At 43.1% G+C, this 144179-nt stretch overlaps 2 protein-coding genes and 1 non-coding gene across 8 annotated transcripts; all 3 read right to left on the reverse strand.

The window, feature by feature from the left end:
- Window positions 1–4312: 4312 nt before the first annotated feature.
- Window positions 4313–73962, reverse strand: pdik1l (PDLIM1 interacting kinase 1 like). Of its 6 annotated transcripts, XM_072247197.1 has the most exons (10): window positions 73696–73962; window positions 65901–66053; window positions 59117–59287; window positions 51689–51740; window positions 49550–49628; window positions 47002–47420; window positions 37950–38991; window positions 20440–20495; window positions 6902–7203; window positions 4313–6335 (listed from the first exon to the last, which is right to left on the reverse strand). In XM_072247197.1, the coding sequence occupies exons 9-10, from the start codon at window positions 7184–7186 to the stop codon at window positions 5595–5597; spliced, it is 1026 nt and encodes a 341-aa protein (XP_072103298.1). In that variant the 5' UTR covers window positions 7187–7203; window positions 20440–20495; window positions 37950–38991; window positions 47002–47420; window positions 49550–49628; window positions 51689–51740; window positions 59117–59287; window positions 65901–66053; window positions 73696–73962; the 3' UTR covers window positions 4313–5594. The 6 variants fall into 6 exon arrangements, with proteins under 6 accessions (XP_072103298.1, XP_072103300.1, XP_072103299.1 ...); XM_072247199.1 differs by lacking the exon at window positions 49550–49628; XM_072247198.1 differs by lacking the exons at window positions 65901–66053; window positions 73696–73962 and adding an exon at window positions 65522–65679.
- Window positions 73963–78793: 4831 nt separating this feature from the next.
- Window positions 78794–78866, reverse strand: trnar-ucg (transfer RNA arginine (anticodon UCG)). The gene has a single exon. It is a non-coding gene; the product is annotated as a tRNA-Arg (tRNA).
- Window positions 78867–93485: 14619 nt separating this feature from the next.
- Window positions 93486–114155, reverse strand: paqr7b (progestin and adipoQ receptor family member VII, b). Its single transcript, XM_072247215.1, has 3 exons — window positions 114019–114155; window positions 113646–113842; window positions 93486–96957 (listed from the first exon to the last, which is right to left on the reverse strand). Exon 3 carries the CDS (start codon window positions 96924–96926, stop codon window positions 95868–95870), a length of 1059 nt encoding a protein of 352 aa, XP_072103316.1. The 5' UTR covers window positions 96927–96957; window positions 113646–113842; window positions 114019–114155; the 3' UTR covers window positions 93486–95867.
- Window positions 114156–144179: the final 30024 nt, after the last annotated feature.

Below are 144179 nucleotides of genomic sequence, written 5' to 3' on the forward strand. Positions count from 1 at the left end.
TACCTGCTTCCTCAACACTACCTGCCCCTTCCACCTACCTTTGTATCATCTGCAAATATGGTCACAAAGCCATCAATTCCTTCACTGACAATATAACATGAAAAGCAGTCCCAACATTGACCCCTGCAGCACACTACTAGCCACCAGCAGCTAACTAGAATAGGCCCTCTTTATTTCCACTCTTTGCCTCCTATCTTGTTTTTACTTGTTTTCATTGGCACAGGTACAGCTTGCCAGTTTCTGTGTTTTTTCCAGTAACCCCTTCAGTTGAATTTGCCTGAGCAGATCAAGACACTTACTGAAAATAGCAGTTGTTAAATAAATTATACTTCCATTTAGAAGATTAAACAGTAAAACTTAGCTCAATTCCTCTCAAATGCAAACAAATGAACCCTGGAAAAAAGAACAGGACCACCAGATTATTATAACATTTACCCCTCTGACACTGGATAAGTACAAGACTTTGTATAGATTCAGAGCATTACAACACATTACAAGCCCTTCAGTCCAACAATTCCATGCCGAACAGTGTCTGATAGTCCTAATTTCCCGTGTCTGGCCTGTATCTCCTAAGTACCGCCTTTCCTTGTACCTATCTAAATGTTTCTTAAATTATACTAATATATCTGCCTCAACTACTCCTTCTGCCCCTCAGGTCTCTTTGAAACCTTTGCCCTCTCATCCTACACCCATGCCTCTTGCTTTTGGACTTCTCTACCCTGGGAAAAGACTGTTACTGTCCAGATTATTTATGCCTCTCAATTTCAAACACTTCTACAAGGTCACCCCTCATTTTCTCACAATCCAAAGAATAAAGACCTAGTCTGGCCAACCTCTCCCTTCAACTCAGATCAAGTTTTGCCAACATTCTCAAATCTTTTCTGCACTCTTTCCAGTTAAACGTCTTTCCCAAAACAGGGTGACAAATATTGTATACAGTACTCCAATGACAGAGCAGACTCAATGGGTTGAATGGGCCAAATCTGCTCCAATGTCTTATGGTCTTTATTCTTTCAGCCAAAGTGCATAACCATACGCTTTATTCCATCTGCCTCTTCTTTGCCTATTCTCCCAATCCGTCCAAATCCTTCTGCAGATTACCTGCTTCCTCAACACTACCTGCCCCTTCCACCTACCTTTGTATCATCTGCAAATATGGCCACAAAGCCATCAATTCCTCCACTGATCTCTAATAGGACCTATTCTCCTCCTTGCTACCCTTTCTATATAGCTATAGAACTCCTTGTATAATTCAAGAAAACATTAAATTGCTTTATATTTTGCCATTAAACTGGAAATTTCAGTACAGGGTCTGCTTATTAACTGTCATAAATATGACTAATTTCTGGTAAGTACCTTGTTTTCTACAATTCAAAATTCTAAGTAAATATATTCTTAATGAACATAAGTGTCAACATTTACTGCCCCGAGGTTCATTTTCTTGCAGCCATTCTCAGTACAATAAATAGAATACAATCTGTGAAGAAATACACACAAAGACTAACAAGCAACGAGGGTTGGGGTGGTGGTTTGGAATAAAAAATGAATTCATTATAGGATTAATATAAATAAGTTGTTGATGACTGCTGTGACTTGCTGAGTCAAGAAGATTGCTCCATGTTCTATGACTATGACTAACGATTTATCCACCAAGGTGGGATCATCTTGAACAATATATCCCAAAACAGGTGGATTAACAAATTGATTCCTTTTGTACCTTAATCATGAAAATCGGCAGGATTTAGATGAGCATTCTTGATATGCCACTTTAAAGTACTGCTCCACTGAAATCCTAAACCATTGAGAGAACACTGGCTGAAAATAGTTAAACATTAGAAGGATTAGCTGTGGGTTTGAGAATTGCAGATTAGAATCAGAATCACTTTATTGCCAGTAAGTGAAACATACCAGAATTGACTGTAGTTTGGTGCCAAGCATAAAACACAGGACAATACCATAACAAATAACACAATAGCAACCAACAATTTACGAGACAATAGTGCAAACAGCCATGAGGAATCAACAATTAGCAAAACAGTCACATACACAATCATCAATAATCAAACTTAAATAAAGATGAACATATGAACAGACTTAATAATTAACAGAACAAGGAGAGTAGGTAAGGCCATTGTGCAGAGACAGGGTATTACACCTGTGTTTTGCTGAGAAGTTGGATAGCTACAGGAAAGCTTTGGAGAGATCATGTCGTGGTGATGGACTTCTAGTGAATCCCTTATGGCAATTTGGTGAAAAGGTGACTGCTAGGTGGGTGGAGTCATCAGTAATTTTTCCATCTTTTCTTCACTCTGGTGATGTACAGCCGATAGCCAATGATCTTCTCCACTGTGTGGACCACTTTCTGCAACCTGGATTTGGAGAGGGAGGCAGTGGGAAACCAAATGGTGACAGAGGTAGTCACAACACTGTCAAAGATGGCTGAGTAAAAATTCATCATATAGGCCCTGAAATGTTAAATTTCCTAAGCTGATGTAGGAAGAACAATCTCTGCTGGGCTTTCCTGGTGTGAGCATAATGTGCTTGTCCTACATCAATGTATTAGTAATGGTAGTCCTCAGGAAGTTGAATGATTCAACCACAGACACAGCCTGACCATTAATTTCCAAGGGAGCAGGTAGGGAGGGGATTGTCAGCAGAAGTCAATCTTCATTTCCACTGTCTTGATAGCATGAAGCTCCAAACAGTTATGAGCACACCATGCTGCAAGATGGTCCATCTTTCTTTGATAGCAGGTTACATCAGTATTCGAGGTGAGACCAACTACCATTTCCACATGGTAAAATATATTTTGTTCTTGCATTAACCAAAAGGACCCAAATATCTACAGTGAAAAAATATAAATCCACTGTACTCACAAGGAGAAACTTTGCTGTGGAAGTCACATAGGAGAAGCCATGGCAAACAGTGATCACTAAAGTATAATTAGTTCCAAGTGCCAATACATATCTCATAGTATCTTCAGCAGATTTGATCTCTAAAGTATTATCCGCTCAACCATTATTGAATAAACATTACAAATGTAAAGAAAGACAGACATCTCCACTCTGGGCCTACTTTATTAGAGGACTCCTGTAACTATTAAAGCCTCCAGAGTGTATGTTCGTGGTCTTCTACTGCTGTGGCCAATCAACTTCAAGGTTCAACATATTGTCCATTCAGAGATGCTCTTACAACACACCACTGCCGTAATGCGTGGTTATACAAATTACAGTTGCCTTCCTGTCAGATTGAACCAGTTTGGCCATTCTCAGACATCTCTCATTAACAAGGTGCTTTTGCCCACAGAACAGCCACTGGAATGTCATTTGTTTTTCACACCATTGTCTGTAAACTCTGCACTAGTGTGCATGAAAATCCTAGTTCAGCAATTTTTGAGATACTCAAACCATCCATACTCTGGCACAATCAATCATTCCAATGTCAAAGTCAGTTAGATCACATTTCTTACCCATTCTGATGTTTGGTCTGATCAACTGAACCTCTTGATCATGTCTACATGCTTTTACGCATTGAGCTGATTAGATATTTGCACAAACGAAATGTACACCTAATAAAGTGACTATTGAATGTAAATGGCCAGCTGAACGCAATCCATCTATATACATTGTCACGTAGATTTGAGCGAGTAATATCAAGTGGCATTGATTTACTCAAGAACAAATTACTCAAATAACCCAAAAAAAGAATGAAATAAATAGTTACAGAAAGACAGCATGGCTGCTAAGCAGTTAGCAGAATGCATTACAGATCTGTAAGGGGTTTGGACATTATCCCTTGACTGCATGGGTTTCCTCCTGGAAAACCAAATGCTCTGGTTTTCTACCATATCCCAAAGACATAAAAGGTTAGTAAGTTGTGGACATGTTGGTACCAAAAGCATGGCGACACTTGCAGGCTGTCCCAAGCACATCTTTTGACTGTGTTGGTCATTAATGCAAATGGTGTATTACTGCTTCGATATACATGGGACAAATAAAGCTAATCTTTTAAAATCTAATGATGTGAATTTAATTACAGTTGGACAAAAGAAGCTTTAAAACAAAAACCTTAAAACTTTAAAACCTTATATACTACAGTACTTAAAATTTATATAGGCAATTTCCCTATGATTTATCATTTTTGATAATAGATAATATGACAATTCGTACGACAAAATCCCCTCTGTATTAGTTTCCCCATTACCGATCATGAATTCAGCATGCAACTTCAAGCAGCAAGCTTGTAGAAAAATGACCCCCACTAAACCAATTAGATAAAATTCTTAGTCAGCCAACTGTCCATTTTAATTAGCAAACTTCATTAATAAAGAATTTGGTTTTCATAACTTTATTTGTACATATTACATTTTGAATAAATTACACAATCTTACAAATTTCACAGTAAACTCTATATAGTTTAATACACTTGTGTTTTCAGTAGAAATGTAACCCACTTAAGATAGTGCCCTGAATTTTTCCAACTAGCCTAAAGGAATTTTATACATCACTATTATTCCCATCCTCTTTTGTACACAGCTTTCATTTGATCTATGGATTCTTGATGTATAGTGCTCTTACCACACCAAGATGGCAATGACAAAGTGTTAACAGAGTACTCAGATGCATCGATTCATTCTAAATTTTCTTTTAAGGGTTTAAAGACAAATATCAGGATTACCCTTGTGTAAACTCTTCCCTTTAGCTCAGTGTTATGTTAGTTCAAATCATTCAAACATGCAAGGGTTACACACAAAATTTCAGACACCACCTAGAATCAACAACTTGTGTGCAGGTTTTGATAAGTAATGCCCATTTCCAAAATAATATCATTGGTAACAAAATTACATCAATGAGTCCAATGCATCATCATTTCAGTTAAATGCCAGGCTACAAATAAATTAAAAGTATATCTGGCAAGATCTTTAGCACGGTCAGTCATCCCAAAGACTCCCCAAACTAGACATTACTTCGGCATTGGTCGCCATCAATGCAATTTTTAATCTCAGAGAACCTGCCATATTAACAAAAGGTGCTCCCAATGAATCAGGTGGTGCTAGTTCCCAAGGACTAGGGAGGAGATTTGGGGGGGGGGAGATAACAGCTCAAAATGCAAAGAGTAAGGTTTGATTAAGAAATTATTAGGGAGACCAAGATCAATTTTAGGCACAAAGCACCATTAATGAGTTTAGTAAAGGACAATGCAGGGAATAGTGAAATCGTGGAAAAATGACCAAGACATTTCAGATATCCTGAACAAAAACCTGCTAAATTCCCCATAGAACATATTCCTTCAAGAAAAGCTTTACAAAAAATCATATGTCAGATTACGCCCTTCAACATTTGATAAAGAGATTTACAAGGTTAAGAGTAGATGGGCTCAAAAATTTGTCAAATGGGACCTGACAGTAGTGCGGTTGCTTTTCAAGACATGGGTACCAAAGAACAGCAGCATTTTTAGAACTGCGTAATAAATTTTCAGCTAACTATTTCAGAACATTCACTTTGGGGCACAGGGTTGGCAAAAAACAAAATTTGCTGGCAATTTAGAAACATCTGGTAAAGTTCATTACAACTTATTTTCACATGCACTCAGACTTACGCAGTCCGGCTGCACTCTCTGCATGTGATTTTACATATCCTCAGTTCAAGTTCAAAAGCATCAGGTCGATCTTGTGGATTTGTTGCTAGCATTTCCTTGATTAGTTGTCGCATTCCTGCACTCATGGACTTCTTCTTAACAGGAATGTTAAGCTCCATCTTGGGGTTTAACAACAGCGCTTCTCCAAGGGGTACAATCACTGATCCCTGACGCACATAGCCACCTAAAAGTTCTTTCTTTGTCTCTGAATCTATGAAGGTAATCCTTTCCAACATGGCCCAAATGATAACACCCAGTGCAAAAATATCTGCTTTAGCTGTATAATGACCTTCCCAAACTTCAGGTGCCATATAAAAATCTGACCCACAAGCTGTAGAAAGCCAGCATCTGTTAACATTAACTGGTTCCTTCTGATCTGCTCCCAACCCTGAGCACACTTTACTCAGACCAAAGTCTGCCACTTTTAGAATAGGACCTCCTCCTTCAGCTTCCGATTTGGTTTCAGTAATCAATATATTATCTGGCTTCAGGTCCCGGTGCACAATTTGGTTTTTGTGCAAAAAAGCCAAGGCACTGCTGAGCTGCAGCATGAAACTAACATTGGTCCGACGGTTGGGTTTCCGTGAAAGAAGATATTCATTCATGTCTCCACCATCACAGAAATCCATTACAAGCCAGAGGTAGTACGAGCTCCGGGAATCAAAGCTTAGTTCCCCTTTCAGTGAAGTCTCCACCAGCTTTAAAAAAATCAAAATATAAAAATAACTTATTTTATTTATTTATTATTTTGACCTGCCAAAATTATTTGCAAAGGTATTTCTATAAAGAACACAGCTTCTTATTCAGAGGAATTGTGATATTTAGCTTCTAATTCAGAAGAATTGTGTTCAACATTGCACCATGCTAAACCCCAAGGTAATTTTTATGGTGACTAATAAGTGCAATAACAGTTAAGGGACATCTATAGCCTATGATAGAGGGGGAGAAAAGTCTTGAGGAAACCCAGGTATTACTAAACCAGAAATAACATGGAAATTTAAGCGATCATCTGCTATTTAACATGCTTTGATTAACTAAACTTTATTACAAAATAATTACATCTAATAAATACATTTTAGAGTCAATTCCTTTACCCCTCTACATTCAGAACCTAATATCTACAGAAAAAGAGCTTTGTCTTTGAAAGATTCACAAAATAATACTTAAAATTGAAGAGTTGTTTTCAGCCATGTATTTGGCATCAATTCCCATTTCATACAATTAAATTACCAGCAGCACTATTGTGATGTAGAAAATATTTTACCTTTAAATAATGAGAAGAGGATGACCCATGAGTCATCTTTTGAAGCACCCCATCCTTCTGCAGAATGCACTCCTCTAGATGGATCACATTAGGATGAATAGTCTTGATACTGCTTAATGCCCAAAATTCTCGCAAGGCCAGTTCCACATTCTCGGGTGCATGGCACCGAATTTTCTTCACTGCCACCCGTGCTCCCGTCTTTGTCACCACTGCTTCATACACTACACCATAACTGCCACGTCCCAATTCACGCACCAAGTTGTACTTTGGCTCTCTACTCGCCATGAATATGTTTTTAATAACTAGAAAGAAAATCAGAAGCCATTAATTACAATTTTTGAAAAGATTGCAGATTTTCTGTTAAAATTATTTAAGGTTCAAATTCCTTAGGAGGCATAATTTGTATTATTAATATTACATAGACATTCAGTAATAAATTAGTTACTTACCCCACGAGATATTAATAAACCTTGTACCCGTGACAACTGTAGCATCAAGTGTTAAATCTAAAACTTATTTATTTTAAGCTGCTAGGATTTGTTGCCCAGCTAAATTATTAATGTTGATCAGCTACTCAATAGAATTGCTACAACTGTAAATTTAATATCTGCGATCATTCAAGCCTAATAGTATTTTTAATATTTAAAATTTCCAAACTGCTAATTGCAAATCAGAAGATGTTAGTAAAGGCAAGCATTTTCAAAATGCAAGCTATACTGAAGATTAGCCACTAAACCCACAAATATTAACTGTCAATTTCAAATCATGTATATTCTTTTTAGCAGGTTCAAGTTGTTCAAACCAATTTCAAATTGTTTCACAAATCAAAAGTTGAACACAGCAACTGCCATTAGTTCACTATCGTACACGTGCCCACATTGCCTGGACCATAAATGTGATACAATTTGTCTGTTTTTTTGCAGTTATCTCTGAGCAGGATGTATAGAAGCCTGAAATCCCACACCACCAGGTTCAAGAACAGCTACTACCCTTCGATCATCTGGTTCTTGAACTAAATGGCACAACCCTAATCACAAACAACCTCTGATCACTTTACACTAAAATAGATTGTTTTTGTTCTTGTTCTAATTGCGTTTTCTTGTTTAAAATATGTTTGTTCCCCACCCCCCGTGAATTCTACTTGTATGATGCTATGTGCCTGTGAAGCTCCTGAAAACAATTCTTCCATTGCCAATGTGTACTGCTACATGACAATAAACTCAACTGGACGCAATGTAGCCCTGAACAACCTTAAAAGAATCCGATGGTTTTCACTGATTCAAAATGTGAATTAGATCTACAATTTAATTAGTCCACAATTTTAAAAAATGCAAGAATTTATCTGAAATATTGAAAATTTGAGAGCAATTTGTATGAAGCTTGTAAGTTTAAGGAATATCAGCCATAATTGACCTTCCCTTCATAAATGGCATCTGTTGCTACCTTTCGTTAATTCAGGGTTCCAACATTGTTTCTTTAAATAATATTCAAAAATCACAAGGTTACCATTTGCACTTTAGAAAGTACAATATTAAGAAAACTGAAAACATTTCTCTTTCGAGGTAACATTGGATGTGGCTGATGAATTCTGTAATATTGCATTTCCCTGAAAATAATGTTTTAACAATTAAATGGATGAATCTACAGCTTTTTAATTTTGAAAACTGTTATGGAATCCATTTTCAAATTTTGCAGAGCAATGACTTCACAATACTGTCAAAAGTGTAAAGATTATCTGGAGATTTCCAATTGCAAAACATTGCTTAAAGATTCAAAAAATCTTTGAACAATTACAATAATCTGAAGTTGCATTTGCACAATAATTATTGCACAGTAACTGTAAGATATATACTTTCTAATGCACAGGACAAATGTAACATTAAGGCACGTGGAAAGTTGCATACACACACTGCAGTAGTCTAAAAATGAGATTTTATTGCAGTCAACAGAAATTTTCAATGCCCATCAAGTGTACTGCACAGGTGACAACTTATTCAGCTCCTTAATGTCCATACCATTTTGTCAACTCCCATCACCCATTCAGTTCACAAGTTCCAAACCACCTACACAACAGCTACTGAAAACAAATTTTGTCCCAACACAACTCCAATGCTTCTAGAATTTAAAGCTGCATTTTCACATTCCCTTCACCTCTGCCTCAAAATCCTTCCTAACATGATTAAATGTATACCTTTTCATTAAGCTTCCATACCATCTCCTTTGTTCCAAAACTTCATGAAGCTTTCCTAATTTCCCAACATCAGCACCATCCTCATATCCCTACGTACTATCTCCTGCAATCACATCAGAATCAGGTTTATCATCACCTACATATGTTCTGAAATGTACAGTGCAAGACCTAAAAAAACTTAATTACATTCTAGAATTTATGTCATTATAGAACAAACCTGCACCTATACAAATAAAAATGAAACTTTAGTGTGAACTAGCACTATTAAAAGCTAAAATTCACAAAATGCTGGAGGAAATCAGCAGGCCAGGCACCATCTATGGAAAAGTGTAAACAGTCGACATTTCAGGCCAAGACACTTCATCTGTCCCGATGCTGACTGTTGCCACCTTGATTTGCAGTAGATTTTCTCGTTTGTTACTATTAAGAGCTAGACATTCTAGCTGACAGCATTTAGTTTTACACTTTTAGATACAAAGACAATTCATGACACATGATTGAAGATCATAAAACTGTGACCACAGCATTTTTGCTTCACCTAGATGTCAAGGTAACTGGCCTAGAACCTCCTATAGTACAGCTATTCCCACCACTTAGTACATTACATTATCTTCCGTGCCCTGATCGAAGGCAAGACTCCAATTCCCACTGGATTCCAATAAACTTGACTCTTTGTCTCAGATGTCTCAATCTCCCAACCACATGTCAGGTGCCTCCCTCCTAAGAGCATGCAGTTTCAGGTCCTCAGAAGTCCTTGTTCACATACCACCTTGCAACTTCAAACACAATTACTGCTTGTAATATTTTTTAACCGAATGAGATTTAATAACACTAGCATATGTCCTGAAATGTACTGTCAATTTATTGTCTTTGCAGCAGGAGCACAATGCAATACATAATAACAAAAAAATGCAAAGTAATCTATATCTATATGTAAGTGTTAAACAAGTAGTGCAAAAAGTAAAAATATAAAAGTCGTGAGGTAGTGTTTGGAGGTTCAATATCCATTCAAAAATCAGATGGCAGGGAAGAAGCTGTTTCTGAATCACTTGAGTAACTTGAGGGCTGATTCTTGCTTCTATCATTAGCTCCTATATAAACAATATACCCCCTGACTATGACTTGCAAATCCCTAACATAATCATGATTAAAACTAGGCATTCTACTTGGCAACAGTTAAATCAAATTTTGTTGAATACGCTCATAAGCAAAGCAGTAAGTGCTCTTTGTAGTCTCATCTAATCATGAACAGTGTTTTTGCCTAACACTTTGCAGGAGGCATACCCTAAGAGCATCTCCATCTCAATGACAGCAGAAATTGAAGTAATCCCACACATTCTCAACCACTACTGCTGAAGGAGGCAAATTTTCTTCACGTCAAACACTAACTGACTTGTATAGTTATTTTAAAAAACTATTAACTACAATCCATCATGCATGCATTCATTCAAATTGAATCAATGATTTAATAACAGAAATCCATCGTTGTTATCATTACCTTTCAGCATCCACACAGATAATTATAAAATAACCGCTAACAGATTTTACTGTTGCAATACAAACATCAGTGCTGCTATAATCCTCCCAACATTGATACCTATCCTTTATCACTTAAGTGCACATTAGTGCATAGCTCCAGCAAAACTGATTTGCATTACCAAGTGTTATTTACCAAGTACAGCTGGCTAGCTGCATTTCAGCCTAGTATGACATCATAATATTGTGACCAATAACCTGGCTCAAATGTTATCCAGCAAAAGCCCACTGGACATTTTTTTTAAAGTTAAAAAATTGAATACTTTATTAAAATATCCATCTTTCAAGACTTGCAATGAGATTATAACAAGTATTGTGTATTATAACAAGTCCTCACGATACTTAAGGATTGCCTTGTTACATGGGGTTGATTTTGCAATTATCATTCTTTCAAAACTGAGTGACTACTCAAAATTCAAACTGTAATTGTACTCTTGCAGTGGCTTTCAACTATAGCAACAGCTGACTAGATACGGTTGATCAACTGAATTGGATTTGGCAACATACAAACTGAAGATTCCTATTTTTGTTTCCTAGACATTGATCTTCACAAAACCACTGATGTCTGAAGGCACTGTTAGGATTTCACTAAGTACAACTGAATCCCCCATACCTCTGCCTCAGCCTTCAATCTGTACAACCACTTGCAGGCAGAATGCCAGATTTGTCTCTTCAAACTTTTATCTCCTCATTTTCACCCCAAAATAGATCCACCGACATCCTACAAATCTGACACTATACTCCTTAATTTAATCCCAGATACTAACAACAACTTCAATTGTACAAATACAATTAAATCCAAACCTTTAATTCCATGGAAAATACTAGAACATTAACTGCCTGCACCTACTCAAAATTATCCAAGACGTTGTCCATGGTAAACCAAGATTTAAATACCCACTTCAGAATGGCAGTCAGTTATAGCAGATAAGGTGGCAATCTACAAAATAAAAGCTCTGCTCCTTGGAGAATAGGTGTGAAGGAGGAATGGAGACTTGAAAAACCATTAAACAATACATTCAATGCCCAATTTAGGAAGCATATAACAAAAGCAAAATGGGTCCATTTACACCCAAATGATTCTAATCTGGACCTGGATATCGCTCCTGAGGCCAGTTTACAGTATATTGCCCATTCCCAAATGCACTTGAAGCACCTTTGCCATTGTCCTGTCATGTTTTTGGATAATGAGCTTCAGGATTTAATGCAGCAATGACAAAGGACCAACAATATACTTCCAAATCAGACAGTGTAATAGGGAAATACGTGGGTGGTGGTGTTCCATGTGCCTGATGCCTTCAATCTTTTTGGCAGTAAACTAAGTTTGTTGAGGAATTAAATTTGGAAATAAAATAATCACAGTAGTGGTGACAGTGAAGATGCTGATACAATACAAAAAGATCATACCTAGCTCACTGATACCTTCCAGGGGTGCATATCATCCATGTTTAATCACATCTAGTTTACGAATGCTTGCCTACCAAACGTGCAATAGACTAACTACTTTCTGAAATGGCCTCAGAAGTCACTCAGCTGTAATATACTAAAGGATACAGTATATAATTTTAACCACAAAAAGATGTGTTCTAATTAACATCCCTCGCCATTGTATCTGCACTGAAGTAAAGCATCAAATGTTAATGCATAAAATTTATCTGCCTTTGAGGATGATATATATATTTAATATGTAAAATATGGACTTTCCAAATGCCCATGGAATGCTATTTTAATTTTTTGACCCTCACATTGTGGATAAGGCGTTCATAAATCCAATGTTTCTTCTTTAATGTAAACTTCCCGTGATTTTCCTGCACAGAGGCACAAATACAACCTGATTATAATTAAAGACCATCTTAGATACACTCTAGAACTGTGTGTGGAGTTGGAGGGTGGGGAGGAAATAAGAAATCCCATTGGGCTATATCCAAGTTATCATTTTTATTCTAAGATAATCAATGTTATGTAAGAATGTGGAATGATACCAAGGAAAGTCTAAGGTTGTTAAATAATGCATGCTTTATTGCCACAGTTCATCATACCCTTCAGCTCAGTGCAAGCCCTAATGTATTGCAATGTAATTCACTCTAATGAATCACATTACAATTGTGTCTTGATAATGCACTTACAAAGCTATTAAATGCAAAACATTAAGCAATTTCATTTTCTTCTCAAAATTCAGTTCTAAATTTGAAATGCCAAAGACCTATTTTACGTAAAACACTAAGAAGCAAACAAACGCCAACCAAGGTTTCCAAACTAAGATTGAAACGAACCCTAAATTTATCTACAAGTGAACTACAGCTCCATTTGCTTGCACAAATTAAAACTTGACTAAGCATCTTCACTGGGAAGCAATATTTTTAAGATATTAAAATCAAAGTACGGCTTCATATTTAAGAACATTTTTGAGTTTTGCAGCTTGGTTCTCACAAGTGTTGGAAATCAAAATATTGGCAAGATACGTTTGTTTCCAATTGAAGTCATACTGTATAGATGGAACATAAATTTCTCTAATGTAGCCACACTTAAGATAGATCCCTCACTCAAGCAGAATTAAGTTATTTGGCTTCACCAATGCCTGAATACAGGGTGCAAAAGACAGAAAATGAAAGAAGAGAGTGTGCCATGGAAGAATTTACAGTAATGAAATCCCACTGCACAACTGAACAAGGTGTTCCCCATGGCTCAGTTGACAACATATTTCTATAAGGGTTGATGTTCACAATCACACTCCAGTGGTCTGAACAAATATTCCAGTGGAGTACTAACAATGTGACACAGTCATGAATGACAACTTTCAAATATTAAACTAGGACTTTATTCACCCTGTCAACATGAAAAATTCAATGGTGCTTTTTGATGGACAGGGAAGCCAATCTGTTTGTTCCAGCCAATATTTTATCATTCCACTTACATCCAGAATACCTGGCATTTACTTCACAGCAGACTGTAAAACTTGCAATACAAAAATTGTATTGTCAATGACTTCACTTCAGAAAGAACTTGGTTGACTTTACAAGTTCTCTGGGACTCTGAAAATACATCACTATTATTTCCACTTCTTCAGCAGTACCCAGCTCATCTGTTGCTGAATCTTTGGTTAGCTCAAAACACCCTCTCCTTCTTACTTTGGCGTCCTCCCCCTTCCTTCTCAGTCCTGATGAAGGGTCCGCAACCTCGACTGTCTATTCATTTCCGTAGATGCTGCCTGAGCTGCTCCAGTATTCTGTGTGTGTTACTTTGGAATTCCAGCATCTGCAGAATCTCATGTTAATGACCTATTCAACAGTTCTAAACTGCATCCCTTGTTCTAGTTCAGGGGTTCCCAATTTTCTTTTATGCCATGGATCCCTATCATCAACTGAGGGATCCGCAGACCCCAGGTTTGGAACCACTGTTTCAGTTGCTCCTCTCAGTGATTGTGACCTTGCCCTAAACCACTCATTCCCTTGAACACTGTCTACCCGGATGAGCAAAACATGGGGTTTAAAACCCCAGTTTTCCCCGCCGCTAAACCCTGGAGATACTATCACTCATCTCTCGGATCTCTTCAACTCTATAAGATATTGATCCCCTTCAGCTTGGGGTGCCTGTGCAGCTCTCACACTACCTGCCCTAGCCTGAGATTGCAGAGATTTACTCAGATGTTGTCTAGATTGAGGCAAGAGATGGAATAGTCTGGCTGCATTTGTACTGGAGTAAAGGATGATCAGGGATACTTTGAAAGAGGTATATAGAATCATAAGAGACACAAGTTAGTCAGGATCTTTTTACTATGCCTGAGGTGTATAAAACAAACAAGACATACTGTACAGGGCAGAGCAGTTAGCCCAACTTTACAGTACCAGCGACCTGGGTTCAATTCCCACCGCCGCCTGTAAGGAGTTCATACGTTCTCCCTGTGACTGTGCGTTTTTCACTGGGTGCTCTGGTTTCCTCCCACAGTCCAAAGACGCAACAGTTGGTAGGTTAATTGATCATTGTAAATTGTTTCGTGATTAGACAGGGAATTGCTGGGTAATATGGCTCTCAGGGCCGGAAGGGCCCATTCCACACTGTATCTCAATAAACAAGCAAGAGAGGAAAGCCTTTAGAGAATTGGTGGACAATTTTTATCTCCAGAGTAGCTGACATTGTGACAGTGGCTGTCAGAGTGTGGTGAGGTCAAATGTAATAACCAAGTTTAAGAGACACTTAAATATGCAAGGCATAGGAGGATTCTATTGTCTAATTCAGACAATGGAATTGGTGTAGTTGGGTAAAAATGTCAGCAAAGACGCTGACTTAAGAACTCCAACCAATGCTGTATTAATTCTATGACTGCATCACATCATTTCCGTCAAGATATTTCTGAAAGTACACCTTTTTAATCAATCTTGTAGTCACTTGGTTCAATACTGCCCTCACTCAACTTTTGCCAGCAGCTCTAGAGATGTTTTGGATCCTATTAAAGGACTTCATTTAGATTTTTTATTGCAGTTTACCATGATAAGGGTCTGGAAAAGTGTCAGTTGAGGAACAAGAGGGCAAATAAGTGGGTGAGGTGTGAGGTGTCAGGCAGGTATAACATAAATCACTATATCAAGGAATTATATGCCCAAATGCTTGGAAAGAGTAGAAAGGCCGCCGTCACTTATCACCACCCCCCCACCCCCATCGCTCTTTTAATCCACCTGTAAACGAAGTGAGGTGATGAGAGGCCACCTTGGGCCGGGATGGGGTAGCTGGGCCGACCAACAATGACAAACCGGGCATGGATGCAAACACAGGCCGCAGAAGGCGAGGTTACCTCGCCCCTCCCCCTACCGCTTCTGCGCGGCCTGCCGGTAGGTACGGGAAGGTGGCGAGAAGACAACACTCATCCTGTCCCTCTACCAGCCTTCCCGTGCCCGCATCGTCTTTATTTGCCCAACTGCACATGCTGTGTTTCTCTGTACCTCAGTCGGCTGCTTGGTGCTTGCTGCTGCCCCGCGGCCATTGCTTCCCTCCGACTCCCGCGTTCCCGCTCGCGAGCGCCAGCTTCAAATAACTGCCGCTCACGCACGTGCTGACACCCCTCACGTCATCCAGCCCGACCCCCTCGCCCGCCCCTTCACCAATCGTGAGCCCGGACTGCTACCTGCGTCCTGTCCATCACATCGCCATCCCGCCCCCTCCCTCCCCTTATTCAACCGGTCCAGGCTCCGCCTTGTCATTCAGATTCGAGCTCCACCCAATCACCTTTTTAGTCTTGGGTTGCCGCATAAGCCCTGCCCATTAGACAAACTAGCCCCTTTGCTCATGCGCGTACAGCTAGCCCCAGCGCGAGCGTAAATTCAAATCGGTAACGTCGCCGAGAGGGCGCTAACCGACCGGGGGGGGGGGGGGGTAATATTATTAAATGTACGGCCAGTGGGATGGGGCAACGGGCCTATTTGCTCAAATTCCCCTTCAACCGACATTTCATCAGCTGTATACCTTTCCCACTTTATTCTCAGCAGAATAGTACAGCTCAGTTTGGCAGATATAACCTCCAAACTGAGGTGTTTAACTGGGAGTTGCAATCCCCAGAGGCAGGTGTGTAATCACATAAACCTCAGGAATAACTATCAGGTTCAATCCCCAGAACCAGGTATATAACGTCCAGGTGTAATCACCAGAGCCAGTTGTATAAATACCAGGTCCGTAATAAAACAGGTGTAATCCCCAGAGCCAGGTGTAATCACAAAATCAAGGTGTAAAAACGCCAGGCCTGTAATCACCAGCTGTAATCACAAAATCAAGATATAAAATCACCAGGTGTAATCCCCAGAGTCAGGGATCTAACCATCAGGTGTAATCACAAAATCAAGGTGTAAAATCACCAGGTGTAATCCCCAGAGTCAGGTATCTATGATATCTAACCACCAGGCATAGTCACAAAAGCCCCAGGTATAACTATCAGGTTCAATCTCCAGAACCAGGCATATAATGTTCAGGTGTAATCACTGGAACCAGCTGTATGATGACCAGGTGGAACCATCAGAGCTAGTTGTGTAATCACCAGAACCAGGTGTATACCCATGTGTATTATTACCAGAGCCAGCTGTGTAGGACACAAGAAAATCTGCAGATGCTGGAAATCCAAAGCAACACACACAAACACTGGAGGAACTCAGCAGACCAGGCAGCACCTATGGAAAAGAGTGAACAGTAGATGTTTCAGGCTGAGACTCTTCCATTAGGACTTTCTAACTGCTGTTTGAAAGGAGATCATCCCTGTTTTCCCTCATGGCTAAAATTCTGCAGACCAGGCAATACTTTCTCATAAACTTAGGAAAAGACATATGTTAAAACATGAAACAAAACCAAAAAGTGTTCAAAGTGTGGATCAGGCAGTGTCTGTGGAAGGAGAATGATGAGTTAACATTTCATGTCATAAACCTTCATCAGAGCAAAGTGCAGGTAAGGGATGAAGAAAAAACTACCAGGTGTAATCACCAGAAATGTGTATACATAAGAACATAAATAGGAGCAGGAGGAGGCCATCTGGCCCATCGAACCTGCCCTGCCATTCAATAAGATCATGGCTGATCTGTCCGTAAACTCAGCTCCACCTACCTGCCTTTTCCCCATAACCCTCAATTCTCTTACTATGTAAAAGCCTATCTAACTGTTTCTTAAATATATTTAGCGAGGAAGCCTCAACTGCTTCCCAGGGCAGAGAATTCCACAGATTCACAACTCTGTGGGAAAAAACAATTTCTCCTCATCTCCATCCTAAATCTCCCCTGAATCTTGAGGCAATGTCCCCTAGTTCTAGTCTCACCTACCAATGGAAACAACTTTCCTACTTCTATCTTATCTATCCCTTTCAAAATTTTGTATGTTTCTATAAGATCCCATCTCATTCGTCTAAACACCAGAGAATATAGTCCCAGGCGACTCAATCTCTCCTCATAGGTTAACCCCTTCATCCCTGTAATCAACCTGGTGAACCTCCTCTGCACTGCCTCCAAAGCCAGTATATCCTTCCTCAAGTATGGAGAACAGAACTGCACACAGTACTCCAGGTGCGTCCTCACCGGTACCCTGTATAGTTGCAGCATGACCTCCCTGCTCTTGAATTCAATCCCTCCAGCAATGAAGGCCATCATTCCGTTTGCCTTCTTAATAACCTGTTGTACCTGCAAGCCAACTTTTTGCGATTCATGAACAAGCACTCCCAAGTCCCTCTGCACAACAGCATGCTGCAATCTTTCACCGTTTAAATAATAATCTGCTCTTCTATTATTCCTTCCAAAGTGGATGATCTCACATTTACCAACGTTGTGTTCCATCCGCCAGACCTTGGCCCACTCACTTAACCTATCTATATCCCTCTGCAAACTCTCCACATCCTCTGTACGATTTGCTTTTCCACTCAGTTAAGTGTCATCAGCAAATTTTGCTATGCTACACTCAGTCCCCTCTTCCAAATCATCAATGAAAATGGTAAACAGCTGCGGGGCCAGCACTGACCCCTGTGGCACCCCACTCACCACTGACTGCCAACCGGAGAAACACCCATTTAACCAATCCAGTACCCATGCTAATACACTTCTTCCAACTCCATGCATCCGTACCTTATTTATAAGTCTCTTGCAGCACCCTATCGAACGCCTTCTGGAAATCCAAGTATACGACATCCACCTGTTCCCCTCTATCCACTGCACTCATTATGTCCTTAAAGAACTCCAGTAAGTTTATCAAATAGAACCTGCCCTTTCTGAATCCATGCTGCGTCTGTCTAATGGAACCACTCCTTTCTAAATGTTTCGCTATTTCTTCCTTACTGACAGCTTCAAGCATTTTCCTGACTACAGATGTTAAGCTAACTAGCCTATAGTTGCCAGTCTTTTGCCTACATCCTTTTTTAAAAAGTGGAGTGACGTTTGCTGTCTTCCAATCCAACGGGACCTGCTCAGAGTCTAGAGAGTTTTGATAAGTGATTACCAACGCGTCTACTATAACCTCCGCCAATTCCTTCAGCACCCTGGGATGCATTGGCAGGGGACTTGTCTACCTTCAGGCCCTCTAGTTTGCTCATCACTATCTCTTTAGTGACAATGATTTCATCCAAAACATCCTTCTTTGGCATATTAGACGTGTCCTCCACCATGAAGACCAACACAAAACAGTCGTAAAATGCTCAACTATTTCCTTATCACACAATATCAATTTCCCTTTATCTGCTTCCAAGAGACCTACATTGACTTTAGCCACCCTCTTCCACTTTATATATTCATAAAAACTTTTGCTATCTGTTTTTATATTTTGTGTATAGCCAGCAGGTATAATCACCTTGTGTAACATGGAGATATGCCTAGCAGTTGCAATATAATTAGAAGCAGCTGCATAATTGGCAAGTGTAAATATTATTTTCAGGTGTAAAACTGACAAATGTATACCACTGGAGCAAGGTGTGTCATTGGCAGGTGTTCTTAGCAGAGTCAGCAACATAATCAGTACACGAGAAAATCTGCAGATGCTGGAAATTCAATCAACACACACAAAATGCTGGTGAACGCAGCAGGCCAGGCAGCAACTATAGGAAGGAGTACAGTCAACGTTTCGGGCTGAGACCCTTCTCCAGGTCTAACTGAAAGAAGAGATAGTAAGAGATTTGAAAGTGGGAGGGGGAGGGGGAGATCCAAAATGATAGGAGAACACAGGAGGGGGAGGGATGGAGCCAAGAGCTGGAAAGTTGATTGGTAAAAGGGATACAGAGTTGGAGAAGGGGGAGAAACATAGAAAATAGGTTAAGGAGTAGGCCATTTGGCCCTTCGAGCCTGCACCACCATTCAGTATGATCATGGCTGATCATCCAACTCAGAACCCTGTACCTGTCTTCTCTCCATACCCCCTGATCCCTTTAGAATCATGGGACAGGAGGCCTAGGGAGAAAGAAAGGTGGAGGGGAGCCCAGAGGAAGATGGCGAGCAGGCAAGGAGTGATTGTGAGAGGGAAGGGGGGGACGGGGGGGGATAAATAAATAAATAAGGGATGGGTTAAGAAGGGGAGGAGGGTCATTAATGGAAGTTAATGAAATCAATGTTCATGCCATCAGGTTGGAGGCTAACCAGACGGAATATAAGGTGTTGTTCCTCCAACCTGAGTGTGGCTTCATCTTGACAGTAGAGGAGGCCGTGGATTGACATATCAGAATGGGAATGGGACGTGGAATTAAAATGTGTGGCCACTGATTACATAACCGGTAATCAGGCATGTAACCAACAGGTATGACCTCCAGCAGTAAGCGTGTAACTTACAAGTGTAAGTATCGGTGCAAAGAATGCAAATAGAAGACATTTAACAGCAGATGTTTCTGCTACCAAGTGTTTACCGGAAGGAATATTACCAGTGACAGATGTGTTCTGCACATGTCTAGCATGTATTAACGGGTGTCACTAATACATAATGTAACCAGCAAATATATAACCACCAGGTGTAACTGTAAAACCATGTGTGACCACTAGACTTTACAGTACAGTGCTGAGGCCTCAGCTGGCCAGTCCACATTGTTTGCACACCTGACACAAGCTTCTCAAAGCAGACACTTTTCTGAGGTCTATGATGAGAACAGAGTATCAGGCAGACGGAAGGATATTCTCAAAGCCTCCCTGAACAAACACAACAGACTCCCTGAGCTAACACAACAGTCCCGATGAAGGGTCTTGGCCCAAAACGTCAGCTGTTTACTCTTTTCCATAGATGGGCCCTGTCCTGCAGAGTTCCTCCAGCATTTTGTGTGTGCTGCCTTACTAAGTGCCCACTCATCTGTCCAACCTGCTGAACGGACCATATCACTCACCTCAGAATCCACGGAACTGGAGTGGAAGCAAGTTATCCACGATCCCAAGGAACAGCCTAAGAAGACAGTTTAAAAGTCAGACTGTTGGTTCAACATCAACTTGACTTTTTTTTTATCCATTCTGCATCATCTCATCCTATCAACCCATTATTATATTAAAAAAACAAATTGATAAAAAATAACCTTATCATCAACTCCCTTACAGCTGCCTAGCTTTCAATATCCAAGGTAGATTCTGTTGTGACTGAAGTAAAACTGAAGCTGTAATGTGCTCATTCACACAGCCAAACTTCCGTAGAGAGTCCAATAGAATCTGTCTCCTGATGGTGATGTTTTATACTTCAACAACAATAAGTGCTTAACTACAGTTTCAATCACCTACTTAACTCTAATGTCCTGAATATAAGTAAATTCACAGAATTACACTTTTATAATGTAGCACCTCCCAGCTAGCAGAAACAGATCTGTCCTGCAATGTGGACTAAGTAGCAGAGATGCACCTTTAACAACATACTAATAGTAGGGAATGTTCATCTATTGTCATCCCTTTATCTAGCTGCAAGTGGGAATTTCATCAGTATTGAGGAATGGCTTCATGATTATACAACAAACCAGACAGTTCAGAGACAAAACAGATCTGCTCCAAACTGTGTGTTAAATTGCAGAGATTAACCTTTAACATATACTAATAGCAAAGCATTCATCTGCTATCTTCCCCAATGGGATAGAATCAGGATGTCTCAATAAACTGAGTACAGGTTTTATTACTTGAAAACTAGTTCTTATCTTAGTTCATCTATCTTTATGCTATCCTATTACAAAAGGGGTATATGGGATGTTCAAGGGAGGGGTAGAACTTCTTGTTGTGCCCATTCTGGGGCAGTTCATTCACCTTTGGTCCCACCGGACACTGAACTCTCACCTGTGGCTCCAAGGAGATACATAGATAGATACTTTATTGATCCCAAAGGAAATTACAGTGTCACAGTAGCATTACAAGTGCACAGATATACAAATATTAGATGGGAAGTAAGAAAGAATAAAAACACACACACGAGGAAATCTGCAGTTGCTAGAATTTCAAGCAACACACATAAAAGTTGCTGGTGAACGCAGCAGGCCAGGCAGCATCTCTAGGAAGAGGTACAGTCGATGTTTTGGGCCGAGACCCTTCATCAGGTCTCGGCCCGAAACGTCGACTGTACCTCTTCCAATAGATGCTGCCTGGCCTGCTGCGTTCACCAGCAACTTTTAAGAAAGAATATAAAATAAATTACCTCACACAGTCTAGCAGAAGGGGGTCATCACTTCCCCGAGAATAGGTTGACTAATTATAGAGCCTAATGGCGGAAGGTAAGAATGACCTCACAAGGTGCTCTTTGGAGCAACACAGTTGAGTTAGTAGTTGTTTGCATGCAACAGCAGCCACACCCCAGTAAACTGCTTCGTCAGGTGGGCTAAACCAGGTGAGGGTAGCTGGCAGCCTCATACCCTGGTGAAACAGGTACATACCTGTCCCAGCATGTAAAGTCAGCTCCAGTTGTGTGGACGGATGAGATCTAGAGTGAGATGCAATGGTCAGGAAGACAGCACTGCGATGCTCCGTGCAGAGTGAAGGGCATGACGAGGCACAGAAGACGTCATGGTCATCCACTGCAATCAGGGAAGACCCCAGTTTGAGGTGCTTGTTCATATACCTGGAGCCAGACTTCTGAGGTCAAGAGAGTGGAACTACCCTAGTGCAACAGCTTTTCCACGTTAAAATATGAGAAGGACATCTTTCACAAACAATATCAAATTAAGTACATGTATACATTCTCTGCACAATGTTTTACTGCTCCTTAAAGATTGAATTATCTATATTACTTAGCACCTCTTACAATTTCAGGATGTTTTGGAGTAACACTCACAACACGCTGGAGGAACTCAGCAGGTTGGGCAGCATCCGTGGAAACAATCAGTCAACATTTCGTGCCAGAACCCTTCGTCAGGACTGAAGAGGGAAGGGGCAGAGGCCCTATAAAGAAGGTGGGGGAGGGTGGGAAGGAGAAGGCTGGTAGGTTCCAGGTGAAAAACCAGTAAGGGGAAAGATAGAGGGGTGGGGGGGGGGGAAGCAGGGAGGTGATAGGCAGGAAAGGTGAAGAAAGAATAGGGAAAACACAATGGGTAGTAGAAGGAGGTGGAGCCATGAGGGAGGTGATAGACAGTTGGGGGAGGGGGTAGAGTGACATAGGGATAGGGGAAGGGACGGGGAGGGAATTACCAGAAGCTGGAGAATTCTATGTTCATACCAAGGGGCTGGAGATTACCTTCGTGGTTTTACGTGTCACGTCCACAGAATAAATGGATGGTCCCAATTTACCCTCAGCGGGGATGTTTCTGAGTGTTTTTAGTATTAAAAGCATGGTGGCCAACATGCCCACAGACCAGGTAATCTGTTTTTTTCCTTTGGATGTAGTTGCCTAAAGGGTTACCGTTGGCCAGAGCTCAGAAGAGAATTCAAGTACCTTTCCCTAAGTAGCACTAATGAATTTACCACCACCCGGTAAGTTGGTTGGGGCCTCACTTAACTATCAACTTAGAAATTCAGCATCTCAACTACATTGCAAGCCCTTATTGAACTATATTGATATGACATGGTATAACGTTTGTAATATAAAATTATTGTTTAATTTACACAGAGGATCTTGGGATAACCCCTTGCTTTTTTGATAACTAAATTTTAATGCTTACGAACAACTTTTGAAACATTGGGTACCACAGTAACATAGCGGTTTAATAGACAATATACAATAGGTGCAAGAGTAGGCCATTCAGCCCTTCGAGCCAGCACCACCCTTCACTGTGATCATGGCTGATCATCCACAATCAGTACCCTTTTCCTGCCTTCTCCCCATATCCCATGACTCTGCTATCTTTAAGAGCTCTATCTAACTTTTTGGAAAGAATCCAGAGAATTGGCCTCCACTGCCTTGTGAGGCAGAGCATTCCACAGATCCACAACTCTCTGGGTGAAAAAGTTTTCCTCAACTCCATTCTAAATTGTCTACCCCTTATTATTAAACTGTGGCCTCTGGTTCTGGACTCCACCAACATCGGGAACATGTTCCCTGCCTCTAGTGTGTCCAATCCCTTAATAGTCTTATATGTTTTAATCAGATCCCCTCTCATCCTTCTAAATTCTGATAGTGAATTACTCAACACTATTACAGCTTGGGGCATTCCGAACTTTGGAGTTCAATTCCAGCTTCGTTCAGTAAGGAGTCGCTGTTCGTCCTCCCTGTGGAATGTGTGGGTTTACCTCAGGTGCTCTGGTTTCCTCCCACAGTCCAAAGACGTACTGGATAGTAGGTTAATCAGAATCAGGTTTAATATCACCAGCATATGTCATGAAATTTGCTAACTTTATGGGAGCAGTACAATGCAAAAAAAAAAAGAAAACATAAGTATTTTTAATAGTTAATTAAGTACTGCAAAAAATAGGTAATGTTGACAGGTTCAATGTCCATTCAGAAATCAGGTGACGAGGGGAAGAAGCTGTTCCTGAATCACTGAGTGTGCCTTCAGTCTCCTGTACCTCCTTCCTGATGACAGCGATGAGAAGAGGGTGTGTCCTGGAAGGGGATGTCCTTCTGAGGAACCATTCCTTGAAGATGATCTGATACCATGGAGGCTGATTCCCATGATGGAGCTGGCTAGTTTTACACGTCTCTGCAGCTTACTTTGATCCTACCTGGTCATTGTAAATTGTCCCATGATTAAGTTCGGGTTAAATTGGGGTTGTTGGAACGGTGCAGCTCAAAAGGTTGTAGTTTTTGCCGATGTTGTCCTGCTGAACATTGTCATAGAGACATAGTAAAGTACAGCACAGACACAGGCCCTTTGGCCCATCTAATCCATGCTGAAACATTTAAACTGCCTACTCCCTTCGATATGCACCTGGACCATAGCCCTATATACACTTTCCGTCCATGTTCCTATCCAACTTCTCATATGCATTGGAGTTTACCTGGCATGCACCACTTGCACGGCAGCTACGTGCGCACTGGAATGCGTGATGACACATTTCGACTGCCTCCACCACGTCCTGACGAAGGGTCTCGGCCCGAAACATCGACTGTACTTCTTCCTACAGATGCTGCCTGGCCTGCTGCGTTCACCAGCATTTTGTGTGCGTTGCTTGAATTTCCAGCATCTGCAGATTTCCTGTATGTTTTGATGTAATTGTTATAAATAAAGGTATCTGAACCTGAATGAAGAAGATAGGATGCTTAAGAAGGTGTTGGGAAATTGAATTCAAAAACAGTGAGATAAATGTCTCAGCTCTATAAAATTCTGGTTAGAGCACACTTGGAGTATAGTGTTCAGTGCTGGTCACCTCATTATAGGAAGGATGTGGAAGATTTGGAGAGGTAAAGAGGAGATTTACAAGGATGTTGACTGGGTAAAGGAACAAGTCTTAGGAGCAAAGATTGAGCAAGCTGGGACTTTTCTCTTTTGAGCAAAGGAGGATGAAGTGACTTGATAGAAATGTGTAAGGTAAGAGGCTAAAACAGAGTGACTAGCCAGTTCATTTTCCAAAGGCAGCAATGGCTCATGTGAGGGGACATATTTTTACAGTGATTGAAGTAAAGTATAGGGGGTCCTGAAGAAGGGTCTCAGCCCAAAACGTCAACTGCGTACTCTTTTGCATAGATGCTGTCTGGCCTGCTGAGTTTCTCCAGCATTTTGTGCGTGTTGCTGGAGTATAGGGGGAATGTCAGAAGTAGGTTTGTTTACACATTGAATGCAGTGCAGGGCGGCGGGGGGTGTTAGAAGTGAATATATTAGGGACATTTAAGATGAAAGATGAACGGAGGGCTGTGTGGGAGGTAAGGGTTGGATTGATCTTGGAGTAAGTTAAAGGGTTAGCACAACATTGTGGGACAAAGGGCCTGGACTGTGCTGTACTCTTCTGTGCTCTATGTCCCATAGTAGGTTCTATGTTTAAATGCTGAGAATTATCCACATATCCTTAAAATATTTACCTTCCAAATCACCACCACTAAACAATATTCACAATGAGTTTTTTTGGAAACATACAGATCAGAAACAGGGCTTTCAATCCACTGCATTCTTGTCAAACATTTTGCCAATGTACAATAATCCTATTTACTCACATTGGGTCTTTATCCTTCTATGCCTTGCCTGTTCAAGTGTCTGTCCTGACATTGCTTAAAAGTAGTTACATCTTGCTCATGGACTGCTTGTCCTACTCCCATCAGGGAGGAGGCTACGTTGCATTCACACCAGGATTAACAGATTCAAAAATAGTTACTTTCCAAAGCAAAGTTCAAAGTAAATTTATTTTCAAAGTACATATATGTTACCGTATACAACCCTGAGATTCATTTTCTCGCTCACATACTCAATAAATCCAATTACCATAATAGAATCATTGAAAGGCCAGGGCAGACAATCAGTCTGCAAACGACAACAAACTGTGCAAATAGAACAGAAAAAAAAAATAATTAAGCAATTCACTTAGAGATGGTGAGATGAAGAGTCCGTGAAAGTGAGTCCACAGGTTGTGAGAACAGTTCAGTGATGGAGCAGGTGAAGCTGAGTGAACTTGACCCAACAAGAGCCTGATGATTGAGAGGTAATAACAGCTCCTGAACCTGGTGGTTTGAATTCTGAGGTTGCTATAACTTCTTCCTGATGGCAGCAGCGAGAAGAGAGCATGACCTGGGTGGTGGGGGTCCCAGATGATGAATGCTGCTTTCCTGTGTAGATGTGCTCAGTAGTGGGGGGGAGGGCTCTACCCATCATGGTCTGGGCCGTACCCATGACTTTTCATAAGAATTTTTGTTCAAGGGCACTGGTGCTTCCATACCACAACATGATGAAACCAGTCAATATACACTCACCAAACATCTATAGAACTCTGTCAAAGTTTTAGGTGTCATGCTGAATCTTCACAAACCTCTAAGTATAAGTACAGTCATACTGGGCCTAGGACAGGTCCTCTAACATGATAACGTCAAGGAGTTTAAAGTTGCTGACCCTCTCCACCTCTGATTCCCTGATGAGGACCGGCTCATGGACCTCCAGTTTCCTCTCCTGAGGTCAATAATCAGCTCCTTGGTCTTCCTGACATTGAGTGGGAGGTTTTTGCTGTGAAGGAAGGCTGATCAACACCTCCACCCACTAACTCCACCACTACTGTATTATTTCCCGTCAGTCACACCATGTACAGCCTGCCGTCACCTTATGTACACACAGTCAAACTATGTATGTAAGCTATCTTATGTATTTATATTTATTGTTTCATTATTATTATTGTGTTCTTTATCTTTTGTGATATTTTTATGCTGTATCGATGTGGAGTAACAATGATTTCATTCTCCCTACACTTGTGTACAGGAAATTATATCAAATAGTCTTGCCTCTTGAATCTTATCGTATCCAATTTCACCAGTCTTCTCTGGTAGCACGTTCCAGATTTCAGCTACTTTCTGTGTAAAAAAAAATCCCTGAGCTCACCTTTAAAACTCCCACCTCACTCCTTAAAATGACAACATCTTGCTTTTGATAAGCCTACCAAATAATTTGAAGAATATTTCAACTATCTACCTTATTACACCTCTCATCACCTTGTACAATACTGTACAAAAGACCCTAGGCACAGATACTATATACAGCAAGGATTGCCAAGACCTTTGCACAGTACTGTATTTGTCAACGTGGAGCAGAGAGCAAGCTTCCCTAAATCTGGCAGAAGCGAAGGATGTTGGGAATGGCAAGGGTGGAGCATCACAAGAGAATCCTGACTAATGAAGGCCAACAGACCACGTCCCTTTGAACTACTCTATCAACTTGCTCAGCAACTTTGAGAGATTTATGGGTGTGGACCCTAATGTTGCTCCATTCCTTCACACCATGAAGAATCCTGCCATTAGCCCTGTAACCTGCGTTCAAGCTCAACCTTCTAAAGTATATCATTTCACTCTTTTCCGGATTGAACTGCATCTGCCACTTCTCATCCCAGCTCAATGAAGAACATTAGACATCCTGAAGGCTGGTCAGGGAGAAGAGATTCATAGGTTAAGGACAACAGTTAAGGACAGAGATAGATTTGAAAACAAATTGACAACTACCAAACAGTTGTACAGTCTAACTTGGAGATATTCAGAGAACACAGCCTTAGTGTGAGTTATCACAAGGGGAGCGGAGATCTGGGTGTCCTCAGGATAAAGTTCAACGGTGAAGATGGGAAGGGAGAACAATGATAGGCAACAAAATAGAACGTGCAATTCCTCTTTGAAACTCTGACTTCATAAAAAAGAAACTTACAGTCTGGCAGTACAAAGCTCAGAGTCAATATTATTGTGCGGAGAACTAGCACACCATTATGATTAATTGCATCTCCACATTGCTTGTACGAGCATTACTGTAATGAAAGAAACCCCATTCCTTTATAGTCGTGACAGCACAGTAACAATGTAACATCACAAAGCATCTCCACGTAATCTTCTAGAATGTTAGAAATTACAAAATTAATGTTCAGTTCAGAAAATATTCCTGTTTAGAATATGATAGGTGTAATGCCAACATCATGGTACTGGTTAGTGGAAGTGTAGGGTGAGAAGAATGTCATTAAACCCCTTAAGCCTGTTGTGATATTCAGCTACACCACTGCCTATCTCTGTCTTTTGTCTTTGTTCCCTAATTCCATAACTTCCACTTCCCATTAATTTTATAAAGAACAACTCTCAACATGATCTGGAAACAAGCGTGCAAGATCATATCATCTACTGGTCCAACTGCTATCTGTAGTTTTAAAACTTATCCCTGCCTCCTAACCCCAATTCTCTCATATTCTGGATCAGGGATACATTCCTGGCCACTCAGGACACACCGTTCTCCATTTTACAATGGAGGTCATAATGCTGCAGCTTGTAAAGGGGAGTTATAATGTTTCAGGGCAATACTCATAATCCTTTGATTTTAATTTAATATCTCTTTCAAGGAAGATATTTCATTATTGAGTTTGTTGCAATGCAAGGGCTACGTCACAGTGTGTGCTGACAATGAGTCAACCCAGGTGCAGAGGAATGGTAGACATCCAAGTAAAGACAGAAACAAGAAGTTATATACAGGAATTCCAGCAACTGAGCGACAATGCAAGACAAATCATTCAAAACACAAGGACTCTGTGAACCACGCTTTATGGGAGTCTGCATTAAATAATCATAGAAATCAGAAATCCTGTGCCAATCACAATTAACGACAAGGTTAGTCAGAAAGCACCAGGGCTTAAGACAACAATTAGTAAATGTTGATGCTTGAGAAACCTAGAAACCCAGTACTCTGTGGCACGTCGCAGAGACCCACACAGTTTTCTTTTCCCCAGATTCTATAATAAGAAAGTGTGATTGACCCAGTAACCATGATCGAATCCTAATTGACTCCTGAAAGACTCTTCGAAAATGACACTGTTTTGAATGGATGATATTCTGTCATTGTTGGCCAATGTAAATGAAAGCCTATTCAGAAAGTAGGTTTTCTATTTCCTGTGAAGGGAACTTGCCCACCATTACACACAGTAGATGCTAATTTAATACACGGAAGTCATCAGGATTTCATAAGCTGTGTCATACTGCTGCTCACCCTAACCCAACACATGACTGAGCACTTCCTAAAGTACACTTGTATGCATTTCCTAAATCAGTCTATGTTTCTTCATAAGACATATCAGCAGAATCAGGCCTCTTGGCCCATCAAGTCTACTGTGCCATTCGATCATGTCTAATCTTTTTCCCTTCACACCAAAATTCTCATGCCTTCTCCCCATAACCTTTAATGGACTTACTAATAACGTATCCATCAACCACTGCTTTAAATATACCCAGTGACTTGGCTCCACAGCCGTCTGTGGCAATGCATTGCACAGATTCATCACCATCTAGCTAAAGAAATTCCTCCTCATCTCTGTTCTAAAGGAATGTCCTTATACTGTGAAGCAGTACCCTTTTCTCCTGGACTCTCCCAATATTTAAAACATCTGTCGCAATCTATGAACCACACATCAAAGTTGCTGGTGAACGCAGCAGGCCAGGCAGCATCTCTAGGAACAGGTACAGTCGACATTTCGGGCCGAGACTCTTCGTCAGGACTAACTGAAGGAAGAGCTAGTTAGAGATTTGAAAGTGGGAGGGGGAGGGGGAGATACAAAATGATAGGAGAAGACAGGAGGGGGAGGGATGGAGCCAAGAGCTGGACAGGTGATTGGCAAAAGGGATATGAGAGGATCATGGGACAGGAGGCCCAGGGAGAAGGAAAAGGGGGGGGGAACCCAGAGGATGGGCAAGGGGTATAGTCAGAGGGAGGGAGGGACATCAACTGCCAACGGGACATCAACCGTCTCGACTTCACTGCACCTTGTCCCCATTCCAACCTTACTCCTTCCGAACGCTCTGCTTTCCACTCCCTCCACACTAATCCCAACCTTACTATTAAACCGCCGATAAGGGGGGTGCTGTTGTAGTCTGGTGTACTGCCTTCTACCTTGCCGAGGCACAGCGACAACTTGCAGATACCTCCTCTTATTTACCCCTCAATCCTGACCCCACTAAGGAGCACCAGGCCATTGTCTCCCACGCCATCACCAACTTTATCCGCTCAGGGGATCTCCCATCCACTACTACCAACCTTATAGATCCCACACCTCGCACTTCCCGTTTCTACCTCCTACCCAAGATTCACAAACCTGCCTGTCCTGGCAGACCTATTGTCTCAGCTTGCTCCTGCCCCACCAAACACGTTTCTGCATACCTCGACACAGTTTTATTCCCCCCCCGTTCAATCCCTTCCTACCTATGTTCGTGACACTTCTCACGCTCTTAAACTTTTCGATGATTTTAAGTTCCCTGGCCCCCACCGCTTTATTTTCACCATGGATGTCCAGTGCCTATATACTTCCATCCCCCATCAGGAAGGTCTCAAAGCTCTCCGCTTCTTTTTGGATTTCAGACTTAATCAGTTCCCCTCTATCACCACTCTGCTCCGTCTAGCAAAATTAGTCCTTACTCTTAATAACTTCTCCTTTGGCTCCTCCTACTTCCTCCAAACTAAAGGTGTAGCTATGGGCACCTGTATGGGTCCTAGCTATGCCTGCCTTTTTGTTGGGCTTGTAGAACAATCTATATTCCAAACCTATTCTGGTATCTGTCCCCCACTTTTCCTTCGCTACATCGATGACTGCATTGGCGCTGCTTCCTGCATGCATGCTGAGTTCGTTGACTTCATTAACTTTGCCTTCAACTTTCACCCTGCCCTCAAATTTACCTGGTCCATTTCCGACACCTCCCTCCCCTTTCTAGATCTTTCTGTCTCTGTCTCTGGAGACAGCTTATCTACTGATGTCTACTACAAGCCTACTGACTCTCACAGCTACCTGGACTATTCCTCTTCTCACCCTGTCTCTTGCAAAACTGCCATCCCCTTCTCGCAATTCCTCCGTCTCTGCCGTACCTGCTCTCAGGATGAGGCTTTTCATTCCAGGACAAGGGAGATGTCCTCCTTTTTTAAAGAAAGGGGCTTCCCTTCCTCCACCATCAGCTCTGCTCTCAAACGCGTCTCCCCCATATCTGCTCTCACTCCATCCTCCCGCCACCCCACTAGGAATAGGGTTCCCCTGGTCCTCACCTACCACCCCATCAGCCTCCAGGTCCAACATATTATTCTCCGTAACTTCCGCCACCTCCAATGGGATCCCACCACTAAGCACATCTTTCTCACCCCCCCCCTCTGCATTCCACAGGGATCGCTCCCTACGTGACTCCCTTGTCTATTCGTCCCCCCCATCTCCCCATTGATCTCCTTCCTGGCACTTATCCTTGTAAGCAGAAGAAGTGCTACACATGCCCTTACACTTCCTCCCTTACCACCATTCAGGGCCCCAGACGACACTTCACCTGTGAGTCGGCTGGGGTGATATACTGCGTCCGGTGCTCCCGATGTGGCCTTCTATATATTGGCGAGACCCGACACAGACTGGGAGATCGTTTTGCTGAACACCTACGCTCTGTCCGCCAGAGAAACCAGGATCTCCCAGTGGCCACACATTTTAATTCCACATCCCATTCCCATTCTGATATGTCTGTCCATGGCATCCTCTACTGTAAAGATGAAGCCACACTCAGGTTAGAGGAAAAACACCTTATATTCCGTCTGGGTAGCCTTCAACCTGATGGCATGAACATTGACTTCTCTAACATCCACTAATGCCCCACCTCCCCTTCGTACCCCATCCATTATTTATTTATATACACACATTCTTTCTCTCACTCTCCTTTTTCTCCCTCTGTCCCTCTCACTATACCCCTTGCCCGTCCTCCGGGTTTTCCCCCCCTCCCCCTTTTCCTTCTCCCTGGGCCTCCTGTCCCATGATCCTCTCATATCCCTTTTGCCTATCACCTGTCCAGCTCTTGGCTCCATCACTCCCCCTCCTGTCTTCTCCTATCATTTTGGCTCTCCCCCTCCCCCACCCACTTTCAAATCTCTTACTAACTCTTCCTTCAGTTAGTCATGACGAAGGGTCTCGGCCCGAAACGTCGGCTGTACCTCTTCCTAGAGATGCTGCCTGGCCTGCTGCATTCACCAGCAACTTTGATGTGTGTTGCTTGAATTTCCAGCATCTGCAGAATTCCTTGTGTTGCAATCTATCTAGGATTTTCAATATTTGATAGGTTTCAATGAGATCTCCCCTCATTCTTCAAAACCTCAGTGAGTACAGGCCCAGAGCCATCAAATGCTCCTCATACATTAACCGGTGGATTATTCTTATAAACACCTTCTGGACCCTCTCCAATGCCAGCACATTCTTTATTTGATATTGGGCCCAAAACTGCTCACAATACTCTAAATATGGTCTGGCCATTGCCTTATAGAGCCTCAGGATTACATTCTTGCTTTTGTATTCTGGTCCTCTCAAAATGAATGTTAACATTGCATTTAGCTTCTTTACTACCGACTCACCTACCAGTTAATCGTTAGAGAATCCCACACTAGGATTCCCAAGTCCCCTTGCACTTCCAGTTCCTGGATTCACCCCTACTCAGAAAATAGTCCATACTTACTTTACTTTACTTTATTGTCGCCAAACAATTGATACTAGAACGTACAATCATCACAGCGATACTTGATTCTGCGCTTCGCGTTCCCTGGATTACAAATTGATAGTAAATAGTAAAAATTTAAATTATAAATCATAAATAGAAAAGTTAAAGTAAGGTAGTGCAAAAAAATACTGAGAAGCAGGTCCAGATATTTGGAGGGTACGGCCCAGATCCTGGTCAGGATCCGTTCAGCAATCTTATCACAGTTGGAAAGAAGCTGTTCCCAAATCTGGCCGTACGAGTCTTCAAGCTCCTGAGCCTTCTCCCGGAGGGAAGAGGGACGAAAAGTGTGTTGGCTGGGTGGGTCGTGTCCTTGATTATGCTGGCAGCACTGCTCCGACAGCGTGCGGTGTAAAGTGAGTCCAAGGACAGAAGATTGGTTTGTGTGATGTGCTGCGCCGTGTTCACGATCTTCTGCAGCTTCTTCCGGTCTTGGACAGGACAACTTCCACACCAGGTTGTGATGCACCCTAGAAGAATGCTTTCTACGGTGCATCTATAAAAATTAGTGAGCATTTTAGGAGACAGGCCAAATTTCTTTAGTTTTCTCAGGAAGTTAAGGCGCTGGTGGACCTTCTTGGCAGTGGACTCTGCTTGATTGGACTAAGTCAGGTCATTTGTGATATTGACCCCAAGGAACTTAAAGCTTTTGACCTGTTCCACTTGCGCACCACCGATGTAAATTGGGTCGTGCGGTCCGCTATTCCTTTTGAAGTCAACAACCAATTCCTTCATCTTGCTGATGTTGAGGGATAGGTTATTGTCTTCACACCATGCCATCAGGTTCTTAATTTCCTCCCTGTACTCAAACTCATCATTGCCCGAGATACGGCCTACAATTGTTGAGTCATCAGCAAACTTATATATTGAGTTTGATGGAAACTTGGCTACACAATCATGGGTGTACAGTGAGTACAGCAGGGGGCTGAGTACACAGCCTTGTGGGGCACCAGTGCTCAGGGTGATTGTAGAGGAGAGCTTGTCTCCTATTTTTACAGACTGGGTCCTGTGTGTGATGAAGTTGAAGATCCAGCTGCAGATTATTTTTACCACAATGCATGACTATACACTTCCTTACACTGTATTCCATCTGCCACTTCTTTGCCATTCTCCTAACCTGTCCAAGATGTTCCTCAAAACTACAGGGCCCACCACCTGCCTTTGTATCATCCACAAACCTGTCCAAAAAACCATCGATTCCATCAACCGGATCATTAACAAACAATGTGAAAAATAGCAGACCCAGCACGAGCCCCTGCAGAACACCACTAGTCACTGGCTGGCAGCTGGAAGGAAAGAGTTAAATATGACTCCCCCTTGGTACATGCCAAAATAAAATGGAAGTTTGATGACAAAATGGTGTTGGGTTGGAATGTGGTAATGGCCTGTTTTCCCTCTTATTGACCAATGTTTTGTCTCTATTTTGAATGCACATCATTAATATGAGATGCCGGTGAAGAAAGTTTTCCTCCTTATACACCTGTAGTCCTTGTTTTCCTAAATTATGTGTCTGGGCTGAAGGTCATAAGAGATAAGAGAGTGCAGCTGGTACCACCAAGGGATAGAAAAGTACGGGAGAGATAATTAGGTTACACTTTGGAGGAATCTTAAAGGGTTTAAAAAAGGGACATTTTCTGTGTGCAGTGGGGATCTTTGTCTTAAACTAGGTCATGGCTGGTGCTAGTGCTACAAAGATAGGGACAAGCACATCAGGAGAGTTAGAGTATGTCAGCACACCACAGTAGCATAGTGGTTAGCTATTCAGCTCAGGGTGAGATGGAGTTCAGAGTTCACTTCTAGTGCCCTTCTGTAAGGAGTCTCTGTACGTCCTTCCCGTGGAGTGCATGGGTTTCCTCCCATAGTCCAAAGACGTACCGGTTAGGATAATTGGGGGGGAGAGATTGCCGCATCTGTGGCTCCCCTCTAACATTGCGGAGATCGGCTTGTCTAGTGGATGGTAAGTATTATTTTGATTTCTCCACATCTACTACTGTAGACGTCTGTTTTTCTGTCTGTATTGCATTTGTGCTAGTTCTAATAAAGTGCTTTCTTCTGGCAGCATGCAGTGTCCTCTTTGTTTGCGAATATATATGAGAATGAGAAAAGAAAACATAACGAATTTTGAAATAATTTTTGTTACAGCAGCCAACCTGAAATGGCCCCCTTTCTTCTGCCATTTATGGAGTCATAGAGGAGTACAGCACAGAAACAGGCCCTTCAGCCCATCTAGTCCATAACAAAATATTTAAACTCTCTATTCCCATCGACCGCTACCATCCATGTACCTATCCAAACTTCTCTTAAACTTTGAAATCGAGCTTGCATGCACCACTTGCACTGGCAGCTCATTCCACACTCTTATCACCCTCTGAGTGAAGACGTTTCCCCTAATGTTTCCCTTAAAACTTTTCACCTTTCACCCTTAACCCATGACCTCTTGTTTTAGTCCCAGACTCAGAGGAAAAAATTAATTAATTTACAAATATTACAAGAAGCATTCCAGGAAGATGTGAAGTTTCAGTCAATATATTCTATAAGATGTGGTGTAGGTCTGCAATCTATTGACTCTTACTAAGACCAATGGAAGGCTAACACAGTTAAGATGATCACTTCTGAGCTGATTACTTCGTATTCAAGGCCAAGTGGTCCAGAGAATATACAAGTAAGATTCACATCCAACGGCTAAACAGGACAGCATGAACTTCAGCTTCAGCCTCACATAAGTGAGAAGAAAGAGGAATGAGATGGTGTGGTGACAGCCACCAAAGGAGAGCAAAGTTTGGCTTTAAACGACCATGCTCTTTACTCTGGAGTTGTTGTGATCAGGAAGGAAGGGGTAATCTCGCCAATCACCTGTTGAGTTGGCCACTGTGATAGGGATCTGATGAATACATTTTCTGATAACCCAGTCAATCAACAGAAGATGAAAGCTGCCATGTTATCAGTAGACTCTCTACACAGACAGCAAAATCAGCTTGCAGTTCAACTTGTGCACCCACAGTAGTGTAGCGGTTAGTGACACTATTAGGCTAGGGTTAATCTTGGGTTGTTGGCCAGCACGGCTCACAGGTCTGGAGGGGTCTATTCTGTGTTGTATCTCAATAAATAAACAATAAATAAGTAAATAGTTCCCATTTAATTATTATGATTCTCAACTCAAGTGAAGGTACATTGTAACAGAGTAAGAAGTTCTGTTTTGTCAGAATATTTTTAAATCTCTATGCTTGGCACTCTTACACACAGTGACAATTCAATCTCCAGCCATTGTATATGCAGTCAGTTCCACTGGAGATAATCATCCTAAGATGGAGCTATTTTGTTTGCGAAAGGTTCAGAAGGTTGATGACATTATGAGGGACCTAGAAAGAATTACCCGAAGGAATGAAAAAAGAGGGGTTTGTTTTAAGCTCAGACAGTGACGAGAATTAACTCATTGACACACAGGGTAGTATGAGCAGAAAAAAAACAATGCTACATTTAAAATGTACTTTATGTTGGCATTGTACAATAGAAGTGCAATTTCTCATTGTCACCATCTGAAATCATGGCATAACTATTGCTGGCAGAATTTCAGATTGTGACGCACAGGACTGAGTTAGATCAGCTGGTTGAGCGTTGTTGCAATAATCTTGCACTCAACGTCAGTAAGGCCAAGGAATGGACTGCAGGCTTCAGAAAAGGAAAGCTGTGAAAACACACACCAGACTTCATTAAGGAACCAGAAATGGAAAGGGTGAACAGTTTCAAGTTCCTGAGTGTCAACACCTCTGAGGATCAATCCTGGGCTCCACATATCGAGGAAGTTACAGAGAAGGTAAAACAGCAACTATATTTCATCCAGAGTTTGAGGAGACTTGGTATGTCACCGAAGACCCTCGTAAATTTCTGCTACTGTGGAGAGCTTTCTAGCTGGCTGCATCGCCATTCGGTATGGAGGGGCCACCGCACAGGTTCGGAAAAAGCTGCAGAAAGTTGTAAACTCAGCCAGCTCCATCAAGGACACTAGCCTCCCCAGCATCCAGGACAACTTCACAAGGCAATGCCTCAAAAAGGCAGCATACATCATTAAGGACCCCCATCACCCAGCACATGCCCTCTTCTCATTGCTGCCATCAAGGAGGAGGTATAGGAGTCTGAAGCCACACACTCAACATTTTAGGAACAAATTTTATAACATATGTCAATGATATTAAACCTGATTCTGATTCTAATTCTGCTGAAGAGATTTTTGGTCAGAAATGAGATAACTGAGCAAATTGATTGCTAATTTTAATGATTCTATAAATTATTACTCAGTGTCAACAATCTAGGCTACACCGCAGGAAATCAAGATTGGACAATAATGCAAGGTTTTATTTTGTTGTCTCATGTTGTAAGCTGAAACAGAAAATTTAAGATTGCACAATACATTCACAGAGAAGACTATTAATATCCAGGTTCAAACACACCAATAACATATTCACAGTTCCTCCCACCCACCCAACCCTTCCCCACAGATCATAAACACAAGAGATTCTACAGATTCTGGAAATCTAGAGCAACACATACAAAATGCTGGAGGAACTCAGCAGGTTAGGCAGACTCATTGCAAATGAATAAATAGTCGATGTTTCTGGCCAAGACCCTTCATCAAGACTGGAAAGGAAGGAGTAAAAGGGTGAGGAGAGAGAAAGGAGGACAAGCTGGAAGGTGATAGGTGAAGATAGGTGGGTGGGGGGAATGGGATGAAGTAAGAAGCTGGGAGGTGATAGGTGGAAAAGGCAAAGGTCTGGAGAAGAAGGAATCTGATAGGAGAGGAGAGTGGACCAAGGAAGAAAGGGAAGGACGAGGGGACCCAGGGGAGGTGAGAAGAAGAGGTAAGAGTCCAGAGTGAGGAATTGAAGAATTCCCCTGCATACGTTTGAACTCCTGATAGCATGCATCAGTTAAGTAATCATTCTCCCACACCTCAGCCCAAGCACTGAACACCAACATGCTGTTTATCTAAGAGCCTCATGTTTGAACGTGTCTGCATTCAGAGATGAGCAACAGCAGGAATTCTGAGCTGAGGGCAGGTGATCCACCAGTAAGTCAGATCAGGACAGGAACAGAATCCAAATCATCCCAGCCCCGTGGGCTGAGTCAGAACCAGCTAGATGCAAACATACACAAAATGTAAGTCTTCTCAATAATTTCATCATACTATTACCTTTCAGCATCCTATAAACAATATATTACATTGAAAAGCAGCAACTTGTACACAAATAAAATGAATTCTTTATTTACAACAAAATCCAAAAATAGCATCAGGAATAATAACAAGTCACACGCTCTTGGTCAAGAGAAGATTGACATCACGAGAATACTTACTACCTGGGCACTTGATCGTTAATATCCAGGTAGATGAATCGCGAAGCACTGTATCTCCAACAATACTGCATTTATCAGAGTGACAGTCTGAATTACTTTGTAAAGTCCTGGCGTAGGTCTTTTAACTCAGGGCTGAACATGAGCCAAGATACAACTGGAATATATCAAGACTGTATAGGGTGGGACAGGTTTATACAACAGAAACTGTATTGGGATTGAACAGTAGATGTTGAAACGTTCAAGCAGTTTATCGTGAATTTAGCTTCAACATCAACTATATTGCTCAATGTGAATTTACTTCCAGTATGATACTGTGGTGCTCATATCTAATGGGTTTGCGAATTGGCGAGTCCAGAGTTCGAGGCCTAGGGCTTGAGTCCCATCATCAGTGATTCTGGAGTTCGAGGTGTTCAGTGATTGGTGGGTGCTGGTGTTGATGCCGAGAACCGAGGCCCAGGGGTCGAGTCAGAAGCCTGGAAGTCGAGGCCCATTGACTAGAGCTCCGTGCCCATGAATTTTTGCGAGTCCACTCTGCGGTAGTCAAAGACCCGATGTCTGTGTGTCCGACCTGCAGACCAAAGAGGACAGACGGTCTTCATGTTACGGTACTGTGTATGTGGGAGGGAAGGAAGAGTGGGGCCGGTTCAGCTGCTGCTGTTGTTTTGTTGCTGTTGAGTTCTGTCGGGCATCGTTGGCACTGGAATGTGTGACGACACTTGAAGGCAGCTCCCAGCACATCCTCGGATTGTGTAGACTGTCACCGCAAATGACGCATTTCACTGTATGTTTCAATGTACTTGTGATAAATAAATACATTTGAATCTTGAATCTTGCTGAATACATTCAGCATTTGCAGACACAAATGTAAAGGAAAGTTCAAGAACCACATTGACTAAAGTGGCCCTGTGTCCACATGGAACTTACACTACTCTCCAGAGCCATGACACCAAGAGTGCATCAACAGTAGGTTTGCCCGTTCTGTAGGATTGTCCAAATTCTCCATGAAATGAAGATTCATGCTCTGGGCATGCTGTGATAAAACCTGGCAGAAAGGTCAGAAAGAAGAGCATTAAAACAGGCAGAGAAAGGTTTTTGATTTCACAGTGTCAAAGTAAAAAGCCACTTTGTTGAAAGTTTGTATCACTCTGTGTTAAATATGCAGTGTTCATTTCTGGCAGCCCTGGCACCCAGTGGGAGATCTGGGGTTTTCATTCTTCAGGACAGACAGGACTAATAAAGTGTGATATTTACAAAATTCAAAATGTAGATTATGTCTGAGAACTATGACACCCCCCCAAGCCTATCAACCCTACCAGGAAGATTGATAATCTGACAGAGTGGTGCCATAACAACAACCTCTTACAACTGTAACAGGCTGCGTGAGCCGGTCATGCACGCAGCCTGTTACAGTTACTCCATTTAGTTTCTTACTTTTTAAACTTTTTAACTTAGGTTATTTGTTGTATTTTTTTCTCACGATAACACGTTGAAGCTGCACCCTCTCTAACATGCTGGTGGAGAGAGTTTTATTTAGGTTTTTAGCGCTGGAAATAGTTACAGTCGGACACGTCTCATTAGCGGGGCAGCAATATGGTCGCATTGTTTATTCCAGGGACCAGCTGATTGCGCTCATGCCGGCCGGCTTAGCGAACAGAGCGGCGGACATCCCGGCTGAAATCTGGAGGAAAACAACAGAGGATGCAGAGGAGGATCAAAAAAGCAAGGGAAGAGGACCGGGTCGAGAAAACAGAGACTTATAGAGAAGAGAAGTTATAAGCCGTGTCTCCCCTCTCTCATCATGGGAAATGTGAGATCGCTGAAGAATAAAATGGACGAATTGACGGCGCTTGTCAGGAGTCAGAGAACATTTCGGGAGAGCAGTGTCATGTGCTTCACTGAGACGTGGCTGCACGAGGACATACCCGATCAAAGCGTTTCCATAGAGGGCTTCCAGACCGTTCGAGCTGACTGGAATTGCACTGAGAGCGGTAAGCGCAAAGGAGGGGGGCTTGCGATTCTGGTAAACAACAGATGGTGCAATCCTGGGCATATTACCGTCAAGGAACGTGTCTGCAGCCCGGATATTGAACTTTTTGCTGTTGGACTCCAGCCATATTCTTTGCCAAGGGAAATCTCGCATGCAATTGTGGTTGTTGTGTACATCCCTCCCTCTGTCAACCGACATCGGCGTGTAACATCATTTACACCGTCATAGCCAGATTACAAACCCAGCACCCGACTGCCCTCATTACCATCTCGGGTGACTTCAACCATGTTACCATGGCTAGAACACTGTCCAACTTCTCGCAGTATGTGAGCTGTACAACCAGAGGGGAGAGGATTCTGGATTTGATGTAACCTAACGTTAAGGATGCATTTAGCTCCTCTCCCCTCTCCCCACTGGGAAGGTCAGATCACAACCTGGTGCATCTAAAACCCTGCTACGTGCCTCTGGTGAAGAGTAAACCTGCAACCTCGAGGACAGTGAGAAAATGGTCGGAGGAGGCTTATGAGGTGTTCCAGGGTTGTTTTGAGGTGACAGACTGGCAGGCACTCTGTGAGCCACATGGAGAGGATATTGATGGGCTCACAGAATGCATCACTGATTACATCAACTTCTGTGTGGACTGCAATGTTCCAACAAGAATTGTCCTTTGTTATTCAAATAACAAGCCATGGGTGACAAAGGACAGTAAGGACATCCCGAACACTAAAAAGAGGGCGTTTAGAGATGGAAATAGGGAGGAGCTGAGGGCAATACAGAGGGACCTGAAAGCCAGGATCAGGAAGGCTAAAGACAGGTACAGGAGGAAGCTTGGGTGGAAACTCCAGCAGAACAACATGAGAGAGGTCTGGAGGGGAATGAGGACCATCACTGGGTTCCGGCAAACTAGCAACAGTGGAGCTGAAGGCAGTGTGGACAGGGCCAACAAATTTAACCTGTTCTTTAACAGATTTGACATTGTGGCCCCTGCCCATCCCCCACATGAGTCATCTGTTGTTGGCCCCCAACCAACACATATTCCACTCTCCCCTCCTACCCCCCTTCACAGTCCCCCACCCTGCTCTCATGACTATACCCCTTCCCCACATGAAACCACCACGGTGGGCTTCACAGCTGAACAGGTGAGAAGACAGCTGAAACGTCTCAACCCAAGCAAGGCTGCAGGACCGGATGGTGTCAGTACCAGGGTGCTCAAAGCCTGTGCCCCTCAGCTATGTGGAGTACTTTGCCATGTGTTCAACCTGAGCCTGAGGCTCCGGAGGGTTCCTGTGCTGTGGAAGACGTCCTGCCTCGTCCCTGTGCCGAAGACGCTGCGCCCCAGCGGCCTCAATGACTACAGACCGGTGGCATTGACCTCCTACATCATGAAGACCCTAGAGAGACTTGTTCTGGAGCTGCTCCAGCCTATGGTCAGGCCACACTTAGATCCCCTCCAGTTTACCTACCAGCCCCGACTAGGAGTTAAGGATGCCGTCGTCCACCTGCTGAACTGTGTCTACACCAACCTGGACAAGCCAGCGAGCACTGTGAGGGTCATGTTTTTTGACTTCTCCAGTGCGTTCAACACCATCCGCCCTGCTCTGCTGGGGGAGAAGCTGACAGCGATGCAGGTGGATGCTTCCCTGGTGTCATGGTTTCTTGATTACCTGACTGGCAGACCACAGTACGTGTGCTTGCAACACTGTGTGTCCGACAGAGTCATCAGCAGCACTGGGGCTCCACAAGAGACTGTCTTGTCTCCCTTTCTCTTCACCATTTACACCTCGGACTTCAACTACTGCACAGAGTATTGTCATCTTCAGAAGTCTTCTGATAATCTGCCATAGTTGGATGCATCAGCAAGGGAGATGAGTCTGAGTACAGGGCTATGGTAGGAAACTTTGTCACATGGTGTGAGCAGAATTATCTGCAGCTTAATGTGAAAAAGACCAAGGAGCTGGTGGTAGACCTGAGGAGAGCTAAGGCACCGGTGACCCCTGTTTCCATCCAGGGGGTCAGTGTGGACATGGTGGAGGATTACAAATACCTGGGGATACGAATTGACAATAAACTGGACTGGTCAAAGAACACTGAGGCTGTCTACAAGAAGGGTCAGAGCCGTCTCTATTTCCTGAGGAGACTGAGGTCCTTTAACATCTGCCGGACGATGCTGAGGATGTTCTACGAGTCTGTGGTGGCCAGTGCGATCATGTTTGCTGTTGTGTGCTGGGGCAGCAGGCTGAGGGTAGCAGACACCAACAGAATCAACAAGCTCATTTGTAAGGCCAGTGATGTTGTGGGGATGGAACTGGACACTCTGACGGTGGTGTCTGAAAAGAGGATGCTGTCCAAGTTGCATGCCATCTTGGACAATGTCTCCCATCCACTACATAATGTACTGGTTGGGCACAGGAGTACATTCAGCCAGAGACTCATTCCACCGAGATGCAACACAGAGCGTCATAGGAAGTCATTCCTGCCTGTGGCCATCAAACTTTACAACTCCTCCCTTGGAGGGTCAGACACCCTGAGCCAATAGGCTGGTCCTGGACATTTCCTGGCATAATTTACATATTACTATTTAATTATTTATGGTTTTATTACTACAGTATTTAATTATTTATGGTGTAACTGTAACGAAAACCAATTTCCCTCGGGATCAATAAAGTATGACTATGACTATGACTAAAAGCCACTTTGTTGAAAGTTTGTATCACTCTATGTTAAATATGCAGTGTTCATGCCTGGGGGCCCTGGCACCCAGTGGGAGATCTGGGGTTTTCATTCTTCAGGACAGACAGGACTAATAAAGTGTGATATTTACAAAATTCAAAATGCAGGTTTTGTTCTGTTTGAGAACTGTGACACCCTCCCTCCCACCCCCAAGCCCAAAATCTATCAGCCCTATCAGGAAGATTGATAATCTGACTGAGTGGTGCCATATCAACAACATCTTACTCAATGTCAGCAAGACCAAGGAGCTGATTATTGACTTTAGGACAAGGAAATCAGAGGTCCATGAGTTCATTTTCATTGAAAGATTAGAGGTGGAGAGAATCAGCAGCCTTAAATTCCTTGATGATATCATTTCGGGGGACCTGCCCTGGGCCCAGCACATACGTGCAATTTAAAAGACAGCATGACAGCACATCTACTTCCTTAGGAGTTTGCAAAGATTCAGCATGGCACTTAAAACTTTGACAAACTTCTATAGATGTGTAATGAAGAGTATATTGACTGGCTGCATCACAGCCTGGTATGGAAATACCAATGCCTTGGAACAGAAAATCCTACAAAAAGTAGTGGATACAGTTCAGCCCATCACAGTTAAAGCCCTCCACACCATTGAGCATATCTGCATGAAACACTGTCGCAGGAAAGCAGCATCCATTTTCAGGGACCCCCACCACCCAGGACATGCTCTCTTCTCACTGCTGCCACCAAGGATGAGGTGCAGGAGCCTCAGGACTCACAGCACCAGATCCAGGAACAGTTACTAGCCCTCAACCATCAGGCTCTGGAACCAGAGGGGAAAGCTTCACTCAACTTCACTCACCCCATCACTGAAATGTTCCCACAACCTATGGACTCACTTTCAAGGACTCGTCATCTCAGGTTCTTGATGTTTATTGCTTGTTTATATTATATTATTACTTATTTCTTTTTGTATTTGCACAGCTTGTTGTCTTCTGCACTCTGGTGGAACATCCAAGTTGGGCAGTCTTTCATTGATTCTGTTATAGTTATTATTCTATAAAGAAAACAGATCTCAATGGTGTATGCGATGACACATATGCTTGATAATACATTGACTTTGAACATTGATTGCTCTGCTCATCAAGGTGAGAGTCACGGTCTCTCTCATCTTCCCGGTATCAGGGTGATTGCTGGCCTTTGCCACCCATTGCTGTATCCAGGAACTCACCGCATCTCTGCAACCTACTTTGTCATCAGCCCAAGGGAAGTCACTGCAAATGCCAACAATGCAACCTTTCTGAATGTGCAAACATTCACCCACGATCTCAGGACCACCGATAAACACCTCTTGTCAGAGTGCCTGTCTGTATCCTTGTACAGGATTTGTGGTCCCCTGTCACTCCTCTCCTTTAGCCATTTTATGAAATTACATCAAAAGGAAATTACATATTTTTCAGACAGATTCTGTGTAGTCTGCAATGCTGTTTGAAGTAAAAAAAAATGGAACAGCAGTTACTAGTTGATTGTGTTTCCTTAAATGCCTTTTAAGAACAAATCCTGTTGTTTAGGAAAAGGGTAAACAAAATCCATCTGACCAGGTCAAGAGTCGTCTAGTTAACAGTTCACCTTCTAATCTATGTGGGAAACCAAATGAAGAGATAATGAACACCACTTCATCCAAAATCACCAGCTCCTCAGGACATTCAAAAGCAACAACACTGTCAACGTGGACAGTGAACCAGGTGGGTTCTTACAATAATCTAGTGATGATGACTACAAATTGAAAAATAAAATCCTATTGTTTACCGAATTTTAAATTCCATAGCCGCCATAGTGAGATTTGAATGCTGGATTGTTAGTTCAAAGTAAATTCCAAAAATTCGAAGTTCAAAGTAAGTCTTATTTATTTATTTAGAGATACAACGTGGAACAGGCTCTTCCAGCCCTTCGAGCTGCACTGCCCAGCAACCCCCTACTTAACCCTAGTCCAATCACAGGACAATTTACAATGACCAATTGACCTACCAACCAGTGCATCTTTGGACTGTGGGAGGAAACCAGAGCACCCAGAGGAAACCTATGCGGTCATGGGGAGAACGTACAAACTCCTTACAGGCAGCAGTGGGAAGTAAATATTATCAGAGTACATATATATCACCATATACACCCCTGAGATGCATTTCCCTGCGGGCATACTCAGCAAATCTATAGAATAGGAACTATAACAGGATCAATGAAAGATCAACCAGAGTGCAGAAGACAACAAACTGTGCAAATGCAAATATAAATAAATAGCAATAAATAGCGAAAACATGAGATAAGGAGTCCTTAAGGTGAGATCATTGGTTGTAGGAATATTTCAATGATGGGGCAAGTGAGTGTAGTTATCCACTTTTGTTCAAGAACCTGATGGTTGAGGGATAGTAAATGTTCTTGAATCAGAATCAGAATCAGGTTTATTATCACCAGCATGTGACGTGAAAGTTATGAACAACCCCGGAGCCATGCGTCATACAAAAAGCTTCTAAAAATAAACATCAAACTGCCAGCAAGAAAAGAAAATATACTAAAAGAAATTACAATTAGATCGTGGAAAAATTATATCAATTAACTCAAATAATAATAACGAGCAAATGAGCCCCATCTTTTCTCAAAATCAAATAAAGTTTCAAAGGTTCGACTTCTAATTTTCTCCAAACTAAGACATAGCATCACTTGAGAGAACCATTGTGACAAAGTGAGAGCTGATGTATGCTTCCACTTCAACAAAATGGCCCTCCTAACTATCAATGTAACAAATGCAATAACATGTTGGTCAGACACAGAAATACCATGAATATTTTGAGGAATTATTCCAAACAGCACAGTTAATTTATTAGGTTGTAAATTAACTTTAAGTGCTTTAGAAATTGTTGAGAAAACCGGCTTCCAGAACTGTTCCAATGTAGAACAAGACCAAAACATATGTGTCAGAGTAGCTATCTCAGTTTTACATCTATCACAATGACTATCAACATTAGGAAAGATTTTAGAAAGTCTCTCCTTCATCAAATGATAACGATGTACAATTTTAAATTGAATCAATGAATGCCTAGCACAAATTGAAGAAGAGTTAACCAACTTCAGAATCCGCATCCAATCCTCCGTCATAAAAGTCAAATTGAGTTCCTTTTCCCAATCCTGTTTAATCTTAGATAAAGGACGCTTATCCCATTGTAATAATAAATTATAAATTCTTCCAATAGAACCCTTAATCAAAGGATTCATACTCATAATAGTATCTAACAGGTCAGCCTCCAATACGTAAGGGATATTAGTTCGATGCAATACATAATTTAGAAGAAAAATAAATAAATAAATAAACAAGTAAATCAATCATAGTATACATATATTGAATAGATTTTTTAAAAAGTGCGAAAAAACAGAAATACTGTATATTAAGAAAAGTGAGGTAGTGTCCATGGATTCAATGTCCATTTAGGAATCAGATGGCAGAGGGGAAGAAGCTGTTCCTGAATCGCTGAGTGTGTGCCTTCAGGCTTCTGTACCTCCTCCCTGATGGTAACAGAAAAGGGTATGCCCTGGGTGCTGGATGTCCTTAATAATGGACGCTACCTTTCTGAGACACCGCTCCCTAAAGATGTCCTGGGTACTTTGTAAGCTAGTACCCAAAATGGAGCTGACTAAATTTACAACCCTCTGCAGCTTCCTTCAGTCCTGTGCTGTAGCCCCTCCATACCAGGCAGTGATGCAGCCTGTCAGAATATTCTCTACGGTACAACTATATAAGTTTTTGAGTGTATTTGTTGTCATGCCAAACCTCTTCAAACTCCTAATGAAGTATAGCCACTGTCTTGCCTTCTTTATAACTACATCAATATGTTGGGACCAGGTTAGATTGTCAGAGATCTTGACACCCAGGAACTTGAAACTGCTCACTCGCTCCACTTATGATCCCTCTATGAGAATTGGTATGTGTTCCTTCATCTTACCCTTCCCAAAGTCCACAATCAGCTCTTTCGTCTTACTGACGTTGAGTGCCAGGTGGTGTGAGTCCTGGGACTTTATAGATTTCCACCTAAGTACCTAATTGTTACTGATTTGATATAATTGAAGTTCCTTCAACATTACAAGGCCAGAATCTTGGAACCTCTGCCCCTCCTCCCTCCAGCTGATAGGATTATGGAAAAAAATCATGGCAGCAGATCAAGAAGAAGATGCATGATGATCTATAAACATCTGTTAGCCTTGGGCATCAAGTCTTTCCTTAGAGGGAAACCTAAACATACTCTTGCTTCCCTTGCTGTCCACGCTTTATTGGTTGGAGGATTTACCAGCTGAAATAGTCTTGTATTAGAATGATTTTGTTACCTCATATCTTTATCATGGAGCTGAATCATCATCGTCCAAATGCTTGTTTGGGATTGGTGGCGCCTCATCCACCTTCTCTTCATCTTCAACTTTAGGTCTCTCCTGAACAAATGATTGATGCTCTTTGTTCCTCTGTTTGACCACTCTTGCATAAATCGGTTCTTGTGTTTCCTCGCTTGTAGGCTCCCTCACCTCAGGGTTACAGTTTAATTCTGCTGAGGGCACTTCCTCAGATCGGTTGGTACAATCTGGCTTCAGAACACTTAGACTTCCCCTGTTTGTGTTCCAATGGATGTCTCTCACTTCTTCATACAAACTTTCATCGTTGCTCATGTCATTCCCTGCATGGTTAGTCAACTGAGTACTTGGGATGTTTTGGACAACTTGGGATTTATTGATCTCTGTTACCATCTGCAAGTCTGTGGAAGGAAAGCCACGAGTCATTAATTTGACCAAGAAATAGACAAGTAGAAGAAAAACTACCAAAGTGTGTGGTCTTTCAGCTGACATTTCTTCCTAATTTTTGTTTCCACCACATGGAATCCACTTGGCTAGTCATGGTAATTCTCCGTTAACTTTATGCCAAAACAGAATAAATATTTTAATTTGTAAAGTACAAGGAGAATGCCTGTAATTAATACACAACTTTGTTAGGAATTACAAAAACCATTTAAAAAGTCTTACATCTGAATTGAGCTGCATCTCGGTAAGAACCTATTGGTCTTGTAAATATGGTAAACAGATTTGACAGAATTATACCTTGGCTAAATTGGTAAAGTTGTGCAGCTACATTGTATAATTGTATAGACTAACCATGGTTCCCTTCAATGCAGAAGATTAAGGAGGTACTCTTATTGCAGTGTTTAATATGAGTTAATAGGCTAGAGAAGATGAAATTTATTTGGAGGGGATAGTCCAAGACAAACAAAATTAACCTTGAAATTAAAACCAAGCCTTACAGGTGTCACATCAGGAAGCATTTTGTCACTCAAAGTTTGCAAGGCTGTTGGGGACACGGAAGAGCGAGAGATCACCAGTGTTGGAATCTGGAGCAACACACAGAATGCTGGGGGAAGTCAGTGGCTCAGGTAGCATCCATGGAGGGAATCTGACAGTCAAGGTTTTTGGGTCTACTTCATCAGTCCTGAAGAGTTGAGTGTTGACTGTCCATTTTCATGGAGTGGCACGGTAGCATAATGGTTAGCACAACGCTTTACAGTACAGGTGACTGGGGTTCAATTCCCGCCACTGTCTGTAAGGAGTTTGTACTTTCTCCCTGTGGGATGGATGGGTTCCTCCAGGTGCTCTGGTTTCCTCCCACATCTACCAGTTGATTGATCTTTGTAAATTGTCCTTTGATTAGGCTGGTGACAAATCAGGGAATTGCTGGTCAGCACGGCAATCTTAATCTTATTAAGGGAAATAGAATAAAAGCAGGTAAAGATTTGGACACATGTCCAGCTGCAAAAAATTAGCTTACAGACCCGTAAGTGAGAGGAAGAATGCTCAAAGGCTTGAGTGCCTGTAGCAAAGGCCATGGTCATCCACAGTGCTGCATGTGGCCATCTGCAACAGTAATATTCCAGGGAATGGTGAATCTGCTGGGAAGGGGAGGTGCCTGAAGGACTAATATGAGGCAATAAAGTTATGAAATTATTTCAGTATAAGTGCCAGGGAACTGGTAACAATGGAAGATCAGCACATTTTAGGATTATGGGTAACTAAAGCATAGGTTGAAGGTTAGTAATTTGTATATATAATATACAAATAAATCAGCCATGATGGAATGGCAGGGCAGACTCAATGGGCCAAATGGCCTAATTCTGTTCCTATGCTCTGGAATTTTTCTATTTATAAGATTTTAAGTTCTACATCACAACAGTGACTACACTTATTTTCTTGATGCAAATGCTTTGGAAGAACTTAAGATGTGAACGATTTTTTTTTAAATTGTAAGACACACAAAATGCTGGAGCAGCTCAGCAGGCCTTGGTCTGAAACATCGACACTTTCTTGCTTTCCACGGCTACTGCCTTTCCTGCTGAGTTCTTCCAGCATTTTGTGGGCATTATTCAGGATTTCCAGTGACTGCAGAAGTTCTTGTGTAAGGCTTTGTGATCACAATGCCAGCAGAGGGAGCTCTGGTTCAAGTTTAGAGCAAAACCAGCTGGGGTTTCAGTAGACAGATTGAATTCCTTTATCAGCACATGAATGATTTTTAGTCCACTGCTGTCCAATACCTTAATAAATATCAACCATTGGTTCTTTTTTTCAAATTGGGAAATGGCGCAGAATAGACATTTCGGGCCACCCAGCAATCCCCAATTTAATCCTAGCCTAATCACAGGACAATTTACAATGACCAATTAACCTACCAACTGGTACGTCTTTGGACTGTGAGAGGAAACCGAAGAACCCAGAGGAAACCCACACAGTCACAGGGAGAACGTACAAACTCCTATAGGCAGTGGTGGGAATTGAACCTGAGTTGCCACCATTTTTATCAGCAGGAGGCTTCTCTGTTCCAGATTCTGTGACCATTACATACCAACTGTCTCTGTAATTATTCCTTTTTCACTTGTACAGTCCAGATCGTTGCTGAATCGAACAGAACCACTGTTACTCTTCTGCGGAGTGAAAAGGACAGATGGGGTTTGAAAGTTGTTTTGAGTTTTGTTTGTTAATGATTAACAATGAAGTACCCCCACAATCTATCCTAATTTGATCCTCACAACCTAGTCAGGGAATCAACCTCAACAATCACACGTCATACAGGCAGTTCACCTACTAAAAATCCCCTATTCATCTTGTTGTCATTCAACCTCAAATAGTCCCCGGTGCCCTCATCTTGACCCTCTTAGTTACATTAACTTCTGTAAAATCATGAGGGGTATAGGTAGAGTAAATGCAGGCAGGCTCTTTTTTCCACTGAGGTTGGGTGAGACTACAACTAAGGGTCATGGGTTAAGGGTCAAAGGTGAAAGTTTAAGGGGAACATGAGGGGAAACCTGATCACTCGGAAGGTGGTGAGAGTGTGGAACAATCTGCCAGTGTAAGTGGCGCGTGCGATTTTAATTTCAAGGTTTAAGAGCAGTTTGGATAGGTGCATGGATGGCAGGGATAAGCAAGGCTATGGTCTCAGTGCAGGTCACTGGGAGTAGGCGGTTTAAACGTTTCAGCATGGGCTAGATGGGGCAAAGGGCCTGCTTGTGTGCTGTACTTTTCTATGACTCTAATAGACTGTTTCTGAATAATCAAACAGTTTGGAATAGCTTAGGCTATTTGGTCCATTCAGTGACCTGAGTCCATTCACTGACCCGGGTCCATTCAGCAACCCGGGTCCATTCAGTGACCTGAGTCCATTCACTGACCCGGGTGCATTCAGCAACCCGGGTCCATTCAGCGACCTGGGTCCATTCAATTTTAGCTATAACACAGTGGGTAGCAGTCTGACACTGGCAGTCAAATTCTGAACTTTCAACTCTGAGATATCTCCTCGTGGTTGCAAAGTGACTGTCACAGTGACACAGTAAATGTGCCGTACTCTTTCTGTACAGGTCAATGGCGAGGATGTACTTGGAGTTTCGTGTGCCTTTCTGGTTGGAAAGGATGTGATGAAGCTAGGGAAGTGAGGCTTAACTGAGCTGTAGAAAGGATGCACAAGGATGTCGAGCAACACACACAAAACGGTGGGGTAACACGGCAGGCCAGGCAGCAGCTATGGATGGAAATTAATATTCTGGCTTCTGCCCCCTACTGTTCCAGTCCTGAAGAAGGGTCTCAGCCTGACCCGCTGAGTTTGTATGTGTGCTCTGCATTTCCAGCATCTGCAGAATCTATGTTCGCAAAGGATGTTGCTGGGACCAGAGGGTTTGAGTTGTAAGAAGAGGCTGGATAGGCTAGGACTGTTACTCCTAGAGCTTAGGAAGCCGAGGGGCGAATTATGAGGGGTTTTCACGAGTCTTCTTACCAATGTAGAAGGGTCTAAAATGAGAAAGCACTGTCTTAAGGTGAGAGGTGAAAGACTTAGAGGGCACAAGGGACAGGATTTTCCATATAGACACTGGCAGCTGAAGTGGTGAATCAGGTACAATGAAAATGTTTTACATGGGTAGGGAAGCTTTAGGGGGATATGGTTCAAATTCAGGCAAGTAGGAACTAGCTCAGATAGGCCTCTGTGTCAACAGGGACATGTTGAGCTGAAGTGTCTCTTTCTGTACTGTACGACTCAGTGATGGTGACATCATTGGCTTTTAAGCAATTTGAGAAATCATAAGGTTGACAAAGGTGCTAAACTAATGCAAGTCTTTTTTTAAAACTCAAAACTTCCTGCCAACAAGCTGAATGCTCCTTGTGCACGTCATTGCTGTTGTTCCTTTCCTGCACCTTGTGGCACACCAGGTGGCATTTTTCACCATTTCCTTAGCATTTGTCTGTTTTTTATGAGGCTGAGTTGCTAGCTTGAGGCTCAACCCAGCATGGCTGGAAAGCATGCAAGGGTCTGGCCGGATTCGAACCCAGGACCACAGTCCACTGCTGATGACACCACACCACCGGCCAAATTGTACATGTCACGGAGGCAGTTTATATAGCACAGAAAAAGTCTGTTTTGTCAATCAAGCTCCCATTCCATTAATTCGCAAGAACTACATTCATTCTCACCACCTATGAAGTAAATTTTACTTACGATAAACATCACTTTCAACTGTCCATCAGAGCGTCGCACTCTCTCAGAAAGTCTGGTGGGCAGAAAACGATGAAGAAGGGGAGATAAAAGGGAACAGCACCAGGTTAATGACTCTGTGTGTATATCATCTCACAAGTTACCACCAATAAGTCATAAGCCCAACCAACCTGACTCTTAAGTTAATGGGGTATCTTTGGTATATAAATTAAATCTGCAGTACTGTAGTGAATGTGCTTTTGACTTATTACATTCGGTTCTATTGACCATAAAGGAAGTGATTGGGAATAATCCCTAGTCTCTAGCCTCTTTCCATGACAATCAAGAGACACACAAATTCGATCTCAATCCTATTTATGAGCCAATGTGGGCAAAAATCCAGACCACAACACACAAAGTTCAATACACAACCCATCAGCAATGAGATTTCCTCCTATGTTACAACTGAGTTTCCGAAATGACAACCAGTCAGCTGATTGATAAGTACATAAAGGCCAAGCATTCGGAGGACACACCACAACTAACAGCACACTGATGATGTCTCCTCGTATGGTGATGTAACGTTTGAAAGTAAGTTGCTAAGATTGAAGAAGAACTCAAAAGGAAGTGAATTCTGGGAGCAGTGTACAATGTGGATAAACCTCTGCCTTTTGGAATGAGGGTGACAAATATCCACGGAATCCCAAAGTCTCTGTGTCATTGCCACCAGCGAGGAATTCAGTAAAATCTCTCATTTTCCTTTGCTTGTTTAATATGAAAATAAAGTTGGGATTAGAGAATTTCTTTTTGCTTTACAGCTGTGTGGCATTGAACGAGGTAATGGAGATCTGGAGAAGACAGGCAGGCATACAAGGCAATCGATAGCAAAGCACACAGGAGAGGTCCCACATAAGACCATAAGGAAAAGTAGCTGTATTAGGCCATCTTGGCTGAACCACCCCCTCTCAGCCTCAATCTCTTGCCTTCTCTCCGTAACCCTTCAAGACCTGAGTATTCAAGAATCTAGTAACCTCTACCCTAAATATACCCAACGACTTGGCCTCCACAGCCGTATGTGGCAACGAATTCCACAGATTCACCATCCTCTGGCTAAAGAAATTCCTCCTCATCTCCATTCTAAATGGGTGTTCATTAACCCTGTGGATTATATCATGTGGGAGAGATCACGTGATGTAATCCATAGGATTACATCCAGAGGCGAGAAGCTCCAATCCTTGACAAGGTGGAGCAGAAAAATAATAGAATTCAAATGGCCTCAATAATATCAGCCAAATCTGCTGCAAGAACCATAAATTTTTGTGGTGGAAAACATACACTACTCTAACTTTCCATGATCAATTACCAAACATGTACTTCCTGTTTCCTTTTAGAATGGAAGGCTTACAGTAGATCAGCTAAAGAAGTCACACTCTGCTGGTCAATCACAAGCAGACCGAGGGCCAGGGAAATCCGTGAGGTTTCCCAAATGTCAGTGTGACAATTAGTGGTCTATATAGTTCTGGACTCTATGTCCTCAAAGGCACTGAAAGAGGTACAGGGGATTTCCTTGTGTAAAGTCACAAAGAGGAGGTGGGAACAGTTGAAGTTCTGAACAAACTTCTGTTTCTTTGCTCTTGCGAACAGAGGGAGAGCAATCTTTCAAGGTTTCAGAAGGCTTTGCTGAAGAAGATGTACAGAGTTTCCACTTATAGGAGGACCCACAAATGCAAAACTGAATCAAATAGCGAACTTGGAAGAACTTCCTAACCTAGAGAGAGATGGAGCATTTGGAAGTTGCTAGATCTGGTCGGCAGGATTAATGTATTTAAAGTGTCACCAAGCCAACATTTAATTGCCCATGCCTAGTTGCCATTGAGAGGGTGGTGGTAGGTCTTTGTTTGAAACACTACAGTTCTTGAGGTGTGGGTATATGTTCAGGAGAGAATTCCAAGATTTTGACCCAGCGACGGAGAATGAACAGCGATATATTTCCAAGTCAAGATGGTACAATTGGAGGGCAATTTCTGAGTGAAGGTGTTCTCATGCTTTTGATGTCCTGGTTCTTCTAGCTGGTGGAAGCCGTAGTTTTGGAAGGTGCTGACTAAGAACTTCTGAGAACTGTAGTGCATCTGTAGGTGGTACCAAATTGCTGATACCCTCATTGTGGTTGAGTGAGTGAATGGTTGTGGATGGTGTGTCTATCAACTAGACTGGTACATCCTCTATAAGTGAATGGTTGTGGATGGTGTGTCTATCAACTAGACTGATGCACACCCTATGGTGTCAAGCATCCTGTGTATTGTTGAAGTTACCCTTATCCAGGCAAGTGGAAAGTATTCCATCATACTCTGGACTTGTATATGGTGGACCGGCTTTGAAGAGTTAGCAGATGAGTAACTCGCTACAGGATTATTCATTCCGGACCAGCTCTTGTAGCCACATTTTGTGAGGGTGACAGGGTAGTGTAGTGGTTAGTGCAGCACTTTACAGCACCAGCTATCACTGATAGGAGTTCAATTCCCACCATTGCCTCTAAGGAGAAATTTCTATAACTGTGTGGGTTTCCTCCGGGTGCTCTGGTTTCCTCCCACATTCCAAAGACATACGGTCAGGATTAGTGAGTTGTGGACATGCTGTGTTGGCATCAGAAGCGTGGTGTCACTCGCAGGCTGCCCATCACAATCCTCGCTGATTTGACTTGATGCAAACGCTGCATTTCACTGTATGTTTCAATATACACGTGACAAGTAAAACTAATATTTAATCTCTTTATCCTTGTATGGCTACTGGTTTCCAGTCAAATGTAACCTCCTCCGGGATATTGATAATGGGAGATTAGGTAATGGGAATTCTTTTGAATGTTGGGGTGTGGTGGCTGCAATTTTTCATGATGGATATCATCATTGTATGACTCCCTTGTCATACATTTTAGGTCTGGATTGATTGACTGATTTATTTATTTAGAAATACAGCACAGAGGAGGCCCTTCCAGCCCTTTGAGCCACATCACTCAGCAAGCCCTGACAACCGATTAAACTGCCCGGTACGTCTTTGCACTGTGGAAGGAATCCTGAGGACCCAAGCACTCCACAGGAGCTCCTTACAGAGGACACTGGGATTGAACCCTGAGCTCCCACACCCCGAGCTGCAGTCATGTCGGGCTAACTGCTACACTACTGTGGTATATTATCCAGGGCTTGTTGCATTCGGATGCGCTCTGCATCACAGATCGTGCAGACATAAGCGAACGTCTCTTCCTCTGACCTCACAATTAGATGAGGATATTGACATAGAACAACGCAGGAGGCTTTTAAGGTCACTATAGGGTCATAGAAAAGTATAGCACAGGAACAGGCCCTTTGGCCCATCTAGTCCATGCCAAACCACTTAAACTGCCTAGTCCCATCGACCTGCACCCAGACCACAGCCATCCATACCTCACCCATCCACATACCTATCCAAACTTCTCTTAAACATTCCAATCAAAATCACATGCACCACTTGTGCAGGCAGCTCGTTCCACACTCTCAACACCCTCTGAGCGAAGAAGTTTCCTGTCATGTTTCCCTTTAACTTTATGCCTTTCACCCTTAACCCATGACCTCTAGTTATAGTCCCATCAAACCTCAGTGGTCAAAGCCTATTTGCATTTACTTTATCTATACCCCACATAACTTTGTATACCTTTATCAAATCTCCCCTCAATCTTCTACATTCCAAAGAATAAAATCCTAACCTATTCAATCTTTCCTTATAACTCAGGTCCAGCCAGTCCCAGCAACATCCCTGTGCTCTTTCAACCCTACTTACATTTTTCCTGTAGGTAGGTGACTAAAACAGCACACAATACTCCAAATCAGGCCTCACCATTGTCTAATACAACTTCAACATAACATTCCATCTCCTGCACTCAATACTTTGATTTATGAAGGCCAATGTGGCAAAAGATTTCTTTGTAACCCTATCTACCTGTGATGGTGTGTTCAAAGAACTATGCACCTGTATTTCCAGATTCTTTTGTTCTACTGCACTCCTCAGTGTCCTACCTGAGATGCAGTGCAGGACTAATACTCTGGCTGGGAAAGTCCCAACCAAGTAGAGACATGTGTCTTGGTGGATCCCATTGACCTAATGGCAGTGCTTTTAAAAAGGAGTTTTTTCCTGTAACCTGGCCAACACTTATTCCTCCACCAACAATATCAAAGCAAATTTTCCAGTGGCTGTTACACTGCTGCTTGTGGTATCCTGTGGTGCACAAATGTATTCGTACATTACCTCAATGATTATACTTCTAAATCCTGCATTGCTTGCAAAATGTGACATTAATACACACATTTGCATCCCCAAAAAGAGATAGTAAACTATGAATTTCCCGGTTGAACAGATTGCAATCGTTAGATTCTGGCGTTTATTCCAAGGTTCTTTCAGAAGTCAGGAAAGAGGTACAAAACCTGTTGCTCCACAATAGTTTTATTAAGAGTTGATAGAACAAAGGAAAATTGCAAGGCAGTGATTGAGGTCGACTAAGCAAAGAGGGAGACAAAAGAATGAAGAACTAAGAAGATGAAACTGCTTTGGACTTAGCTATTTTATACCTATAAATAAGGAATATTCCATTCAAACTTATAGATAAGAGTAAACCAATGAGAAAACCAGAACACAGAAGCTTTCCACAATTACACTTTAGAACATAGAACATAGAATAGTACAGCACATTACAGGCCCTTCGGCCCACACTGTTGTGCCGACCCTCAAACCCTGCCTTCCATATAACCGCCCCCCCCGCTTTAAATTCCTCCATATACCTGACTAATAGTCTCTTAAATTTCACTAGCGTATCTGCCTCCACCACTGACTCAGGCAGTGCATTCCATGCACCAACCACTCTCTGAGTAAAAAAACCTTTTTCTAATATCCCCCTTGAACTTCCCACTCCTTACCTTAAAGCCAGGTCCTCTTGTATTGAGCAGTAGTGCCCTGGGGAAGAGGCGCTGGCTATCCACTCTATCTATTCCTCTTATTATCTTGTACACCTCTATCATGTCTCCTCTCATCCTCCTTCTCTCCAAAGAGTAAAGCCCTCGCTCCCTTAATCTCTGATCATAATCCATACTCTCTAAACCAGGAAACATCCTGGTAAATCTCCTCTGTACCCTTTCCAATGCTTCCACATCCTTCCTATAGTGAGGCGACCAGAACTGGACACAGTACTCCAAGTGTGGCCTAACCAGAGTATTATAGAGCTGCATCATTACATCGCAACTCTTAAACTCCATCCTTCGACTTATGAAAGCTAACACCCCATAAGTTTTCTTAACTACCCTATCCACCTGTGAGGCAACTTTCAGGGATCTGTGGACATGTACCCCCAGATCCCTCTGCTCCTCCACACTACCAAGTATCCTGCCATTTACTTTGTACTCTATCTTGGAGTTTGTCCTTCCAAAGTGTACCACCTCACACTTCTCCGGGTTGAACTCCATCTGCCACTTCTCAGCCCACTTCTGCATCCTATCAATGTCTCTCTGCAATCTTCGACAATTCTCTACACTATCTACAACACCACCAACCTTTGGGTCGTCTGCAAACTTGCCAACCCACCATTCTACCCCCACATCCAGGTCGTTAATAAAAAAGTAGAGGTCCCAGAACAGATCTTTGTGGGACACCACTAGTCACAATCCTCCATTCTGAATGTACTCCCTCCACCACCACCCTCTGCCTTCTGCAGGCAAGCCAATTCTGAATTCACCTGGCCAAATTTCCCTGGATCCCATGCCTTCTGAATTTCTGAATAAGCCTACTGTGTGGAACCTTGTCAAATGTCTTACTAAAATCCATGTAGATCACATCCACTGCACCACCCTCATCCATATGCCTGGTCACCTCCTCAAAGAACTCTATCAGGCTTGTTAGACATGATCTGCCCTTCACAAAACCATGCTGACTGTCCCTGATCAGACCATGGTTCTCTAAATGCCCAGAGATCCTATCTCTAAGAATGTTTTCCAACAACTTTCCCACCATAGATGTAAGGCTCACTGGTCTATAATTACCCGGGCTATCCCTACTACCTTTTTTGAACAAGGGGACAACATTTGCCTCCCTCCAATCTTCCGGTACCATTCCCGTGGACAACGAGGACATAAGTATCCTAGCCAGAGGCTCAGAAATCTCTTCCCTCGCCTCGTGGAGCAGCCTGGGGAATATTCTGCCAGGCCCCGGGGACTTATCCATCCTAATGTATTTTAACAACTCCAACACCTCCTCTCCCTTAATATCAACATGCTCCAGAACATCAACTTCATTCATATTGTCCTCAAGTTCCCTCTCATTGGTGAATACTGAAGAGAAGTATTCATTGAGGACCTCGTTCACTTTCTATAACCACTAGAGGCATATTAAACTTGCAGTTATTTGTATATATACAAGAACTACTTAAAATAGAAGCAGATATTTAATAGTTAAACAGCAAAGAAAATAACAATTAAACAGTCCAATCTAAGTATTGAACAGTGGGATCCAACACCATACTCAATTAATATGGTGTCCAGAGCAATATTTACCTTATTCAAAGGTTTCAAAGGTACATGCAATGTCAGAGAAATGTATACAATATACATCCTGAAATTCGTTTTCTTTGCAACCATCCATGAAAACAAAGGAGTACCCCAAAGGATGAATGACAGTTAAATGTTAGAATCTCAAAGCCCTCCCCCAGCTCCCCCCCCACACATAAGCAGCAGCAAAGCAATGATGCCCCCTCCCCCACCAGCAAAAAAAGCATCAGCACCCCCCTCCAAGCACTCAAGCAGGTAGCAAGCATCAATAAAGACTCAGACTGAAATAAATCAATAAAGACAGCACCCTGAAAAGGAAAACACCATCTAGTCATTGTAACAGTGTCGTTTTCAGTAGTTTGCTATTCACAAATCGACCACATTATTTTCTATGTCATACTGTAGTAGCGACAATTTTTAGAAAATTACTTAATTGTCTATGACCTGCTTTGGGATGATCTATGCAATTAATAAGATTACGTTCTACAGTACCATCGACCCCGGTTCAATTCCACTGTTGTGCGTAAGGAGTTTGTGCGTTTTTCCTATGACTGCATGGCTTTCCTCTGGGTGCTCTGGTTTCCTCCCACGTTCCAAAGACAAATGGGTTAGTGTTAGTGAGTTATTGGCATAATATGTTAGTGCCAAGAGCATGTGACAATTGTGGGCTGCCCCCAGCACATTCCCGGACTGTGCTGGTCATTGACGCAAATGACACATTTCACTCTGCGTTTTGATGTTTCAATATACATTTGACAAATTAAACTAATCTTTAAAAGGTAACATTAAGATGTGACACCACAATTCTTAGTGTTGAAGTTAAGGTGCACACTCATGCAGACACAGAGAGAAAAAGACCAAGTCCTAGTTCCAAAAGACTCCAAGTTTATACCTTCTGCAGAAAGCACAGATGACCAAGACCAGGATGAGAAGCAGTGGGAAAATAACCGACACAGCCAGCAACAACTGAGGAAGCTGCAGAGGACCAGCTGCAGACATCATACCATGTGGATCTGGAGCCATCACGATGCCTGGCACCGGCGCTGCCCAATTGCACAGAAACCTGGGAAAACAAACACATCGTTACGTATTGTGGAAGTTGTGGTGAGGTAAGGGTTAATGACTGTAGTGGTGTATAGCCAAACCCGGACAAGGGAGCCCTTTGAAGTGAGACCTCTTGCGTACTGCAGACAGATAGATTAGAATGACTGTGTGTAGTCAACCTAGAAGAACATAGCTTTCCTTTACACTGTAGGGGGTGCCAGAGACAGATGAGATAAGAATAATGGAAGGATGTGATATACACCCAACAAATAAAGGACAATTGCTTTACCAACTTCAAACTATCACTGGTTGTTTCAATTGACTTTCACACCTCTATTGTGAATGCCGATTGATCTTGCAAGTAGGGAATTTTATTATCTGCAATGACTGTATCATCCCAAGTCAGAAACAGCAGTGGTTTCACCATCATGGCCTGCCTCACAACAAAGTGCTGTGGATCAACAAGCAGATTGCTGGAGGAACTCAACAGAGTGAGCAGCATCTGTAGGAGGAAAGGAATTTTCGATGCTTCATCTCAAAACCTTGTAACAGGACAATTCCTTTCATCCACCCAGATGCTGCTTGACCTGCACAGCTCCTTCAGGTGACTGTGTGTAGCATTGGGAGCCTCTTGTGTTTCCAAAATGTTGGACCAGCCACTGACTTGCTATAATGAAAGGAACAAGCTGTTCTATGGAAGTAACTTGCCTTTTGACTCGTCCAATATCTGCAATATGGTATAAGTCAGGAATTTGATAATTTATCCACTCTAACAACATTCAAGGAACTCAACACTATTTAGAAACGTGCAGCACTGTTGATTCTCCTTCGCCATTCAGTGCTTTACTTGCCCCATCACCGAGATGTCCCCACAGCCCATGGACTCACTTTCAAGGACTCTTCATCTCATGTTCTCGATATCCATTGATATTTATTTATTATTAACATTTCTTTTTTTTCTTTTTGTATTTGCACAGTTTGCTGTCTTTTGCACATTGGTTGCCGGGGGGAGTGGTGGTCTTCATTGATCCTGTTGTTCATTCATTCATTCATTATGTGCCGTGTCGTGTGACATGGACCATCATAGCCTTTCCATGATTGTTCTTGGCAAACTTTTCCACAGAAGTGGGTTGCCATTGCCTTCTTCTGGGCACTGTCTTTTCAAGCTGGGTGTCTCCAGCCTTTATCAATACTCTTCAGAGATTGTCTGCCTGGTGTCCGTGGCCACATAACCAGGACTTGTGACTTGTGATATCCACCAGCAGGTCACTCGATGATCTACAAGCTGCCCCCATGGTTTCATGTGACTCCGATCTGAAGGAGCGGGGGCGCTAAGCAGGTGCTACACCTTGCCCAAGGGTGACCTGCAGGCTAGCGGAGGGAAGGAGCAGCTTACACCTCCTTTGGTAGAGACAGGTCTCCACCCTGCCATCTTATTCTGTTGTGTTTCTTCTACTTACAGTCAATGCCCACAAAAAATGAATAAATTGGCTGATGACAAAGCAAACAAATTTTAACTGCATTCTGCCATTATTGCATTTGCTCTGAATTAACTGATAACATTGCAACTTATTGAAAGAGGTAACAGAAATGCAAGTCCTTTCTAAAAGTTTTTCAGATCCCTTCAAACATCCCATATTTAACCTCCTGAGAATAAACAGCAAGTACAGTGAATTCCAGTTAATTGAGACACATCAGGACTGGTACATTTCAGCTCAGTGAAGCAGCTGCCTCAATTGGCTGAAGTTTCATGGAAATAATTTAAAAAATATAAAAAAGGGCAAACTACCATTTAACTGAGTAACAAAATATGTAATTAAATGAAATACAAAACAAATTAGAACATTATTAATGCTACTACAGTACTATAAAACTGTGTATTAGTTCCTAATAGTTATCGACAGGGGAATCATGCTACCGTGTTATTTTGATTGACTATAAATCAACAAAATCAGCTCAGACATTTTCTGTAAATGAGGAAAATCAGCACAGACACCTAGTGCACATACTGAACTGCCTACGTACAAAGCTTTTGATGATTGCATCCTGCAAATCTTCATCTTTATTGTAACATTCAAGATGATTATCAATACCTTAAAATCCTTCATTGTTCCTAAGTTGTTAAAGTAGTGAAATCATTTCAATTTCACTCCTAGCTAATTCTGATATCTCCAAGCCTGAGTGTCTGAAACTGCAGTGAGCTAAACAGTTCTGAATTGACTTACTGCTTATTCCTAACTAGCTACCAGTAAAGAAAATAGCTGCTTATTAAACACAAGCACTTGCAACTGTAAAACCATTAGACTATAAGATATAGGAGCAGAATTAGGCCATTTGGCCCATCGAGTCTGCTCCGCCATTTCACCATGGCTGATCCATTTCCCTCTCAGCCCCAATCTCCTGCCTTCGTCCCGTATCTTTCACGCCCTGACTAATCAAGAATGCATCAACCCCTGCCTTAACTATACCCAATGACTTGGCCCCATAGCTACCTGTGGCAATGAATTCCACAGATTCACCACTCTGTGGCTAAAGAGATACCTCCTCATCTCCATTCAATATTTAAAAACTCTTTGCTCTAAGCACAGGGTAGTGTTTAACAGTGCTCATCTGATGTTACAGTCCTAATAAAGTGCCATAACTGTCCCAAATAAATGAAGGGAACCCTGGCTGTTTTCACAATTACTATTTGTTCTTGAAGTGTTGACCCGAATAAGCAGGTGCCCCGATTAAACCAATGGCCCAAATAATTGGAATCCACTGTATTACAAAATTATTCTACTGATGGGTCCTTACATTAGAGTTTGTAATATTTCCCAGCAATGATAAACAGGTAATAATGAGAAGCAGTATCATTCATGGTGAATTTTGTTGTCATCTATAGTATCTTACACAAAACAAGCGATCTAAACACTAGTGCCACTGAACGAGCAGCAAACATAAGATGATTATTTTGGAAGAAGTGAATAAAATGAATTTTATTAGTTCTGCACTGTTTCTTATTTCCTCCTTCTATTTTCAAGTCTGAAAAAGTTTTCCTGCTAAATCAACAAAGAAATGAGGGAAATGTCCAGTTTCACTCATATTTAAACAACTTCTATATAGCTTCCAGGTCATTGCATCCAGCTGGGCTCCTTTATAAGCTGAACGGATACAACGTTTTTGCACAAATGTCAGCAGGAAACTCATTAAGCAGTTTTTATTTGCCAGGATTCATCTCGATGCTGAAGAGTTTTCCAAAGGCGCTTGAGGGTTTCTACAACTTATTCCCAACTTTTCTCGCCCCATCACTGAACCCACTTTCAAGGATTCTTCATCTTCATTTACTTCTCAGAAGAAGATCTTCTTCTTGGGTCCTTATTTCCCAGTAGAGTGTAGATCATTGATGAACTTCCGTCTCCATCGTCCTGTCGATGGTATGTTTGGAGTTTAATGTCTCTGTAATCTATTATCGATATTTACAGTATTCTTGGTTTATTTGTTATTGTTATTTCTTTCTTTTTGTATTCACACAGTTTGTTGTCTTTTGCACGTTGGTTGTTCGTCCATCCTGCTGGGTGAGGCCTTTCGTTGATTCAATTATGTTTCTTGGATTTACTGTGATGGCTCGCAATAAAATGAATCTCAGGTTTGTATTGGTGACATATATGTACTTTATTAGTAAATTTATTTTGAACGTTCTACCTTGTACATGTTACCAAACCACCACTCAGCCACCTCTTTCTGCATCTAAAATATGATCACGAGGTTTTTAACTCTCAGTACACACAGTGATCCCAGTAAAATCAATAAACCATTGCTTTGTCTGTTTGCATCGAAAATGGTGGAATTGAAATCCCTGTGTTATAGGAAATAAGGTTAGATAAGAGCTAGTTGTGCTGAAACAATTAACTCATCCCCTTTTGTGACATATAATCATTATTTCGTAGTTTTTCATTTCAGTTTATATTCTTTTTATCTCTCATCTAAAATTAGCATTGATTGATTTTATCCCCTCATCCCCCAATCTTAAAGGAGATCAACACAAATTTGTGGAAAGAAATTGCTTCAAACCGTGTACAAACTGTTGGAAAAAAAATGCTATTTGTTTACTTTTTTATAGTTTGCACGATTTGCTCTTTTTTACTCATGTAACCCATAGGTTCGGCCAGCACGTGTTTGTCCAGGGGAAGACAGCCCCTGGCCCAGCCAAGCTGAGAAATCTCGTTTGTGTGGAGGCTGCGTGATGTGTTGCTCGGTTACAAATCCGAGCCGCAAAATATCAGACAGTACACAGTATGCAATTAAACAATTGGACTTCATAAATCTTAATCTGACTATAGGGTTAGTGAAGAAAATAAAAAGGAAAGGGGCCCATTTTAATGAAAGAGTCTAAAGCACATGTTGGGCTCACGGTTCCGTCCATTCGGTCCCCATCGACCTCCTCCTCCGAGCGTAACTGACCATCGGACCCTCGCCCTGAGTCCATTCCTTCCGCCGGTCTACCAACTCTTTCCATTCCCGTCTTCTTTCTTTATCTCTCACTGACAAAAGACTGCAAAATCCCTGCTCCCAGCCCCACAAGAAAGAATAACACACCTCTCACTGGATGGTGCACATTCCAAACCCCTGCTATCTCTAGTCATAACCCAAACATTGCTCTACAGGGAAACCCTTACATTAGCAGTGAAACCTTACAATGCGTTACACACACATCGGGTGTTTGATAGTCTTTGTTGTATGGAGTTATTTTAATGAGTTCTATTGGGTTTCTTTGTTTGGTGGCTGCCTACAAGAAGACAAACCTCGAAGTTGTATATAGTCCATACTCTGACAGTAAATGTACTTTGAAATTAATTATTGCGGTCAAATGGACACAGTCAACGCAATACAGATGAAATCAATCAATTGCAAAATCAGTCAAATGTACGCTGATATATGAACTTGTCTTTGGGCTTTATGGTAGAGAATATAATTTTGATGGCTGGTGGATTCTGGTTTCTCTTCACCTAGTGCTGCTTCCTGGTTAGTACCAGTTATTCCCATTGTGAGAACCTACATTCAGAAGGGTATTACTCACAGGACAATAGGCCCTTGTGTCTGCTTATGCTAATATCATCCATCTCTACCTCACAAGAAACTGTTTTTATTTTCCACCATTTCCTGAAAGATTCAACATCCCACTGTAGGTGAGCAGAAATTCCCTCCACTTAAACCTTCAGAGAGAGCAACCCATTACCTTTGGTCTATGTTATAAGATATGCTCCCTAGGCAACAGCGGTGTTCCCTTGATGTTGTCATAGCCGGGGGAGGTAGTGAGAATAAGCTCCCACTATCAGTTAAATGCTCCCAATGGCATGAGGCTCAAGTAGCCTCTGACAACCGAGTTCCGCTCTTGGCCTTCACGTGTGGCTTAGCTGCTAAGTCTGGTGGAACTGTTTCTACCGACAGGAGAAGGGGAAGATGTTGGTTGCTGGTGCCTTAAAATCAGTCGCTTTGGGCAGATTGGGCTCATCAACCGTGGTTGTCAGTTCACCTTGGAGAAGGAAAACTCTTATCTCAAACCTTCGCTGCTTTGTAGCTACACCTACTTACGGGGAAGGCTCCGGGCATAAACTTTGAGGGAAAAATCCAGAGCTGGAGTCCCTAAGGCAGTCCAATGTTAAGTTAAATGTTGACTGGCAACTGCTGCAAAGCTGCTGCTGCCAAATTGTATTGGTCCCTGCTGTCCCATTGCATTCATCAGCTCCATGGAGTCGGGGGGGGGTGGAGCCTGCTGCATGGGCAACAGCTTTCTCTCCGTATCGCACTGCCCGGGCTTGTGTAGACAGTTAGGATGCAACATCCAAGGTCGACTCTGATCATCAGAGCTCCTTCAAAGGCAAGAGCACCACCTTTCTCTTGACGAATGTCTAATCATGATCCAGATGGCTCATAATCTTGCTGTTGTATTTGGCCCTGATTAGACCTATTGCAAAGATTCCCTGTTCCTATATTGTATCACCATGACTTTGCTGACATCATTTTCTGTTGGAATACTCATCCATGCCTCTGTTACCTTTGGAGATAATTGTTCCAATATATCTTTGGATGCTCTTTCTCATTCTATCCTCTGTAACCTTGGTGTCATGGAAAACCTGCTGCCCTAGTCCAAACTCAAACCTGTTCAGAGTCAGAATCAGAATCAGGTTTAATATGACAGGAATATGTCATGAAATGTGTTGTTTGTGGCATCAGTACATTGCAATACATTATAATAAAAACTGTGACTTACGGAATGAAGTATATATATAAATTAGGTAAGTAGTGAGGCAGTGTTCATAGGTTCAATGTCCATTCAGAAATCTGATGGCAGAGGGGGGAAGAAGCTATTCCTGAAACACCGAGTGTGTGCCTTCGGGCTCCTGTATCTCCTCCTGATGGCAGCGATGAGAGAGGGCAAGACCTGGGTGATGGGGGTCCTTAATGATTGGGGCCACCTTTTTGAGGCATCGCTCCTGAAGTTGTCCTGGATGGTGAGGAGGCTGGAGCCCATGACAGAAGTGGCTGTGTTTACAACTTTCTGCAGCTTATTTCGATCCTGTGATGTGCCTTCACCCAACCCCGCTTTAAAGGACCTGTTGCTTTTTCTGTTGCAAGTTTAAAATTCTCACCTTCTCCGATTCTGGGCTCAGCCTTTCTGGGTTCTGGTGACTCAGGACCTGCTGTTCAGTCAGACTTCCCCTCATGAACCCATGAGGTCTCAGTATATCAATACCGTATTCCTTTACTGCTTTCCCTTCTCCATCCCCACCGACATCTAATCCCTGGAAGAGAAAGAACAAAAGAAGAAAAAGCAGAGTGAAAACAGCTAAATTGCTGGAAAATTCCTCTTCAACCCTCTTAGGTTATTGAAATCAATCCAATAGATTGCATCAACCATGTTTATGTGACGTTAAATTTTTGTTTCAAATTCCAAGTAACTTCATTATCAAAGTACATATAAATCACCATATTCAACAACCCTGAGATTGCTTTTCTTGTGCATTCACAGTAAATACAAGTAACACAATAGGATCAATGATAGACCACACTGAACAGGATGGACTAAGGACCAATGTGCAAAAGACAACAAACTGCAAATACAAAAAGGAAGAGGAAAAGAAATAATAATAAAGATTAAATAAGCAATAAATATTGAGAACATGAGATGAAGAGTCCTTGAAAGTGAGCCATTAGGTTGCGGGGACAGTGATAGGGTGAGAGAAGTTGAGTGAGTTTATTTCCCCTGGTTCAAGAGCCAGATGGAGAGGCTCTTCTTCAACCAAGAACCAGTTTAAATGTCATCTGAAGATGTGCAGATGGTTAGCTTCTTCTGCATGAGTACACAATAGATTGCAGAGGCTCACTGCTGCCTGGGGAGAGAAGGGTTAACATCCCGCCTACTTCTGCTCTTGTGCAACTTAAATGAATGCTGACTATTTTTTTCCCCAGTTGGTCAAGTTTAATTAATCTGACAGTCCATTCCTTTTATTATTTTATAAGCACTGTAATTCTTTCCTGATCATAATCCAAACCAATGAGAGGTCCAAAGATTGTTGTAAACCACATGCAGTGAGATTGTACAAAGGGCAGTGAGACAGGGGCCAATTAACCTTTCTTTTGTTGGTGTTGTGGCTGGAGTATGTATTGAGTATACAATACCCAAAGTCTACTGGAATACTCAGAAAACAATATGAAATGTCAATTGGATCATAAGACATTGGACAGGATTAGGCCATTTGGCCCATCAAGTCTGCTCTGCCATTTCATCATGGCTGATTCATTTCCCTCTTAACCCCAATCTCTTGCCCTCTCCCCATAACCTTTCACACCATGACTAATTAAGAACCTGTCAAACTCTGCCATAAATGCACCCAGCAATCTGGCCTCAATAGCTACCCGTGGCAACAAATTCCACAGATTTATCCTGCTCTGGCTAAAGAAATCCTTCCTCATCTCTGTTCTAAATGGATGTCCCTATATTTTGACGTTGTGCCCTCTGGCCTAGACTCCCCCACCAAAGGAAACATCCTCTTTATATCCACTCTAATCATGTTTTTTAACATTTGATAGTTTTCAATTAGATTCTCCCCTCATTCTTCTTAAATCCGGTGAGTACAGCCCCAGAGGCTTCAATCACTGCTTATATAATCCCTTCATCGCAGAATTATCCATGTGGACCTCTCTGAACCCTCTGCAATGTAGAACATAGAACATAGAATAGTACAGCACATTACAGGCCCTTCAGCCCACAATGTTGAGCCAACCCTCAAACCCTGCCTCCCATATAATCCTCCACCTTAAATTCTTCCATATACCTGTCTAGTAGTCTCTTAAATTTCACTAATGTGTCTGCCTCCACCACTGACTCAGACAGTGCATTCCACGCACGAACCACTCTCTGAGTAAAAAACCTTCCTCTAATATCCCCCTTGAACTTCCCACCCTTTATCTTAAAGCCATGTCCTGTTGTATTGAGCAGTGGTGCCCTGGGAAAGAGGCGCTGGCTATACACTCTATCTATTTCTCTTAATATCTTGTACATCTCTATCATGTCTCCTCTCATCCTCCTTCTCTCCAAAGAGTAAAGCCTTAGCTCCCTTAATCTCTGATCATAATGCATACTCTCTAAACCAGGCAGCATCCTTCCTACAGTGAGGCGACCAGAACTGGATACAGTACTCCAAGTGTGGCCTAACCAGAGTTTTATAGAGCTGCATCATTACATCGCGACTCTTAAACTCTATCCTTCAACGTTTGAAAGCTAACACCCCATAAGCTTTCTTAACTACCCTATCTACCTGTGAGGCAACTTTCAGTGATCTGTGGACATGTACCCCCAGATCCCTCTGCTCCTCCACACTACTAAGTATCCTGCCATCTTGTACTCTGCCTTGGAGTTTGTCCTTCCAAAGTGTACCACCTCACACTTCTCCGGGTTGAACTCCATCTGCCACTTCGCAGCCCACTTCTGCATCCTATCAATGTCTTTCTGCAATCTTCCACAATCTTCTACACTATCTACAACACCACCAACTTTTGTGGCATCTGCAAACTTGCCAACCCACCCTTCTACCCCCACATCCAGGTCGTTAATAAAAATCACGAGGAGTAAAGGTCCCAGAACAGATCCTTGTGGGACACCACTAGTCACAACCCTCCAATCCAAATGTACTCCCTCCACCACGACCCTCTGCCTTCTGCAGGCAAGCCAATTCTGAATCCACCTGGCCAAACTTCCCTGGATCCCATGCCTTCTGAATTTCTGAATAAGCCTGCCATGTGGAACCTTGTCAAATGCCTTACTAAAATCCATATAGATCACATCCACTGCACTACCCTCATCTATATGCCTGGTCACCTCCTCAAAGAACTCTATCAGGCTTGTTAGACACGATCTGCCCTTCACAAAACCATGCTGACTGTCCCTGATCAGACCATGGTTCTCTAAATGCCCAGAGATCCTATCTCTAAGAATCTTTTCCAACAGCTTTCCCACCACAGACATAAGGCTCACTGGTTTATAATTACCCGGACTATCCCTACTACCTTTTTTGAACAAGGGGACAACATTCGCCTCCCTCCAATCCTCCGGTACCATTCCCGTGGACAACGAGGACATAAAGGTCCTAGCCAGAGGCTCAGCAATCTCTTCCCTCGCCTCGTGGAGCAGCCTGGGGAATATTCCGTCAGGCCCCGGGGACTTATCCGTCCCAATGTATTTTAACAACTCCAACACCTCCTCTCCCTTAATATCTACATGCTCCAGAACATCAACCTCACTCATATTGTCCTCACCGTGATCAAGTTCCCTCTCATTGGTGAATACCAAAGAAAAGTATTCATTGAGGACCTCGCTCACTTCCATAGCCTCCAGGCACATTTTCCCACCTTTATTTCTAATTGGTCCTACCTTCACTGTCAGCACATCCTTTCTTAGAAACAGGCCCAAAACTGTTCAAAGTAATCCAAGTTAGGCCTCACCAGTGCCTTATACAGCCCCAGAATTTCAGCCTTGCTTTTATATTCTAGTCCTATCAAAATGAATGCTAACATTGCATTTGCCTTCCTCATCACCAGTTCAGCTTGCAAATTAACCTTTAGGGAATCCTACACAAGGACTCCCAAATCCCTTTGTACCTTGGATTTTTGAATGTTTTCCTTATTTAAAGCTGCTAGATGAAATGGTATGCCAGGACCAGTAAAATAGTGTTAGTTCATGTACATTTATTTTTCAATGAAATTACTTTCCACTTGTCATTGAAGGCACAGTTACTCATTATAATGTAGAAAGGGTTAAACCAAACATACAGACTCTGTAACTCATGAAGAGTTAATAAAATTCAAAATGTGTAATTTGAGGTTTAAAGGGCAGCATTCCAGCCTTGTTAAACATTAGTTTAAATCACTGGGGCATAAATCGAGTTACATCAATGCTCAAAGGATTCAAATCCTTTCTGAAGCTATTGACATTCACTGGGATACAACCTTGTGAGAGCTGATTCACCTTTCAGGATCTCACTCAATGGGCTCTGTGTTGACCTAGCCACTGTCCATCGCAAAATCAAAGCCATGGGAAGAATAAAAGCTCTTTCATCTCTTTGAAGGAGGTACAGGAGCCTCAAGTCCCACACCACCAGGTTCAGGAACTATTATTACCCCTCAACCATCAGGCTCCTGAACCAGAGGGAATAATTTCACTCACCCCAGCAATGAACTAATTCCACAAGCTATGGTCTCACTTTTAAGGATTCTACAACTTACATTTATTGTTTCTTTTTTTCTTTTTTTATTTGCACAGTTTGTCATCTTTTGCACGTTGGTTGTTTGTCCATACTTTGGGTGTGGACTTTCATTGATTCTATTGTGTTTCTTGGATTTACTGTGATTGCCAACAGAAAATGAATCTCAGCCCTGTATATTGTGACATACATGTATTTCAATAATAAGTTTACTTTGAACTTTGAGCCAATCCTATCATTCCATCAGGTAATAACTGATTTATACCACAGTACCCACTGACTTCCTTTTGGTGCTTCTCATTCAATAGCCCTACCCCACGACAAACATCTGTTCTTCAATTCATAAAAACAAATCGCAATGCCATTTCCCCAGATCGTTCACAAGTGATGACACTTGAAAAATGTTTCATTGCGTAGAAAGTGCTTTCAAATATCTTGAGGGTTCTTAAGGATGATAAATAAATCCACTTCGTTCTTTCTTTTATTGCTATTGTGATAAATCATCAGTTTAACCTCTTTTACCTGCTTGTAACGGATACAGCTGGATCAGACTCAAGTTCCTTTCTCCTTAACTTCTCCCATTTGAATTTTGTGTGCTCGCATATTTTGTTCTTATGCTTCAACAGCAGATAAATTATATGTCATGATTGATGGGAAATGATGGAATCGGGAAATTAAACTCTTTGGGGTGGAAATTCAGCTTCAGATGGATCTGGTCTCCATGTGTAGCGTAGAAGTTAACACAACACTTTGAACTACCAGCGACCAGCGTTCAATTCCCACTGCTGCCTGTAAGGAGTTTGTACGTTCTCCCTGTGACCGCATGGGTTTCCTCCCACAGTCCAAAGACGTCCGGGTTGGTAGATTAATTGGTCATTGCAAATTGTCCTGTGATTAGGCGCGGGTTAAACTGGGGGATTGCTGGATAGCACAGCTTGGAGGGCCAGAAGGGTTTTTTTCCCACACTGTATCTCAATGAATGAACAATAAATAAATCCTTTGGATATCTGCTTCTATTCTTCACCGTTTTCACTGCCACATATAATTCCTACGTTAATAGAAATAAAATAGTTCCTGTAATTACTCAGAATCAGGTTTAACATCACCAGCATATGTCATGAAATTTGTTGTTTTACAACAGCAGTACAATGCAATACATAACATTAAAAAACTGTAAATAAGTGCAAAAAAGGGAAAGATGTAGTGAGGAGGTGTTCATGGGTTCAATATCTATTTACAAATTGGATGACAGAGAGGAAGAAGCTGTTCCTGAATCACTGAGTGTGTGCCTTCAGGCTCCTGTACCTCCTTCCTGATGGTAGCAATGAGAAGAGGGCAGGTCCTGGGTGATGGGGTCCTTAATGATGGATGCTGCCTTTCTGAGGCCCAGCTCCTTGAAGATGTCCTGGATGCTGGGGAGGCTAGTGCCCATGATGGAGATGACTCCAATACAAAGGAAGTACGAAGAAAAATATATCTGTTCTATGGTGACTTTCACTCAACAATTTTATCATAGATCCTTACAGCAGGAGATTGACCTTCTGACACTGCGAAATGTCCTAACTGTACAGCACTGCCTCTGTACCGAATGTCTATCATTGCTGCTTGCCTTCAGTACCAATCTTCTGTCAAAGCAATCTTCCCTCAGTTTTGAACCAACAATTCATCACTGTCTTAATACCAAACTCCTATAACACCCTTCATTTCTGATCCAGCGTTAGTAACGCAGAGTGAGCCAACTTGACCGGCGAATATTTCGCAATCTTTGAGCAGGAACCAAGTTTTAAATCAGAGAGTTTTCTGAGGTTGAGTGTTTTGTAGATCAACTCTCGCACATTGTCCACCCAATATTAAAGAATCAGCACAGCCTGTGACAACCGCGGACACCGCTGCGGAGTCTGGGCACTCTCGCAGACGGGCAGCTGAAAGAAGACGCCAATCACGCACATGAGAATGCATACTTTCCAGCTATTCCGGGTTTCTTTGTAATTGTATTTAACTCCCTTCCTTGTGTTTCATTCCTGTTAAGTGTGAATTGAAGGATAGTGACAATGTCCTTCTTACCTTGGTCCACATTCCGGAAAGGAAGATTAGTGATTTAGGTAGATGTTGTTAAAAGCAGTGGATTAATCTAGTTCTGCGTTACTGCTCTTGAGCCGCAGTGACAGTTTTAGTTTTTAGTTAATCTGAGAGTTTTTAATTAGTGGCCCGCTTGGCCTGGCGTTTATTATTTCCCTCTGTTCTGTACAATTTTTATCAAAACTCAGAGGACCGTTCATTCTGTTTCTGTGTCTGTGTCTTGGGCCATCCCTGAACTCCTGTCCAGGTCAGAAGGCTGTGGTTTCGAGCACTAGGTCCTGAGCTAGCATTCCGCCGCAGTGCAGACAGTGGGTGGCACTGGCACTGTCTGAGGTGCTAGACGCAGTGCAGACAGTGGGTGGCACTGGCACTGTCTGAGGTGCTAGACGCAGTGCAGACAGTGGGTGGCACTGGCACTGTCTGAGGTGCTAGACGCAGTGCAGACAGTGGGTGGCACTGGCACTGTATCAGGTGCTAGACGTCCTTTGGACTACGCGCAAAACTTAAGAGTCCCCTCGGACAAACTGGAAGATTGTGAGGCAATTTTTTAAAGTGAGTGATTCAACTTCCAATCAACTAAACCCATTTCCGGTCATTATCTCCTTGCTGTTTCTCAAATTTCAAATTAAATTTATTTTCAAAGTACATATATGTCACTACATACAAACCTGAGATTCATTGCCTTGCAGGCATTCACAGTAAACACAAAGAAACAAGAGAATCAATGGAAAACTGCACAAATAACCAATGTGCAAATACAAACAGAAAACAATCCAAATTAACAATAATAAATAAATAAATAACCAATACTGAGAACATGAGATGAAGAGTCCTTGTTGGGGTGAGTGAAGTTGTTCAAGAGCCTGATGGTTTAGGTAATAACCATTTTGCCCAGACTGTCCTTCACAGATTTCGACCATTCAGTCAAATATTTCAATAGACAATAGACAATACGTGCAGGAGTAGGCCATTCGGCCCTTCGAGCCAGCACCGCCATTCACTGTGATCATGGCTGATCATCCACAATCAGTATCCAGTTCCTGCCTTATCCCCATAACCTTTGATTCCGCTATCTTTAAGAGTTCTATCCATCTCTCTCTTGAAAGCATCCAGAGACTTGGCCTCCACAGCCTTCTGGGGCAGAACATTCCATACATCCACCACTCTCTGGGTGAAAAAGTTTTTCTTCAACTCCGTTCTAAATGGCCTACCCCTTATTCTTAAACTGTGGCCTCTGGTTCTGGACTCACGCATCAGCGGGAACATGCTTCCTGCCTCCGGCGTGTCCAATCCTTTAATAATCGTATGTTTCAATAAGATCCCCTCTCAGCCTTCTAAATTCCAGAGTATACAAGCCTAGTCCCTCCAATCTTTCAACATATGACAGTCCCGCCATCCCGGGAATTAACCTCGTGAACCTACGCTGCACTCCCTCAATAGCAAGAATGTCCTTCCTCAAATTTGGAGACCAAAACTGCACACAGTACTCCAGGTGTGGTCTGTAACAAAACTGTGTGAATGCAAGCCTTTCTCCCCTTCTTTCATTCATTGATTGCAATTAATATTTTATTCCAAACACAGTCAAAATTTAATTTATTAAACTCACCTTGACCTTTGTGAGCAACGTTTAACTTCACTCTACATAGTATGCACCTGTCCACCTTGCCTTTCGCTGCTTCAATCCACAACCAAGCACTGCCCCAAAGCCGGAATCAGCAGGATATATATCAGGGGTGGGGGAGGAGTATTGGTTTTGGCACCAGTTCATATACCTTCGATTAAAAAAATTCAAATCAAGCAGAAGTTCACAAGGCAAGAATGATGTTTCACTTCTCATATCTTTTCAAACCTGAGGTACCAGTAATACATCCTCTCTATAGGAGTCAATAAGGAACAAGGAAAAGGAACTTTTTTTTATTGCTATTTATAGTTACTGACTACAGAGAGGGAACACCTTGGGTGTCAGGGTACATTAATCTGTAAACTCAAACAACAGGAATTCTGCAGATGCTGGAAATTCAAGCAACACACATGTAAACTGTTGTGTTTCACAGAAGTACGTAAGGGTGGAGCACTTAGCGACACAGCTTCACCGAACACTGGCTTCAAGTGTTCGAAAATAACCCTAATATCCAACATCCACTGCTACTAGACTGAGAGTTTATTGAGAATTGCGACTAGACACTAACTCTAATTCCGTTTAAAATGATCTAAAAGTGAATGCTTTCTGCCAAGATTATATGAGAATGATCAGTCTGGCATCTTTTAATTTTTTTATTTCCTTATATAACAAATCACCACGGTAGCTTACCAGTTCGCGTGAGGCTATTTCAGCCGGGGGCGTTTTGGAGTTTGGAGTTCAGTTCTCGTGCCTCGCACTCTGTACTAAAACTAAGGCGCCTCTGTACATCCTCCGCGTGGAATTCGTGGGTCTCCTCCGATTTCCTCCCATAGTCCAAAGACTTACCGTGCAGGTTAATATGTCATTGTAAATTATCCCGCGATGAGGTTAAGATTAAGATCGGGCTTTTCGGGTGTGGCTGGGTTGGTGTGGCTCGAATAGCTGAAAAGGCCAACTCCACGCTGTATCGCTAAAGAAATAAAGAGCTATAGGCTGCTTGATTCCTAAGGACAGGTGGAAATGCAAACTTTTTTTTATTATTTGGAGTTACAGCGCGGTGATAGGTCCTTACTGCCTAACAAGCCCAATTACACACGTGACCTATAAACCTACTGAACCCACATTAGACTGTTGCTTCCTGATTACAGCTCTGCCTTCAATATTATAACTCCAAGCAAACTCATCTCCAAATTTCCAGGCCTCCCTTTGCAACTGGATCCTTGACAGGATAATCAGTAAGAGAAGGTAGGCAGCAACACCTCCGCCATGACTATTCACAACACTCATCCCCCGAATCTACTCCCCATTACCTCACGACTCTGTGGCCGATTCCGGCTCTACCTCTGCAATTTCCCAGATGATACGAGCTCAAGTGGGCCAAGTATCAAATACTGCCGAGTCAGAGTACAAGAAGGAGACAGTGAGCCTCAGCGTCAGCAAAACTAAAGAGCTGGCCATGGACTTCAGAGAAGCGTCGCTGCACATGCTCCTGTCTACATCAACTCTGTTGAGGTCGAGAGAGTTGAGAGCTTCAAACTTCTAGAACTGAACATCACGAATAGCTTATCCTCGTTCAACCACTTTGACCCCATGACCAAGAAAACTTTCCAGCGGCTCATGAAGCCGAGAAAATTTGTCATCCCTGTCCATTTTCATCGATGCACCATAGGAAGCATCCTAACTACATGCACCTCAGTTTGGTATGGTAACTGCCCATGACTGCAAGAAACAGGAGAGAGTTATGGATATAGTTCAGTGTATCATGGGAACCAGTTTCTCCCCTATGGACTCTGTCTATAAAGCAGCCAAGATAATCAAAGGACATACCAGCCCCAGACATTCCACCCACTTCCTCTCCCATTGGGCAGAAAACACGAAAGCTTGAAAGCACATACCACTAGGCTCAAGGACAGCTTCTATCTTGCTGTTATATGACTATTGAATGGTCCCTAATACGATAAAATGGACTCTTCATCTCACAATCTCTCTTGTCATGGCCTTGTACTTAATGGTCTGCGTGTACTGCACTTTCTCTGTAACTACACCGAATCAGAAGATGGCATAAAAAAAGGTTGGGGATCCCTCTGCTAGAGGAAATGGTTGAAGCAAATACAACAACAACCTTTGAAACAGAATTGGACAGGAAGATGGATAGGAAGAGCTTAGAAAGTCATGGGTGAAGTGCTGGTAAATGGGACTAACTTGCGTGGGCATCTTGGTCGGGAAGGACTAGGTGAAATGAAGGGCTTGTTTCATTGCTACATCACTTTGGCTGTATTGGTTTGGAGGAGTGAGCGGTGTGTGACTCAAATGGAACATAGTGAGGTCTTGGTACGTGTTTGTGGAGAGTATTTATTATGCTGTCGCAGAATTTACAACTAGCAATTCATGTTTCAAAATAAGAGATTTCCCCATCAGGACATATCTCGCTCGGACAGTTGCAAGCTCTTGGAGTTCTCTTCCTTAAAGGGAGATGTAAGTCTTTGAATATTTTAAATCTGCTGTCAGATAGCAGTTTGAAAAGTAGGCGAGTGATAGATTAGAACACGTGACTGTAGAACAACACAGAGAAAAAGTGCTGGAGGAACTCAGCAGGCCTGGCAGCATCTAGGAAAAGAGTACAGTCGACGTTGCGGGCGGAACCCCTTCGGCAGGACAGCATCTGCAGTTTTTCTCTTGTAAGTGAATGTAGAGCTGAGGTTGCAATCAGATCAGCTTTGATCGTATTTAACAATGGTGTAGACTCATCATTTTATTCTTCCTGTAATTCATAATATTGTAAACCCCTCACTCCTTGGACACCCCATACACCCTGATGAAGGGGCCCGTCGTGCCCTTTCCGGCACAGTTCACTCACCTTTGTCCCCACCGGCCACTCGAGAGTGCTGTTTGCATGCGAAAGCGGCCACACGCTGCAACGCCGCTTCGACAGGCGGCTAAAATCAGGTGAGGCTGGCCGGCGGCCTCAAACCCCGGTGAGATAGGGGCATGGGACATGGGGCATGCCTGCCCCAGCATGCAAGGCCCGCTCTTGCGGACTGAACGGGTGAGATCCAACGGCCAGGAAGGCGGTACTGCAACAAGAGCGAAGGGCATGGCAAGGCATAGAAGACATCTTGGTCATCCACCGCAAACAAGGAAGACCCTAGTTTGTGATACTTATCATACCTTTGGACTTGAACTTCTGAAGTCTAGAGAGTGGAACTGCTCCAATGCAACGGCTTTCCCACTTCTAAAAATCTCCTGCGCAGGTTTCCTGTCATCGTCGGACACGGTTGACAACCACCATCAAACTAAAACAATTTCCCCTTATCTATGTTAATTACATTCATCATCTTAAACACCACGATAGGATCATTCTTGGATCGAATATTAAGCATTTTAAGACCTTTGCCAAGTTACAACAAGGTGCTAGCAAACAAACTACTGGAGAAACTCACTGGGTCGAGGAGCATCTGTGGGAAGTGAAGACCCTTTGAAGCTGCGGGTCAAGAGCCTGCAGTCCTAATGCAGGGCTCGACGCGAAACGTCGACAGTTCCTTCCTCCCGCAGATGCCACTTGATCCTTCAACGTTCAAAGTAACACTCAAAACACGCTGGAGGAACTCAGCAGGTCGGGCAGCATCCGTGGAAAAGATCGGTCGACGTTTCGGGCCGGAACCCTTGAATCTGCAGATTATTTTGTGTTTTGTCTTTACGTTCAAAGTAAATTTATCAAATCAGAATCGAGTTTAATACCACTGTACATTGAACTACATATTTTAAAAACTGTAATTTGCGGTAAGTATATACATTTAAAAAGTTCAATTAAATGAATCGTGCGAAAAGCCAGGTGGGGAAGTAGTGAGCTAGTGTTCATGGGTTCAATGTCCATTCAGAAAATGGATGGCAGAGGGGAAGAAACTATTGCTGATTCGTTGAGCGTCGCCTTGAGGCTCCTGGACCTCCTTCCTGATGGTAGCAATGAGAAGAGGGCATGTCCTGGGTGATGGGGGTCCTTAATGATGGATGCCGCCTTTTTGAGGCATCACTCTTTGAAGATGGCCTGGGTGATGGAACCGACTGAGTTCATAACTTTCTGCAGCTTGTTTCGATCCTGTGCGGTGCTCCCTCCCCTTCATACCAGTTGGAGATGCAGCCAGTTAAAATGCTTTCCGCTGTACATCTATAGAACTATGCGAGTGTCTTTGGCGACATACCAAATCTCCTCAACCTCCTAATGAAACAGAGTCATGCCTTCTTTGTAATTGCAGCAATATGCTGGACCCAAGGTGGATCCTCAGAGATATTCAGACCTAGGAACTTGAAATTGAAATTACACACGTCACCTTAATTTCCCCCAAGATCCATTTTCTTGCAGGAATTCACAGTCGGACAAAAATGCAACAGAATCTGTGAAACAGAGTCAGCAGATAGTTTCTACCTCCAGATCCCAGCATCTGCAATCCCTTTGTGTCCAGCTTGAGTGTTGTTCTTGCCCGTAAAGAACGAAGACACTCTGGCAAACTACAGAAATAATTCAAAAGAATGGTACCAGAAGTAAGCACGTGGTTTAATGGGAAAATTGAGAAATTTGGAGATGAATTTCTTTTACAACTGGAGACTTAAAAAGAGGTTTCTAGTGTCAGGCGTTGAAGGAGCATAGGTTGGAAAAGATAAGAAATGGAAAGAGTTGAAAACTAGGAGTAATAAATACGCAGAATCATGGGAGATGGAGATCTGAAGTAGAAATAGAAACGCTGGAAATACTCGGGATGAGAGAGAAGCATAGGTAATGTTTCAGTTCTTTCATCAGATCTGATTATTTTCAGACATTAATAGAAAATAGTTTGGCTAATAGCCTGTTTTTTAAAAACAAGAATACGTTTATTATAAATTCAAAGCACTACCGTACTATTATCCAATCACATTACAAACAAAACTAGAAAAATCATGACTAACATTCCCATCCTTACGTTTGGGTCGTATCGCCGTATATATGTTTAAAGTTCATCGAGTCAAGGGTGGGATAAATCAACCATTTCTCCATTTGTTTGATACAATTGTACCCACTGTAGAAATTAAAACCTTGAGGTAGGCAGTACGACCGTGACAGGACTCGAACCTGCAATCTTCTGATCCGAAGTCAGACGCCTTATCCATTAGGCCACACGGTCAACCTGCTTAAAGCATCTTGAAGTTGGGTGCATCAACAAAATCGAATCTTGACTATTATACCGTTATTTTTCGATAACCTCTGATTTTTTCCAACATATTTTAAAAAATATTTATTTCAGAGATCTTAAAAAAGAACTTGCAGGACGCTCTTCTGCTAAATTTGTTGGCTTAGCAATGCCTTCACAAAAATGTTAACGCGAAACATTAACACCAATCCATTTTTTATGGCTGCTGCCTGACCTGACCTACTGAGTGTTTCCAGATTTTTGTGTTTTTAATCCAAAAGATGTGGTAAGCAGTTAAAAGTAAGCATAAGAGTAGCCATTTTGTGCACATCTTTGGATGTCTGTAGAGACACATGTCTGTGTGACGGCTGACTTCTCAGCAAGTCTTTTCTTACCCGATAACTTTCTCCCAGCGTAAACCTCCTCCGAAACATAGTCAACTGTCCAGATTGTTTAATGTAATTTCCTGTACAAAAGTGTAAAGGAGAACAAAATAATTCTGGGATTACGCACTTTAGATAGTTCTGTAGGACTAGAAGGGCCGAAGGGCCCGTTTCTGTGATGTACTTTTTTTTGTAATTTATTTTTTTATTTTCTATGACTCTGATTGTTACTCTGGATCTGAATCGGCACAAAAAATAAAGAACAGAATAATAATTGTGACGAGAATACACATAAATTAAGATGTTTGCTGGCCTGGGCTAGCACCAGTGGCATCAGCAGTTGGTCTGCCACCTGTCCTCAGGAGAAGGAGAGATAAGGCACACAATGAGGCAGCATTTGGAGGTGTTAATGAAGGAGCCATCAGTCTGGGTATTGTCAAGAGCGGCTCCCCCTTTGAACCCTGACCTGTTTGAAGTGATGGACAGGCGATACCCCAGCAGGGGGATAAAAAGGGACAGGTTCGCTAAGGCAACTCACACACGACACCACAAGGTAACGAGACCCTGGAAGCGGTGCCCCCCCACAAGTTGGCGGGAGTCGTTTGGAAGGCTGGTTGCGGAACCAAGCCTTAGACGCACAGGGTGGAAAGGTACGATCAGCGGGAACCCGGTGTGTGTCCGCCCTTGCTTGGGTGACAGGTTCACTGCAGAGGATCGACCGCATCTGGAGGAGGGGTCACAGTCGGTGACCTCAGGTGACATCACAAAGGACTCGCCCGAAAGCTGCTTGTGAGCAATATCGCCGGTCTGTGAGTGGAAGCCGTTTTGAATGATCATTCGTTCTTGTTCTCTCTCTCCTTCCCCCCACATTGTCCATCGCCATGGCAACGATTACTGCGAACTGAACTAAATTGAACTGGACTTTGCGTCACTTTGAAACTGGTCATTTGCCCCTAGACAACGATAGAGCTTGATTGATACTGTTATCTTAATTCTGTGTACATGTGTGTTTATCATTGCTGAACTGTTGCATTTATTATCCTTTCGATAAGAGTACTGTGTTGCTTGTCTCTTTAATAAAACTTTCTTAGTTCTAGTAATCCAGACTCCAACTGAGTGATCCATTTCTGCTGGTTTGGCAACCCAGTTACGGGGTACGTAACATAAGAAAACACAATACCAGGGGTGATTGATAAGTTCGTAGCCTAAGGTAGAAGGAGTCAATTTTAGAAAACCTAGCACATTTACTTTTTAACGTAGTCCCCTCCTACATGTACACACTTAGTCCAGTGATCGTGGAGCATACGGATCCCTTCTTTGTAGAAGTGGCCCACAGCAGGGGTGATTGATAAGTTCATGGCCTAAAGTACAAGGAGATGAGTTATTAACTTCAAACTTTCTGCATTATCACTCAAAGAGTTAAACTGCAGATGCATGTAACGAGAGTGTCTTGGACCTCCAAGTGGTCCACAGCAGGGGTGATTGATAAGTTTGTGGCCTAAGGTAGAAGGAGATGAGTCATACAGCTCTCGTTACATGCACGTGCAGTTCAACTCTTTGAGTGATTATGCAGAAAGTTTGGTTAATAACTCATCTCCTTCTACCTTAGGCCAGTAACTTATCAGTCACCCCTCGTAAATACAAATACATAAGATAGCTTATATAATAGATTCATTGCATGTCCATAAGATGACGCTAGGCTGTACATAGGGTGACTGATGGGAAATGATAAAGTCGTGGAGGAGTTAGTGGGTGGAGGTGTTGATCAGCCTTACTGCTTGGGGAAAGTAGTTTTTGATTCTGGTGCTCCTGGTGTATCATTGGATGCTATGTAGCCTCCTTCCTGACGGGAGTGGGACAAACAGTCTATGAGCAGGGTGTGTGGGATCCTTCATGATGTTACTGGCCCTTTTCTGACACCTTTCTATGTATATTTCCTTAATGGCAGGTAGGCTGGTGCCAGTGATATGTTGGGTAGTTTTGACTACTAACATTGTAGGGCCTTCTTGCCCACCGCAATGCAGTTTCGGTACCAAGCAGTGAAAATACTGCAAGACCCAAAGCTCACCACCAGTGTAATTTTCAACTTGACTGATCTGAAAAGCAGAGAATCACAGAACAATCTGGTTTCATTAACATTATTCCCCCTAAACCACACAAACAGCTCCCAGTTCTGAATTCCATCCATGTCCTCCATTGTAAGACCATTCAGAATTTTAGAAACCATAAACAGGTCTCCTCTTTTCAAAGAAAAATGTTTCCAAATTTCTCAACATTTCCCCAAGGCTGCAAACTGCCTGTTCACTTACATCTTATTGAATGACTTTTGCACTTTCTCCAGTGTATATTCTCGCGGAGTAGTGTGATCTACATCTCAGGCACCTTGTGCCTGGACTCTTTCACTCCTGTTGCTAAGGTATAGTTCTTGTCATCTTCTTAGTGTCCAGAAGGAAACTAGCTATGAAGGGTTATAAACTCAGCCAGCTCCTTCATGGGCACCAGCCTCACATCATGGAGGAGGACATCTTCCAAAGACAATGCTTCAAAAAGGCAACATCCATCATAAAGACCCTTACCACACAGGACATTCCCTCTTCTCATTATGACCATCAGGGAGGAGGTACAGGAGCCTGAAGACACACACTCAATGCTTTAGGAACAGCTTCTTCCCCTCCACCATCAGAATCAGGTTTATTATCATCAGCATAAGTCCAGAGATTTTTTTTAACTTAGCAGTTCAATGCAATACATGATAATTTAGAAAGGGAAAAAAAAGTAAATCAATTACAGTGAGTATATATATATGTATATTAAATATAGAACAGAAACAGAAATAATATGTATTTTTTAAAAAGTGTGATAGTATTCATGGGTTCAATGTCCATTTAGGAACCGGATGGCAGAGGGGAAGAAGCTGTTCCTGAATCACTGAGTGTGTGTGCCTTTAGTCTTCTGTACCCACTTCCTGAACAGTGAGAAAAGGGCATGCCTTGGGTGCTGGAGGTCCTTAATAAGGACATTGCCCTTCTGAGGCACCGCTCCTAGAAGATGTCTTGGGTGCTACAGAGTCTAGTACCCAAGATGTAGCTGACTAATTTTACAATTTTCTGTAACTTCTTTCAGTCTTGTTCAGTAGCACCCCCATACCAGACAGTGACGCAGCCTTTCAGAAAGCTCTCCATGGTACATCTACAGAACCTTTGGCGTGTTTTAAGAACATATTAAATCTCTTCAAACTCCTAATGAAGAATAGCTGCTGCCTTGCCTTCTTGAGAGCTGCATCGATATGTTAAGACCAGGTTAGGTCCTCAGAGATCTTGACACCCAGGAACTTGAAACTGCTCATTCTCTCCACTTCTGATCCCTCTTTGAGGATTTATTTGTGCTCTGTTGTCTTACCCTTCCTGAAGTCTTACTGACATTGAGTGCAAGATTGTTGCTGCGACACCACTCAACTAGCTGGTATATCTCATTCCTGTACACCTTCTTGTCCCACGTGAGATTCTACCAACAATGGTTGTATCATCAGCAAATTTGTAGATGGCATTTGAGCTATACCTAGCCACACAGTCATGGGTACAGAGAGAATAGAGCAGTGGGTTAAGCACACACCCCTGAGGTGTGCCAGTGGGCGATCGTCAGCAAGGAGGAGACATTATCACCAATCCATACAGATTGTGGTCTTTCGGTTAGGAAGACGAGGATCCAATTGCAGAGGGAGGTAGAGAGGCTCAGGTTCTGTAGCTTATCAATCAGGATTGTGGGAATGATGGTATTAAATGCTGAGCTATAGTCGATGAACAGCATCCTGACATAGGTGTTTATGTTGTTCAGGTGATCTAAAGCCATATGAAGAGCATATATTGTGTCTGCTGTAGACCTATTGTGGCGATAGGCAAATTGCAGTGGGTCCTGGTCCTTGTTGAGGCAGGAGTTGATTCTAGCCATGACCAACCTCTCAAAGCATTTCATCACTGTAGATGTGAGTGCTACTGGGTGATAGTCATTAAGGCAGCTTACACTATTCTTCTTAGGCACTGGTATTTTTGTTGCTTTTTGAAACAGGTCGAAACTTCCGTCTGTAGCAGTGAAAGGTTGAAAATATCCTTGAATGCTTACGCCAGTTGGTTGGCACAGATTTTCAGAGCCTTATCAGGTACTCCATCAGGGCCTGCTGCCTAGCGAGGGTTCACCGTCCTGAAAGACAGCCTGACGTTGGCCTCCGAGACAGAGATCACAGGGTCACCAGGTGCAGCAGGGATCCTCACAACTGTAGTTATATTCTCCCTTTCAAAGTGGGCATGGAAGGTGTTGAGCTCATCTGGTAGTGAAGCATTGCTGCCCTTCATGTTATTGGGTTTTGCTTTGTAGGAAGTAATATCTTGCAAACCCTTCTAGAGTTGATGTGCATCTGCTGTCACCTCCAGCCTCGCTCGGAATTGTCTCTTCACTCTTGAAATAGCCCTACACAGGTCATACCTAGTTTTCCTGCACAGACCAGGGTCACCAGACTTAAATGCCATGGATCTATCCCTCAGCAAATGACGAACCTCCTGGTTCATCCATGGCTTTTGGTTTGGAAATGTACAAGTTTCTGTAGGCACAACCTCATCCCGTGTCAGCAATAAGAAATCAGATCCTGGTTCTAGTTCTGCTAATCCTAAGCAGTTGTTGCCACTGAGACTGTAAGGCAATAAGACAACAAATTAGGCCATTCGGCCCATCGAGTCTGCTTCACCATTTCATCATGCCTGATTCATTTCCCTCTCAGCCCCAATCTCCTGCCTTCTCCCCATATTCCTCCATGCCCTGACCAATCAAGAAACTAATAATCTCTGCCTTAAATAGACCCAGTGACTTGGCCTCCACAGCTGCCTGTGTCAACAAATTCCACTGATTCAGCACTCTCTGGTTAAAGAAATTCCCCTTCATCTCCATTCTAAATGGATGTCTCTCTATTCACTTGAGCACACAATCTATCTTCTAGTCCTGCTTCCCACAGTAAGGCACTCAAGCAGTACTAGGCTTGGACTACATGTCTGTTTTTTTTTGTGTTCAAATGACTAAAATTAGAATTAAATACAAGTCACTTTGACTCAGAGCATTTCAATTTTAAGGTATAATGCAAATGTAAAAAAAAGATTCCAATGAAGGGTCTCAGCCTGAAATGTCAACTGAGACCATTCCTCAGATAAGGCCTGACTTGTTGAGTTCCTCCAACACTTGGTGTGTTTTGCTCAAGATTTCTAACGCCTGCTGAATCTCATGCATTTGAAAAATAAATGCTCTCTTTTGTATTATGCTGCCAAGTACTAAGTGATGACGTTCATTGGTATTTGTAGAAGGAATTACGAATTGTTTAGATGAAATGGAACGAGATAATCTCTCAATCTTTTGCAAACAATTACAAATGTCATTCAATCACCATAGTGTGGGAGGCACATAGCACCCAAGTAACCAAACAACTCTCTGTTAACCTAATGCTAAACCTGTGACTCATACCTTGTTGGGAAGGGCAGAGGGAGGCTGTGCACTTGAACCTGAGTTAAGAGTGTTTTGAAATTGAGACTTTGCCAGAACAGGACTGGGCATTGATCAATGTACACCGTGCGGAGGCGAATAGAATTTAGGATAAAGGCAGCAGATAATTGCACAAGGTTAAAGTGGCAGTCGGCCTGGGAAGAGTATGATGCTTCACGGGTGGCAATGGTACCGTAATGGCTAGCATAACGCTTTAAGTCACAAGCAGTAAGATCGGCGTTTAATTCCCACTGCTGTCTGTAAGGAGTTTGTACGTTCCCCCCGTGACAGCACGTGTCTCCTCTGGGTGCTCCAGTTTCTTCCCCCATTCCAGACATGCTATGTTGGCACTGGAAGCCCGGTAGCACTCGCAGGCTGCCCAGCACAACCCTCACTGATTTGATTTGATGCAAACAACGCATTTCACTGTATGTTTTGATGTACATGTGACAAATAAAGCTCATCGGACTTTCGGACTTACCCACGGTCACCTGGCACAATGTTATACAGGTGAAGAACTGTATCAGCAGTGTTTCACACTGAAGCTGTTACTTCGGGTGCACAGTGACATAATGGGCCACGGGCGCATGTGTGTCCGACAGAATGATCAGCAGCACTGGGGCTCCACAGGGGACTGTCTTCTCTCCCTTTCTCTTCACCATTTACACCTCGGACTTCAACCACTGCACAGAGTCTTGTCATCTTCAGAAGTTTTCTGATGAGTCTGCCATAGTTGGATGCATCAGCAAGGGAGATGAGGTCGAGTACAGGGCTATGGTAGGAAACTTTGTCACATGGTGTGAGCAGAATTATCTGTAGCTTAATGTGAAAAAGACTAAGGAGCTGGTGTAGACCTGAGGAAAGCTAAGGTACTGGTGACCCCTGTTTCTATCCAGGGGGTCAGTGTGGACATGGTGGAGGATTACAGATACCTGGGGATACGAATTGACAATAAACTGGACTGGTCAAAGAACACTGAGGCTGTCTACAAGAAGGGTCAGAGCCGTCTCTATTTCCTGAGGAGACTGAGGTCCTTTAACATCTGCCGGACGATGCTGAGGATGTTCTACGAGTCTGTGGTGGCCAGTGCTATCATGTTTGCTGTTGTGTGCTGGGGCAGCAGGCTGAGGGTAACAGACACCAACAGAATCAACAAACTCATTCGTAAGGCCAGTGATGTTGTGGGGATGGAACTGGACTCTCTCATGGTGGCGTCTGAAAAGAGGATGCTGTCTAAGTTGCATGCCATCTTGGACAATGTCTCCCATCCACTACATAATGTACTGGGTGGGCACAGGAGTACATTCAGCCAGAGACTCATTCCACCAAGATGCAGCACAGAGCGTCATAGGAAGTCATTCCTGCCTGTGGCCATCAAACTTTACAACTCCTCCCTTGGAGGGTCAGACACCCTGAGCCAATAGGCTGGTCCTGGATTTATTTCATAATTTACTGGCATAATTTACATATTACTGTTTAACTATTTATGGTTCTATTACTATTTATTATTTATGGAGCAACTGTAACGAAAACCAATTTCCCCCGGGATCAATAAAGTATGACTATGACTATGTTCTTAAGCTTCTTTTTTACTCCCAAGTGTCGTGAGTCCTGCGGGCCTCTGCACCTAAATTTGTCCATTGTTGTCTGATCTAGAGTCGTTAAGCTCTCGTGCTTTCTGTTTAATCTTGTTAAATTTATTTTGACTGGCATCGGTTTTCAGCGTATCATGCTTATTTAAAGCAGATTCCCGATTAGCACAGATTGCGGGATCTTTGTCTGTGCTTCGAGATTAATTCAGCTCGCAGTGACACTGGGTCAAGCCACCGACGTTCATTGGAATTCCAATGAATAAACTGTTCTTTCTGTCTCAGCATTGGAGTTTGTTGTTCCTCCACACCTGAGCTCGGTCGTCCGTCGGTGCACACAGTGACACACGAGGCTATGGGCCTTTGCAAATCTGCTGCTGATCTTTGACAGACAGACGATACGGTTATATGACCGTGCTGGATTTGAGTTTGGGTGTGAGTGCACAAGTCTGAAATATGCCCAGCTGCTGTTCCTCAGGGAACCCGTTGTCTCCTATTGTGCAGCAGCGACCTCTTTACTTGCGCCGGTGACTGAGCGTTTCCTCACATATTGTGCTGGATTTCCCTGCAGCTCCGCATTACACATCTTTTACATTTCCTTTTGGTTGTGTTCTCGCTGTGTCCCTGCTCTTACTAACCAGGATGAGAGGTGTATAAGACGATGAGGGGCATTGATCGTGTGGATAGTCAGAGGCTTTTTTTTCCCCAGGGCTGAAATGGCTAGCACGAGAGGGCACAGTTTTAAGGTGCTTGGAAGTAGTTTTTTTTCTAACGCAGAGAGTGGTGAGTGCGTGGAATGGGCTCCCGGCGACTGTGGTGGAGGCGGATATGATAGGGTCTTTTAAGAGACTCCTGGATAGATAAATGGAAAATAGAGGGTTTCTAAAGTAAGTACATGTTCGGTACAGCATTGTGGGTTGAATGGCCTGTATTGTGCTGTAGGGTTTCTATGTTTCTAACCAATCAAGCAGGCAGCTTCATCATTAGCTTCTCACCATGGCAACCGCCGCCTCGCACTATCAGAGATATTCCTTTGATCCTGCTCCCCATCCTGCCTACAACTTAAAATCCAAGCAAAAAGTGGTCAGTGGGCCCCAGAATCAGAGTTCTGTGTGGGACAAGAGGAATTCAATTTGATAAAGTAAGTTAAATTCGAGTCCTAGTGTTTGAGGTTCCACCATGGGCGAGTCCAGGGTTTGAAGTCTGGAGTTCAGTGATCAGCGTGCCCTATGATTGATGCCAAGAATCAAGGCCTGAAGACGAATTGGAGGAAGTATTGTGGTTAGCACAACGCTTTACAGTACAAGCGACTGGGTGCAAGTGCTGCCTTTGCCAGTGAGGAGTTCGTATGTTCTCACTGCGACTGTGTGGGTTTTCTCTGGGTGCTCCAGTTTCCTCGCACAGTTCAAAGACGTACCGGCTGGTAGGTTAACTGGTCATTGTAAATTGTCCCGTGATTAGGCTAGGATTAAATCGGGGGGGATTGCTGGGCGGTGTGATTCAAAGGGCCAAAAGGGGTTATTCTGCACTTTATGTAGATAAAGATAGATAGATAGTTAAAGAAAAAAAGAAAGAAAGTAAATGAGTCCAGAATTCAAGGATAAAGCTGCCTGTAAATCCCTATGAGTCTGCTGGGGAGGTAGAGTCCCGGTGAGTCCAAGTAGGTCCAAGTGAGCCCACTGGAGACTGGAAGTTTGTCCTGGGGTTAATGAACTGTGTATGTACATGGATGGGCGGGAGGGAGATACGGGGTTGTTTTTGCTGTTGCTGTTTTGTTGGTTGCTGTGTTCTGTGTTGCTCTACTGAGCATTGTGGGCATGGTATGCTGGTGCTGGAATGTATAATGACACTTGTTCTCAACACACCTTTGGGTGTGTTGGTTTTTAACAGAAACAATGCACTTCATTGTATGTTTTGATTTAAACGTGAAAAATTAATTTGAATCTTGAACTAACTTATACATAGTATTAATGGAAAGACTCTTGGCAGTGTGGAGGATCAGAGGGATCTTGGGGACAGAGTCAATAGGACACTCAAAGCTGCGCAGTTTGACTCTGTGGTTAAGAAAACATACGGTGCATTGGCTTTAATCAATCGTGGGATTGAGTTTAGTAGCCGAGAGGTAATATTGCAGCTCTATAGGACCCTGATCAGACCCCACTTGGAGTACTATGCTCAGTTCTGGTCACCTCATTAAGAAAGGATGTGGAAATCATAGAGAGGGTGCAGAGGAGATTTACAAGGATGTTGCCTGGATTGGGGAGCTTGCCTTAAGAGAATAGGTTGAGTGAACTCGGCCTTTTTTTCCGTGGAGCGACGGAAGATGAGAGGTGACCTGATAAAGGTGTATAAGATGATGAGAGACATTGATTGTGTGGATAGTCAGAGGCTTTTCTCCAGGGCTGAAATGGCTAGCATGAGAGGGCACAGTTTTAAGGTGCTTGGAAGTAGGTACAGAAGAGATGTCAGGGGTACTTTTTTGTTTTACACAGAGAGCGGTGGGTGTGTGGAATGGGCTGCCAGCAACAGTGGTGGAGGCGGATACAATAGGGTCTTTTAAGAGACTTCTGGACAGGTACATGGAGCTCAGAAAAAACAGAGGGCTATGGGCAACCCTCGGTAATTGCTAAGGTAAGGACATGTTTGGCACAGCTTTATGGACCAAAGGGCCTGTATTGTGCTGTAGGTTTTCTATGTTTCTAACTTATTTTCTTTCCTTCTGAGTTGAGATAAAAGATTCTCAACTTTAAATATTTAATATCTCTCTTTCCTCAGATGCTGCCTGAACAGTATTTTCAAGGGGCCATTGGATTCCCTCCTCCTCTATTTTCACATATTGCTCTTACCTTAATCACCACCAGGAGCTTGGGTTGAGGTGAAGGTTATCCTATGGATCAGAAAATCTACTCACTTCAGGCCCCAATCGGAAAACACAACTCTTCCACATTGTGTCTTTAGGTGTAACAATGGTAAAGGAAAAATTGCATTAAAGGCAAGATCAAAGAAAGTGAATCTCAAGAATGCATATGGTAACATATTTGTGTTTTGTCAACAAAGTACACATATGTCACCATATACAAGCTTGAGAGTCTTTGTTTTGCAACCACTTACAGGAAAATAAAGAAATAACAATGGAACCTATGAAAAACTGTACATAACAAAGTCTGACAATCAATGTGCACGGCAAGTTATGCAAATTGAAAAACACTGAGAACAGGAGTTGTAAAGAATACTTGAAAGTGAGTCTGTACGCTGCAGAATCTGTCCAGGGCTGTGGTGCGTGAAGTTATCCACACTGATGGTTGTAGAGTGATAACTGTCCCTGAGCCTGGTGGTGTGGGACCTAAGGCTTCTGTACCTCCTGCCCAGTGGTAGTAGCGGCAAGAGAGCATGGTCTGGGTGGTGGGGGTCCTTGATGATGGATGGCAGTACTGCTTTTAGATGTGCTCAATGGTAGGAAGGGTTTTTCCAGTGATGGGCTGGGTTGTATCCACCACTTCCTGTTAAAAAGGGCTATGGTGCTTCACAGGAATGGTCAAAGATAGACATGTGCAAATTATGTATAACTGATATTAATTTATTTTATGTTTGTTCCTGCTGCACAAACCTAATTTCCATGGCATTTATACCTTGTGTATGTATTGTAACCCTCAGGCTCGCCCAGCCCATGTTCGTCTGGGGGAATCAGCCTTCAGCCCCGCCAAACTGGTTCATCACGTTTGTGTGGATGCTGTGTGATGTACCCCCACTTACAAACCCACAAAGCAAAATGTCAGACAGTACACCATATGCAATTAAATGATAGACCTTATGAATCTTAATCTGAAAATAGGGTTAGTAATGAAAATAAACAAAACAAAAAAAGGGCCCAAGTCAAAGTCAAAGTTCCAGTTTGAGCTCACTCGGTAGTCATTCTTTCACCATCGATCTCCTCCGAACATCGCCGACCTTCGGACCCTCAAACCCCAGGCCACTCTGTCCGGTGTACTACCAGCTTTCTCCACTCACGTCTTCCCTCTTCATCTTTCCTCGACAAAAGACCATGAAAACAACATGTTTCCAGATACACAAGACAAAACAACAATCCCCGATTGGCTAACAGTCCTGTTATCTCCAGCAATAACCCAAACATGGCTGCTACAGAGAAACCGTTACCTCAGCAGTGAACATTACAAAGAAGCCAACACATTAGCATTAGCAGTGAACGTTACAAAGAAGCCATTACAGTATGCTTATGCAAACAACAAAGTTGAACTTGAACAGGCATCTCCTGAAATCCTGTTCTGTGGCACTTTTGTCCACTCTCATTCTGTGCTAGCCCACTCTCACCACCCAGGGTATGCTCTCCTTCTCACTGCTGCCATCAGGAAGCAGGTACAGGAGCCTCAGGACTCACACCACCAGGTTGATGAACAGTTATTACCCTTCAATCATCAGGCTCTTGAACCTAAGGGGATAACTTTACTCAACTTTACTTGCCCCATCACTGAACTTTCCCACAACCTATGGACTCACTCTCAAGGAATCTTCATCTTTGATAATAAATTTTCCTTAAGCCATCACAAGATTGTATTTATTTTGCATCAGCCAGACATTCCAATTCTAGCAACATATGAATGGCTACTGTTCACCAGTTAGTTATTTGATTCTTTGTAGTGGGGTTTATAGCACAAAGTGTATTATCATGGGTTAAGGTACCAGGATATAACAAGCAGGGTCCAATACATTGATACAATCATGAAGAAGCATGCCAGCAGCTCTACTTCATTAGATGTTTGAGGAGATTTGGTATGTCACCAAAGACTGTTGCAAATGTCTATAAGTGTGCAGTGGAGGGCATTCTGACTGGATGCTTCACCAACTGGTATAGAGGCTCCAAACCACAGGATCACAAGAGATTGCAAAGAGTAGTAGATTCAGCCAGCTCTGTCAAGTACTGTATGCGTTAATGTCGAGTGGAGAGCGAGTTTGTAGGTCTGGTGGATGTTGGGAATGGCAAGGGTGGAGGGGTGTGGGACAGGTGGCAGAGGAATGCCAGGGGCAGGGGTAGGGGTGATGCACATGCAGACACACCCCGCCCTGAGACACAAGGTAAGGTCATTTGATTCCAAACAATTGGTTTATCGCTACAGAATGTCTCTCTGGTGCTCCCTTCTCCCCAACCATGATTCTTTCCTCTCTCTGCCCCCTTCCCACATTCAGTCTACAATAGAGATCCATGCCCGATTCAGGCTTATCATCACTCGTATATGTTATGAAATTTATTTTTTGTGGGAGCAGTGCAGTGCAATACATTAAATTACTACATTACTGTGTAAAAGCCTTATATATGTGCCTAAGACTTTTGCTTGGTAGTGTACCCTTGTAACGCACTGTAGCTTACTTTCATGTCACTTATACTCAGGGTATGAACACCCATGACAATCAACTTCAACTAAAGAGAAAATGGTTTGGTTTGGCCCGCCTAAATGTACAACTAGAATTAATCCTGTCAGGATGGATGGAATGTCCATAGAGGGGAAGCACCTCTGGTGAAGGGGCTTGTCGTGCCCATTCTGAGGGAGCTCACTCACCTTTGGTCCCCACTGGACACTCAACTCTCACCTGTAGCTCCAAGTAGCTGTTTGCATGCCACTGCAGCTACACCCTGGTACACCTCAATGCCAGGCAGGCGACACCAGGTGAGGGTAGCTGGTGGGCATCATACCCCGGTGAGATAAGGACATGCCTGTCTTAGCATGCGACGTCAGCTCTGGCAGACTGGGCAGATGAGATCTACAGTGAGATCCAACAGCCAGGAAGGCTGCTCTGCAACAGTCCATGGAGAGTGAAGGCCATTTCGAGGCACAGAAGTCATGGTCATCGACTGCATCTAAGCAAGACCCCGTTGCGATGCTTGTTTGTACCACTGGAATTGGACTTCTGAAGCCCAAGGGAGTGGAACTGCCCTGGTGCAACAGTTTACCAACCTTAAAAAACCCTCCCGCATGGGTTTCCTGTCACCATCAGGCACGACAGACAACCGCCACCAGAATTATTCCTGTTGCTGCAAAATTCATATTAAATCAGCACACAATTAGCTTAGCTTTGAGTTCCATAATTTTAAAACTATAACTAGGAATACAGTTTGTACTTGCCACTGGTAGACGTGTTTTGAACATAGCATTATTTAACTTAGCAAAGATTGTCATTATTATCACCAGGAAATCCATCAGGGAACACAGAAGAAATCTGCCCCAAGAGCAGTGAGAATGTGGAAGACTCAGAATACAAGGACATTCCTATGAACAGAGATGAGGAAGAATTTCGTTAGCCAGAAGGTGGTGAATCTGTGGAATCCATTGCCATAGCAGCTGTGGAGGCCAAGTCATTGAGTATATTTAAAATAGAGGCTGACAGGTTCTTGACAGGATCAAACTCTGTTTTAAAGATCATGGGGCGGAGGCAGGAAAATTGCGTTCAAAGGAAAAATAAATTAGGCATGATGGAATAGTGTAGCAGACCTGATGGGACGAATGGCCTAATTCTGCTCATGTCTTTTAGTCTTACTACATTCTTCCTTAAGGTCACCACTTACATCTATTCCAAGGGAACTATTCTACAGAGTGTAGCTCTGAAGCGATTAGCATTGCAATCATTAGTGGAGGCTTCTACAGGTACATATAAATAACATGCTGAAAATAGGGAAATTAGTACTACGTAAACCATTGGTAGTGTTATTTTAATATACTTTTAACTTTCCAGTATGTTGGTCCAGTGTCACACCAAGCTGTATAAAGTTTAGCTGACTATATTGAAGTCAGGGCCAACATTTCCCAAGGGAGAACATGTTCCAATTTAAACGGGAGATTTTCAGCCCCATATGATATCTTGTTTCCTTGCACAATTTTCCTGATTTGCATAGACAACCTCAAGGACTGAAGGCCCCACCTGGGCAACCATGATTTTGGGTCACCAACAGATACAATGGCCAATATGCTGTGGACAACTGCATTCACTGCTGCTCGAGGAGATCTCCAAACCCAAGGTGACAGAAGCATGTAGGAAGCCATGGTGCTTTTGAATTGGAATTAGTTGTGGTGATGCACATTCAATGAAGCACAGGAAACCTTCACAAAAGATTTGTAAACATTGGATATGATTTTATTTGCATGGGTACACATGTTGAAAGGCTGAAAGTTTTGCTTCATAAACAGTGCTGCCTCAGTCGATTACACCCAGAGCTTCACCCCTTCTCCCCATCAGTTGGAAATAGAGGGCAACCACAAAGATCATCTTCCTTTCCAATATCATAGCGGGAGTATTGCAAAACAGTGCAACAAGGGAAAAAAAACAGCAGAGGAGTTGTTCAGCATAACCTTTCACTCTTTGTGAACAATGAGGTCAAGTGAACATTATGTGCGCTGTATCCAGCGAGCGGTTTCTGCTCTTGGGTGGTTGTTCTTCATGGCTTAGCGGGATGCACTCCTGTTTCAGCCCATTACTTTAAAAAAAACATTTGTGTGATACCCCAGACCACACATTTTCTGGATGTGCTGTAAACTCAGGTGAACACAGAAAATTTAATGACATTTATTTCAAGGGAAACAGACTGACAGCTCTCAACCCACGTCACTAAAGCAGACATACACAAGCTTCCATTTTTGCTACTTTATAATCGTTTGCACCTCCAATCTTTTCTTCACGAGCCACAGAAGCAGCAACTGTTGTACATGGAGCCGACAGGGAAGGTTTCTGGCACAGTTCAGACTTGGCAGGAGGTAAAACACCAAGTGACCATAATTGCACGGGAAGTGTTTAATCCTGGCATGCCACCGAAATACATAATTTTCCAAAACTGACTTTGAACTTGAGGAGCACAACATTACAGAGACAGAAAATGTTCTTTCACATTTGGACAGCCTCGATAGTTCTGAAGAGTCAACCATTAGTAATACCAATGTGTAATGTTTGGCAAGGGCAGGCACCAACTATCTGAAGAGGTGTCGGCCAGGATCAGAGCTATCCAATGACCAACATTGTTTGCACAGGTGCACGTTAAATATCCTATGGCATTATTTACAGGGCAGGGAAGTTGTTTAAAACGTCCAACTACCTCCTGTGATAATGAATACACAGAGAGCTGAGACAAGCCAGATCAAACCTGTAGTCTCATGGTGACTGACAGCTCCGCTGAGAACTTTGTGTGGAATTTGACATTTTCCCTGTGACCACATGGGTTTCCTTCAGATGCTCCTGATTCCTCCCTCATCCTAAGAAATGTGCAATTTGGTAGGTTACCTGGCCAAACTGCCCCTAGTTCTTACACACATGATAAAATTGGGGAGGGGATGGGAGAAGCTGAAGGAAACGTGACAGGATAAGTAACAGAGAAAAACAGTGGTGGCTGGGATTAGTCTGAGTGCCAATGTAGACTTGAACCAAATGGTCTCCTTCTACTGATTTCATTTATTTATTCAGAGATAGGCTCTTCAAGCCACTCTGCCCAGCAACCCCCAACTTAATCCCAGCCTAAACACAGGACAATCTACAATGATCAATTAACCTACTAACCGGTACGTCTTTGGACTATGGGCAGGAACCAGCGAACCTGGAGAAAAACTACGCATTCCACGGGGAGGACATACAAACTCCTTACAGATGACAGTGGAATTGAACTCCAAACTCCAACACCCCGAGCTGGAATAGCATCGGGCTAAGCGTTACACTATCATGGCACTGATCAGGAAATACAGGTATATAGAACATCGCCAAAAGCTATTCAGTGGTTCAGGGAGTGAATAGAAAAGGCTGGAATGGAACCGATAATTGAGAGCATTCTGGTCTGGGAGATATGATAGATTAATTCTTTACTGCAGTACACCTTTTAACACGTGGACAACACTGATTATCTCCATGTCAGCCACAGCTCTATAACACTGATATACTTCATATCCTTGCACACCCAGATATTGGCTTTTGATGTTGATTTAGATCAATGACTTTCTCAACATCAACCAACGTCATTGTGTAGTGCATTCAATGTAAACTTTGGATATTATAAATTCCACTAATCTCAAATCATGTTCAAAGAGAAACAGAGTAACTGTTTCAAATTTATCAGAACCGGAAAGAATAAAGATACCAGAAGCTAGCAGTTACTCATTGGCCAACTCTGCTCCGCAGGGAGTCATGACCACGCTTGGCCCTGCTCTGCTTGAACAGGTGCCAACTGAACAAATTCACCAATTACAAGGTAGGTGCTATGTAAAGATATAAGGCATTCAGTATTACAGTATTTGACAAATCCTTGCACGTCCTTGATGCTTGCCAAAAATCACGGCCAGTCTCATGTGAAAATGCCGTAGAAATCATTGTTGATTTCAGTCCAAGAACCGAACTCCCAGGCACAGAGCCCACTGTCAGCTGGAAACCAGAGTCAGTTTTTCCGCTACCCTTCCGCCACTCCACAATGAATGGTATATTCACGATAGGTGAGATGCTGGATTGAGAAGCACCCATCTTCACTTCTCCTTGAGGCCGAGTTTGATTTTGATGAGGTGCCTCATGTAGACGGCAGTGACAACGCTGGAGGAAACGATCACCGCGAGACAGAGCAGCACAGAGCAGGTGGAGTCACTATGCCACGTCTGATAGAAATGCTGCCGGTGCTTGTAATCCAGATGGATAGCTTCCAGTTGGGCCAGGGTGCAGAGGACCATAAAGGCATGGAAAATCTGATGCCCCTGCAGGAAGATGTCGCATTTTCCGGGGAGCCACTTCTCTGGGTGAGGACACGAGAAGAAGTGAGCACTTGCGAGGAAGCAGATGATCTGGCATTGGTGGTACCAAATGGCAGTGTCAGTGCAATTCGACGAGTAGCAGCTATATATCCGATGCACCACAGGGCTGATGTCCAACATGTAGGCCAGCCCAGCTGGGACTATCTGGTAGAGTTTGCGTGACCAAGGGTGCAGCAACTTGGCATTAGATTTTGCATAGCAGGATCCTAAACAGGACATCCAAGCCAACAAGGTGGCCATGGGGAGGTAGAACATTTTGATGACGTGGTACCACTCCTCTTCAATGGAGTAGTAATAGTGGACCAAAGCACTCCCATACTGATAGACCGCCACACCGATGTAGTCCACAAAGAAAAAGGAATAATGGGCGAGCTCCGAACGGGCATGCAGGAGGTGGGCAAGGGAGCTGCAGGTCAGGTAGCAGAAGGCAGAGAGGAGGAGGATCAGCAGTGGCACCGCGTGCCGGTCCGACCAGAAGTCCACCGTCCGGGAGAACTCCTGCAGCTTCAGGAGGATGATCAGCGCAGCGAAGAGGTGGGACCAGACATTGACGGACTCATTGTGCCGCAGGAACAAGGTGAACAGGTAGTATCGCCAGCTCTGCTCCACCGGTCTGTAGCCAGAGTGGATGTACGGCTCCCGGAATATCCGCGGCACCTCCCAATCCTTCACGGTGCACGGCAGGCTGGGAATGGACTGCTCCACCAGGCTTGGGATCTGACGGATCTGCTGAATGTTGATGAAGAGTCTACCAATCTGTTCCATCACCACGGTCGTCATGGTAACACTGGGGCCTTACTAACACTGATACCTGTAATTACAGAACAAAACAGAAAGAAGAATTAAAGAACAGTTTACCATAGGCTGAAGAAGTACACCTACCACAAGATGCCACAGACATAGATAACCCCCAGCATCACACTGCCCACAGTCCAGTTTAACGGTTTGGTTCCTAGGTTCAACGCTCAAAAGTTCAACTTATTCAAAGTACATTTATTATCAAAGTTTGTATAAATGATATAACCTTGAGATTTGTCTCCTTACAGGCAGTCACAAAACAAGAAACCTGAAAGAACCCATTAACAAAAAGACCGACAAGCACTCAGTGTGGGGGGGGAGAGAGACTCAAATGGCGCAAACAATAAAAGCGAGCAACAGCATTCAGAACGAAAGTGAGTCCATAGACACGAAGCCGAAAGCAGGCCACAACCTCAGTGACGCCGAGTTCCGAGTAAGTGTCACTGAGCCATAAGCAGGGCCCTCGCCTCTGGTCCCGACACTCTGCCTTTCCAATCCCTCTGGCCTGGCTTCTAAATGGTCCAAACATCCGGTTGCTCCTCGCACTGGATAGGACACGCTCCGGGCCTGGACCCACTGCCATGTTCCGGCCCGTATCCGACTTTTCCAAGTCGGTCCGGTGCTCTGATCGATCAAACCTTGCTCTCAACTTAGGTGGACAGGCCCCAATTCTACCTCTCCTCCACTCCTACTTTTTTCCACTTTGCCCTGTCACTGTGTCTCAACCTCGCTCCGACCACTTCTCCTTGAACATGCCTGGCCTTGCTCCGACTCGGCATCACACTGGCATGCCTCGACTCTCGAGTCAGCCTCGCTTTCGCTCACCCCTTCATTGTTTGCAGTGATCACTTAACACAATTTCCCACAGAAAAAGTCTTTATAAAAAGTTTTCAGTTGCACTTCTTGCTTTATGAACCCCCAATAGGTTGTTGCCCATCTTCAGTAACGCCATCGTAAACTGAAATGTACAAACTGCTGCAGTGAATTTTTGTTACCGGTTCATAGCATGGAGGACTGCTGTTAGGGGCCACGTTTACTGCCCAGGCCTAGTTGTGACAACAGCAAGATACCACTAACAGCAGTACACTACAGCAGCGGACAAGAGCTGAAAGCGAGCAGGTGTTCAACGCCGTCTGCTTGTGTTTGATCGGTCTCCCTTTCTTCTTGCTACTACCATCAGACAGAAGGGCACGAGTCTTGAGTTCCACGCCATCAGGAGCAGCTGTTGCCCCGCAGCCACCGGGCTCCTGGACGGGCTTCATTCACCTCAGCGCTGAACGGGTTCTGCCGCTGTGGACTCAGTTTCACAGCCTCTGCAGTTCATGTTTCTTGCATTTTTGTTTACCTTTCATCAAGGTGCTTCAGCGCTGAATTGGCCCCGTGGCTGTGGCCTGTAACCATCGGCACTCACCTCATGAGGCAGATGAACATCACCATTTTAAAATTGCTAACAGTATGATAGCCACTACAAACAGGTCTTTTCACTGTTTCTTTTTAGTTTGATTAAATAGAGGTCCTGATGAAGCCATTTAATCCGGTCACAGCTTTCTAAGGTGGAATTGTCAAACACTTCTCTTGGAATGATTCAGCATAATCTGCATGTGACAACACGCCTTCCTCACAGAGAATGGCTTATTAAGCCTTCCCTGCCAGTACCCTTGTAATAAACAAATGAAGTAACTTAATATGCAACTAAAATGGATTCGGGGAAAATCCACCTTTTTAAAAAAACAGGCTTAAGAATATGAGACGTAGAAGCAGAAACAGGCCATTCCGCCCATCAAGTCTGCTCCGCCATTCGATCACGCCTGATTTATTTTCCCTCTCAACCCCTTTCTCCCACCTTCTCAGATTTAGAAAAGCAAAATATATTGTAAGTTTACTAACAGACAAAAAACTGGTTAGGATTAATCGATTGACATAACATCTCTAAAACGTGGGTAATAGTCTCTGGACCCAGGCCCGGCAGCAAGCGCTCCTCTCTCCGGTACAGAGCAACCAATCGAAAGACAGGCAGTCAGTGCTCACCTTCTGCACTTGCTCTGATGCTTCAATCTCCCTCCTCACTTTAATCAGCGAAAGAGCCAAACATCCGCTTGTGCCCGGTCCTGCAACCTGCCCGCCACGAGGTTTGTGCAACTGCCTCCCGGAATCCTCTCAGAGACAGCAGAGAGCTGGAACACCCAAGCAATCTCCAAACATCCGCTTGTGCCCGGTCCTGCAACCTGCCCACCACAAGGTTTGTGCACACTGCCTCCCGGAATCCTCTCAGAGACGGCAGAGAGCTGGAACACCCAAGCAATCTCCAAACATCCGCTTGTGCCCGGTCCTGCAACCTGCCCACCACAAGGTTTGTGCACACTGCCTCCCGGAATCCTCTCAGAGACGGCAGAGAGCTGGAACACCCAAACAATCTCCAAACTTCCGTGTTCGCCTTGACGCTTCAATCGCCCGTGTCACTTTAATCGGCAAAATAGGGTCAAACATCGGCACGTGTGCCATCCTACGAGGTTTGCTTATGCTGCCTCTGCCTCCCGGAATCCTCTCGGAGACTGCAGAGCGCTGAAGCACCCAAACTATCCCCAAACAGCAAAACACAGCCTTCAACAATTCCAGAATCACGTCCAAGCCAAGAAACAAATAATGACATAAAAGAATTTAAAAAGATGGTTCCTGATCTATCTGGAAGATGTCGACCAAAGGAGCCTTGTACACAGGTGCCATCTCGACTGGAATTATACAAAACTGTATATAATACTCCAAGTGCCATTTCATGACTAAGATAACTCAACACAAGTTCCTGAGAGAGAACATCACCAACTGCTTGTCCTGGTCCAACTTCACTGACACCGCTCTCAAGATGTCTAACTAACACCTCTACTTCCTCAGGCATCTAAAGGGCTTTGGCATATTCCCTTTCGCCCTTGCCAATTTTTATTGGTTCAACACAACGCATCCTATCTGGATGCACTACAACTTGGTATGGCAGCTGCTCTGCCCTTGACCAAAAGAAACAGCAGTGAGCAGCTCAGCACATAATAGAAACCAGCCTTCCCAGTCGACATCTCTTGCTGCCTCAGTAAACCAAAGACCCCATCTATTCTTCTCATGTTTTCATTGATCACCTCTTAGCTCAGCACGGACTAGATGGGCTGAAGGGCCTGCATCTGTGCTGCATTTTTCTACGACTCTATAACAGTCTCGTCCAATCTCTCATTATAGGTAATATTCTCTAATCCAGGCAACACAAATTCCAATCCCTCATTATAGGTAATATTCTCTAATCCAGGCAACACAAATTCCGATCTCTCATCATAGGTAATATTCTCTAATCCAGGCAACACAAATTCCAATCTCTCATTATAGGTAATATTCTCTAATCCAGGCAACACAAATTCCAATTTTTCATTACAGGTAATATTCTCTAATCCAGGCAACACAACGTCCAATTTCTCATTATAGGTAATATTCTCTAATCCAGGCAACACAAATTTCAATTTCTCATTATAGGTAATATTCTCTAATCCAGGGGTCCTCAACTCTTTTGGGGGGGGGGGGAGGTTGTTCAAGTAGGGTTAAACTCACCTCAACATGTCTTTTACAGTTAGGGTTGCCAACTTTCTCACTCCCAAATAAGGGACAAAAGTAGCAGTCAAATATGGGACACTTGTGTTTTCCCTGGGAAAGACTACCATGACCACGAAGCCTTGCGCGGGCACCTGTGTGCGCATGCGTGACGTGCGCACACATGACATGTGCATGCCGATTTTTTTTCTACAAATCGGTTTTGGCTTAATCTTCCCGATTCTGTTAAGTGAAACTACACTGTACATACATTATTTCTACTTTATATAAACTGTGTATTTATCACATCATTCCTGCTTTTACTATATGTTAGTGTTATTTTAGGTTTTATGTGTTATTTGGTATGATTTGGTAGGTTATTTCAAGTTCAACAGTGCGTGACAGGGAATGAGGAAAGGTGCAGCTGACTCATATCGTTTCATATCGCCAAATCATACGTTTCCTTGCGGCCCGGTAGCACATGCTTTGCGGCCTGGTACCGGTCCGCAGCCCGGTGGTTGGGGACCACTGCTCTAATCCAGGCAAGACAATGTGCATTTCTATGCTTGTATCGAACCACGGGTTCCCAACCTTTTTTATGCTTTGGACCCCTACCATTAACTGAGAGATCTGGGGAACCCAGGTTGGGAACCCTTGTACTAGACAAAGTAGATATGCAATTACACAAATAATCTATTTAAGTATGCAAATTCTGTATTTTCTGATGTCAAAAAAAAAACAAATACTACTCAAAATTCATTAGAAAATAAGAGAAGAACTTTCCCTCTCCGGTTTGACAGGTGACATGGCTTCTGTAGTTGAGTATAAAGGCGATCGGTATGTATTATCTTTATACGCAAATGTATGTAATATTCGTATTTCTTAACTTGTTGAAAAAGTGAAATTGTTTCATTTTCACTCCTGGCCGTTTCTGGCATCTCCAAGCCCAACTGCTTGAAACTGCAGTGAGCAAAACAGTTCTGAAATGTCTTATTGCTTATTTTTGACAACCATCAGTGTCAAAAATCACTGTTTTTTGAACACAAACACATGCAACTGACTATTTTACAAACTGTTCACTCTAAACATGATATAGTGTCTAACAGCCATGCATGTACACGTGACTCATGCTAGTTAGAAACTACATGGCAATAGTCGCTTGTCCCAATTAAGCGACATAGAGTCATAAATAAACGAAGGGAATCCTGCCTGTTTTCTGTTTTGTTCTTCAAGAGGTGGCTCAAATAAGGACTGCATTGATTAATTGATGGCCCAATTAACCAGAACTCGCTGTCATTCTGTGAGCACAATATGAATGCAAGGACTTTTGTGCTTTTATACATTTTTTTGAAAGCTCTGGTTGTATTTCCATCGTCTCCTATAGTCTAGTAAAAGCCCACCCAGTACAGCATCTATCATAGAAAAAAATGATCTTTGTTACCATGGTCACAAGATTGTGTTTACAGCAATTAAGTGCTTAGTATACTGACAAGCATGAAAATAACTGTCTTTTACCAAGGGCCACATACACTCTCAGCTCCAATGTTTATTAAAATGAAGACTAAACCTTTCATTTAATCTACTGCTTGTAAAACAATCCACCAGCACACAGATAGCCTGTATAGCTGCAACGTCACTATCTTCCTGCTTTTGGACCACCCAAACTCACTACCAGGTTACAAAACGCTGTACCAAGGCCACACATTTCATTGTCCCAGTTATAGCTTTTTCAGGAGTAATCTGTTACTTTTACTTAGAAACATAGAAAACCTACAGCACAGTACAGGCCCTTTGGCCCACAAAGCTGTGCCGAACATGTCCCTTCCTTAGAAATTACTAGACTTCCCCATAGCCCCCTATTTTTCTAAGCTCCATGTACCTATCTAAAAGTCTCTTAAAAGACCCTATTGTATCCGCCTCCACCACCGTTGCCGGCAGCCCATTCCACGCACTCACCACTCTCTGCGTAAAAAACTTACCCCTGACATCTCCTCTGTACCTACTCCCCAGCACCTTAAACCTGTGTCCTCTTGTGGCAACCATTTTAGCCCTGGGAAAAAGCCTCTGACTATCCACATGATCAATGCCTCTCATCATCTTATACACCTCTATCTGGTCACCTCTCATCCTTCGTCACTCCAAGGAGAAAAGGCCGAGTTCACTCAACCTGTTTTCATGCTCCCCAATCCAGGCAACATCCTTGTAAATCTCCTCTTTACCCTTTCTATGGCTTCCACATCCTTCCTGTAGTGAGGTGACCAGAACTGAGCACAGTACTCCAAGTGGGGTCTGACCAGGGTCCTATATAGCTGCAACATTTCCTCTCGGCTCCTAAATTCAATTCCACGATTAATGAAGGCCAATACACCGTACGCCTTCTTAACCACAGAGTCAACGTCAACCTGCGCAGCAGCTTTGAGTGTCCTATGGACTCTGACCCCAAGATCCCTCTGATCCTCCACACTGCCAAGAGTCTTACCATTAATACTATATTCTGCCATCATATTTGACCTACCAAAATGAACCACTTCACACTCATCTGGGTTGAAATCCATCTGCCACTTCTCAGCCCAGTTTTGTATTCTATCAATGTCCCGCTGTAACCTCTGACAGCTCTCCACACTATCCACAACACACCCAACCTTTGTTTCCTCAGCAAACCTACTAACCCATCCCTCCACTTCCTCATCCAGGTCATTTAAAATAATCATGAAGAGTAAGGGTCCCAGAACAGATCCCTGAAGCACATCACCGGTCACCATCCTCCATGCAGAATATGACCCATCTACAACCACTCCTTCTGTGGGCAAGCCAGTTCTGGATCCACAAAGCAATGTCCCCTTGGATCCCATGCCTCCTTACTTTCTCAATAAGCCTTGCATGGGGTACCTTATCAAATGCCTTGATGAAATCCATATACACTACATCAACTGCTCTTCCTTCATCAATGTGTTTAGTCACATCCACAAAAAATTCAATCAGGCTCGTAAGGCACGATCTGCCCTTGACAAAGCCATGCTGACTACTCCTAATCATATTATACCTCTCCAAATGTTCATAAATCCTGCCTCTCAGGATCTTCTTCATCAACTTTCCAACCACTGAAGTAAGACTCACTGGTCTATAATTTCCTGGGTTAGCTCTACTCCCTTTCTTGAATAAAGGAACAACATCCACAACCCTCCAATCCTCCGGAACCTCTTCTGTCCCCACTGATGATTCAAGTATCATCGCCAGAGGCTTAGCAATCTCCTCCCTCACCTCCCACAGTAGTCTGGGGTACATCTCATCCGGTCCTGGTGACTTAGCCAACTTGATGCTTTCCAAAAGCTCCAGCGCATCCTCTTTCTTAATATCTACATGCCCAAGCTTTTCGGTCTGCTGTAAGTCAGCACTACAATCACCAAGATCCTTGTCCATAGTGAATACTGAAGTAAAGTAATCATTAAGTACCCCTGCTATTTCCTCCGGTTCCATACACACTTCCCCACTGTCACAATTGAGAGGTCCTGTTCTTTCACGTCTTATCCTCTTGCTCTTCACATATTTGTAGAATGCCTTGGGGTTTTCCTTAATCCTGCTCGCCAAGGCCTTCTCACATCCCCTTCTGGTTCTTCTCATTTCCTTTTTAAGCTCCTTCCTGTTAGCCTTATAATCTTCTAGATCCCTAACATTACCCAACTCTCTGAACCTTTTGTAAGCTTTTCTTTGCTTCTTGACTTGATTTATTACAGCCTTTGTACACCACAGTTCCTGTACTCTACCATAACTTCCCTGTCTCATTGGAACGTACCTATGCAGAACTCCACACAAATATCCCCTGAACATTTGCCACATTTCTTCTGTACTTTTCCCTGAGAACATCTGTTCCCAATTTAAGCTTCCAATTTCCTCCCTGATAGCCTCAAAATTCCCCTTACTCCAACTAAACACTTTTCTAACTTGTCTGTTCCTATCTCTCTCCAATGCTATTGTAAAGGAGATCAAATTATGGTCACTATCTCTAAAATGCTCTCCCACTGTGAGATCTGACTCCTGACCAGGTTCATTTCCCAATACCAAATCAAGTACAGTCTCTCCTCTTGTAGGCTTATCAACATATTATGTCAAGAAACCTTCCTGAACACATCTAATAAACTCCACCCCATCTAAACCCCTTGCTCCAGGGAGATGCCAATCGATATTTGGGAAATTAAAATTTCCCATCACGACAACTCTGCTATTATTACACCTTTCTAGGATCTGTTTCCCTATCTGCTCCTCGATATCCCTGTTACTATTGGGCGGCCTTTAAAAAACACCCAGTAAAGTTATTGACCCCTTCCTGTTCCTAACCTCCACCCACAGAGACTCCGTAGACAATCCCTCCATGATGTCCACCTCTTCTGCAGCTATGACACTATTCCCGAAAGGTTAATTTGCAGGTTGAGTCAGTAGTGAGGAAGGCAAATGCAATGTTAGCCTTTGACATTGCACCTGACAGTCCATGAACTCATGATCACCACCTCCCTATTCCTCTTTGGCACTATTTATTAATTTACTTTCTTATTGTAACTTATACTAATGTTTCTATGTCATGTACTGTACTGCTGAGACAAAAACAACAACTTTCATGGCACATCTCAGTGCTAATAAAACTGATTCTGATACAGCCCATAACCTCCATTTTCCTACGAAGCCTTCAACCTACTGGTTAAGGAAAGTGATCTTCTCAATGCAATGACTCTTGTGGTGAGCCTCAGAATGAACTGGGGTGGGTGGTGAGTCAAGAAGGGTAGATGTATGATGGAATAGAGAGGTGGGGGAAAAAAATTTGAGATGGGTTACTCCAGTAATTGCTATCCCTGCTGAAAGAGCAAGAAGAGTGTGGCTCTCCCGGTGCTCGTGCATGTTTAATACTGATCCTGGTTGCAAGTCACTTTTGTGAGATTTCCAGCAAATGACACTCCGCACTGGCCAATGTAACACCCAGTGAACAGAAACAACTAGAATTTCTAACTATTCACTAAATCTCCAAATCCACGGTAAAATACAGTAAGTGAAAGATACTCTTCTCACGAGAGATTAGATTCTTTATGAATTTGTTAAGCAAAACGTCAGTGAACATCTTTCCGTATCCTATAAAGCCATGCAATGGCATCTGCACTGGACTTCGAGGCCAGTGGTCCTGGGTTCGAATTTGGCCAGCTCCTCGCACGCTCCCCATTCGTGTTGGGCTTGGCGTTCAGATAGCAACTCGGCTTTGTAAAAATTAGACAAATGCTAAAGAAACAGCAAGGTTGCCACCCGATGCACCACAAAGCGCGGGGATGAACAACAAAACAAACAATAAAATCATAAACCAGAAATGCTAGCACAGGATGCTTAAAGGGAGATACATTAATGCACAAATATAAGTATTGGCATTCTTGGACAGAGTTACAAAGGATTTGTCTCTTCACTAAAGGGGCTGCTTGCTCCTGTTCTATAACACAGAAACCATAGAAAAACTACAGCACAGAAACAGGCCTTTTGGCCCTTCTTGGCTGTGCCAAACCATTTTCTGCCTAGTCCCATTGACCTGCACATGGACCATATCCCTCCATACACCTCCCATCCATGTATCTGTCCAATTTATTCTTAAATGTTAAAAAAGAACCCGCATTTACCACCTCGTCTGGCAGCTCATTCCATACTCCCACCACTCTCTGTGTGAAGAAGCGCCCCCCCCAATGTTCCCTTTAAACTTTTCCCCCCTCACCCTTAACCCATGTCCTCTGGTTTTCTTCTCTCCTTGCCTCAGTGGAAAAAGCCTGCTTGCATTCACTCTATCTATACCCATCATAATTTTATATACCTCTATCAAATCTCCCCTCATTCTTCTACGCTCCAGGGAATAAAGTCCAAACCTATTCAACCTTTCTCTGTAACCCAGTTTCTCAAGTCCCGGCAACATCCTTGTAAACCTTCTCTGCACTCTTTCAACCTTATCTATATCCTTCCTGTAATTTGGTGACCAAAACTGAACACAATACTCCAGATTCAGCCTCACCAATGCCTTATACAACCTCATCATAACATTCCAGCTCTTATACTCAATACTTTGATTGATAAAGGCCAAATGTACCAAAAGCTCTCTTTACGACCCTATCTACCTGTGACGCCACTTTTAGGAAACTTTGTATCTGTATTCCCAGATCCCTCTGTTCTACTGCACTCCTCAGTGCCTTACCATTAACCCTGTATGTTCTACACATCAAAGTTGCTGGTGAACGCAGCAGGCCAGGCAGCATCTGTAGGAAGAGGTGCAGTCGACGTTTCAGGCCGAGACCCCTGACGAAGGGTCTCGGCCTGAAACGTCGACTGCACCTCTTCCTACAGATGCTGCCTGGCCTGCTGCGTTCACCAGCAACTTTGATGTGTGTTGCTTGAATTTCCAGCATCTGCAGAATTCCTGTTGTTTGTCCCTGTATGTTCTACCTTGGTTTGTCCTTCCAACGTGCAATACCTCACACTTGTCTGTATTAAACTCCATCTGCCATTTTTCAGCCCAAATTCTCCCCTCCCTGTAACACCACCCCTCAAATGAGCATGAAGGAGTTCCCATCTTAAAAAAACCCTCCCAAGCAATGCTTTATCACTGAGATAAGTATGGTCACAACATTTATATTGCATGTTCGGTATATTAGAAACCGAATAAACATGCACAAGATAAGGTCACAGAGATGATATCAGCAAGATTACGTAGAGCACAAGATAGGTCACAGAGATGATATCAGCAAGATTACATAGATCATAAGTACACAGGAATTTGTTGATCTGGGAAAAGATTCAAGATTCAAGATTCAAAAAACTTTATTGTCATTCTAACGGTACATCGGCTCTGCAGGGCAGAATGAGACAGCGTTTCCCAGGAGCAGTGCAATCATAACATAACAAATGCAACACTAAATAATAAACATAACAATAAATAGTAAAACACAACAGCCACATGTCATTTAAAATCAAGTTGTAAGTGTCCAGTGCAAGTTAAAAGTGCCCAAAGCAGAGTCAGGTAGAGCAGCTATTTAGCAGTCTGACTGCCTGTGGGAGGAAGCTGTTTAGTAGCCTTGTGGTTTTAGTTTTGATGCTCTTGTAATGTTTGCCTGATGGCAGAAGAACAAACAGTTCCTGGAGAGGGTGTGAGGGGTCTTTAATGATGTACCATGTCTTCTGGAGGCATCGACTCTGAAAGAGGTCTTGGAAAATTATGAACCTACAAGTTAGGAGGGGCAGGTCACTTGGACCCTCAAACCTTTTCCACCAATTAATGGCATCATCACTGATTGACTGCTCCTGACACGACAGTCAATCCCTGATAACGCTTCACCCCTTTATTTCCCAAGCTGTTAACGTTGCCCTTAGTAAGTTTCAAGGTCACCCTTCGAGCAATGAAATTGCTAAGATTCATAACCTTCAGAGAAAAATATTTGCTTCTTTGGTCTTATACACATGAAGCCTTATTTTGAAAGTGACACCAGTACTAAATTCTCTAAGGAACGTTTGCTTTTCATTACTCTCAACAAAGACAAGTGTGTCCTATCGTGTCCCAACCTTTCCTCCTGAGACAACCACAGCCTTTCCAGGAATTGAGTCAAGGAAACATTTGAACTGCTTCCAGCCATTAACATCCTTCCTTAAAACTAATACTGTACTCAGCATTCCAGATGCAATGTCACCAATGTCCTATATAAACAACCTGCCTAGTTTTGCTTTCAGCTCCCCCTGCAATAAATGATCAGACTCTGTTAGATTTCCTCATCAATACTTTCCCACTTAGCAGATGAAGAGACGCCAGATGGAAAAATAGCCACAGAGGGTTGTAAACACAACCAGCTCCATCACTGGCACTAGTCTCCCCAGCACAGAGGACATTCAACAAACCAGGAACAGCTTTTTCCCCGTCATCAGATTTCTGAATGGACATTGAATCCATGAACACGACCTCACTACTTATTTATTTATATGTACACACACTGTAATTCACAGTTTTTGTTATGTAATGCAATATACTGCTACTGCATAACCGCAGATTTCACGGCATACACCAGTGATATTAAACCTGATTCTGATCTTCAAGAAGCAACGCCTCGAAAAGGCAGCAACCATCATTAAGGACCCTATCATCCAGGACATGCTCTCTTCTCATTGCTGCCATCAAGGAGGAGGTACAGGAGCCTGAAGACACACACTCAACATTTTAGGAACAGCTTCTTCACCTCCAATGTCAGATTTCCAAATGGATACTGAACCCATGAACACTACCTCACTATCTTTTGAGCTACTAATATATTTTAAGATATATTTATTATTGCAATTTATAGTTTTTCCTGTATGTATTGCACTGTACAGCCGCCACAAAAACAACAAATTTCATGACATATGTCAGCAATATAAAACCTGATTGTGATGTTACACCATAAACCATCACAGATGAGATTAAGAATCTACCATAACGCCAATATGCCTATTTCAGAAAATCAGGGATAAGGGGCTTCACTTATGTGAAGAAATGGAAAAGATTGTTCTCTTTAAAATTGAAAATCATGAGATGTCGAGTTAACAGACATTGAAATATTGTGGGAGGTTGAGAAAAGAACAAGAAACAAGAAACAGCACCAAATCACCATCAGATTATTAGCTAAAAGAAAGATGGAGAGATTTTAGTTGTGTTAAGAAAATGCAAAGAGATGCAATAATTCAGCATGCACTGCCAGAAAATCTGGTGGCAGCAGGTTTAGGAAGAAATTTAAAAGAAAATTGTACAAATGCAAATAATTTTAAAGCTTAAAGGTAAATCTCAGGAAAGTGGTTCAATTGGATTGTTCTTCAAAGGGTCAAGGGCAAACCAGGTGAGATCACCACTAGAATTAAGATCTCAAATGCAAAGCCACTAAATTCCAAGAGTCAGCAGGAATTCCAAACTCCTTGAATCATCCACCCACTTCTTAAATGAGAAACCATATTTATTAAGTATAAATAATCAAGGGAAAGGGAATTCCACTCAGGTTACTCAGCTATAGAATTATAGAGCTGTTCAGCACAGAAACCTTTAGCCAAACTTGTCCATTCCAAACAGGATGCCTTCCTGACCTAGTCACATTTGAAGGTTTAGTGGGATCCACATTCATCTAGACCAGGGGTTCCCAGCCTGAGGTCCATGGACTCCTTGCTTAATTGTGTTGGTCCATCGCATGAAAAAGATTGGGAACCCCTGCTGTAAATCTTTCCTACTGTCCAAATGTCTTTTAAATGTTTTCATGTCATCTGCCTCTACCACTTCCTCTGCAGCTCCTTCCATAAACCCACCATACTCTCAAGTTCCCTTTAAACCTTTCTCCTCTCACTCTAAACCTGTGCCCTCTAGTTTTAGCTCTCCTACTCCAGTAAAAAGACAGTGACCTTTGATTTTATAAACTGCTATACACTCACTGGTCACCCTTCATCTGTCTTCACTCCAAGGAAAACAATCCCTTCTATCCAGTCTTTCTTCATCACTCAAGCCTCCAGTCTCTGCAATATCTTTCTGAATCTTTTCCATCCCCTCTCTAGCTTGATCACATTCTACCTGCAGTATAAAGACCAGAATTGTACACAGCAAACCAGGCGTGGTCTCACTAACGTCCTGTAGAGCTGCAACATCTCCTGTAGTCATTGCCCGGTCTGAAGAAGGCATGCATGCCATTAACCTGCTTCATCATTTTGCCTGCCTGTGTCGCCAGTTTCACGAAACACCGCCTTCGCATTCTAGGGCATGCAAGTTTTGTCCTGGTTTAACTCCCCAAAGGGCATCACATTACACTGAAATATATATAACATTTAAATTAAATAAATAGTGCAAAAATAAAAGAAATATTCTCATCCTTACATTTCTTTCTCCCTGTGTGGCCTTTAGATTCAATATCATTATTTACAAAGTGAAAGGGAGCTTTTCTCAGAGTTCTGGGGTCAATATCACTGAATGGTTGTCTTGTATTTGTCCTACTTTCAGTTGATTTAGGCACTGCATAGGATATCCAGCACTGAAACAGGTCACTCCACCTAATCAGCTCAATCTGTTACTTATTCTCCGCTCAAACAACCTTGTGTTGTCATTCTTGTTTAAACGTAATAAATCATTAGAAAAAAAAGGGATGTGCTAGAGAACTAATGGATAACTTTGTTAATATTGTACATAGCCTGTAGCGTTTTGCTGAGGTTCACCAGCACCAGCTTGGCCAGTTTCACCTAACTTTTCTTTCCCCATCACTGAAACGTTCCGACAACCCACGGACTCAGTTTCAAGGGCTCTTCATCTCATGTTCTTGATACTTATTGCTTACTAATTTATTATTATTAATTTCTTTTTGTATTTGCACACTTTGTTGTCTTCTGCACACTGAACACCCAAGTTGGTGCAGTCTTTCATTGATTCTATTATGTTTATTATTCTATAGATTTATTGAGTATGCCTGCAAGAAAATGAATTTCAGGGTTACATTTGGTGACATACAATATATGTACTTTGAATTTTAATACCTATGTATAAGAAGAGGGATTGAACAGGCCCAGAGTAGTCATCCTAAAACTGATGGTGGGAAAATTAATGGATTCTTCACTTAAGGAGGGAAGAATATTTAGAAAGAAAAAAAAACATTGTATGAAATGTCAGCTTAGATCGTAAAGGGAGTATCTTTCTTGACCAACATTATTGAATTTTTGAATTACACAGTGGTAATGAAGATGGTGTAATTTATGTAGACTTATTAAACCTTCCATAAGGTACCTCAAAATAGATTAACACATATCTGAGAATGATGTCAGAGGAAAAAAAGAACAGAATATATTGTTACATTAGCTGCTTGGAGAAAGAAAACAGAGGAAAATAGTTGTAAAGGGTAGCTATCCATGGTGAAAGATGGTGATCCACAACATTCACAAAAGTTGCTGGTGAACGCAGCAGGCCAGGCAGCATCTCTAGGAAGAGGTACAGTCGACGTTTCGGGCCGAGACCCTGCATTGTTCACAATTGGCTCACACTCATTAGGAATGAGAGAGAGACACACACAGACAGAGTTAGAGGGAGATATATATGTGTGTTTGTGGTGTGTGTGTGTGTGTGTGTGTGTGTGTGGTGTGTGTGTGTGTGTGGTGTGTGTGTGTGTGTGTGTGTGTGTATGTGTTTGTGGTGTGTGTGTTTGTGGTGTGTGTGTGTGTGTGTTTGTGGTGTGTGTGTGTGTGTGTGTGTGTTTGTGGTGTGTGTGTGGTGTGTGTGTGTGTGTGTGTGTGTGTGTGTGTTTGTGGTGTGTGTGTGTGTGTGTGTGTGTGTGTGTATACAGAGAGAGAATAAGAATGAATGCATGATGAGTATGTACAAGTGTAATTGCGATTTGGAAAGCAAGGAGAAAGTACAAGACATTGATAAATTTACAGAATAGTCAATTACTTGTTCAATATAGACAAATGCAAAGAATACATTTTAATGAGAAGTATAAGGTTATTTATAATTTGAAACCTGGAGATGTGAATGGAGAGGGAAACTAGGGACTTTAGAAAACCTTTAACAGCAAACACTGAAGATTGTGTCACAGATTGTGTCATCTGTATAGAAGCAAACTAGACAGTTTTCTTTTTCTAGATGAACTGAAAAGTAGATAAATGTTTGCTGAATATGCATTGAACTTCACTAGACCACACTGAAGACTGCCATGTACTATTCCAGTCATATCTTATAGAAAGAACATAGAAACAAAGGAAAGGGTCCAGAGATGACTGTTTACAAAGCTGAAATGAGAGATGCTCAGCAGTACAGACTGGATCTCTTTTCAATGTGAGAAAAGACAGTTGCCGAGCCACTTCATGTGTGTGTTTAAAGCAATGTATGATTCTAGAAAAATGCAATCACAAAAATTCTATTTTTGTGGAACTGCAATGGAAGTCCAATATTCAAATTAAATTTATCAAAGTACATACATGTCACCATATACAACCCAGAGATTCGTTTTCTTGTGAGCATTCACAGAAAAAAACAAGAAACAATGGAATCACTGAAAGATGACAGGACAAACAACCAATGTGCAAAAGGCAACAAGCTGTTTAAATACAAAAAGAGAAAAAAGAAATAATAATGATAAGCAATAACTATCAAGAACATGAGATTAAACTGAGCCCAGAGGGAACATTTCAGCGATGGGGCAAGTTAAGATGAGTGAAATTATCCCCTCTGGTTCAAGAGCCTGATGGTTGAGTGTCAATAACTATTCCTGGTGTGAGTCCTGAGGCTCCTGTACCTTCTTTCCGGTGGCAGCAGCGAGAAGACAGCGCGGCCTGGAAGGTGCAGGGGCTCACAACCGGGGGGGCCACGGACCCCTCGGTTAATGGTAGGGGTCTATGGCATTAAAAAAAAGTTGGGAGCCGCTGGTGCTGGGGGTTCCTTGATGATGGACGCTGCTCTCCCGGACGGCATGCATCACCATTCTGTCCCTCGTCACTCCCACCTCTTCATCCAAGCCATTGCTTCTCTAGCACGTACCAATCGGAGATTCCTCACTGCACTAGAGGTCATTTGCACTATGTAATTAACCTTCTCTGGATGGGGGTGAAGCCAGAGCGGCCAGCACACTCCACACAGACAGGCCGAGCGACGGTCGCTCAGACAGCAACAGGCTGCCATTCCACATCGCGGACTCGCGCTTCCCAAAAGTAGTCAGTGAACTCCCTAAATGCCTTCCCTGCCGAGGAGCGCACAAAAAAAACTACCAATTTCGGCCTGCACATCTGTTGACTCAAAAGCGACCCCGCCTAAAAAAAAAGCCATCGTTGGCAGCAAAGCGCCTCTGCGAACAAGCTGGTGAAAACAAAAATCTTTTCTCAATTCCTGGCCCCATTGGAGCTCCATCGGTTAATGACGGATTTCCAAGCGCCCAAACCAGTCGAATTAAATGTATAGAGTATGAAAATTGGGGATTAGGGGTGGGGGGGGGGAAGAGGAGGAACATTCATTTTCTTTGAACAAGCTGCAGCAAGAAACCCAAGAATTAAACTGAACATAACTCTGGAAATTCTGGGTCATTCCGCGAGGACGGACACCGGAACCCCCGACACGTCGGCGCAGGAGGACGGATTCTCCCTCATACTCACCACTTCGCCGAAGAAAACAGTCTCCCCACAATTTACCGCTCCCCTCCGACAGCCAGCGGGCAGGAATGAATAGGCATCACTTGCCCAGCCAGACACGAACCGATTTCACAGAAGCCCGATCACTTCGCAGAGGCAGAGTTGGGTTTGACCATCGCCTGTACCCAATGCCGCACCGAAGATATTCGAAATACATCCACCTGCATTTTGCGAAAGAAATCAGTTAACTCCAGACGCCAGAGCCACAGATGCAACCATGCGATAGTTAATAATTCGCCACACATATAATAGACACTTAAACAGGCCTTTTAGATTTAAACTTTTGAATAGCAAACATTTTTCCTAACGATTGTTTGAAATTGAATGCTGTATTTACTGTTGAGGGCGTGACGGACACAATCGTGGGGAAAGCCGCCGATCGCTCGCTATTCTGCCACCGTTCTCCGCTTGGCACCGCGGCGCCCACCCGACACAACACGCTCCGCGTCCCGGCGGCAGACTGTCAATCAACCCCTCGGCTTGTCAATCAAAGGCCTACAACGCCCAATTACAAATCTGGCTCTTGTGTGATCCCACCAATCGGATTACCACTCGAGTTCGGGGGGGGGGGGGCGGGGTTCAGCGGGAGGCCCCGCCCGGTTTCCTTTGTACCACGTGATTCCAGCTATGTTGCAAAGCAAGGGGGAAAAGCGATCGGTGTTTTCAGGGGCGGGGCTCTCAGGCAATGTTTTATGAATGTTTTTCTTTCCTGTTTTTAATTGATTGTCTACAAAGGGGGAATCTGCAGATCTCTCTTTTTTTATTAATAGATGACATCTCGTTCAGCCTAATTAATCTTCCATTCAGCCTGCTTCAATTGTGTTAAATGCCACCCTCTGGTGCCAAATGTCTCTCAATTCTTACTGTCACTGGCCATGGACACACAGGAAGGAAAGGAAGGCACGGCAAGGCAGCCTGAGCCAGGGCCTCGGGAAATGCAACAACATTAGAAGGCAGATTCACATTTTAATAGTGGGTGTAAGACAGCAGTTATGTTAAGATGAAATATTTAAGACAAATGTCTCTTGCCTTTCGTGACAGCAGGAAGATCTCACAGGACCAATGAATTTCAAATTTTATTTATGTCATAAGTCAAGGAAACGAAGTTTTCGCAACAACAGTACAGTGCATTACGAGACTCAAGTTAACATAATCTCAAACTAACAAAAGTTATACATACCTTACAGTGTAAAATAAGCAATAAAATAAATTGTTACACCAGTGCAAGATTGAGATAAAATATAGTCAAAGGTTGTGTCAAATAGGGAGTTGCCTCATTGATCTGACTGATAATTATCCTTTAAGCAACCCAGCAGCATGACATTATCTGTTCATGAACATATCACTCTTTGTGGGATTTTAAATTATTTATTTGCCTATCTAACCATCTGTTTGCTTGTTTGTTTATTTATTTAGAGATACAGCACAGAACTTCTGCCACCAGCAACCCACCAATTTAACCCTAACCTATTCACAAGACAATTAGCAATTACCGATGAACCTACTAACAGGTAGGTCCTTGGACTGTGGAAGGAAGGTGGAGCACCCTTGGGAAACTCACGCAGTCCATGGGGAGGACGTACAGACTCCTTACAGAGGACTCCGGGATTGAACACCACACTCTGACGTTCTGGGATGTAATAGTGCTACACTAACCACTACGTTGCCATGGCACCTCCTTCTGCATGATTTCAGTGTGCAAATTGGCTGCTGCACTAATGGAAGTTTTTTTGGGGGGAAGGCGCTGTGAGGAACGTGGATGATTTGTTTCAAATCTCTAAATTAGGAGTAGAGCAGAGCATGAAGGGTTTTGGGGAGGAGGCTGGAGACCGGGGCTGAGAGACCATGATGAAATGGCAGGGCAGACTTGATAGACCAAATGGCCTAGTTCAGCTTCTATATCTCGTAGTCTTATGGACCATTTTTCTTCACCCTTAGGGCCAGGAATCTCTGGAATTCTCTACTCAAGAAGGCTGCAGAGGCTCAGTAACTGGTATATTTAAGACAGGGTTTGATAGATTGATATAATGCAAGGAGCAGGAGGAAGTGATTAGATCTTCTGCCAGTTAACAAAATGATAACTGATCTTCTAACTCAAACACCAATTTCCAACCCTATCTTCATTCCTGTTGATGCTTCCAATTTTCAGGAACTTGTCAGTCTTCATTCTGAACTCAGTTCTCCAGCAGAGAATTTCAAACGATCATCGCCCTGTGAATGAAGGAATTTCTTCTGCTGTCAATCTGAAGCAGCCCACACATTATTTTGAGATAATGGTGCTATAGTTCCAGGCTCCTTAGTCAGGGGAATGTCCTGCCTGCCTCTGCTCCATTGTTCCTTGAAGAATTTTGTGCATTTTGATAGGTTAACCCTCATTATTCCAAACAAGATGATAGGGGCCTGACCTACCCAACCTTGTTCTTGGCCTCAGTTGGTGGGGTTGACCATGGGTGTTGCAAAGTCGATACACAAGCCAGGACAGTACGATATGGCGAGCAAGCAGGCACTCCTTCCCCACACAGCTGATGAACCCAAAGGAACGGTAGAGACTGATACAGCTTGGCAACCGTGGCGTCGCAGGAGTTGACAGTCAGCACTGAACTCGACGTAGGACTACCTTAGGGACTCCAGCTCTGGATTTTTCTTCAGGGTTTAGTCCTTCTCCTAGTTGAGATGCCAACCATGGCAGATAAGACCCATCTACCTGAAGCGAATGGCTTTAAGCGCCAGTAAGCTGCCTTTGCCCCTTTTCCTATCAGTAGAAATGATTCCACTGAGCTTGGTAGCTAGGCCACATGTGAACACCAGGAGTTGAACTTGGTTGTCAGAGGCTATTTGAGATGCACGCTACTGCGAACATCTAATAAATAGAAGGAGATTATCCCCATTACCTCACCTCCATCCCCGGGCTGTCACAAAATTGATAGCATGTTATTCCTTCTATTTGTGCGGCCTATTTGTAATTTGTAAGACTTTTATGTCTTTGCACTGTACTGCTGCTGCAAAACAACAGATTTCAAATTACCTCTCAGTGATAATAAACCTGATTCTGATTCTGACTCGTGGCTTACCCACTCTTCCAGGAAACGATCTGCCACTCTTTCTCAAAAACAAGAATAACCCCAGTGTAGGGAGACCTAAACTGTGCACAGTGCTCCAGGTTTGGTTTGACCGTTACCCTACATAATTTTAGTAAGTCACCTTTACACGTATTCAAATTCTCTCACAGAAGGATATTGAGATATAAAGGAAATCAAAGGGGATTGGCTTTAGTGCGGGGAAGAGCACTGGACCAATCACCCCTGTCCTGGGATCAGCACATACGTGCCATCACAAAGAAGGCGTAACAGTGCCTTTACTTTCTTAGATGTTTGTACAGATTGCATGTCACCTGAAACTTTGACAGACTTCTACAGGTACACAATGGTCTGGTTGCATCATAGCCTGCTATGGAAACACCAATGCCCAAGAGTGGAAAAGCCTACGAAGAGTAGTAGGTACAGCCCAGTTCATCATAGGAAAAGACCACCCTACTGTTCAGCACATCTACAAGGAGCACTGCCACAAGAAAGCAGCATCTATCATCACGGACCCCCATCCTACAGGCTTTTCCTACTGCTGCCATCAGGCAGGAGGTACAGGAGCTGTAGACCCTACATCACCAGGTTCAGGAACAGTTATTCAGGCTCCTGAACCAGAGTGGACAACTTCACTCACCTCAACACTGAACCTATCTCCTTACTCTTATGGACTCTACAACTCATGTTCTCAGTATTATTTATACATGTATTTTTATTAGCACAGTTTGTCTTCATTTTGGATATCGATTGTTTGTCAGTCTTTGGTTGTGCATAATTTATCATTGATTGATAAATTTCCCCCGGGATCAATAAAGTATGACTATGACTATGACTATTCTATTGTATTTCTCTGTTGTTCTGTGAAAGCCTGCAAGAAAATAAGTCTCAAGGTATTATATATAATAAATTTACTTAGAACTTTCAAACTTGATGCAAAAGTAAATGATCAACCATAAACTTATTGAATAGTGGAGTAGGTAAGAGTCACTGAGTTGTTTACCCCTGTCTGGTTCTTTTCTTAAAACATGGGCTGCTTTCTAAAAGTACTCTATTGCTTGGACTACATTTTGTTCAGCCTGGGGTGAAGGTTTTCACTTGATTCAAGGACCAGAGGCACAGCCTCTCAGTACAAGGGCATCCCTGTAGAATATAGATAAAGAGTAATTTCTTTAGTCTGACATGGTGAATTTGTGGAATTCATTGCCTGAATTCATTGTGAAGAGTCCTGACAAAGGGCCTCTGCCCAAGATGTCATCTGTTTATTCCTCTCCAGCTTGGGGTCCATGGATCCCTCAGATAACAAGTCAAAGAATCACAGAGTCAGAAACAGGCCCTTTGGCCCATTTGGTTCATGCTGACCCATTTAAACTGTCTACTCCCATCAATCTAGACCAGGACCATAGCTCTCCATGGGTCCATGGCATAAAGAGGGTTGGGAACCGCTGATCTCCACTTCTTGAGTTCATCCAGCATTTTGTGTGTGTGTTACACTGGATTTTCAGCACTTGCAGAGTCTCCTGTGTTTATGCCTTTACCACTGCAGTTAGACCAAGAATATTCCTTACATTTTCAATTTTCTTTGGTGGGTTTTCAACTACAAACATCCATTTCAAAGAACACAATGCAACCCTTGATCTGAGGTTGATAGAACGTGGACTATAAAGGAGATGTAAGAAGGGATTGCAGAAAAAGTGAATAATTGGGATTCAGAAAATTAACCAAGTGCCAGTGGAAAGTGTATGGGTTTGGTGCCCGAACCCAGCCCTTACATTCATACTTTAGTAAAAATCCTATCTCCAATCCTTCTTTCTTCTCATTGATCATGTTATGGTGTCCCAAATCTATGTCTAACTCTCATAAAAATCCATTCTCAAAACATTGACTTCCATAGTATTGAAACACCTCATATCAAAGTCACTAATGACATTAATATTATAACAAGAAGGATCATCTTCCCCCTCCTTGACCTTCTTGATTTGTCTGTAACCTTTGGCCCACTGGCATCTAGCTGGATAATCTTCAATGTTCAATGTTCAAAGTAAATTAATAATCTACCCTGGGATTCATTTTCTTGCAGGCATTCATTGTAGAACAAATAAACACAGCAGAATTAATGAAAAACAACCCCCCAAGACTGAAAACTAACCTATATGTTAAAGAAGACAAACAGCGCAAATACAGAAATTAAATAAGTAAATAAACAAACAAGTAAACAATGCTGTGTTGTAGAGTCCATGAAAATAGTTCATAGCTGAGGTGGGTGAAGTTATCCATGCTGGTTCAAGAGCCTAATGGTTGAAAGGTAATAACTGTTCCTGAACCTGGTGGGTGTGAGACTTAAGGCTCCTGTACCTCCTAGCCAAGGGTGGCAAAAATTGGAGAACATGATCTAGATGATGAATGCTGCTTTCTTATGGTTATCATAGAATTCCATTCTTACGTTTTTCACTGTGGCCAGAGTGTCAGCTTCTTTGGGCTGTGGTGCAGGAAGTAGTATATTGGCATGCACAGTTGTTTGCCTAGCCAACAGGAAATAGGAAAATGCATAAATAGCTTTTACTTGTTGCCAGGATATAATGAGAAGTGTACTACTGGGATATTAAACTTTTACAATATCTGTGTGACTTTAATGAAAACACCAAATGTGTGCTAGCTAAATTTTCTGATGACATAAATACTGGTAGGAAATTAAGTTGTAAGGAGAACATAGAGGCTATGGCCTATGGACACATTTTCAAGGACTCTTCATGTCATATTCTCAATATTTATTGTTTATTTATTTATCATTTTTTTCTTTTGGTATTTGCAGTTTGTTGTCTTTTGGACAATGTTTCTTTTTTCCATCCTGTTACATCTAGCCTTTCATTTATTCTATTATGTTTCCTGTACTTACTGTGAATGCCTGCAAGAAAATGAAGCACAGGGTTGTGTGTGACAACATGTATGTAACTTTGATAATAAATTTACTTTGAACTTTGAACTAAATAAGTGGGCAAAGAGCTAGCAAATGGAGTCTTAACGTGGAAAACCAGGACTTGTGATGTGCACCAGCTGCTCATACGACCATCCACCACCCGCTTCCATGGCTTCATGTGACCATGATCCGGGAGGGGGGTGCCCAAGGGTGACCTACAGGCTAGAGGAGGGAAGGAGTACCTTACACCTCCTTTGGTAGAGACGTATCCCCACCCCATCACCCAACAGCAAGAGAATGCAAACTCTGAAATACAAAGGGATCTGATGTCACAAAGGGTTAGCACGGACATATAGCAAATATTTAGCTAGCCGAATGTTACTGTTTATTATGAGGAGAAATGGATACCGAAGTAAGGAGGTTATGCTGCAGTGGCATGTGGTACCATATGTCAGACCACACCAAGAGTACTGTGTATAACATTACTGAAGAATGGACCTCCCCACTATCCAGAACATCTAGAAGAGATAATGTCTGAGGAAGGCGACACTCAGCATCCTGGCCATTTTCTCTTCTCAGTGCTGCTGACAGGCGGGAGGTAAAGGGTCCTGAGGACACACACCTCAAGGTTCAACGTTTCTTGACCTGACCTGTAAACCAACCAACATTGCCTTGGACTATATTCTCTCTGTCTCTTTCTCTCCCTCTTTCTTTCCCTGTCTCCATTTCTCTCTCTTCCTTTCCCTCTCTCCTTTTCTCTCTCTCTTAATTTGCACTACTGTTCATGTCTTTATTTTGTTGATTTCCTTATGTAAGTTCTGTATGATTTATGTTCATTTAAGTTTTATGTTTGTCATGTCGCTGTGCTGCATCTGCACAAAGCTTATTTTCATGTCATTTACATTCTGGGAACGTTTGCCTATGACAATAAATTTCAACTTGATGTTGCCACATGAGTCTGCTGGAATTTGGAATGATGAACAAGCTGCAGGAGGAACTCAGCCGTTCAGGCAGCAATGGAACTGAAAATGGACATCAGTGTTTCAAGTTGAAACCTTTCATCTGGATTAGGTAAAAAAATCCAAATCAAAATCAACATCAGAGTCAGGTTTAATATCACTGACATGCATTGTGAAATTTGTTGTTTTGCAGCAGCAGTACAATGCAATACATACTGTGCTATAAAACGTACTCACCCCCACCCCCTGGAAGTTTTCGTATTTTGTTGTTTTTCGACATTGATATGACACACCAAATCATCACTGGTGCAGCGAATTGGTTTTAGAAATCACATAATTAGTTAAATGGAAATCTGTTTTTGGAGACCTGTGTGCATTCAAGGAGTTTCAATTGATTGTAGTAAAAATACACCTGTATCTGGAAGGTCCAACTGCTGGTGAGTCAGTATCCTGGCAAGAACTACACCATGAAGACAAAAGAATACTCCAAGCAACTCCATGAAAATGTTATTGAAAAGCACAAGTCGGGAGATAGATACAAACAAATTTACAAGTCATTGAATATCCCTTGCAGTACAATTAAGTCAATCATCAAGAAATGGAAAGAATATGGCACAGCTGTAAATCTGCCTAGAGCAGGCTGTCCTCAAGAACTGAGTGACTGTGCAAGAAAGAGACTAGTGAAGGAGGTCACTAAGAGATCTGTGACTACTCTGGAGGAGTTACAAGCTTCAGTGGCTGAGATGGGAGAGGCTGTGCATACAACAACCGTTGACTGGGTGCTTCACCAGAAACAGCGTTATAGGGGAGTGGTAAAGAGAAAGCCACTCTTGAAAAAAAGCTCACATGAAATCTCAGCTAGAGTTTGCCAGAAGGTACGTGGGAGACTCTGAAGTCAGCTGGAAGAAGGTTCTACGGTCTGATGAAACCAAAAATGCGCTGTTTGGCCATTAGACTAAACGCTATGTTTGGCGTAAGCCAAACACTGCACATTATCAGAAACACACCATCCCTATCGTGAAGCATGGTGGTGGCTGTGGGGATGCTGCACTGCAGCAGGCCCTGGAAGGCTTGTGAAGGTAGAGGGTAAAATGAATGCAGCAAAATACAGGGAAATCCTGGAGGAAAACCTGATGCAGTCTGCAAGAGAACTGCAACTTGTTTGCTAGCAAGACAGTAACCCCAAGATAAAGTCAAAGCAGCAAAAGAATGGCTTAAAAACAACAAAGTTAATGTCCTGGAGTGTCCAAGTCAGAGTTCAGACCTCAATGCAATTGAGAATTTGTGGCTGGACTTGAAAAGGGCTGTTCACTCACAATCCCCATGCAATCTGTCAGAGCTTGAGCAGTTTTGTGAAGAAGAATGGGGTAAAATTGCAGTGTCCAATGAGCAAAGCTGATAGAGACCTATCCACGTGGACTCAAGGCTGTAATTGCTGCCAAAGGTGCATCTACTAAGTATTGACTTGAAGGGGGTGAATATTTATGCAATCAATTATTTTGTGTTTTATATTTGTAATTAATTTAGATCACTTTGTAGAGATTGGTTTTCATTTTGACATGAATTAGTTGATCAGTGTCAAAAAGCCAAATTTAATCCACTGTGATTCAATGTTATAAAACAATAAAACATGAAAACTTCCAAGGTGGGGGGGGGGAGTGTGAATACTTTTATAGGTGCTGTAATAATAAAAACAATAAATTACAATAAGTACACATATATACTTCTTACTGTAATTTATACGCATATAATGAAAAATAAATTAAACATGTAGAGCATAAAGAGAGAAAAAAGTATTGAGGTAGTGAGGTAGGTTCAATGTCCATTCAGAAATCTGATGGCAGAGGGGAAGAAGCTGCTCCTGAATCATTGAGGGTGTGTCTTCAGGCTCCTGTACCACCTCCCTGATGGTAGCAATGAGAAGAGGGCATGTCCTGGGTGATGGGGGTCCTTAATGATGGATGTTTCCTTTTTGAGACATCGCTTTTGAAGGTGTCCTCAGTGTTGGGGAGGTTAGTGCCCGTGATGGAGCTGACTAAATTTACAACTTTCTGCTCCTTTCCCCGATTCTGTGTAGTAGCCTCTCCCTCCCTCTCCCCCACCCCCAATACCAGATAGTGATGCAGCCAGTTAGAATGCTCTCCACGGTACATCTGAAGAAATTTGCGAGTTTCTATAGTGACGTACTAGTTGTTCTCAAACTCCTAATGAAATATAGCCTCTGTCTTTCCTTCTTTGTAATTGCATTAATGTGTTGAACTGAAACATTGGCTGTCCATTTCCCTGAAGAGAATGGTATTGGTGCAGTAGAAGCAGGTCAGAGAAGGTGTACTGGACTCATACATGACATGGGTGGATTGCCTTTCCGGGGGAAAGCTGGGCAAGCTAACTTGGTATCAGCTGGTGGTTAACAGAGTGAGGTGAGTCGGTTGAAACAAATATGATCCTGAGGGGGGGTGGGGGGGTGTCTTTTTGAGACATTGCTTTTGAAGGTGTCCTCAATGTTGGGGAGGGTGTCCTGACGAAGGGTGTCGGCCCGAAACGTCAACTGTACCTCTTCCTAGAGATGCTGCCTGGCCTGCTGCGTTCACCAGCAACTTTGATGTGTGTTGCTTGAACTTCCAGCATCTGCAGAATTCCTGTGTTTGAGCTCTTGATTCTTGACAGTTTAGCCTAGGGAAGTATCAACAGAACTTTTACCCTGTCAAGTCTTACAAAAAATTCCGCCCTTCATTGTTGTTTACCAAATCCTTGCCTAACCTGAACGTAGACCGAATGACTTCACTGCCCCCGGGTTCTTCATTTCCTCTGGCCCTCTTTCTCTTTCATTTCCTGCTTGGATTATCTTCAGCTGAAAATCAGTGACTCTGACTACACTGCAGAAAGTTTGTACAAACCTTGATTGAGCACAGTTTTGTTTTGTCATATCTACCTCCCCCCCACCCCACCCCAACACCAAACCATACACCCTCTCCTTGGCTGGGAGACTGTTTCACTGAACACCTACGCTCTGTCCGCCAGAGAAAGCAGGATGTCCCAGTGGCCATACATTTTAATTCCATGTCCCATTCCCATTCTGATATGTCTATCCACGGCCTCCTCTACTGTAAAGATGAAGCCACACTCAAGTTGGAGGAACAACACCTTATATTCTGTCTGTGTAGCCTCCAAACTGGTGGCATGAACACTGACTTCTCTAACTTCCATTAATGCCCCACCTCCCCTTCGTACCCCATCTGTTATTCATTCATTCATTCACTTATTTATTTATTATTTTTTCTCTGTTTCCTTTTTCTCCCTCTGTCCCTCTCACTATACCCCTTGCCCATCCTCTGAGCTTCCCCCCTCCCCTTTTCTTTCTCCCTAGGCCTCCTGTCCCATGATCCTCTCATATCCTTTTTGCCAATCACCTGTCCAGCTCTTGGCTCCATCCCTCCCCCTCCTGTCTTCTCCTATCATTTTGGATCTCCCCCTCCCCCTCCCCCTCCCACTTTCAAATCTCTTACTAACTCTTCTTTCAGTTAGTCCTGATGAAGGGTCTCGGCCCGAAATGTCAACTGTACCTCTTCCTAGAGATGCTGCCTGGCCTGCTGCGTTCACCAGCAATTTTTATGTGTGTTGCTTGAAATTCCAGCATCTGCAGATTTCCTCGTGTTTACCCTCTCCTTGTTTTCAGGATTTATTTTTCCTGTTCCCCTATTTGGATTCACCCACGGCTGTTTTTTTTTCACTCTGAAGTGTGCTATTTGTATTGAGTTCTTACAATTAAAGAATGTAATTGGTTGGACCTTCCAAATAAAACCCAATATGTTGCTGAATCAGTTTTTCCTGTAAGGTTTTCCTGAAACCAAGCAGAAGTCAGGAAATGGCATGTCAGACATGTGAAAGGGGAGAATCTTTCCTACAAACTCAATATTTTCATTGCCTAGGAGGAGGTATTTTTGACATAAAATTACACATCGGTTTGCTTCCAACCTGTTTTCAAGATTAGGCAGCTGTGTGCATCCCGAGTTGGAGCAGCAGCCTGTATAGAAGGAATATCACATGACTTACTGTCTGCCATGTGACTGAAAACAAATTCATAAACTCCAAAATTGTGAAACAAAACTTGTGTTTATCACACAATGGTGCTTTCCGACGAAGAATGCAGCAAAGATATCTAACAATAGAATGTGCTGGGTGACAGTAAGGATAAGAGATTTAAAGAGAATTTGAAGGAAGCAGTTTTCTCCCAGAGGGTAGTTGAAATTCTGAACATACTGACTGAGTGGGGGGGGGAGGGGTTTGGCCTGGCCCGGCACAGCAGCGGCTCTTCCTTTGGAGTTCGCGAAGGTTTGGTAAGTCATCTAAAGCTTTGCCAAAACTCCGTAGATAAGTAGCGGAGAGTATATTGTCTGGTTGCATTGCAGCCTGGTATGGAATATTGCTCTTGAATGGAAAATCCTACAAAAAGTAATGGATACGGCACAGTCCATCATGCGCACAACATGCTCTGCAGATGCTGGGGTCAAAGCAACACTCACAACACGCTGGAGGAACTCAGCAGGTCAGGCAGCATCCATGGAAATGATCAATCAATGTTTCGGGCCAGAACCCTTCGTCAGGACTGAAGAGGGAAGGGGCAGAGGCCCTGTAAAGAAGGTGGGGGGAGGTGGGAAGGAGAAGGCTGGTAGGTTCCAGGTGAAAAACCAGTAAGAGGAAAGATAAAGGAGTGGGGGAGGGGAAGCAGGGAGGTGATAGGCAGGAAAGGTGAAGAAAGAATAGGGGAAAACACAATGGGTAGTAGAAGGAGGCGGAACCATGAGGGAGGTGATAGGCAGCTGGGGGAGGCAAAGTGAAACTGGGAAAGGGGAACTGAGGGGGAGGGAATTACCGGAATTCAAAGTTCATACCAAGGGGCTGGAGACTACCTAGATGACAACTCCCTGCTTCCCCTCCCCCACCCCTTTATCTTTCCCCTTACTGGTTTTTCGCCTGGAAACTACCAGCCTTCTCCTTCCCACCCTCCCCCCACCTTCTTTATAGGGCCTCTGCCCCTTCCCGCTTCAGTCCTGACGAAGGGTTCTGGCCCAAAACGTTGACCGATCGTTTCCACGGACGCTGCCCGACCTGCTGAGTTCCTCCAGCGTGCTGTGACAGTCCATCATGGGTAAAGCCGTCCCCACCACTGAGGACATCAACACAAGATGTTGTCACAGGGAAGCAGCATCCATCATCAGGGAGACCCACCACCCAGGCCAGGCTCTCTTTACTGCTGCTACCAGGAAGAAGATACGGGAGCTTGAGAACTCACACCCCCAGGTTCAGGAGCAGTTACTACCCCTCAACCACCAGACTCTTCAACCAGAGGGTTATAACTTCACTCAACTTCACGTGCCCCATCACTGAAATGTTCCAACAACTGATGGACTCACTTTCAATGTCTCTTCATCTCATGCTCTCGATATTTATTGCTTATTTATTTATTATTATTATTGTTTTTTTCTTTTTGTATTTGCATAGTTTGTTCTCTTTTGCACATTGGTTGAATGTCCAAGTGATCTTTCATTGATTCTATTATGATTATTATTCTCTTATGGATTTACCAGGTATGTTCACAAGAAAACGAATCTCAGGGTTGTAACTGGTGGCATATATGTAATTCGATAATAAACTTACTTTAAACTTTAATGAAGGCAGAGACTGTCATAATATTTCAGAGGTGTCTTACTTACTTACTGCCTGTTATGCCGCTGGCATTCAGGGCAGCAGTGAAGGCTGTCCACTTCTATCTGTAGAGAAGGATTCTTCATTGCTCTTTCCATAACAACTGTTTTCTGGCCATTCCGGGCTGTTAGCCCTGAGCTGAACACTTGAACATGGAGGACTGGTGGACCACCCTTAGTCCGACCTGTACCTTCTGACCTGCTTTCCATGGGCAAATCTGCCAAGAACCAAAGCACAAGATTCTGACTCCAGCCAACATAGGTTTCCGGGTCATTGAGGCACGCAAGTCTTCAGACCCTATGGCAAGATTATGGTGCTCTTGGAGGTCAGAAGTATAGTATCTGGATTAGCACAAAATGCAATCCTCCCAAAATGTCACAGTCCATGTAGCAAGGTGTTCTTCAAAGTTCTAAGTACATTTAGTATCCAAGTACGTAATCTATATACAACCTTGGGATTCATCTCCTTACGGGCAGCCACAAAACAAAGAAATCCAACAGAACACATCAGAAAAGAAGACCATCAAACACTTAATGTGTGAACAAAAAAGAACAAAATGAGAGAACGGAAAGTGAATTGTATTGCAGCAGACAGCAGGGCTCTAAGAATTAAAACTGCCCAACAAATCATTGGCACCAACCTACCTGCCATCAAGGAAATATATACAGAAAGGTGCTGAAAAAAAGGCTAGCAAAATCATGAAAGATCCTACCCACCCTGCTCATGGACTGTTTGACCCATTCCTATCAGGGAGGAGGCTACATAGCACCCACACCATGACCACCAGACTCAAAAACAGTTACTTTCCCGAAGCAGTAAGTCTGATCAACACCTCCACCCAGTAACTCACCCCACCACCCCAACATTACATACACATTGCTTTATCTACAACCAACCTGTCTATGCATCTAACAGTTACTTGTGCATTATGTTTTATAGGGTTGCTTCTATATTTATATTTAATGTGGTTTTTTTTTTGTTTTTCTTTGGTGTTTTTTAAAATGCTGCACCAGATCCAGACTAACAATCATTTTGTTCTCCTTTACTCTCATGTACGGAAGAATGACAACAAGCAATCTTGAAGCTGGTCTCATTTCGAACTGCTTTTCACTTCATGCTAATTACTTCCTCCAAGTATTAGGTGTTGCTATGGGAAACCAAATGTGCCCGAGCAAAACACATTTTTAAATGGAATTAGTAGGATGCTCTTTGTTCCAACTCTCCAGGAGTTCCCTTCCTCACCTGTTAATTATGAAAGCAATTCTGCTCCCTGTTTTCAGCCCAAGGTGGGAAACTTAATTCATTTTGGTTTCAGTTTCCACCCTTGCTCCATCTTCAGCTAGTGTAGTTCTGACTTCACAGTCTGGTAACGTAGCAGTTGGAGTAACACTTTAAGTGTGCCAGCTTTAAGATTGGGATTCAATTTCCTCCCACATTCCAAAGTGTACGGTTAGGCTCAGTGAGTTGTGGGCATGCTATGTTGGCATGGCAAATACTCAAGCACTGCCCTCAGTACATCAATAGACAATAGCTGGAGGAGTAGGCCATTCAGCCCTTCGAGCCAGCACCACCATTCACTGTGATCATGGCTGATCATCCACAATCAGTACCCTTTTCCTGCCTTCTCCCCATATTCCTCAACTCCGCTATCTTTAAGAGCTCTATCTAATTCTTTTTTGAAAGAATCCAGAGAATTGGCCTCCACTGCCTTCTGAGGCAGAGCATTCCACAGAACCACAACCCTCTGTGTGAAAAAGTTTTTCCTCAACTCAGTTCTAAATTGTCTACCCCTTATTCTTAAACTGTGGCTCCCCCAACATCGGGAACATGTTTCCTGCCTCTAGTGTGTCCAATCCCTTAGTAATCTTATATGTTTCAATCAGATCCCCTCTCATCCTTCTAAATTCCACTGTATACAATCCCAGTCACTCCAATCTATTAATGTATGACAGTCCTGCCATCCCGGGAATTAACCTTGTGAACCTACGCTGCACTCCCTCAATAGCTGGAATGTCCTTCCTCAAATTTGGAGACCAAAACTGTACACAATATTCCAGGTGTGGTCCCACCAGGGCCCTGTACAACTGCAGAAGGACCTCTTTGCTCCTATACTCAATTCCCCTTCTTATGAAGGCCAGCATGCCATTAGCTTTCTTCACTGCCTGCTGTACCTGTATGCTTACCTTCAGTGACCGATGAACAAGGAGATCTAGATCTCGTTGTACTTCCCCTTTTCCTAACTTGACACCATTCAGACTGTAATCTGCTTTCCTGTTCTTGCCACCAAAGTGGATAACCTCACATTTATCGACATTAAACTGCATCTGCCATGCATCTGCCCACTCACCCAACCTGTCCAAGTCACCCTGCATTCTCATAACATCCTCGAACTGTTTTGGTTCTTGACTCAAACTACGTGTTTCACTGTGTACTTTGATGTTGCAATGTATATGTAACAAATAAGGAAAATCTTTAATCTTATCTTTAAAAGCATCTCATATATTGATAGCCTTTTTCATAGAGTAGCATAGCACAGACACAGGGCTTTTGGCCCAAATCATCTATGACCACGAGGATACCCTTCTGAGCTGGTCCAATTTTCCCTTGCTTAGATCATATCCCTCCAGACCAACAGTTCCCAACCTGGGATCATAGTCAGGTTTAATATCACGGGCATATATCATGAAATTTGTTGTTTTGTGGCAGCAGTACAATACAATACACAATAATAGAGAGAAAGACATGAATCATTGACTGTGTGCCTTTAGGCTTCTGTACCTCCTTCCTGATGGTAGCAATGAAAAGAGGGCATGTCCGGGGTGATGGAGATCCCTAATGATGGATGCCACCTTGTTGAGGCATCACTCCTTGAAGAAGACCTGGATACTACGGAGGCTGGTGCCCATGATGGAGCTGATTGAGTTTACAACTCTCTGCAGCTTATTGCGATCCTGTGCCGTAGCACCCCCACCCTCACCCCCATACCAGAAGGTGATGCAGCCAGTCAGATTGCTTGCATGCCTCAATTATCCATGGTGCGTCTGTAGAAATTTGTGCATGTCCAATGATCCCTTGCTTAATAACAACACACATCAAAGTTGCTGGTGAATGCAGCAGGCCAAGCAGCATCTCTAGGAAGAGGTGCAGTCGACGTTTCAGGCCGAGACCCTTCGTCAGGACTAACTGAAGGAAGAGTGAGTAAGGGATTTGAAAGCTGGAGGGGGAGGGGGAGATCCAAAATGATAGGAGAAGACAGGAGGGGGAGGGATAGAGCCAAGAGCTGGACAGGTGATAGGCAAAAGGGATACGAGAGGATCATGGGACAGGAGGTCCGGGAAGAAAGACAAGGGGGGGGGACCCAGAGGATGGGCAAGAGGTATATTCAGAGGGACAGAGGGAGAAAAAGGAGAGTGAGAGAAAGAATGTGTGCATAAAAATAAGTAACAGATGGGGTACGAGGGGGAGGTGGGGCCTTAGCGGAAGTTAGAGAAGTCGATGTTCATGCCATCAGGTTGGAGGCTACCCAGACGGAATATAAGGTGTTGTTCCTCCAACCTGAGTGTGGCTTCATCTTTACAGTAGAGGAGGCCGTGGATAGACATGTCAGAATGGGAATGGGATGTGGAATTAAAATGTGTGGCCACTGGGAGATCCTGCTTTCTTTGGTGCACAGAGCGTAGATGCAAAGCGGTCTCCCAGTCTGCGTCGGGTCTCGCCAATATATAAAAGGCCACATCGGGAGCACCGGACACAGTATATCACCCCAGTCGACTCACAGGTGAAGTGTTGCCTCACCTGGAAGGACTGTTTGGGGCCCTGAATGGTGGTAAGGGAGGAAGTGTAAGGGCATGTGTAGCACTTGTTCCGCTTACACGGATAAGTGCCAGGAGAGAGATCAGTGGGGAGGGATGGGGGGGACGAATGGACAAGGGAGTTGTGTAGGGAGCGATCCCTGCGGAATGCAGGGGGGGGGAGGGAAAGATGTGCTTAGTGGTGGGATCCTGTTGGAGGTGGCGGAAGTTACGGAGAATAATATGTTGGACCCGGAGGCTGGTGGGGTGGTAGGTGAGGACCAGGGGAACCCTATTCCTAGTGGGGTGGCGGGAGGATGGAGTGAGAGCAGATGTACGTGAAATGGGGGAGATGCCATAGACTGGACTATTCCTCTTCTCACACTGTCTCTTGCAAAAACGCCATCCCCTTCTTGCAATTCCTCCGTCTCCGCCACATCTGCTCTCAGGATGAGGCTTTTCATTCTAGGATGAGGGAGATGTCTTCCTTTTTTAAAGAAAGGGGCTTCCCTTCCTCCACTATCAACTCTGCTCTTAAACGCATCTCCCCCATTTCACGTACATCTGCTCTCACTCCATCCTTCCACCACCCCACTAGGAATAGGGTTCCCCTGGTCCTCACCTACCACCCCACCAGCCTCCGGGTCCAACATATTATTCTCCGTAACTTCCGCCACCTCCAATGGGATCCCACCACTAAGCACATCTTTCCCTCCCCCCTCTCTCTGCATTCCGCAGGGATCGCTCCCTACACAACTCCCTTGTCCATTCGTACCCCCCCATCCCTCCCCACTGATCTCCCTCCTGGCACTTATCCATGTAAGCGGAACAAGTGCTACACATGCCCTTACACTTCCTCCCTTACCACCATTCAGGGCCCCAAACAGTCCTTCCAGGTGAGGCAACACTTCACCTGTGAGTCGACTGGGGTGATATACTGCATCCGGTGCTCCCGATGTGGCCTTTTATATACTGGCGAGACCCGACGCAGACTGGGAGACCACTTTGCTGAATACCTACGCTCTGTCTGCCAGAGAAAGCAGGATCTCCCAGTGGCCACACATTTTAATTCCACATCCCATTCCCATTCTGACATGTCTATCCACGGCCTCCTCTATTGTAAAGATGAAGCCACACTCAGGTTGGAGGAACAACACCTTATATTCCGTCTGAGTAGCCTCCAACCTGATGGCATGAACATCGACTTCTCTAACTTCCGCTAGGCCCCACCTCCCCCTCGTACCCCATCTGTTACTTATTTTTATGCACACATTCTTTCTCTCACTCTCCTTTTTCTCCCTCTGTCCCTCTGAATATACCTCTTACCCATCCTCTGGGTCCCCCCCCCTTGTCTTTCTTCCCGGACCTCCTGTCCCATGATCCTCTCGTATCCCCTTTTGCCTATCACCTGTCCAGCTCTTGGCTCTATCCCTCCCCCTCCTGTCTTCTCCTATCAATTTGGATCTCCCCCTCCCCCTCCAACTTTCAAATCCCTTACTCACTCTTCCTTCAGTTAGTCCTGACGAAGGGTCTCGGCCTGAAACGTCGACTGCACCTCTTCCTACAGATGCTGCTTGGCCTGCTGCGTTCACCAGCAACTTTGATGTGTGTTGCTTGAATTTCCAGCATCTGCAGAATTCCTGTTGTTTCCCTTGCTTAATAAACTTGGTCTTTGGCATAAAAAAAGGTTGGGCACTCCTGATCTTTTCCATGCTCCCCATTTGTTGTCTTTCAGATGTTGTTATTTAGGATATTCATGTTATTTATTTATTTATTTATTGGGATACAGTGTGGAATAGGCCCTTCGAGCCGCACTGTCCAGCAATCCTAGCCCACTTATGGGACAACTTACAATGACTAATTATCCTACCAACTGGTACGTCTTCAGAGGAAACCCACACAATAACGGGGAGAACGTACAAATTCCTCTCGGGCAGCAGCAGGAACTGAACCCAGGTCACCTACACTGTGGTGTAAAGTGTTGTGCTAACCACTACACCACCGTGCTAAAGCCAATGCTGATGGCAAATCACGCTTCGCCCAGGTTAGGCATAAATATCCTTATTCTGCAGTTTATGTTTGTCAACATCTATGCCAGAATATGCTCTGTTAGTCACAAACAAGGGCCTTTCGGCAAATTTACTCAAATTTGATTAGGTTGTGGCTGGAGACAGGGCTTTATATTTTGGCTTTGGTAGCGTCACCAAGATCAAACAGGTCAAAGTGCAGCGGCCAGACTAAGTGTGCACCACCTGTCCTCCAGATTTGGGGTTTCAGTTCAGGGATAACAACCCCGACTGATCGAACAAAACTGTGACACAGGACAAGAGAACCCTCTCCTTGTTCAACCTTACAGGATTGGGGTAAGAGCAGATATAGAGGAGATAGATTTGTTAAGACTGCCAAAAAGCCATGGATAAGTTAAAAAAAAGGACAACTTAATGTAGTAATGTGCAAAGACTTGCCATCAGAGTAGATGCCCGAAACGTCGACAGTTTATTCCTTTCCATAGATGCTGCCTGGCCTGCTGAGTTCTTCCAGCATTTTGTGTGTATTGCTTTGGATTTCCGGCATCCGCAGAATCTCTAGTGTCTGTGTGATGTTCTACGCTCTATGTTCTAAGTTTAAATTGAATGCAGTTTCTGAAGCATTAAAGCAAAATTAAATATATTTATTAAAAGCAATGTTCACCAGCCCTAGGGAAAAGGTGGGGAGTAGTGATCTCTGGTACGTATTTCCAAGACCAGCGATGGCAAGATGAGCTAATTCCCCACCTCCTGTGATCATTTTAACTGTTTCACCTCTATCATTATTTCTGGATGCAGGAATGTGCTGCTCCTGTGAAATTGGGTAAAATTAACATATCCCCTAATCTGTATGGCTCTATAATGGAAGTTAAAATGATTAAATATTTTACTTAGTTATTCATACATATTTTGATAATACATGTACTTTGAATCTTTGAAATTTATTCCCTTTTAAAGTTGTTTTTGTGCTCAGTAAAATCTTTCAGAAAGAGTTGAGATAATTGTTGGACCCAAGCTCCTCCAATTTTTGTCAATTTACAGATAAAAGCTACAGTTGAAATTATGTCGCCATCCAATTCCTCGGGATAGTGGGTGACTTTCTTCCACTGCAGTCCTGTGGTTTCTGAAATGGCTGAATAGATGCACAGACTCTGCTAAAAGGGAGAACATGAGCAGCTGGTCGGTGGATAGAGAAGTAGTTCTCCCCTTCCTCTAGTTAGTTCTTGTTTAAGATGGAGCTGCTGAACCACCAGCAACAGCTTGCCAGTAGCAAAAACAAATTAACTTTTTTATTAAATCACACTTTTTCTCAAAAATGAACACTGCGATCAATAGCCCATGACTTCTCTTTTGGAGCTGAACTTTTGAACTGCCTGTATATGGTTTACTCGTCTCTGAGCTAAACTGGCTTTGTGGCTGTGGATCCACTTCTGAGAACTTCAGTTCTGAATGTTACTTGTTTATTTCGATTATTTGCACGATTTGCTTCTTTTTCTGCACATTGGGTGTTTGACGGTCTTCTTTTTCTTTTATTGAGTTCTATTGAGTTTCTTTGTTTCATGGAAGGACACGAATCTCAAGATTGTATAATGTATACATACTTTGATAATGACTGTACTTTGTATACCGAGTTTTTGTACATTCCATGTGAATGAACTTGAAATTCCTTCCCCATCCATATCATGCTCTCTTCTCGATGCTACCATTAGGTAGGAGGTACAGGAGCCTTAGGTTCCATGCCATCAGGCTCAGGGACAGTTATTCACCCTACAACCATCAGGGTCCTGGACCGGTGTGGATCAGAAGGGCCTGTCCCACACTGTGTCTCTGAATAAATAAATAACAGTGAGAGCTACTTTTTAGTAACGGGTAACCATGATCACCATGTGAGAGAGTAAAATGAGTTATTTGTTTCAAAAGGAAATTGGGCGGATACTTAATCTAGGCAAAGATTGAGCCTACAGGGAAGGAACAGTAGGGAAGAATTGAATGGATTGGTCTCGCAGTGATTGCTGAAGGATTGATGGGCCTCCTTCCACCTGCTGTTAATTATTCTAAGGTTCTGTCTAAGAGTCAATACCTTTAAAAGGGTAGCGGAGAGCAAAGGTGAAATATATAATTAACAGCAACAGTCAGGGGGCGAATTTGAGCGTCGAGAGGACCACAAACTTCATCCACTGTATAATTTTGATCATGAAACAGAAACAAAAGGTCTCTTTCAAAGCTTCTGTGAAAGAATTCCTCTTTCCAGTTGAGATAGGATTATCACATAGCTGACCCAAACAGAATTCCTATTGACCAACTACAATCCCTCACGTTGTGTCAAAAGTCCTGATTCAAATGTAACAGTCTGTCGGCACTGAAATATGTCACTGGCAGAGCCTCAAGTTCATGTGGGTCTCACAGGGGGATGTGCACACAGCAACAGTTCATTAACAGCTAATGGGCAAGGCTGGGGCCTGGGAGACATTTGTTCCCGTCACACTGATTTGCTGTGGATCAAGTGCTCCTACTTTTCGCTTGCTTGGGTCTTGGACAATTTCGTATGTTTCTGTTGCAATTACTGAGGTAAAAAGATTTGTTTACACAACATCATTTACACATTCAGGATATCTGATAGCACTTTACCATCCGTCAAGTGTGGCCTCTGTTGTAATATGTACAACAAACATCAATACGGCCAGTATCAGAATCAGAATCAGGTTTAATACCACCAGCATATGTCGTGAAATTTGTTCCTATGCAGCAGCAGTACAATCTAATACAGTAATAGAAAAAGCCTTGTGAATTACAGTGAATATATATATATATAAAAAATAGTTAACTTAAATAAGTAATGCAAAAATAGTAAAAAAGTAGTGAGGTAGAGTTCATGGCTTCAATGTCCATTCAGGAATCGGATGGCAAAGGGGAAGAAGCTGTTCCCGATTTGCTGAGTGTGTGCCTCCTCCCCGAGCTGTTTCAGTGACTGGGGGGAAAGTGTTAATCGGGACGTGATGCGGAAATGCTCTCCCTACTAAATAATGTGAAGTTCGAGTTTAATTGTCATTCAGCACACACATGCATACAACTAAACGATACAGCGTTCCTTAGGGGCCAGGGGGCAAAGCACAGTACATACCGTCATACACAGCACATAGAGTTATGATCTAGCACATACAGTCACAAAATAATACTAGCACAAGAGCTTGAGTGGCATGGCCTGAAGACTGATGGTGCCTGGGATGTTGTCCTGGAGCCAAGGGATCTTGGCAAGTATGTTGTCAAGGGATCTTTTATATATAAGCACAAGACCAAAGCAGTTCTTCAATTATCATCTCATCTGGAAGGCGGCAGCACTGACGGAGTGGAACATTCTCACTCCTACGTAGCGCAGTTGGCCAGGATCTCATGCTCAATCCTTGAAATGTGTCTAGAATCCGCTCAATCCTTGAAATGTGTCTAGAATCCGCAACCTACTAGGCACCAGGTGACAGGGTTCTGTGAACTGATGCCCAGCTGGAATTGTGGAGTCTTTAACCAGAAAAGTTTCTTCTTTACAGATACAGCACGGTGACAGGCCCCTTTCTGGCCCCTACGAGCCTGTCCGCCCAGTTACACCCAGGTGACCAATTAATCAACTCGCTGAAATGTGGGAGGAAAGTGAAGCACCTTGGGGTCACCCACACGGTCACGGGGAGAACATACAAATTCTTTACAGACAGAGGTGGGATTGAACCCACGTCACTGGTGATATAGTAACGTTACGCAAACTGCAATAGTATATTAATGTACACTGTATACATTTATGTATCGTGGTTAACATTAAGCCAACCACTGCAGTGTATTAATGCCCTGCTGTCTTTCCAGCTGATAAGAGTGAGCATTTCCAGAGACAGAACAGTATGAACAGGAATCTCACCTGACCCGAAAGGCTGCTTTTAAAATCTATTAAAATTAATACAAGGGAATAAAATTATTTTAAAATTCAAAAGTAAAATACATTAAATATATTAAAACCCTTACAAATCATTAGAAACTTTAAATTATAGTAATATAATTGGACATAATAAATTACCAATTCTAAGTGCCACCTATGAAATCAATAGCTTCTCTGATCCTATGCTATGTCTGGTCTGAGATCCAAGAGATGGTTTGCCAGATTAATGCTGGGGATTTCAAGCAAAAATCTCTGTTCTGTTCTTGCACTCTATAGGAATCCTGTATACATATCATTAGTTTAGCCAGCATTGGACTTCTTGTAGCTCTGCGTAGGTCTAGGAGATGCTTTGGCTGAGTAGGTGGTGGAGGCCAGGCTGGAGGCCTGAAGGTCAAACCCGGCGAAGTCCAGATGGCGAAGGTCAAAGACTGAAGGTAGAGGCCTGAAGGAGTCACAAGGGCCTGGTTCACTGGGATTGGAGGTCTGTTTGAGTCCAGAAGTTGAGGCCCAAAAAGCAAACCTGTGATCAGCATCGTGGCGTGGTCTAAAGCTGGAGACCAAAGTCTGTGAGCTTAAAAATCCAGGGACAAAGGCTGGAGGCCCTGGGGTTGGAGGCCTAACTGTATGTGTGTGGGAAGGAGGGATGGGTAGGCAACTTGTTTTGCTGTTATTGTCTTGTTTTGATTCATTGTTGTTGCTGCCTGTGTGGTTCTGTGGAACTTTGTGGTCCAGCTATGTTGCAGCTGGAAAGTGTGGTGACACTTGTGGGCTGCCCCGGGCATCCTTGGGTGTGCTGGTTGTTAATGTAAATGATACATTTCACTGTATGTTTCAATGTGCATATGACAAATAAATCTGAATCTGAATCTTTGGAAAACAAGCAGGAAGATTCAGCTCAGTGATTCATCTGATAGCTGCCTCATCCAGCAGTGCAGCACCCCCTCAGATCTGGAAATGGAGCATCAACATGCACTTGTCCCTTGAATGGGCTTAAGCAAAAGACAAGAGTGCCTTCACAGAACTGTAGTCAAAGCCCTCAGCTTCCTTCGTACCTCAATCTATTTGGTCTCATTTATTTCCTCTCTGTATCTCTGGTTCTCTGCTCAGTGCCATGACTGGGCATGAATGTCTTTCTGAACCATATGAGCTATTTCTGCTATGTGTAGTGTGCACTGTACTGTGTGCTGTGTGCTGTTGGTAATGTGTTCTACACCTTGGTCTGGAGTAACGCTGTTTCATTTGGCTATATTCATTTAGGGGTGAATGATAATTAAACTTGAACTTGGCTCATTCTGGTTACTCTTCCGTTCTTTAGCCGTATGGGTTGCAGTGGCCCAAGATGGGATGAACGATTAAAATATTAACCCTGCAAGGGAAATGGTCAGATTAATTAACCACATTCACAGCAACAAGATGAACTTTTGGCTCATAACATCCTCTTTTACACAGGAACTGGGAGAAGGAATAGACCATATAGGCCAGTGGTTCTCAACATAGTCATAGTCATAAATTGGTTTTCGTTACCGTTGCACCATAAATAATTAAATAGTAATAAAACCATAAATAGTTAAATAGTAATATGTAAATTATGCCAGTAAATTATGAAATAAATCCAGGACCAGCCTATCGGCTCAGGGTGTCTGACCCTCCAAGGGAGGAGTTGCAAAGTTTGATGGCCACAGGCAGGAATGACTTCCTATGACGCTCTGTGTTGCATCTCGGTGGAATGAGTCTCTAGCTGAATGTACTCCTGTGCCCACCCAGTACATTATGTAGTGGATGGGAGACATTGTCCAAGATGGCATGCAACTTGGACAGCATCCTCTTTTCAGACACCACCATCAGAGAGTCCAGTTCCAGTATGTATGTAATTTAATTGGAACACTGAATAAAATGAATGGGAAAATATGCTAGATAATGCAAATGAGGCAGCAAACAGTCAGGCCTGTGTGTGTGGGGTGGGGGGGAAGGGGAGGGAGTGCGAATGTGGTTTTAGTCAAGCCCTTCACCTGCTGTCAAAAGCTCATAACCGTCTTGATGTTGTGAAAAGAGATGACCTTCGATTATCTTTATCTAAAATGCACCAGATATTCAAGAATTTGTTAGTTTGCATCAATCTCAAGGATTTTAGATTAGATTATGAGGACACTCAGTCCTCGTTTATTGTCATTTAGAAATGCATGCATTAAAAAGTGATACAATGTTCCTCCAGTATGATATCACAGAAACACAAGACAGACCAAGACTAAAACTGACAAAAACCACATAATTATAACATGTAGTTACAACAGTGCAAAGCAATACCATAATTTGATAAGAGCAGACCATGGGCACGGTAAAAAAAAAAGTCTCAAAGTCCCGATAGCCCATCATCTCACGCAGACGGTTGAAGGAAGAAACTCTCCCTGCCATGAGCTTCCAAGCGCCACAAACTTGCCAATGCAGCATCCTGGAAGCACACGACCACAGTCTGACTGAGTCCGTCCGAAAACTTCGAGCCTCTGACCTAGCCCTCCGACACTGAGCACCGAGCACCATCTCTGCTGAGCACTTCGACCCTGGCCCCGGCCGCCAAGCAACAGGCAAAGCTGAGGACTTGGGGCCTTCCCCTCCGGAGATTTCAGATCACACAGTAGCAGCGGCAGCGAAACAGGCATTTCAGAAGGTTCACCAGATGTTCCTCCGTGTTCTCACATCCGTCTCCATCAAATCAGGATTATGCACGGCATCCTACTTAACAGATTACAGATATTCATCACCGGAGAGCCCGCCCGTGCTGCATCACGCCGCCATCTTCTCCTCCTCCTGACCTTGCTAAATACCCAAAGAAACAATATTAAGCATCTTTTTGTTGCAGTTTAGAAGAATATTATATATGGTATACCATAAATAAAGTATCCTATTCAGAGCTTGGACATAGTTTAACTTTCCACATACACATGTAACATTATATTTAACATATCATAATACCTATACCCTGTTAAAACATAAATGTTGACCATATGGTTCAATGATTCCACTTAATATCAGAGAATATATACAATATGCAACCCGAAATTCTTACTCTCTGCAGACACCCACGAAACAGAAGTAAAACCTCTAAAGAACGAATGACAGAAAAATGTAAGAACCCGAAATGCCCTCCCCTCTCCCACAAACGAGTAGCAGCAATAGAATCAACCATACCCCTCCCCCACTTATTCTAGCAAAAGGCATCAGCACCTCCCACCACCCACCATGCCAGCAAAGGCAAAACCTCCCAAAGAGAGGCCATGATCTGCGGTCCCTCAGAAACCATTCTGTAGCCAACAGTTCAACGTGCCACAGACTCTCTCTCACTAACAAGGGAGAGAGGAGTGTCACCCCATCCACAGTGAGAGGGGAGACAACAGCTCTCTGTCATGATCTTACAGTGCGCAGCGTCGCTTTTTTATTTCCAGTTCCACCGACGCGAGAATTGGCAGCAAACTGTCTCTCACCATCGAGAGAGAGCGAGAAAGAGCAGTCACCCGAGTGCAGAGGCCTCTGACAGCCACACCCGCTGTCTCGATGTTCCAATCTCCCGTGTCGCTTCAGTTGGACGACACTGGCAGAGAATCAGGTCATCCACAGGGCCATGCAAGTCCGCACCCCAGAGGTGCCCGTCTTCCAGGCCTCCCCTGGGGGTATCAAAATGCGGCTGATCGGCGAGCTCTGAGAGTGGAACCTACCACCAAGAAGGACCAGAGTTTGAGTGCAGCTGTAGATAACGGACTTTGACAGGAGCCCAGCTACCTTGAAAAAGAAAGAAAAGGCATTCAAGAGAAGCAGAATTTAAACTATTCCGCAGATGGGCTGGGAGAAGTCGCCCATCTGAGAATTGATATTGGACCACTGGAAAATGATGCTGGTGAGGTAGTAATGGGAAACTAAGAAATGGTGGATGAACTAAATGAGTACTTTGCATCAGTCTTCACTGTGGAAGACACTAGCAGTGCGCCAGAGTATCAACCGTCCCCCTCAGGGAGTTTCAGGGAGCAGAAGTGAGTGCCATTTCTATTACAAAGGAAAAAGTGCTAGGTAAATTCAAAGGTCTTAAGGTGGATAAGTCACCTGGACCAGATGGACTATATCCCGGAGTTGCTGAAGAGATAATGGATGTATTGGTCATGATCTTTCAAGTATCACTTGATTCTGGCATGGTCCTGGAGGACTGGAAGATTGCAAATGTCACTTCACTCTTTAAGAAGGGAGTAAGGCAAAAGAAAGGAAACTTTTGGCCAGTTAGCCTAACCTCAGTGGTTGAGAAAGTATTGGGAGTCCATTATTAAGGATGAGGTTTTGGGGTACTTGGAGACTTATGATAAAATAAGTCAAAGTCAGTATTGTTTCTGTGAAGGGAAATCTTGCCTGATAAATCTGTTAGAGTTCTTTGAGGAAGTAACAAGCAGGGTGGACAAAGGAGAGGCAGTGGATGTCATTTACTTGGATTTTCAGAAGGCATTTGATAAGGTGCCACACATGAGGCTGTTTAACAAGACAAAATCCTATGACGTTACAGGAAAGATACCGGCATCGACAGAGGAATGGCTGACAGGCAGAAGGCAGCAAGTGGGAATAAAAAGGGCCTTTTTTAGTTGGTTGCCAGTGACTAGTGGTGTTCCTCAGGGGTCAGTATTGGGACAGTTACTTTTCAAATTATTTGTCAGTGATTTAGATAATGGAACTGATGGCGTTGTGGCAAAATTTGCAGATGATACGAAGATAGGTGGACAGGTAGGTAGTGCTGAGGAAGCACTACGATTGCAGAGAGCTCAGACAAATTGGAAGAATGGGCTAAAAAGTGGCAGATGGAATGCAGTGTTGGGAAATGTGTGATAATGCATTTTGGTAAAAGAAACAATAGTGCAGACTATTATCTAAATGGGGAGAAAATTCAAACATTCAAGACTCTCAGAAGGGTAATTTACAGGTTGAGTCTGTGGTAAAGGAAACAACTGGAATGTTGGCATTAATTTCAAGGGGAGTAGAATATAAACGTAAGGAGATCATGCTGAGGCTTTATAAGACACCAGTCAGGCTGCACTTGGAGTATAGTCAACAGTTTTGGGCCCCATATCTCAGAAAGGATGTGTTGTCATTTCAGAATCCAGAGGAGTTTCAGGAGGACAATTCTGGGAATGAAGGGGTTAATATACGAGGTGTGTTTGGCTCCTATGTCTTATTGTCTTATGGCCTTCTGGCACCATCTTTAGTTCCAACTATTTTCCAGAAAGGAGATTAGAATAATTACAATGTATATTAGAATAGTTTGTACAGTTGACGAAAAAAAGCCTTTAGTAATTAATGGAGACTATGGCGGTTGGGGGGCCACAGAGGTAGATGAAAGATACAAATGGACCATCAGCAGAAAAAGGTTGAGAACCACTGATGTCTGCTCTACTAACCAGTAAAACCAATAGTGATTTTTGAGCTCAGCTGCATTGGTTTTCATATGTGCTCAGAGACCACTTGATTAAAATTTAAAAGAAGAAGCTCTTGTAGTAACAAGACACTTTCTCTCACAGTATCGCCGCTCACTGGATGTTATCTTCTCCTGCACCTTTGTAGAGATGTGTGAAAATCCCAGGTGATCAGCAGTTTATGGGATACTCAAACAACCGCATCTGACACCAACAATGATTTCAGGGTCAAAGTCACTTAGGTCACGTTTCTTCCCCTTTCTGATGTTTGGTCTGAACAACAACTGAACCTCCTGGCCATGTCTGCATGATTTTATGTGTGGAGTTGCTGCCACATGATTGGCTAATCAGCTATGTGCATTAACGAACCGGTGTACAGCTGTACCTAATAAAGTGGCCACTGAGTGTACAAACAGTGGCCACTTTATTAGGTACAGCTGTACACCGGTTCGTTAATGCACATAGCTGATTAGCCAATCATGTGGCAGCAACTCCACGCATAAAATCATGCAGACATGGCCCGGAGGTTCAGTTGTTGTTCAGACCAAACAAGGGCTGGAGAGGAAGGTATCTGAAGGAAGAGGAGAGTGGACCTAGGAGAAATGGAAGGAGGAGGTGATAGGCAGGTGAGAAGAGGTAAGGGGTCAAAGTGGGGTATAGAAGAAGAGAGGAGGGAGAGGGAGAAGGAACTTTTTTAACAGAAGGAGAAATCAATATTCATGCCATCAGGTTGGAGGCTACCCAAATGGAATATAAGCTGTTGCTCCTCCATCCTGAGGATGTGTCGAGATGAGGCCATGGACATGGACAAACATATCGGAACAGGAATGGGAATTGGAATTAAAATGTTTGGCCACCAGGAAGTTCCACTCCTGGTGGATGGAGCAGAGGTGCTTGATGAAGCGGTCCCCCAATTTACGACAGGTCTCACCAATGTGGGGGAGGCCACATCGGGAGCTCCAGACACGACAGATGACCCCAGTGGATTCATAGCTGATATGTTGCCTCACCTGGAAGGACTGTTTGGCGCCCTGAATGGAGATGAGGGAGGAGGTGTAAGGGCTGGTGTAGCAATTAGGCCACTTCCAGGGATAAGTGCCAGGAAGGAGATGAGTGGGAAGGGACAAATGGACAATGGAATCACAGAGGGAGCGACCCCTGTGAAAAGCAGAGAGAGGGGGAGGTAATGATACGGTTGGTGGTAGGATCCATTTGGAGTTGGTGGACGTTGTAGAGAATGATGTGTTGGATAGAACATAGGACAGAATATTAGAGCACAGTACAGGCCATTTGGCCCACAATGTTGTGCCGATCATTTAACCTACTCTAAGATCAATCTAACCCTTCCCTCCCACGTAGCCCTCCGTTGTTCTATCATCCTTCTGCCTATGTGAGAGCCTCTTAAATATCCTTAATGCATCAGCTCTACCACCAGCCGTGGCAACACATTCCAGTCACCTACTACTTTGTGTGTTAAAAACCTGCCTCTGAGACCCCCTTATATTTTCCTCCTGACGCTTCAAAGTTATACTCCTTGTGTTAGCCATTTCCACGGGTGTGAGGTGGAGATATGTCTCTACCAAAGGTGCTGCTCCCCACCGCTAGCCTGCAGGTCACCCTTGGGCAAGGTGTAGCACTCGCTTAGCACCCCGCCGATCAGGGTCAAGTGAATCCATGGGAGCAGGTGGTGGACGGTCGTATGAGCAGCCGGTGCAGATCACAAGACCTGGTTATGTGACCATTGACACCAGGCAGATAGTCATTGAAGAATATTGATAATGGCTGGGGTCATCTTTCTTGTAAAGGCACTACCCAGAAGAAGGCAATTGTAAACAACTTCTGTAGAAAAATTTGCCAAGAACAATCATGGTCATGAGACTGAGATCACCCACATCATATGACATGGCACATAATGACGATGATGACTAAATCACCCTGCTGCACATTCTATTAAAAGAAACCTTTGTCCCTTCCATCTTTCCAAATAGACATAACCTCCCAGTTCTAGCGTCATCTATGTGTGAAAAACTTTCACACTTCCTGTAAAGGCTTGATGTTCCTTCTATAATCTGGACACTGGAACTGTAGTAGTTGTCAAATCAAGTTTTTGTGGAAGTTTAGTGTCATATCATGCCAATGCAAACGTGTAGATTTCACATATGGAAGAAAGCCAGTTAAATTGTTGGTAGCTCGAGCCAGGAATCTCCCTGCTCTATTTGCACAGTCTGCATGCCACACACTGACTGGAAGTTCATGTACAAACAGATAATTGGGTTGTGTGACTGAAATTTGGAATGAACTTTGCTTTCTATTTGCATAAATACCTGAGAGGAAATAACATGGAAAGAAGATCATATTTCATTGTTACGAGAAATTCTGTAAATCCAGAGCAACGCACACAAAATACTGGAGGAACTCAGCAGGTCAGACAGCGTCTATGGAAAGGAATAAACAGTTGATGTTTCGGGCTGAGACCCTTCATCAGGACTGGAAAGGAAGAGAGAAGATGCCAGAATAAAAAGCTGGGAGAGGGGGAAGGAGGATTGCTAGGTGAAGCCAGGTGGGTGGGAAAGGTAAAGGGCTGGAGAGGAAGGAATCAGATAAGAGAGGAGAGTGGACTATTGGAGAAAGGGAAGGAGGAGGGGCACCAGGAGGAGGTGA

Source organism: Mobula birostris, chromosome 30 (assembly GCF_030028105.1).
Source record: "Mobula birostris isolate sMobBir1 chromosome 30, sMobBir1.hap1, whole genome shotgun sequence".
Classification (NCBI taxonomy): domain Eukaryota; kingdom Metazoa; phylum Chordata; class Chondrichthyes; order Myliobatiformes; family Myliobatidae; genus Mobula; species Mobula birostris.

Coding starts and splice junctions, on each gene's coding strand:
- paqr7b (XM_072247215.1), bottom strand. CDS start 96,926: ATGACGACCGTGGTGATGGAACAGATTGGTAGACTCTTCATCAACATT.
- pdik1l (XM_072247199.1), bottom strand. CDS start 7,186: ATGGCGAGTAGAGAGCCAAAGTACAACTTGGTGCGTGAATTGGGACGT. Junction 6,336..6,901: donor CCTCTTCTCATTATTTAAAG/GTAAAATATTTT, acceptor ATTTTTTTAAAG/CTGGTGGAGACTTCACTGAA.